General features: G+C 35.9%; 7 protein-coding genes and 5 pseudogenes across 11 annotated transcripts; 3 read left to right on the top strand and 9 right to left on the bottom strand.

Annotated features, from left to right (window-relative positions):
• The first annotated feature begins 550 nt into the window (after positions 1-550).
• On the top strand, positions 551-12,076 carry LOC143545814 (uncharacterized; annotated as a pseudogene). Its single transcript, XR_013137498.1, has 4 exons — positions 551-1,541; positions 5,435-5,642; positions 11,517-11,646; positions 11,728-12,076. The product of XR_013137498.1 is annotated as an uncharacterized LOC143545814 (transcript).
• A 5,059-nt stretch (positions 12,077-17,135) lies between these two features.
• Positions 17,136-31,843, bottom strand: LOC143545835 (sugar transporter ERD6-like 7). 2 transcript variants are annotated; one of them, XM_077037645.1, is made up of 18 exons: positions 21,496-22,304; positions 21,308-21,370; positions 20,238-20,327; positions 20,079-20,138; positions 19,901-19,966; positions 19,739-19,804; positions 19,571-19,646; positions 19,385-19,449; positions 19,222-19,314; positions 19,059-19,139; positions 18,887-18,971; positions 18,628-18,671; positions 18,458-18,520; positions 18,219-18,278; positions 17,994-18,047; positions 17,854-17,913; positions 17,470-17,584; positions 17,136-17,368 (listed from the first exon to the last, which is right to left on the bottom strand). In XM_077037645.1, the coding sequence occupies exons 1-18, from the start codon at positions 21,652-21,654 to the stop codon at positions 17,253-17,255; spliced, it is 1,416 nt and encodes a 471-aa protein (XP_076893760.1). In that variant the 5' UTR covers positions 21,655-22,304; the 3' UTR covers positions 17,136-17,252. The 2 variants fall into 2 exon arrangements, 1 of the variants encoding a protein (XP_076893760.1); XR_013137504.1 differs by lacking the exon at positions 17,136-17,368 and adding an exon at positions 31,746-31,843 and having other exon boundaries at positions 17,514-17,584; positions 18,219-18,271.
• Positions 26,790-31,890, bottom strand: LOC143545834 (sugar transporter ERD6-like 7). 2 transcript variants are annotated; one of them, XM_077037643.1, is made up of 19 exons: positions 31,780-31,890; positions 30,825-30,994; positions 30,630-30,692; positions 29,983-30,072; positions 29,825-29,884; positions 29,664-29,729; positions 29,506-29,571; positions 29,349-29,424; positions 29,129-29,193; positions 28,966-29,058; positions 28,799-28,879; positions 28,633-28,717; positions 28,323-28,366; positions 28,161-28,223; positions 27,883-27,942; positions 27,736-27,789; positions 27,595-27,654; positions 27,177-27,291; positions 26,790-27,091 (listed from the first exon to the last, which is right to left on the bottom strand). In XM_077037643.1, the coding sequence occupies exons 2-19, from the start codon at positions 30,981-30,983 to the stop codon at positions 26,976-26,978; spliced, it is 1,416 nt and encodes a 471-aa protein (XP_076893758.1). In that variant the 5' UTR covers positions 30,984-30,994; positions 31,780-31,890; the 3' UTR covers positions 26,790-26,975. The 2 variants fall into 2 exon arrangements, 1 of the variants encoding a protein (XP_076893758.1); XR_013137503.1 differs by lacking the exon at positions 26,790-27,091 and having other exon boundaries at positions 27,219-27,291; positions 27,883-27,935.
• A 7,753-nt stretch (positions 31,891-39,643) lies between these two features.
• On the top strand, positions 39,644-45,677 carry LOC143545813 (zinc finger protein WIP4-like; annotated as a pseudogene).
• Positions 45,678-46,894: 1,217 nt separating this feature from the next.
• LOC143545812 (thylakoid lumenal 19 kDa protein, chloroplastic pseudogene) lies at positions 46,895-47,906 on the bottom strand (annotated as a pseudogene).
• A 3,921-nt stretch (positions 47,907-51,827) lies between these two features.
• On the bottom strand, positions 51,828-53,212 carry LOC143545833 (uncharacterized). Its single transcript, XM_077037642.1, has one exon. It carries the CDS (start codon positions 53,034-53,036, stop codon positions 51,927-51,929), a length of 1,110 nt encoding a protein of 369 aa, XP_076893757.1. The 5' UTR covers positions 53,037-53,212; the 3' UTR covers positions 51,828-51,926.
• A 12,158-nt stretch (positions 53,213-65,370) lies between these two features.
• Positions 65,371-66,068, bottom strand: LOC143545830 (zinc finger A20 and AN1 domain-containing stress-associated protein 5 pseudogene; annotated as a pseudogene).
• Positions 66,069-68,452: 2,384 nt separating this feature from the next.
• Positions 68,453-71,285, bottom strand: LOC143545829 (zinc finger A20 and AN1 domain-containing stress-associated protein 8-like). Its single transcript, XM_077037640.1, has 3 exons — positions 71,181-71,285; positions 70,988-71,038; positions 68,453-69,143 (listed from the first exon to the last, which is right to left on the bottom strand). The coding sequence occupies exon 3, from the start codon at positions 69,129-69,131 to the stop codon at positions 68,622-68,624; it is 510 nt and encodes a 169-aa protein (XP_076893755.1). The 5' UTR covers positions 69,132-69,143; positions 70,988-71,038; positions 71,181-71,285; the 3' UTR covers positions 68,453-68,621.
• A 5,434-nt stretch (positions 71,286-76,719) lies between these two features.
• LOC143545832 (uncharacterized) lies at positions 76,720-83,529 on the top strand. The gene is made up of 10 exons (XM_077037641.1): positions 76,720-76,889; positions 77,174-77,392; positions 79,613-79,713; positions 79,908-80,238; positions 80,822-81,376; positions 81,461-81,515; positions 82,124-82,185; positions 82,274-82,380; positions 82,458-82,545; positions 82,992-83,529. Exons 2-10 carry the CDS (start codon positions 77,267-77,269, stop codon positions 83,292-83,294), a joined length of 1,728 nt encoding a protein of 575 aa, XP_076893756.1. The 5' UTR covers positions 76,720-76,889; positions 77,174-77,266; the 3' UTR covers positions 83,295-83,529.
• A 1,429-nt stretch (positions 83,530-84,958) lies between these two features.
• Positions 84,959-85,708, bottom strand: LOC143545848 (uncharacterized). The gene has a single exon (XM_077037657.1). The coding sequence runs from the start codon at positions 85,706-85,708 to the stop codon at positions 84,959-84,961; it is 750 nt and encodes a 249-aa protein (XP_076893772.1).
• Positions 85,709-94,747: 9,039 nt separating this feature from the next.
• Positions 94,748-95,717, bottom strand: LOC143545811 (uncharacterized). The gene is made up of 2 exons (XM_077037625.1): positions 95,169-95,717; positions 94,748-94,811 (listed from the first exon to the last, which is right to left on the bottom strand). Exons 1-2 carry the CDS (start codon positions 95,464-95,466, stop codon positions 94,780-94,782), a joined length of 330 nt encoding a protein of 109 aa, XP_076893740.1. The 5' UTR covers positions 95,467-95,717; the 3' UTR covers positions 94,748-94,779.
• A 480-nt stretch (positions 95,718-96,197) lies between these two features.
• On the bottom strand, positions 96,198-97,923 carry LOC143545828 (large ribosomal subunit protein eL6-like; annotated as a pseudogene). The gene is made up of 4 exons (XR_013137502.1): positions 97,615-97,923; positions 96,954-97,060; positions 96,611-96,793; positions 96,198-96,530 (listed from the first exon to the last, which is right to left on the bottom strand). The product of XR_013137502.1 is annotated as a large ribosomal subunit protein eL6-like (transcript).
• Between the last annotated feature and the right edge of the window lie 23,973 nt (positions 97,924-121,896).

Raw genomic sequence — 121,896 nt, 5'->3', positions numbered from 1 at the left:
ATCTTACATTATCTGATATCTCATTATCTTATCTTCTCTAGCAATCTCTTAATATACACTTATATTCAAGAGCAATCTAGTCTGATTCTCACGCCGGAGGGTGGTCACAAGGAGGTACCCCCCCTTCTCAGTGACGAGCTCACGGTGTCTGTTTTGTAGGTCACCAGAAGAACCATCTTTGCCGAACCTAACCCCTCGTGGGAAACATCTATTTAACCCCCAGATTATCCGTAATCTGCCTGGGGTCAATTAGTGTTTCTTCACTTTCTAAATGGTATCGTTTGTTGGCTAAGACCGTCCACATTGTCTCATCAACATATGGTCATGATTTCATATTAAAATTGTTTATATACTTATTTTTATCATAGTTCCATTTAGTTCGGGTTTCATTATTATCATTGTATATAACACCATAATATCATTAAATTACACACCCTTTATTATTATTATTATTATTATTATTATTATACCTAAGTCAATTATTTTTTAAAAAAAGATGCTCCTAATTTAGCAAAGTATGAAAACAATAAAAGAAGTTGATAGAATAGAGTACCTTTGAATTATTGCCAAATGTCACCCTACTTGTTTCCCATACACTCCTTTATTAAAACCCTGATTAATCACACTACACTTAAACCATCATCATCCTCCACAAAATGCTCAATGCTCTCAACAAAAACCTCCGGCGACTCTGCTCCAAGCTCCGGCCACCGTCTCGCCGCCGGTCAAAGCCAAAACTCACCATCAAACGCCTCGCAAAATCAAACTCAATAAACCAAGATTCATTAAACCCAAATGGGTCTGCCACTATTCACCCAAATAATCAAATGGGTGTTCAAAAATCACAAAACCCAATTCGAATTGCAACGTTTAATGCTTGTTTATTCTCAATGGCACCGGCAATTCCACCTTTGACCAATAAAGGTTCAACCTTTGACCATGGTGGGTATGATCAAGATCACACAAAGGTAGTATTCAATTGCTCTGGTTCTTTCACACATTCAAGGTCAAAGTCAATGGTTGACCGGCCCAAAAGTATATTAAAACAATCATCAATGCGTTTAAGCTCAAATTGTAGCTCAGAGTCAAAACAGGAGAAGTTTGCAAAGTCAAAGTTGAGAGTTTCGATTAATTTACCCGATAACGAGATATCGTTGAGGCGAAACGGGCAGTTAAACTTTTTTATAGACGAAACCGAGCCCGACCCGAGTTTAAAAGCCAGCAATGTGTTGAAAGGAAAGGGTGTTTAGATCAAATAACAGTTTTTCTTCAAGGGAGGTTGAAAGTCAAAGGGGGAGTTTTCGGTCAACGAAGACGGTTCTTGAGGTTTTGAAAGAATTGGATGCAGATATATTGGCTTTGCAAGATGTAAAGGCTGATGAAGAACAAGATATGAAGCCATTGTCTGATTTGGCTGCTGGTTTGGGTATGAATTATGTTTTTGCTGAAAGTTGGGCACCTGAATTCGGTAATGCAGTTTTATCGAAATGGCCGATTAAACGATCAAAGGTTCAGAAAATTTTTGATGATTCTGATTTCAGGTTTGCTATCTGCTCATGCTTATGATTATCTAATTGTTTAAATCATTTTTGAGTAATTAGTGTGATATTATTCTTAACAAGATTATTAAGAGTACACTTACTTTCCTAAACAATAAACATGTTAAAACAATCTACACCTACAACATATGATTAATGCAACTTCAAGTAGTAAAAGCATGTTCATACTTTAGATATTTTAATTGGATGATTTTAAAAGTTTTTTTCTTTTTCTTTTAAACATTTTGATCATAGTTGGATGATCTTATTGGTAATTATATTAAGTTTTTATATTATATTTGGAGAGTTGTATTAGTTTTCTATGACTATGATGGTGTGCATGAATTAATATATATATATATATATATATATATATATATATATATATATATATATATATATATATGACAGGTTTAAAAGGGAACTCAACAAAAGTGGGGAATTGAGAAACTCTTCATTTTACATGTAAAAAAATACTAAAAAATATTCATTTTTCATGTAAAGAAAACATTTTACATAATCTTTTTAAAGCTTTTTACATATAAACACATGTAGAAGTCGTTTAAAAAAAACATTTTTTTTTAATTTTCAGTTAAAAAAACGCAATTTTTTTTACAAAATTCATTTTTTTATTGGAAAAAGTCTAAAAAGCAAAAAGTCTAAAAGAGTTTATGCTAAAACTAATTTTTTACATGTGAAATCGAGTTTTATATTATTTTTTTACATGTAAAATGAAGAGTTTCCCACTTTTTTTGAGTTTCCTCTTGAACCTGTCCCTATATATGTGTGTGTGCGCGCGCGTGTATTATTACGTTTTCTTTGTCTCATGGTGTGTCTTTTTTACGTGCCTTACACCTTTGACTACTTAGTGTTTTATTAGAATTAATTACTGATTATTGAATGTCAAAAAAGTGAAAGTCAAAGTGAGATCGACACTTGTCAACGAAAGTGAAAGCTAATAGCGTCATTGGTAGCATTGTCAATATATATTATTATCAACCAGTGAGTCACATTTTGGATTATTACAATCCAATTTGTCTTTTTTTTTAATATATACATTGAATCAAAGAAAGATTCTTTTAGATTATTGCATGGTTTCTTGTTTGCATCATTGTTGTTTAAAGTAATAATCTTGTCAGTTTAATAATGAATTTTCTTTATACACAAGAAAGAGAAGATAAATGCTTGGGTTGGATCATGAGTTCTATTGAGGGGACCCCATGACACCTGTGTGAAAAGCCACAAAGGGAAAGGGCATTATGGCCCAAAAGTTTAATAATTGTGAAAAGCCATAAATGAATCCTCCACATATGTATAGTTCTTCAAACAGATAACATATGTTGTAAGGTTTAGGTGGCGGCCTAACGGTTTAGGTGGCCTAAAGCGAAATAAAAATCAGAGGCCTTTTGTGTTGTCTTTATCTGTTTAACAAAATTTGATACGCTAGCTATACACGACAATCTAACTACAAACGATAAGTAATTTGCTTATAAGATTTCTAGCTTAAGTTTAGTTCGAAAACTTGGATAAAAAGGTATCTTAATTAGTACAAAATTATGTAAGTAACAAATAAAATATTTTTTTCAATACAAATGCTAATGTTAGGAAGAAACTTATACGAAACAAAGACAAAGGAAAAGGAAAGAAATGCATAAGCATGACAGGGAAAATTGGAAGATAATGAAATTGAAAGCAAGAGTTGAAAATTAATTAAATTAGATATGTTTTGGCCTAAAAGGGACTTTACATTGGCATATACATGCAAAAATAAAAAAACGGGAGCCCTGGGATTCGACAGTGAGTATTCACTATCACATTTTACTGCTTTTACCACTACACAGCAGCAAAGATATATCTATACCGTACTAAACTTAAGATAATATACATTATATTTATAATTTTGTTTTCTTAACCTTTTAATGAGGCCTCAAAATTTTGGAGGTCTAAAGCCCTAGCTTTACTCGCTTAGCTTATAGGGCCGGCCCTGTAAGGCAATTTCATTCTATTTAAATGAAATGAATTAACTTTATTTATACTTCATGATTTTGTGTCATATAGTCAAAAGAATTTACGACCTTCTTAATTGCTTTACTCAAATTAGATTATTAATTATTTACTCATATTAATTGCTTTAGCGAATTCTGAACCAGCCCGTTTAGGCCCGTCTTACTTATATAGTCAGTGCTGTAAAAGTCGCTAGTCGCTAGTCAGACGGTTGGTGGGGACTAGCGATTAATCAAATCGGACTTTAATGTATAATTTCAGTTTTATATATACACGCACACATTTTTATATGTAATTTTCAGTTTATAAATACACGTACACATTTTTATATGTAATTTTCAGTTTTATACATACACAAACATATTTTGGCTGGAAACTCGCTTGAAACCGCTGGTTTTTCCTGAAATCTCGCGCGGAACCATCATCTTTGGTCGGAATCTCGCCGGAAACCGCTGTTTTTGGTCGGAATCTTGTCGAAAACCGCCGATTTTGGCCAGATTTGACTGGAAACCGCCGATTTTGGCCGGATTTGACCATTGATCGATTAATTGGCCGACTAGCCCAAAATTAATAAGTGAAACGGGGACTAGCAATTAATCGGGGATTAATCAATGACTAGTCGGGATCTTTGCAACACTGTATACAGTCATTTAAGATGGGGCCCACTAAATAGACATAAACATATGATTGTAGAGTTTAGGCTTCTAAGGGGGTGTTTGGGATTGCTTCTTAAAAGTGCTTATGGCTTTTTGGAGAGGCAAAATATCCAAAATGCCCCTCCAAAAGCACCTAAAAGCTCCAATTTGGAGCTTTTAGGTGCTTTTGGAGGGGCATTTTGGATATTTTGCCTCTCCAAAAAGCCATAAGCACTTTTAAGAAGCAATCCCAAACATGCTCTAACTGAACTTCCAGCCAAATGGTTCACGAACAGTTCCTGAACATACTATTTGTTTATAGCCCTAGCAAAGATTACTTCTTGGGCTCTTGATACCTACTAAAAACCTAACATTAATTAGAATATATACATGGCAAGTATTCAGTCAATTTCCATTTATGTACCAATGTCATTTATTTTTCTTCATAGTTTGATGCTGAAGTTTGAAGATTTATATTAATTACTATATTTCTTGTGGTCCATGGTTTTCTTTATGTGGATGGTATTTCTTGAAAGAATTAGTTCCGGGTTTGGTATGATAATTTGTAAATAAAGAGTGTGTAGTGTTTACACTCATCTTAATGATACTGATTTAGATCTTTGTGATGGTTACAATTAGCTAAATTTACATTGATCCAAATGTACCTTGCATGTTTTGTTTGACATAATTTGTGATGCTTCCAAGTCTTTTTTTTAGTGAATAAGCCTGAAAAAATGAAAGGAAGAATTAGGATATAATTGAAAAGATTCTATTATGAGATTAAGAAAGAATGTGATTGATTTTGTTTACTGAAAGACAATAGCTGCCATTAGATTATAACTGGGTTGACTTTTTGGGTCAAAGTTTTTATATTTTTTTATATGAAAAACCCTAATAGTTGAAATAAAAAATTAGGAGTAAAAGTGAAAAGATTCTATAATGAAATAAAAAAAAGTGTGATTGATTTGATTTAGTGAAAGGCAATATTTTCTATAAGATTACATCTGGGTTGACTTTTTGGGTCAAAAGTTTTCATTTTTTTTAATGAAAATGGCTGATAAATGAAAGAAAAAAGTTAGGATAAAAGTGAAAAGATTCTATTATAATATTAAAAAGAATGTGATTGTTTGATTTAGTGAAAGATTATATGCCCAGATTACATCTGGGTTGACTTTTCAGGTCAAAGTAGGCAAGCCAGTAGTTTTCTATTTTGAATGAAATGATTTAAAAATACGGTCTTTTTCGAAACAAATGCAGGAATGTTTTAAAGGCAACAATTGATGTTCCCGAAACCGGAGAAGTTGATTTTCATTGCACGCTTCTTGATCATCTTGATGAAAATTGGCGAATGAAACAGATAAATGCAATAATAGAGTCTACTGAGAGACCACATATTTTAGCCAGAGGTATCAACTCTCTTGATGAAACAGACTACTCACCCGAAAGATGGGCTGATATTGTTAAGGTGCGTAAATGTTAGAGGTGTTAATTATAAGATCTTGAAGAATGGAATGAAAAGTGTATTATTGATTAAGAAATACATGGCTTATATAAGCCGATTACAACCAAGAATACAAACGGAAAATGAGTAATACAAGGCTATAATTACGATGGTCAGTAACCACTTTGATCCTATCTAAATATAACTTGATTCTATCTAAATATACATATGAGTTTTAAATAGAAATAATTATTTTGCATTATTAATATTATCCTTGATATGCCCCCGCAAGATGGAGGATCCGTCGGAAAGTCCAATCTTGGATCTTAGTCGTTGAAATGGTCCCCGACCAAGAGGTTTGGTAAGAACATCAGCGAGTTGATCTGCAGAGTGAATATGTTGAACTTGTAATGAACCATCTGCTATTTTTTCACGAACAAAATGATAATCTAGTGCGACGTGTTTCATACGTGAATGATAGATCGGATTTGCACACAAATAGGTAGCGCCCGCATTGTCACAGAAAAGTATAGGGGATTTAGGCATGGATAAACCAAGTTCCAACAGTAGATTCTGGACCATGAAAGTTCAGCTGCACCATTTGCTAATGCCTTATACTCAGCTTCGGTTGAGGATCGAGAGACCGATTTTTGACACGCTGAGCGCCATGAGATGATATTGGACCCAAGATAGATGATATAAGCAGTTGTGGAACGCCCCCATCAGCGATGCCACCCCAATCAGAATCGGTAAAGGCGCGGAGTTTGAGAGGAGATCCCCGGTTAAGAAATAACCCGTGATGAATGGTGCCTTTTAGGTAACGAAGAACTCGTTTTAACGCTTGCCAGAGTGAAGCTGAGTTGGTGCATGCATGTATTGAGATAACTTGTTGACAGCAAAGGAAACATCGGGTCGAGTAAAAGCAAGATACTGGAGGGAGCCAACAAGTTGGCGATATGGTGTAGGATCAATTTTAGGTGAGCCATCAACAAGTGAGAGTGTTTCGGTGGAGCTAAGAGGCGGAGCAACAGATTTAGCACCGTCCATCTTAAACTTGGTGAGCAAGTTTTGTACATGTGCATGTTGGGATAAAAGGAGGCCATTAACTGTTGAAATGACTTCTATCCCAAGAAAGTGATGAAGCATGCCAAGATCTTTTATTGAAAACTTAGATAAAGCTTGAATAACATGTTGTACAAAGGGATTGTTGTTGCCTGTTAAAACGATATCATCAACATAAACCAAGAAATATGAAACAACACCACTCCGATTGTAGATAAACAAGAATGGATCTGCTAAGGATTTGTGAAAACCAAGTTCTAAAAGAAACTTGGTAAGTTCCAAATACCAAGCACGGGGTGCTTGTTTGAGCGCGTAAAGCGACTTCCGAAGTCGACAAAGATAATTAGGTAGATCCGAATTAACATACCCTGGAGGTTGTGACATATAAACGTCTTCATGCAAGGTGCCATGCAAGAAGGCGTTATTAACATCTAGTTGCCGAATTGACCAATTTCGGGACAATGCAATAGCAAGTACGGTGCGAATAGTTACGGGTTTAGTGACCGGACTAAAAGTTTCAAAATAATCTTTACCATGTTCTTGAAGAAACCCCTTCGCGACCAAACGAGCTTTGTATTTTTCAATTGATCCATCCGGACGACGTTTAATACAGAAAATCCACTTGCAACCGATTGCTTTGTGTTTAGACGGAGGAACAAGTTCCCATGTGGAGTTTTTAAGGAGAGCATTGAATTCGTTATTCATTGCCTTACGCCACTCGGGATCTTTCATTGCTTGAGTATGGGTAGTTGGTTCAACAGTGAGAGGGATTGGATGAAGTGTGGTGTGGTTAACAAACTTAGAGTTGAAATATTTAGGATTTGGTTTGCGTTTACGCGTTGGTAGAGATGTAGATAAAGTATTTGAAGCGGTCGTTTGAGGTGTGGGATTGGATTCACTCGTAGAAGAAGTGTGAACAGAAGTTGGGGATGTGGATGCGTCAGATTGAACTGACGAGGGAGAGGGCGGGTATGAGTCATATGGGTGTATGTGTTGGGGTGTGAAATTGGGTTGAGGATGTGATTGTGGGTCCACAGGTTCGGAGGAAGGAGTATAGTGGGCAGAGGTTTGGTGTGGAGTGTGGTTTTGGTTATTAGAGGTAGCATTATTTTCTGTGGAATGAGTTGATTGGATGTTGGGTGTAGGATGAGATTGATTGGTGGGTGGGTGTGTGATGTTTGGATATGGGGAGTTTTGGGAATGAGGTGACGAAGTGGAGTGGTCCACTGAGATGTCTAGAAACTTTTCTATGGTGGGAATAGTAGTGGATGAGTTTGGTTGTGAATGCAATGGGAAATTATTTTCAACAAACTCCACATGCCGTGAGTGATATAAACGTCGATTTTTCGGATCATAACGTTTGTAGGCGGATTTAGATGGTGAATAACCCAAGAAAATACATTTTTCTGAGCGTGGGTGAAGTTTGGATTTTGCGTGCGGACGAAGCCACGGGTAACACAAAAAACCAAATGGTTTGAGTTTGTTATAAGTTGGGTTTTTGTGGTATAGAATGGAATACGGGCTTTTGAAGTCAAGTATTGGAGTGGGTAAATGGTTTATTAGGTAGACAGCGGTTTGAAATGCATGTGTCCAAAATGAGAGTGGAAGACGAGCATAGTGGAGAAGTGATAAACCGGTTTCCACAATATGGCGATGACGCCGTTCGGCAACACCGTTTTGTTCCGGGGTATGTGGTGGGGTGGTGAAGTGAGAAATACCTTGAGATTGAAGATAGGCGGTAAGACCAATATATTCTCCACCGTTGTCGGTGAAAAGAGATATTAAAGGTGTTTGAAAAATTTTTTCTACTAGCAATTTGAATTGTGGAAATAAGGTAGAGACATCGGATTTGTGTTTCATTGGGTATAGCCAAATGTACTTTGTGTGAAAGTCAACAAAAATCACATAATAGGTGAAACCATCAATAGACTTTTCTACTGGTCCCCAAACATCCGAATATATTAATTGTAATGGTTTAGTGGTAGTAAATGAGTTCATGCCAAAAGAATCCTTGTGACTTTTATTGACGGAACACGAATTACAATGAAAATTGAGTAGATTAAAATGTAAATCTAAGCATTTGGCTATTTTCTTGAGAATCCGAGTAGAAGGATGCCCGAGTTTGTGATGCCAATCAAGAGGTGATGTGGTAGAGACCGCATTTATTTGAGGTAATGATGGAAGATTTGCATAGTAGACATCAAGGTAATTCTCACCCCGCATTAGACGTGCCCCCGTTCGAAGATCCTTGACAAAAAAATGAGCGGGAAAAAATTCCACAGAAACATGGTTAGTTTTACACAATTTTGCAACTGATATGAGTTTATTTTTGAAATGGGGAACACACAAAACGTCTTTTAAGGAAAGTGAACCATTTGAGTGATAGAGAGAGTGTTACCATTTCCAAGAACGATCTCATTCGGGCCACCATACTCGGATATAGAGTGGAATGACGCACGATCCGGATCAACATGATGAGAGGCACCAGAGTCAAACATATAAGAGGAGGTAGTGACATTAGCATTCGGTGAAGCCTTGCTTTGGGTCATTGAAGTTCCTGTTGTAACGTGATTTTCACGAAGAAACTGGGCGAGTTTTCGGCATTCTTTTGCTTCGTGTCCTGCAAAGTTACAAAATTGACAATAGATCGTGTTACGGTTTTCACTTTTACCGTTATTGAGGTTAGAGCTGCTGGACCAGTTATTGCGAGATGGCTTGTTATTGAAGCTGCCATGGTGGTTACGACGATCCGTTGCAGATCTGGAACCAGACCTTGCTTGTCGTTGGGTGTAGTTAGCTGTGGCCATGAGTGGTGATGAAACTGGGGTGTGATGCAGCTCCCTTTCAAAGTCAACTAGCTTCTCAAATAATTCTGGAAATGTGATGCTGGAATGAAGGAGACGAATGGATGTTGCAAAATTTTTGAAGTCATCGCCTAATTGGCAGAGTATATGAACCATGAGATCTTCATCTTTCACGGGGTCTTGAACTAGTGCTAGTTCGTCTGCTATCGACTTCATGTCTCGTAAGTATTCAGTGAAGGTGCGGGTACCTTTTGGGTTGGATGCAAATCTGGATTTTAGATGTATAATTCTAGACCGAGACATGCTCGCAAAACTGGTTACCAACCGTTCCCAAGCGTCACGGGAGGTGTCGGCAGAAGCAATCATCGTTTGGATGGTGGGTGCACAACTGCCAAGAAGAGCAGCCAGAATGATTTGATCCTGGCGATACCATGTGTAGAATTCTGGATTTGGTTTTGTGGCTTCGGTATCTAAAAATTTCACCGGAGCCGGTTTGGTTCCGGTGACAAAGTGAACAAGATCCATGCCGATTAGGGTTGAGTAGACGTGTTTACGCCATACCGAAAAATTGTCACCGGTGAGAGGAACGTTGAAGTGTGTGGAGGCTGTGAGTTGAACCACCGTGGTTGACGCCATGGATGGTGATTGGAGTGAATATTGATAAGATGAAAAAAAAATATTAAAGGTGGGATCGTAACTCGTTTGAGTGGAATGCTTTTGATACCATATAAGATCTTGAAGAATGGAATGAAAAGTGTATTATTTATTAAGAAATACATGGCTTATATAAGTCGATTACAACCAAGAATACAAACGGAAAATGAGTAATACAAGGCTATAATTACGATGGTCAGTAACCACTTTGATCCTATCTAAATATAACTTGATTCTATCTAAATATACATATGAGTTTTAAATAGAAATAATTATTTTGCATTATTAATATTATCCTTGATATTAATGAGCTAAGTTGAGCCTAGCTCCGTTCATAAAACTTATGAGAGCTTGAGCACAGCTCGTTTCAAGCTTTATTTTTAACCTCGAGCTCTACTTGTGAGTAGTTTTCGAGCTCAAGCTCGGTTGTCGTTTATTAGTTTATATTTATAATTGTCTGTAATGTATTTTTTCATTAATAGTTTTTATATATAAGATAAGATATTATTTCGTAATTTTTATCATGATTTTATATATTATAATAGTTATTATACACGTATATTTAATATATTAAACAAAAAAGTACACAAATAATAAGTTCATTTAGGCTCGTGAACCAGCTCGAGCTCAGGCTTGGATATGTTATTATTTATTGATTTATTTATATATAGTTATGAATGTTTTTATATGTTTTTAATTACTAATTATTTTTTATAAGATAATATATTTCATTTATTTTATCATAATTTTGAATATTATAATAGTATTTTATAAATATTATATATTTACTATATTAAATAAAAATTATACAAATAATAAGCTCTTTTAGGTTCGCGAGTCAGCTCGAGCTCAATAAGTGAATCTGATGCACGTGCTCATTTATTAAACAAGTTTTTTAGGCTTGTGCTCGTTTTAAGCTCATACCCATTCGATTTAGCAGCTGATTTCGAGTAGCTAACGAACTGTTACGGAGTGAAACCATTGCAAGGTATGGGACTTGTCCCACATCGGTTGTATAATGTTACAAGCCAAACAGAAGAACTCAAACCAAAAGACTAGTCTGATAGGTGAGGGAACCCATTTGGCTTATAAACCCCACATCAGTTGCCCATACAACCGATGTGGGACAAGTCCCATACCTTGCAATGGTTTCAGTCCGTAACACGAGCTGCTTGGCTCGTTTACACCCCTAGTAAAATTCCATCAATCGGGTCAAAACGGGCCAAGGTGACACAAATATTTTTTCTAAACATTTGAAAGTTTTAATAAATCAATGTGTATTCTCAACTCTGTTTGACCCGTTCTGGTTTTAGTAATTTTTGATTTGACCCGTTTGAGATAAAACACAACTAAAACCAACCCATTCATATTCTTTCAGTACTATGAAGAAATGGGAAAACCGACACCAAAAGTTGAAGTGATGAAGCACTTAAAGAACAAACAATACATCGACGCCAAGGATTGTGCAGGCGAATGTGAATCTGTAGTCATTATTGCTAAAGGCCAAAGTAAGAATCTGTCTCTTAAAGATAATGGTTCATGTTTATTTATTGCACAATAAAAATAATAACTTTAACTATTTAACGCAGATGTGCAAGGTACATGCAAATATGGTACTCGGGTAGATTACATACTAGCGTCCCCAGATTCTCCTTACAAGTTTGTTCCGGGTTCGTATATGGTTTTATCATCAAAAGGTACTTCTGACCATCATATAGTCAAAGTTGATGTAACGAAGGTAGACAATTCGGATCAACAACCGGATGGTAGGAGGCACCGACATCCTAAGCAAAAAGTTGTGAAGATTATGAATTCTAATTCATCAAAAGGGATATGGAAAATGCACACTTTAGATAGATAGTAGTATTGCATATAGTTAACTTTATATATCTATTATATATATGGGGCACGTTCAATACATAACCAATTTTAAGTAGAGAATCGATATTTGCACTGATAGCATGAGAGAAATAGTGGGACAAAGAAAGAGATTTAGTAGAGAATCTAAATCTTTATGCGGTTCTTGAAGTTCTTTACTTAAATTGATTTTGTATTGAACGGTCCTGATATAAGCATGCGTATATCGGGTGTGGTTTTTGGTTGGAATGAGCTTTGTGTTTGTTTTAAGGGCTAGGAAGTTGGAGATATTCTTAACCATGTAAAGATTTATGTATTTGTGCAGTTTGTTTCAAGTATTGAGATTTTCTTTATGTAAAGAATAAGATGGTTGTAGTGAAGTAATGTTTATTACTTGAAGGTGTAAATAATACAAAGGGGGAACCACCTATATATACACAAGTAAAACCCTAACTACAACCCATAAAGGGCCCATGGGCTTTAGCAAATAACATGGGCTAAAACCCTAATTAAAACAACTAGCAATACATTTAACACTCCTCCTCAAGTTGGAGCATAGATGTTAATCATGCCCAACTTGTTACAAATGAAATCTATCTGAGCTCTCCGGAGCGGTTTAGTTAGAATGTCCGCAAGCTGAAAGTTTGTCTTCACATGAACCGGTTGAATGGATGGAGGATTAGTTTGTGTGCCTACTACTCGATCTCTGATAAGGTGGCAGTCGATCTCAATATGTTTTGTCCTTTCATGAAATACTTGATTCTTGGCTATGTGAATGGCTGATTGATTATCACAGTATAACCTCATCAAATCATTAGAAACAACCCCGAGTTCTATGAGAAGACGACGTACCCATGTCATCTCTGATGTTACATCTGCCATGGCTCTATACTCCGATTCGGCACTCGACCGGGAAACCGTGTGTTGCTTCTTACTCTTCCATGATACAAGATTTCCTCCAACAAACACACAATATCCGGTGGTAGATCGTCGAGAAATCGGACAACCTGCCCAATCTGCATCTGAGAACCCTGATATCCGACCATCTCCTTCTTCCGTGAAGGCACCCACACGACAATGACCCTGATCAGAGTATAATATACCCAACCCAGGTGAGGTCTTAAGATATCTTAAGACACGAAGGGCAGCATCCCAGTGACCGGTGTATGGTGCAGCCATAAATTGGCTCAGAACACTGACAGTAAAGGAGATATCCGGTCGTGTGACGGTTAAATAATTAAGTTTACCAACCAATCGTCTGTATCGCTCAGGATCTTTCATTGGATCTCCTTCCTTTGGGAGGAGTTTCTTTGTAGGAAGCATTGGGGTATCAACAGGTTTACAACCTAGTAAGACACATTCGGTCAACATATCAAGGACATACTTTCGTTGGGAGAGAAGTATTCCTTGTGGAGAGCGAGATACTTCTATGCCAAGAAAATACCTTAATCGACCTAAGTCGCTGACCTGAAACTGAGACTGAAGAAACTGCTTGAGTTCGGTGATCCCGACCTCGTCATCACCTGTGATTATAATGTCATCCACATAAACAACTACGATAATCCTCTTTCCTTTCTGGTGTCTAAAGAAGACAGAGTGATCGTAGGCACTCCGAGTCATCCCAAACTGTCCCATAACACTAGAGAATCGACCAAACCATGCCCTGGGAGACTGTTTAAGACCATATAGAGAACGACGTAGTCTGCAAACTTTCGAGGCCTCCTCCTCAACAACGAACCCTGGTGGCTGCTCCATATATACCTCCTCCTCAAGAACACCATTAAGAAAGGCGTTCTTGACATCAAGCTGGTGGAGCGGCCAATGATTAATGGCAGCAAGAGCGATACAAATACGGACAGATGGCATCTTAGCAACTGGCGAGAAGGTCTCATCATAATCAATGCCATATGCATGAGAATACCCTTTTGCGACCAACCGAGCCTTTAAGCGGTGTAAGGAGCCGTCCGGGTGTAGTTTAACTGTAAACACCCAACGACAACCAACAATACGCTTCCCTTTAGGAAGTGTTTCAAGATCCCATGTATGTTGGACTTTAGAGCCCCAATTTCATCTTCCATAGCCTGTCGCCATCCTGGGTGAGCGAGAGCGCTCGTCACATTTTTGGGAATCGGGTAGGAATCAAGGGTAGTGGTGTACGCATGAGATTCAGAAGATAGGTGGGTGTAGGCAACATAGTCCTGAATCGGGTAACGAGTGCATTTCCGGGGTTCTTTGCGAAAAGAAATAGGTATATCGGGTAGTGGTGCACCAGGAGGATCATAAACGGGTGTAACAGGGGTAGTGTCTGGATCGGGTAAGGATGTATCAGTGAGAGGTGTAGATTGTTCGGATGCAGACGGAAAATCTGAGGAGATCTCGGGGTTGCGGTCTGGATGCGAATCAAGTGTCTCTGATATTTGACCCTTACCTCGCCTAGCATATGTGAAAAGTAGTGGCGGAGGTTCAGTCGGTGGGTCAGAATCAGCAGATATAGGATCTGTAGAGGGAATCGACACAGGAATGGTGGGGAGGAAGGGAGATGTGGGTATATCAAGGTCAGTAAACGGGTCAGAAACAGGAGTGGAACACTCGGGAAAGTAAGGATACTCATGAAAGGTGACATCAGCACTAGTAAAGTATTGGTGAAGTGATGGGCTATAGCACCGATACCCTTTTTGAACCCGTGAGTAACTAAGGAAGACACAACGAATGGCTCGGGGATCAAGTTTGATGGTTTTCGGACGATGGTCATGAACATAGGCGACGCAACCAAATACTTTAGGTGCGAGAGGAAATGGATCATCGTTGGGAAATAGTACAGAAAACGGTGTTTTACCATGAAGAACGGGTGTGGGCATGTGGTTAATCAGATATGTGGCAGTGAGAACGGCATCTCCCCAAAAACGATGAGGAACACGTGACTGGATCATGATTGTGCGAGCAACATCCAATATGTGACGATTTTTGCGTTCGGACACACCATTTTGTTGAGATGTATACGCACACGATGATTCATGAATAATGCCGTTGGTTTTTAAGTATGAAGAAAAGTCGGTGGAAAAGTATTCTTTAGCATTATCAGATCGTAAAGTTTTAATGGTGGTGTTAAATTGGTTTTGAACATAAGCATTAAGTTCTCGAAATATGGAAAATACCTCACTACGAGATTTCATCAAATAAACCCAAGTAGTGCGAGAATAGTCATCAATAAAGGTAATAAAATATTCAAAACCCAACGTAGATTTGATAGGGCAAGGACCCCATACATCAGAATGCAACAGTTCAAAACAAGAACTGACTCGATTGGGCACCCTAGGGGGATAGGGACGCCTGGTATGTTTACCAAGTTGACATGACTCACAATGAAAATTAAAAGACGAAAGTGGTAAATCTGGTCGCATTTGCCTCAGAACCGCTGTAGAGGGATGACCTAACCGACAGTGAGCCTCCCTGATAGCGGAATCACATAAGTTTGCTACAGGATGCGAAAACGGGGATATACGATAGAGACCTCCTGATTCAAAACCAGTACCAATTACCCGGTTTGTTCCTAGTTCATGAAAAACGCAGTGAGTTGGGTAAAAGGTCACAGAACAGTTGTTTTGTTTGGTAATCTGACTCACTGAACAAAGACTGGTAGGAAATTTAGGAACAAATAGGATAGAAGACAGTTTTAGGTTTTCCGAGTTACTGATGGATCCTATGCCGAGAACGGGACATGAAGATCCATCGACAAGACGTACCGGTGCATGGGAAACATTTTGAAGACTAGAAAAAATACCCCGATTCCCAGTCATGTGATGTGTGGCTCCAGAATCGATTACCCACGATGAGTCGAGGCTAGAAAACTTACCCGGATGTGCTGAGTTGGTTTGAGGAGGATTCAACTGGGAGGCAAGAAACCGTTGAATCAGATCATACTCCTCCTTAGTAAATGTATACGTGTATTTTTCGTTTCCCATGGTAGATTCCGGCAACAAACAGTAACTCTTTCGGCAGCGAACAGTAACTCGTCGTGAACAGTAAATCCGGCGTGAACAGTGACAGTACTCCGACAGTGGCTGGCTGGACGGGTTTGAAACAAAACTCGAAACACAATAACCGAGACAGACGGAAAAAGTTGTCATATCAGAAAACTAACAACACAGGAAGCTTCGGAAGTAAAAAACAACAGATCTGGAAAAAATCCGGTGACCGGAAACCCAGTCACGCGCCTACACGCGCCGGCGCGTGGGAGGCAGTGATGGCGACTGGGCGGCGCGTGGCGGCGCGTCAGGCGGCGGCTGGCGGCGATTTTTTGACGGACGATGTTTCGGAGGTTGCTGGTTACGATGGTGGCGGCGGTGATGGTAGGAGGTGTCTCGAAAAAAGATTTCGTGACAAAACAGTAGGTATAATGAGGTTAAAGCTCGTTTCAGATCTGGTAGCGGGCTGGTCAGACTATGGTTCGGATCAGATGGCGGCTAGGGTTTGGATCGAGAGCCGTAGCTCTGATACCATGTAAAGAATAAGATGGTTGTAGTGAAGTAATGTTTAATACTTGAAGGTGTAAATAATACAAAGGGGGAACCACCTATATATACACAGGTAAAACCCTAACTACAACCCATAAAGGGCCCATGGGCTTTAGCAAACAACATGGGCTAAAACCCTAATTAAAACAACTAGCAATACATTTAACACTTTAGTTTTTGTATGTCAAAGAAAACATGGAGTTTTTTCGAATGAGTTTTTGCTTATGGAAAGGGTTTTTTGTATATTTAATACATTCTGAAATTGTCACGTGATGATTGCAAGGGGTGTTTTTGTCATTTTTAATTATTTAATCTTGTTAAGATTAAAGATAGTACTTTGTTTCTTAAGATTAGGTTTAGGGTTTAGTACACGCTTATACCATGTAACCTAGGTTCGCATGATGCGAATATCTTCACGACCAATTTTGTTTAACGTGCATTACGAGTTAGATAACCGTAGTAAACCCAATGACAAATAATAGTTATTTAAGTTTTGTCACCTAGCCCGTTCCAATTACAAATTTAGCCCAACCCAACACAACCGTATTCAATAACAATTAATGCTTAAAAATTTATAAAGATAATATCATAAATTTTTTGAAAATGTACGAAAAATAAATAAATAAATAAATAAAAAACTAAAACCGAACAACCCGAAAACTGAACTGACAAACACGCCTAATTCCGGCGTTATTCATAGATTTTTGAGGCTGATACAAACCATGGTGATACATTGCGGTAAATCAAGCATTGATGGCTGCTTGTATCTGCTCCAAACTTCTTCCTTTTGTTTCAGGGACCATCGCGATAATAAATACAATACCAGCTAAGTTTACAGCCGCGTATAAAAGGAAAATACCTAAAAGCATGAATAAGACACGTTAATATGAGAAACGATTAAACGTTAAGAATACTCGAGCCTTGGAATCATGAAATATTTATGAAGTTGTTAAAAGTTACCGTAAGAACTCCAGCTAAAGAGAAAATTGAAAGTGAATGATAGAGCCCATGCACCAAACCAGTTTGTAAGTGCTGCTAGGCTTCCAGCAGCCCCCTTGATGTTAATAGGAAATATCTACATATACAAGGTATTATATTACTATGGTGTATAATTAGTATAAAAAAATTTATGAGTATGTTTTGGTTATATTTTACTCTTGTGGACTAAACATAATCAAATTATGTTTACAACTTCAATTATTTTTATATTTGAAATAAGTGGTTTGCTTCATTTGAAACCATATATCGTTATTTTAGTTATAACTTCAGTAACCATAACCATTTGTTCCAACCCGTTTAACCCGTCATTCCATTGTGTTGATGATGATGTATATGTATATGTACCTCGGACATCATAATCCATGGAACTGCTCCCATTCCTGCGGAGAATGAACCTACAAACACCTGCATTCACCAAACAATACAATCAAATGACTATATATATTATTATTTCATATCACGATTTTTAAACGATGTATACTTACCAGTATGCCAGTTAAAGCTAACGCCGGTGCTGCATCTAGTCCTATTTCATAAGTCTGGTGCACAAAATGACCGTTAGACAACATACACTTTGGACGACTTTCAAACCAATAGTAAGCAGTACAACACTAAATATATTTTGTTACATATACAATGCGTTGAACAAAACTTATTTTGTTTTGGGATGGAGCGGTTAACAATCTAAATGTTCTGTGTCTTAAGGTTACCTTCAAGTAGAACGAAATTGCTGTTAGCAAACAACCAATGACCAATCCGGCGCCTGAAACCTTTAAAATAAGTTTTTATTCAAAAATAAAGTTTTGAGTCGAGGAAAAACAACAAAATTTATTGCAATGTATCATTCGCATAATTATTTGCATATATTATTTTAGTCTATCATTTTATTAGTTTCCTATTGGAATATATTCAAATATTTTCGCATTTACTTCACGAACACTATACTTACCAGTATTAGTGGCTTTCTACCGGCTTTGTCTACATAGAGTGCATTTAAGACAGTAATGATGACCTATAAAAAATAAAAATATATAGAATAAACAACTTCTTCGTAGCGAGTAATTTGTGTAGACATCGGGTTATAGATTGAAAATTATTATAACGAAATTCCCACGTAACCTGAAGAATCGCGTAGATTATTGTTCCAATATCAGCAGGAAATCCTGAATTGGGTACAATCCAAAAACTATTATCAGTACATTAACTATTCATAAAAAATGGACATAAACATGCAACTGGTATTAACCCATAAAATTATTATCACTCCATACATATGCACTATGTTGGTTGTTATATTGATGGATATCATACTGGTTATATAACTATCATATCTAGAAGGTTTTCAAGTGCAATATTATTATCTATATAGAATACAAACCGGCAGACTCGAAGATACTGCTTGTGTAGAAGGAAATCCCGTTGATCCCTCCAAACTGTTGACAGACCATTAATCCAACTCCGATCTTCCAAACAGAAATGAACATAAATAAATCAATATATCGTCAACTAAACGACTTGGTTAACAAGTTTTTATAAGATAATTAACTTACAGTGATGGCTCGCAAATATCTTCTTTGAAACAAGTCGAATAGTTTGGCTTTTGGGAGCTTTTGCAGTGTTTCTATATAATCCTATCAATAGTTACAACACCTCATTAATTAATAACTAGAAAATTTATATAACTTTTATTAAAAAAAAGTATGAAACACGAACCTGGATTTCATCCGCCTCGTCAGATACATCAGCATCTTTCCCTCTAAGTTTTCTTAGTGAAGCTTCAAATTCCTTCTGTTTTCCTATCTTAGCCTGTATGAATGCATGCCGAATATAACTTCTAGAAACTTCTAATATCGTATTTCTTTTTACGAAACCTTACCAGCCATCTTGGAGACTCTGGAATAAAAAACAACCCCACAAATAGAACAGCACAAGGAATCAATCCTGCAATCAAATCACAAGGAATGTATTATGTATATCGGGCTTATGTAGTATATGCAGTTAACAATAACAATATTAAATATAGACTAGTATATAAACATGGGTTGGATTAATTGTTAAAAACCTATCAGAGCCAAGGTTCGCCATGTCAGCACTGTTCCTATAATAAACGCAACCGACACGCCTGTACAGATCATGAGCTGCAGAATACGAAATACCTCATGGATTTCTCAAATGTTTCTATACCAAATTTTTAAGGTGCAAAAATTTCATAAATCAATGCGATTGCTACCTGATGCGCAGCCGTTAATACACCTCTTGAATCTTTGGGTGCCATTTCCGCTATGAACACGGGTACCTTGCAATTCAAAACATATACATACATATGTCACACTTCTCATAAATGAGACATGTATATAAAAATAATCATATAAGTTTAACCAACTTAACTTACCACATAGGAAAACACACCCATTCCAAATCCATTTGCCAGTCTTCCAATATCCAAAGGCAGAGGCCCCTTTAATAATAAATTTTATTTTTTGACTATTAAATGTCAATTTGAAGTATGTTTTTTAATTAAATATATGACTAAAATGTTATGTTATGTTATGTTTTGTTATGTTATGTACATGAGCAAAATGAATTGCTAGCCACCCTGCTGCACAGATAGCAGATGCTATTCTCAATGCCTGTTTGCATTGTCAAGTTTCAGAAGTTTGAACTTACATGAAGTATAATGTGGTCTACAAATGATGGTGATAATGAGAAAAAAAATGTTATTAACTTACTCCTTTGCGACCGAGAAAATCGGCTAAGGGACCACTTGCAATCGCGCCAATCATTGCGCCGAATGTGAGTATTGACCCAAACAAGGAGTACTAGTAAGAAAGACAATAGAGGTACATAAGTCATTGACAAAAACAGTACTTTAAATGTATTATAGTTTTGAGTTGATTACTGGTATTGGGCCCGGTTCAAAAAGGCAGGCCCAATCCAAGTTGGCCCAACTTGGGTAAGCTTGAGACAAGGCTGGCCCATTAGGGTTATGGCCCAACTATAGTAAGCCCAAGGCAAGGCTAGCTCATTAACGGTGCGGTTTTTGGTAGAAGGAGATTTTAACTGGAAAGCATATTTAGCATTAAATTTGTTGGATATAATCTTGATGTTGCGGGTTATTTACGGGTCAAGTACGGGTCGAGTCGGTTGCCCGTTTTGTTGAAATGGGCCACCAAGAATAAGACGGGTCATCGGAGCATGTTTACGGGTCACGAGTTGTGAGTTCGTTGGCAGCATGGTTGTTTCACGTGTGAAAGAAGTAGTCTTGTGTTGACCGAGTTTGTTGGAAGTGGAAGTCATGGGTTTGTTCCAGAAAAATAGGGGATAGTGGGTTTCAATTTAGCATGTGATGGTTATAATTGTTTATTATAAATAGTATTAGAATGATCTGTTTATGTACCCACTTTATTAATAGAGAAGCATTTCATATATCTTCTGCATATTCAATTAAACACAAATACATAATCGTGAGTTTTGAGTGTGTGGTTGTGTGTGTGAAGTGGGCCTGAACCAACAAAATTCACGCGTGTATAAAGTATAATACGTATAAAACTTGACATATATTATGTCCATGTGTGAGTTTGTTTTTTTGGTTAATAGTTTCTATCATCATTATTAATTACAATAACGCTTATTCTAATTTATTTTTGTAAAATATGTTGTGTGATATTTCTTAGCTCTTGAAAATGTGTTTGGTTTGTGATTATGCAACTAGAAATCATGTAATGCATTACTATAAAAACGACCATTTACGACCGTCAAAACAAATTTATTATTTACTACAAAAACGACCATTTCTAACCTCTGCAAGAGACAGATTTAGATCTTCTCTGATAGCAGACTGAGTAGGAGACGAGTAACCCCCCTGGATAGTGAAATTTGAGCAATCAAATCATAATTAGCATAAACAAATTATCATGATCCGGACATAATACTTAATAATATTATATAACTTGAAGAAGAAGATAATTTGAATATATCATGACTTACACATGATCCCAATGCATAAGAACCACAAACTGCAACAAATGTACTTAAATAAACCATGAAATGGTTCTCTTTGCCCTTTGCATCTTGAGGTATCAATGGAGCTACCATATCATCTTGAATAGTGTTTACTCTTTGCACCATATTCTTTTCAATGGCCATAATAACAGAAACTACAAAAAACCAAACAAAATCACATCTTAGAGTGGCTAAAGATAATGATTATAAATAAGGATAGCAAACGGACCTGAACTTGAACATTTGGGACGGGTAATGAGACAGGTATTTAGGTATGAGACTAGGATGTGATATTTCATAAAAAAATTTGCAGGTATAGAACGCGTATGCTATCAGGTGACACCCGGTCCAGTTACCCAAAACTAGCATACTAGTTTACATGAACAATACCCATAACATTTTTTTTCTTTTTTTCTTGGTTACAAAATAATCTACTAATTTACTCATCTTTAGTTTTTCTATTCTATTTTTCTTAGGTGATAAAATCATATAAAAATTTAAAATAGTAAGAAATGTATATAGGAGTCCTAATGGGTTTAGCGATACTCAATGCATATTTATCCGGGTTTGGATAAAGTTTTACAATTGGGTATGTAGACGGAGTTACCAATACCCGACACGTACTAGATGGTTGTTGGGCCAATATGAATATGGTTTTACAACTAGGCACGTGACTGGAATTACCAATACATGTGAGTATACATGATGGGTAACTACCCACATATACCCGACGAGTATTGGGCTAGTTATGGATACAGTTTTACAATCACGTATCACACCAGAATTACCAATACCTCGTCTCATTATCATCCATACTCGTTAGAGGCGAGCTTACCGATATCTTCAATGATCTTGTTGCTTGAAACAATTTGAACAACCAACTCCACTAGTCTTGATTAGGTAGTATTGATTGATCTCGTTAAAAGTTTCTCATACTGATCATGCCAGCTGATCCATTAAAAAAATCATTAAAAATTCACAACCGAGAGCAGAAAAACGATAAAAATGCAAGAACAAAACATGCAGATTATATGATTTAGTGTAACTGAATCAAGCATACCTATGGATTAAAGTTGGAACACTTAAGGCTTGTAGCAGCAGCCAGTATAGGAATAACAAACTTATTGCTGTGAATAGCAGGTCCTTGAGGGTTTTAATTGCATGTCAGTTGGCAATAATGGTGAGTGATGGATGCTATACGACCAAGATGACTTATTACTGGCCTACTTGTTTCAGATATTGTTTTATAATAATCAAAATATAATATAGAAATAGACATTTTTCTGTCTTATTCAGTTTCACATGGTATTTATATAGATACAGAATTTGAATATTGCAACTACGTACTAGTACGTGTGTTAGGTTTACATCACCATCTTTATCTTTTATAAATAACGAATTTTATTTCAAACTCTTACATCATTTTATAACTATAATATATTTGGTTTTTAGCGTTTAACTTGACGTTAAAAACTTGTGTTAATCGAACAATTGTTATTTTATTATTTTCATTGGAAAAGCAATTTTTGTATCCTCTATATATCCCTTACCATTATTAATATAGGGGTTTCAGCCCAACTAACATACTGGATCAACTCATGTGGTGTTGGGTAGGGTGAGCAAACAATCGAATTAATCAAACTGTAGACGAATTAACCAAGCTGAAGAATTATCCGATGGTTCAGGTTAAGCCATGACCGATCAGTAACTAAAAGTTATGATTTGGTTTCAGTTTTTGTGTTTGACATAACCGATTACTGAGCTGATCATCCATTAAACAACTATCTGGATTTCCTGGTTGAATGAACATTACTTGCATACAAAAATCATTGTTGGATACAAATAATTATATTTATATATGTGTTACACAAGTAATTATTATAGGTTTGTGTTTTACTATGTGAGAGTTTTGAAACGAACAAAAACGTGTCCAAAACATAGTTATTCGATGCTTAGGTGGTTTGAACAACCAAAACTTTGAAAATCAGAAGAATAAAGGATGTAACTTGTCCTAGTAAGAGGTGGGATCTTCTGGTCTGTATCAATAGTTATCTTATGGTCTAATGGTATATACGGGTGAAAATAAGTATCAATAAAAAATAGTAGTTAATTATTGGGATCTTATGGTCTCAAGTTCAAAACTTGTTCATGTGGTCGGGTTTTCTTACAGTGGTGGGTTGATGTTCTTAAGGGAGTCAGGCTTGAAGAGTCAAAATTAGTATGAACGATTTACATCATGTATCAATACTGCTCAATTAATGGGTATTAGGGAGCATCTCAAAACATTGTTAAAGTAATAATAATAATAATAATAATAATAATAATAATAAATAAATAGATAAATATATAAGAAGCCTTGAAAAGAAACACCTTTAAACCATGTATTATGGGCTAACTAATAGGCGCCAAAGGCTGTTACCAGGCTTGTTAACATCTGTAACACCGTGCTGCTTCAAACAAAGGGGGCACCAAAGGGGCTTTTTCCTCTTCTTCATTAGCGTGTTAGCGCCCGAGAGGACTAAATCAGTTGGGGTCCACCCCCAATGTATCAAGCAAACTTTTTTTTGTTTTGTTTTTTCTTGTAATTAACTTTTAGTTACTCCATCGTACATTAGCTAAAGAGTTGACTGATTAATGACTAACTGTCTATGTAAAGTTGACGTTCGGCTTTAACTAGGAGCCATTAGTTAGTTCACAAAACATAGCATTTCTATACGTTCAACCACTTACAAAAAGAAACACATTTACTATATACATCAGCATTTATGTGGTTTGTTTCTTTGTTACAGAGTTTACATAAAAGTATAAAACTTAAATATTAGATGCTTTAGTCGTTAAAGTTGGGAAAAACAAAAAAAGAAAGAAAGAAAATATAACTTGTTAAAGAATTTCCTAGAAGGCATTAAAAGCTGGTAGAGGTGGCTCTTGTTCTGTCAATTGTTAAATGTTAATGGCCAAACAAACTAACACGTTTTCTTTTATAGCATTTAAATCACTAACGGGTCATTGATTTTCTGAAACATGATATATCAATTTAAAGGTGAGTAGGCTGGATCAAATGAGATCTTGAAAAGTTTCAAGAATAACAAAGAACTCATAAAGTAAAAAAAGGCTACATGGCATATATTTTTTGAACAATATTTCCTGGTTTTAGAGTTTTGTGACATTCGATCAACAGTATTAAACAATATTGTCAATTTTGCTCATGAAAAACTCGTGGATTTGTTTTTGATCGTCTTAGTAGAAACTTCACATGTCACCTATAATGAAATACCTCACGACATCATACGACAGTACCATTGAATAGGTTACCAAACCTTATGGTCACCATAGGATACTTTACTACACCGTGGGTCTCCTCAGAACACCATGGGCCCACTAGGACACCGAATGACCATTAACACACTCTTTATTTTTGTCACATGTGAGATTTAAACCTAAGAACTCATCTTTTTTAAAGGAATATGTTGGCTTGCTTTTTACGATAGCTAGATGTTTGAATGTATTTTTATTATATATTTATATTAATTTTTAGTAATTAAGGTCTATGTATATGCTGTTAAAAAATATGTATATAATAACATTTAACTTTTTAGGATATGCAAGATAATATTTTATTTTGTAATTATTATTTAGTAATGTAAATTGTCAATTATCTTTCCTTTTCATAATCTGCGACAAAAGAACGAATAGGATTGTTGAAAGCGAACTCGTTTCTCTGGTCAAAAGCAGGGCACAACTTCATTTGTTGGATTGTGAAAATTGGTGGAACATGATTTCAAAGTTTGATTTTGGTACGATTGTCTTTAAATATGGCTTCCAGCGTCTTGCTAGTTTTTTGTATAACATAAAGTTCTTTCTAATGTTAAAAAATAATAATAAATACATGATTCTAAAATATTAAAAGGCCGAAACCATTTGTCCATACTTCATACACAACAAGTTAGTTAACACTTTTTCCTAAAAATATGTATTTTAAATCGGTATACATATAACAAAGTGTGTTCTTAACAATGAAGTTAAATTAAACATGAAGGCGAATGATACGCGAATTAAAATACAATATCAATAAAAAGAATTGCAAACTGGTCCGAAAGGTTCAAATCCTGTGTTTGATAAATAAAATAAAAAATAAAAACGTCATTCAGAATAATACAATGAATTTATGCATAATAACGTCCTTAATTAAAACGATACTCTGTGCCATGTTATGCCAAGCCATCTTCACATATATTATGGCAGCCTAAACTTAAAGGAACTTTATATTTAGTCGAAACTTGAAACACAAGTCAAAACCGTTGAAACTGAATGAACACACCCCAAACAGAAGCGAGCCAGCCTGCTTAAAATTTATACCGTTCGTTTCATGCAAGTTAATGGTTTAGTAGTTCGACCGAAAGTTAAGAATTTGAAACTAGCCATGTCAACCAAGCATTCGTTATTTATTTATTTATTTTTTGAACGGACAACAAACAACATAGAAAGCCTAGGTACTCCGTATGGGGTGATCCAATGGCAAAAGGCCACTGCTAGCTGTACGGCACCCTTAAGCTCCTCCAAGTTATCTCTAGTTCCGGGTAAAATCCACCGCATGCAGGCCTACTGGTGGTAAAACCCAGATGCCCTCATGATCGAATTAGAAGGTGGATCTTTGCAATGAAAATGAAAGATAAGGAATTGAAATAACAAATTTTAACTGTTGGACTGAAATTAACAATTTTTAAGAACCACATGGGTGGAAACCACAATTTACTTTTATATATGTTTTGCTTATGAACGAGGTTGATTTGGGTAATGTTTTATTTGTTCTACACTTCTACTTTATTAAGGGGAACGAGCCAAACAACTCTAAAGCCTTCGAAGTCTATTTTTAATGCATACAACCTCCTAAGCAAATAAACAATCTTATTTAAACTTTTAGATTTAGATTATAACTTTACTAATATTATTTTTGTAATCGCAATTAACACGATTAATATATAAAACATGACAAAAAAGTATTGGCAAGACAACCTTTACCAACCCGGTTTGAATATATATTCCAACAAGGGTATTCATTATCCGATTTAAAACCAAGCAAACCGAACTGGAAAGTGGAAACTGATTAAAACCGAACCGATTTACAAATTCGGGTTTAAACCAAAATCGAATTTGTAATTCGGTTTTTAGTTTCACAAAATCTGAATTCAGTTCAAACTAGATAACCCATTAAACTGAACAACCCAAAGAAACCAAATAACAAATAATAATGGCTATTTAAGTTTGGCCATTTAGCCTGATCCAATTACAAATTTAACCCAATCCAACCCAATAACAATGAATGTTTAAAAAATTACAAAGAGAATGTCATAAAAACATTGAAAAAGTTGAATAAAAAACCTGAACAACCCGAAACCCGAACTGACGAACAATCCTTACTCCAGCCCTATCCATAGACTTTTGAGCCTGATACATACCATGATGAATCATGCATTAATGGCTGCTTGTATCTGCTCCAAAGTTCTTCCTTTTGTTTCCTGGACCATCGCGATAATAAACAGAATACCAGCTAAGTTTATAGCCGCGTACACAAGGAAAGTACCTAAAAAGCATGAATAAGACACGTTAATATGATTAACGTTAAAGTCTTGGAATCATGAAATATTTATTAAATTGTTAATAGTTACCATAAGAACTCCAGCTTAAGAGAAAATTGAAAGTAAATGATACAGCCCATGCACCAAACCAGTTTGTAAGTGTTGCTAGGCTTCCAGCAGCCCCCTTGATATTAATAGGGAATATCTACACATACAGGATATTACATTATTATTATTATTATTATTGTTATTATTATTATTATTACTATGTCTCCAGTTGGTATAAAAAATATTAATATTTATGAAACATAATCAAATGTTTATAGGTTCAATTATTTTTATTATTTGAAATAAGTGGTTTGTTATTTAAATAATATGCATCCTAACTTGTTTCATTTGAAAATAAATATCGTTATTTTAGTTATAACTTCAGTAACCATAACTCGTTATTCTACAAGGGTACTTAAATGAGAAAATTGTGTTGATGATGATGTATACGTATATGTACCTCGGACATTATAATCCATGGAACTGCTCCCATTCCTGCGGAGAATGAGCCTATATACAACTGCATTCACCAAACAATACAGTTAAATAACTAGTATATTAATTCATAGCTAGCCCGGTTTTGTAAACGTTGTATATTTACCAGTATGCCAGTTACAGCTAGCGCTGGGGCTGCGTCTAGTCCTATTTCATAAGTCTGTTTGGATAGAAAACATTATACAATTTCAATAATAATTCAAATTTATGAATACATTATATTATTTCTAAATGTTTCATGTCTTAAGATTACCTTCAAGTAGAATGAAATTGCTGCAAGTAAGCAACCGATGACCAATCCGGTGCCTGAAACCTTGAAAATGAATTTGTATTTAGAAAAAGGCCTTAAATCAAGGAAAAACCACAAAAGTTATATATATTGTTGGCATTGTTATTTGTATACATTGTATTAGTCTATTAGTAACCCCTTGGCCTGCTATAGGTGTTACAATGGTTTAATTATTCTGATATATTTTGAATATATTCAGATTATTTTCATTTACTTTTACGTGCACGGAAAATAAACTTTACCAGTAATAATGGCTTTCTACCGGCCTTGTCTACAAACAGTGCATTTAAGGCGGTAATGATGACCTACAAAAAAGTTAGTATAAATAAATGATTCGTAATGAGTAATTCGTGCAGATAGGGGGTTGTACATTGAAAAATATTTTTATGAAACTTGCAAATAACCTGAAGAATCGCGTAAATTATTGTTCCAATATCAGCAGGAAATCCTGAACAAGTCAAACGAGCCAAAGTCTATTAATATATTAGCTATTCATAAAAAAAATGGACATAAACATGTAGACCGGACCCAGCCCATTTTGACTTTTGTTTAAAAGTCAAAACAACCGGTTTCAACCCAAGCCCATTTTGGCGCGTGACCCAGCTGGCCCGACCAGCCCATTTTGTCACTTTACTTCATACACAGTCACTATATTGGTTGTTAAATTGATAGATATTAAAAAGGTATTCAAGTGCAATATTATTCTGTACAAACCTGCAGACTCAAAGATACTGCTTGTATAGAAACAGATTCCGTTGATTCCTCCAAATTGTTGACAAACCATTAATCCAACTCCGATCTTCCAAACACAAATGTAAAAACATAAGCTATATTCTAACTATGAAACTGGTAGAATTGTGATATAATTATATAAACTTACAGTGACGGATCGCAAATATCTTCTTTGAAACAAGTCGAATAGTCCGGCTTTTGGAAGCTTTTGTAGTGTTTCTATATAATCCTATCAACAGTTGCAACACCTCATTAACTAATAACCACCAAATTTACATATTTTTAATTTTTCTAAAAAAAGTATGAAATGCGAACCTGGATTTCATCCGCCTCCTCGGACACATCAGCATCTTTCCCTCTAAGTTTTCTTAGGGCAGCTTCAAACTCCTTTTGCTTTCCTATCTTAGCCTGTATGCATGCATGCCGAATATAACTTCTAGAAGCTTCTAATAGCGTATTTCTTTTTTCGAAACCTTACCAGCCATCTAGGAGACTCTGGAACAAAAAACAGCCCCACTAATAGAACAGCACAAGGAATCAATCCTGCAACCAAATCACAAGGAATATATAGCGGGCCCACGTGTCATAACTCGTAAACGAATAAAACATACTAAAACATTACATACAGTTAACATGAACAATATTGAAAATTTGAAATAGACTTGTAAATAAACATGTATTAGATTAATTGTTAAAACCTGTAAGAGCCAAGGCCCGCCACGTCAGCACTGTTCCTATAATAAACGCAACGGACACGCCTGAACAGATCATGAGCTGCAGAATACAAAATACCTCAATGTTTCTTATACTGAATATTTAAGGTGCAAGAAGTTCAAAAATCAATGTGATTGCTACCTGGTTTGCAGCTGTTAATGCACCTCTTAAATTTTTAGGTGCTATTTCAGCTATGAACACGGGTACCTTGCGATTCAAAATATATACATATGTCACACTTCTCATAAATGTGACATGTAAATAGAAATAATCACATAAGTTGAACCAACTTAACTTACCACATAGGAAAACACACCCATTCCAAATCCTGTCGCTAGTCTTCCGATATCCAAAGGCAGAGGCCCCTTTAATAATAAAAATAAATTGTTTTGACTATTAAATGCCAAATTGAAGTATGTTTTTGTAGTTAAATATATGATTATAATGTTATGTTATGTACCTGAGCAAAGTAAATTGCTAGCCACCCTGCTGTACAAAAAGCGGTAGATATTCTCAATGCCTGTTTTCATTGTTAAGATTTTAATGTTTGAACTTACATGAAGTAGAGAATGGTCTAAAAATGACGGTGATAATGTGAAAAAATTGTTATTAACTTACCCCTTTGCGACCGAAGAAATCAGCCATGGGCCCACTTGCGATTGCGCCAATCATTGCGCCGAATGTCAGTATTGACCCAAACAACGAGTACTAGCAAGAAAGACAATAGAGGTTCATAAGTCATTGCATAATAACAATATTTTTAACATATTTTAGTTTCGAGTTGATTACTGGTCTTGGCCCCGGTTCAAAAAGGCAGGCCCAATCCAGGTCGGCCCACTAGGATTATGGCCCAAATATAGTAAGCCCAAAGTGAGGCTGGCCCATTACTATGGGCCAACTTTAGTAAGCCCAAGGCAAGGTGGGCCCATTAACGGTGTGGTTTTTGGTAGCCACGGACTTCAACTGGGAAAGCATATTGAACATTAACTTCACACATGTCTAAAGAGTTTAGATAAGTTGGCCATGCTCCTTCTCCTTACCAAACATTTGTTTGTATTTTTTTCTGATTATGTCCACGTGTGAGTTTGTTTTTTCGGTTAATAGTTCCTATCATCATTAATTCATTATTTATTATAACACATGTCTAAAGAGTTTTTTCGGTTTGTGATTAGTGATTATGCAACTGGAAAATCATGTAATGCATTGCTAGAAAACGACCATTTATAACCGGCAGACATATTTATGTGTTTGTTACTTAAGCTAACCTCTGCAAGAGACAGATTTAGGTCTTCTAGTATAGCAGACTGAGTAGGAGACGAGTAACCCGCCTGAAAAGTGAAATTCGAGTAAACAAATCATCATTAGAATTAATAAATTATCATGAATTCATGATGTGGGCATAGTTCTTAACAATATATGGTTTAATTTGAAAAGGATAATTTGAATTTATCATGACTTACACATGATCCAAATGCAAAAGAACCACAAACTGCAACAAATGTACTTAAATAAACCATAAAATTGTTCTCTTTGCCCTTTACATCTTGAGCTATCAGTGGGGCTACCATATCATCTTGAATAGTGTTTTCTGTTTGCTCCATATCCTTTTTAATGGCCATAATAACATAAACTACAAAAAAACAAACAAAATCACATCTTAGAGCGGCTAAAGATAATGATCATAAATAGTGATAGCAATCGATCCAAAACTTAAACATCTGGGACGGGTAATGGGACAGGTTTGAAACTAGCATGTTATTATATATTTTTTAAAATTTGTGGGTATAGAACAAGTATGGTATTACTGTATTAGGTGACACACGACCTGATTATCCGTAACAAGCATACAAGTTTTCCCAAACCCCACCCACAAACATTTTCTTTCTATATATTTTTATTTTCTTTTTCTCTTGGTAAAGGAATAATCTACTAATTTACTATATTTAGTTTTTATATTCTAATAATTTTCTTGGGTAATAAAACTGTATAAAAATTAAAATAGTAAGAAATGCATCTAGGAGTCCTAGCGGATAATTTATATATTTAGTTTTTATATTCTGATAATTTTCTTGGGTAATAAAATTGTATAAAAATTAAAATAGTAAGAAATGCATCTAGGAGTCCTAGCGGATAATTTAGCATCTAACAAACTAGAGGGTATACCAATACCCGTCGGATACACTCGATACCAACAAGTAATTATCCGACAAATACCCTATGAGTATCAGCTGATACAGGAATGGTTTTACAAGCAAGTATGTGGGAATTACCAATACATGTCAGGTAAACCTGATGGGTAACTACCGACATATACCCGTCGAGTATTGTGCCGAGTATGGATATGGTTTCACAATCAAATATCTTATTAGAATTACCAATACCCGTCTTATATATTATCATCAGAGGTGAGCTTACCTGATCACTTCAACGATCCTGTTGCTTGAAACAATTTGAACAACCAACTCCACTAGTCCTGATTAGTTAGTATTGATTGATCTCATTGATAGTTTCTCATACTCATGCCGGCTGATCCTTTAAAAAAAACAGTAAGAATTTCATGACTGAGAGCAGAAAAATGAAAAATGCAAAAACAAAACCTGAAGATTATGTTAAATAATAAGACGTTCATAAATCAATTAATCAAGCATACCTGTGTTACTTCCTGTGGATTAAAATAAGGCTGGTAGTAGTTGCTAGCAGGAACAAACTTATGGGTGTGTATATATAGCATGTCCTTGTTTTGCAATAATGATGAGTGATGGTATAGGACGAAAACGGCTTATTATATATTGCCAACTTGTCCTGATAGATAGATATTTGAAGGTAGTATGTATCAATCAAATCAATCAATCATGCTCCCACAAGGTAGTACGTATGTTAGGTTTATATCACAATCTTTGTCGTTTAGAAATAAATAATTTCATTCTAAACTCTTTACCGTTTTCTAATTAAGAAACTATTCAAAAAAAAAAGATATATTATTATCATGATGATGATGATTATGGTAAATGAATGACGATGGTAATTGAAGAAACACGGATCTACTTCCCTTGACGGGTCTTAGATTCGATGAGTCCACAGGGTAGGATACGGTTAACAACTAGTACGATATATGCCCAATTCCCCAAAGTCCAGTAACAAAAACCTGCAAAACAGACAACGTGAGCTCGTCACGGGAAGGACAAAAGGGGGGGATTCTTCCCGTAACCAACCTCCGGCGTGAGAATAAGTACAGTTCCGACGAAGATAAAGTACTTAAGTATTTAGAGAGAGTATAGTGGGAGTGAATGAATACCTCATGAAGATTGAGAGGGTATTTATAGCCTAAGGATGTAGGAAGGTGCTTGGGTCATTTGTCCTTTCCAGAAGATGCTCTCGTAACCACCTGGACACGTGTCCTCAAATGATAGGTTCAGTTATACGTCGCATGTGCATGTATAACAACCTGGACACGCGTCCTTACGAGATAGGATGATAAATTACCCTGGCCATGTGCACGGTTATAACGGCCTTGCCATGTGTCCTTTATTTATTGGCCGGGACATCACGTATTGCCCAAGAAAGCATCTTAGTAAATCTTCTAGAAAGTAATTAGTTACTACAGCTATCCTGAGGCATTACCTCTTGGTCGTCCATGCAGACGAATACTTTGTACTGCGGATGACTTCTGAGGGTGCCAGGATGCTTCCGCATAAGTCATACGGGTGTTCCTTTCTTAAACGGTTATGCGGGTGATCCGTATATTCCACGAGTGTTATTTAAGGGTATTTTGGTCTTTTTAGTACTCTACCTCTATAGTAACGATGAAAATTTTGATTATTAAGAAAATATAATGATGATGAGATTAATGCTTTATTGACTTCCGAAAATATTATAAAAAAGTATAGTAAGCCGAACATTTATTTTACAATTAAAATGTAACCAAACCATATGTTATCACTTCTATTTTGTATATGTTGATATGAATTTTAAAGATTATAATTACATTGCAATTGAACTTTATAACTCTTGTTAAAATTATCTAATTTCAACTAGTGGTTATAATGGCATTTGCTAAGCCTAACAATACATATCCATTTGTTGCAATATATCCGTTAGTAATATCCAATAGTTAATTCCCCAATCCACATCATCTGTCCATGCATTTTTCTATTATGTTGGGTCTAAATGGTTATGCCACCTGAAAGCCATATCATATGATTCATCTTAGCAGACAATATCATATGATTCATGTTAGTAGGGTGCTTGCACACTACGATGAGAAACACAACACTTGCAAGTGTAGATAACTTTTTTGTTGTAATAGATGTTATTGACGCCAGACTAGACCAGCTGATCCAACAATTATTTTGTTGTGGTCAATGTTATTAAGGTTGTGTCAGCCCGACCGGTCTAACCGAGAACCAGTGAGTCCCCGATTCACTTTAGCCACTTAAGCCACCTTTGAAATAACCGGTTGATTTGAATTATGAAACAAGTCGCGTTTAACCTGAACTGACTCAGGCTGAAACAAGCCGGATTGAACCTTAAATTTGCTATAAACTTTAATTAACAAAAAAAATTGTATTCTACTCAAAATAAAACTATTAAAAGAATATCCTAGAAGGCATTAAAAGCTGTAGACGTGGCTCTTGTTGCGTCAATTGTTAGTGGCCAAATAAAGTAACAATTTGAATTGCTTTTTACGATAACTAAATGTTTAAACGTGTTTTTTCTAATATATATTTTGATTATTTTCTATATAATTTTGAAAATAGGCTAAAGTATTTAGTAAAATCTAGTTTTAAAGAATATATAAATAGTGGGTTCTTTTGTAAGTATTAATATATATATATTTATATGTTATGAGAATTAGTTGACCCTGAATTCATCATCTATTATTATATCACATCATGTTAACTGGACACTGACTAAGCTTTAGATAAAGCTCCTACTCACTCACTTGACCATGTTGTGGATAAGACCCTGTTGACGAGCCATAAATAACCAAAACTTCCCCTCCAACATTCCTTCGCAGCCGTGAGTGGGTTGAAGCCCTCGGTTGAAGCCCCTAATCGCTAGATGTTATGGTATTTGCCAGTGACGTGGCTGAAGCCCCCTAACGAAGCTCCACAACACATGATCTAAGTAATGCAATTTGTCAATTGTCTTTCAGTTTCATAATTAGGGATGAAATCGGTATCATATTGGTACCGAAAATCTCGATCTCGAAAATCGTAATTTTTTTGTACTGGTACCGAAATTTTTGGTTTGGTACCGGTACAGTACATGTATTTAAGGTAAAATGGGTAAATGCCGGTACCAATACCAAAACTTAAAACTTTGGTACTGATTAGGTACCGACAATACCAAATCAATACCAAACTTGCTCATCCTTATTCATAACCCATGATAGATAGATAAATGTGAGGTTAAATAAATCACTTTAATCTTTAATTAAAACTTTTATTACACATAGGCTAAATTGATAAAATAAAAAGAATTATCTTATTAATGGGGAAGATCCATTAATAAAGGCAAAACCTTTAAATATCAGGGTTTAAGAGGAGAACATTTTGAGTTCAAGTCTCATAAATCAGAAGGGCTAAAGAATTTTGTTATTTTAAATAAAATAAAATAAAAGGAATTATATGAACCGTTAATAACCATAGTGACTCTAAATGATTAATGCATATGGTCAAATTAGATTTTAATACTCTTATAAATATCAACCGTATAATCATTAATAAGCCATAACATGTTTCCACAATGATTTAATTTATATAAATATAACAATTTTCTTTAAATCAAATAATCACATAAACAATGAATTAAAAGTGAAATTCGATATATCAATAAATATACACCTCTTAGTGTCCCGCATTCTCAACAAAGGTTTGAATGACGCCTCCATCACCAAGCATTCGACATACCAGGAAACCTACTAACACCGCAAGCACAATATCCATTTTGAGTATGAATTTAAAAACTAGAAGAAGATGAATAAATCGAAGAAAATACCAATAGTAAAATATAAAGCATCCATCACTTAAACAAATTGTAGAATACGTGGTCGACTGGTCATTAGTCTAGCTAAGGTCGTTGAGTGAAGGTGTTAGCATGAAGTTGTCGGAAATCAAGGAATGCAAGAGAAAGTACGAAACAAGTTGCACGATCAAAGGACTATGGTGTAAAATACCATTTTTGGTAGTGGGAGATATGGAAGATCAGAGGGCTCGCGACGATGGCGTTGATAAATGTTTTACCCTTGGAAAAACTCTTAGAACTAAAGTGTATAATGTCTAAAATGTTCATTATAACATCATAATCTCACTTGTAATTTCTTTTGTTAAATATATACACACACTATTCAGTTCTTATTTTAAACCACAAACCAATTCTATGTTTTCAGAAATTTACTATATGGATGAACAATTAGTACCGGAAACCGGTACCAAAATGAACATTTGAGTGCCGGTACCAGGTTTTAAAAAATATCAAGATTGAGAAGTTCAGGTTGGGTATCGATACCTTTATTTACCGAGTTTTTACCAACGAACCAATACGAAATAAGAAACGCAATCTCAAAAGTCAAAACCTACAGGCTCAAAACACGGGGCCTAAACACTGCCTCCGTCACCACACTCCACTCACCAGTCCAAAACAAGCCACGACTAACAATTCACAGGGACCCATTTTGCCGACACCCTTAACTGCAAACCCAATCCACAACCTCCATACTATAAATACAAACTATCAATTTCATTTCTTCATAATAATAATAATAATAAACCCCCAAAAGTCCAAAACTTTCTCGAAAATGCTTCATATGTTCTTCGCAGTCGGCTTCTCAGCCGCACCGTTGATTTTACTAGTACCTCCTATTCGCAACTTCAATCTGCTCGTTGCATCCATGGAAGATTTATTGCGTGAATCCGCCGTTCACGCCAATCGAATTCGTCCGGCTTTACGGTACGCGTGTTCTAGGGTTTTGGATTGTTTGCTCTGCAATTCGACTCGTTGAAGTGATGCTTACTCTGTTAATTCTAGGTGGAACCATTGATTATGTGTGGTTGTTGAAATGATTCATGTTTCATAGCCTGTGAATTTCGATTATTTAATTCTGGATTGTATATCTACACAAATATAGTTTTTTTTTTTGGGGGGACATTTTTTTTGTGTGTTTTCAAATTGTTAATTTCATACTGTCACAATAAATAGTGTAGATTGTAACTATGTACCTGATTAGGACTTTCAAAAGGCTAATGTAAAAATTGTTTATTTGAAAATGGATTGTTTGTAAGGAGCCAAGCCAAGTCGAGCTGGCTCGGTTTGAAAATGAGCTCACTTGTTGGTTTCCTTGAAAAAAAGCTTGTTTGGAATCAGTTTTGTTTGTGAACTAGCCAAGATCATGCCTAGGTGTAAGTTTTACGGCAATGTAAATTTATCCGTTTGCTTGTTTGACTCGTGTTAAAATTATTTTTAGATTTCGCATTTATGAAAAAGTAAAATTTTCTGGTATATTGTTTGGGTAAGCGAGTATGTTAGTTTCTTGTAATTGGACCGGATATGAACTAATCCCATACCCGGAATATATCTTTTAGATCTAATCACATACCGGACTCAATACCCGTCAGGCTTTGGTATTTTTAACACCCTCATTTTTTTTTCCAAAAATAATATTTTCAATAAGCTTTCTTTTAACAACGGGAAGTCTTTTAGGTAATCATAATACTGGGGTGTTATTCGTCGTTCATTGCAATGAAATTATAAATGAATAGTAAAATCTATTATATTGTACAAATAACTATAAATGTGAATAATCGTCTACCCGTTCTTCTTCATTAACAACATGCTAAATTCGTCATATATTATAGCTAAGATAAAAGAGTTGCACTTGCAAAACTAGTAATTGTTTTGATAATAAAATAAAAAACAATCATTTGTTACAAATCATGATTCAAGAGTCAAGACAACACAAAATTAAATAGCTTATCCTAACATCGTGCCTATGGTTCTTAGTAATCATACCATTGGTTTTTTTATATTTCCTGTGTTTTTTTATCTTTTAATCATCGTTAAACCACGTGGTGGTGGGGGGGGGGGGGGGTGTCGTTAGATCCTTACATGGATAAACCATGAGTATCGAGCAGACCATGTTGGGGAAACTGTAAAGCCCACTACAACCGACTAAGTGAATGAGCCCCGTTGTCATTCGATGCCGTACGTAAACTAATTTGAGCAATTGATTTACTCGTGTGGCTAAGAGTATTCACGCCCCTTCCCTATCTTATCTCCAAACCTAAAATTTACACTAAATATTACATTCTCTCTCTTTTTCAACTAAATAATGTTTTTTATACCTTTATTATTATCTTTTCTTTTCATTCTTATACAACTATTTTAAAAAAATATTAAAATGTTCTAAAAGGTGAACAACAATTTTTTAAGTATACATAAATATAATTACATTTTTTCTCCTCTCCACTCACAACATCTTAAACTACTCGTTATATTATTAGACTATCAGTTCAAAGTCTAGTGTCTTATAGAACATTTCATGTAACAAAAAACAGCCATATAAGCATCATATTCTACCCTTATAACCCAGTCCAACATAAAATACAATCCCGTATATATACCCACTTGAATCATAAAATACATCCAATAGTAAAATAGTAATTTCGATGTCACGATGTGTACCCAAATTTTCAGAAACAGTATCTTAAATCATCCCTCAAGTAATCAAACAATTATGTTAATCGTTCTACAAACTTGTACATAAAGGAATTGACACTACTAGTAATGGGTCGGGGGTTAGACCACACATAGTGGTCACGTTTTCCTCCCAAAACATGGTCCACAACAAAAAACACACTGCTCCCCTCCCTTGTTTTCATGCTCATTTTGGAGGTACTCGTTGTGTAACGAGAGGTTGTGAGAAAGAAGTTTGATTAGCTAATGATTGTAAGGGAGTTTTGAGGCTTTTTTTTTTACCATAACATCACTTTTTGCACAACTCTGCATTGCTTACTGAGACGTCACATGTCGCACAACCCCTTATGTGATTAGTTACCACTACGCGTGGTCTAATTAGAACTCGTCCAACATATAGAGTTTATTTATTGTCAGAATATGAATTTAATTTCCTAATTATCTTTATTTGAACGTTTTTGTCTTTAGCAAATAATAAAGTAGGTAATGTGACATGGAGTTAAGGGACATAAACGTATACCCCATGGCTAACATTTACATATTCACTCAGCGTTAGTTAAGAGAGTTTAATCAATGTTTTTCAGGACATATTTGATTAGATTTATCATGAGTTTTTGTTTATCAAATATTTGAATAGATTATCAAGGAGTGGTAAGGTGGATTGGGTATAAAATAGAAGATCAATGGTTTAATACTTGTAGAGTGCAACGTTTGGTTGTTAAAATAAAAGGAGGGTTTATTGAAATTCGGAATGTCATTAATGGAAATAATTAATTGAAATGTGGATACTTGGAGACCTAAATTCTAGTCTCGAACCTCTCCATCAGTCACTCGTGCATTCTTGAAAACATATATATGTGATATTGTTTTGGGAAAAAGGTGAAGTTTGTAGTCAAAAGGTTGACCAATTAAATCGGTTTTCACATTACTTCTCTATCAAATAAACTTTTGAGTTAAATATATTTGTTTAGTGGTTTATATATCCAAAGTTTCATTTGTCTTTGATTTGTTCAGCAATTTTCCCTTTTGAGCTTTTAGTGAATTGTGATGATAAGCAATTTGATTTTGCTAATACGGGCAGGCTATTATAAATATATTATCAAATAGAGATGGAAATACGATGAAGTTAATTGGATGTGTGTTGAAAATCATTCTAATACACGATATATTGTTAGACTTTGTTTCTGACTAGTATTCGGTTACTCATAATCTGTCGAGTATTAATATACCCGCATATACTAGGTATATTGTTAGCTTGCTAAAAATTACCCGCTGGGATTTTAAATACATTTCTTACCATTTTTGGTTTTTATATATAACGTTATTAATCATGAATCAAAATATAAAGTTAAAAGTTAGTACTTAATTACTTAATAATAGGTTACTTTATAACCCAATGACAACGAAAAATATAGAAATTTTTGCTATATTTCTCATTAGACTCAAAACGATTACAATAAAGTGACAGATAAACGGACAACAAGTTGTGTCGCAACCCCTTTTGAATTACAAAGTCATTCATACTAAAAACGAAGTTTGGGACTTAGGAGCCATAAAGTGTCATGCACGACACACTGATCGTCCTTGCATTAAAATAATTAATAAAAGGTATTATTGGTTGATTAAAATTTTCATGTATTCAATAAAAAAGAAAGTATTTTTAATATGAAACCTGGTGTATAAATGTGTATGTGCCATCACTAGCTTGCTCGGTTGCTTGTTTTCACACAATGACAAATCCCACCTTCAAAGGATGGCTACCTTTCCTTTCTCATCACCCATATAATTATCACTGTTGCTTTTCATCTAATAATCAGTGTTCTCCTTCATATGCTTATAATCAAAACATTACATCATCATCATCATCATCATCATCATCATCATCATCATCATCATCATCATCATCATCATCATTACCTCAACTGAAAGAAGCTCTTCCTCTTCTTAGCAAGTTAATTGACACTACACACCATCACTCTTCATGTAATGATCATGCCATCCATAAAAACACTTGCACCTTTTCAGCCACAAATTATTCAGAAGTGAATGTAACCCTTAATATACGCCCCCCTACTACTACTACTGAACATAAGGGCATCATCAATGGTGATGAAATGCTTTAAGGGTATCCTAAAAAGAAGGGTATCAATGGAGATGACATGTTTGTAGGGCTTCATTGGTGCCCTAATGGTTCTGGCAACAAGGGTTTCAAAAGAGATGATCAAGTGCTTTTAAACAAGAAGGTGAATAATAATAATCAGTACTGGATTCCAAACCCTAGTCAAATACTTACTGGTCCAAAGAAGTTTTCTTGTCCACTTTGTTCCAAGAACTTCACCAGATATAATAATCTTCAGGTATGTACAGTATATCCATATATATGCAATATTAGTTACCCTAAGCAGTAGTTAAATACACAATAAAATAAACCTAACTTATTCAACAAATAACTAACTACACTATATATCTCAATCTAGAGTCTGTTTACTGTTTACTAAGGTGTATATATATATATAATTATGTTATCATACTTTACTATATTGAATCTTTTAGATAATAGATATGGGAGTCTGTTTACTAAGGTAATAAGGTGTATCATTAACTATTATCATATTTTACTATATTGAACCTGTTAGATAATAGTATATCCATAATTCCAAATCCTTGTGTATCAAGTATCAACATCTTCTTTCAAAAGAGAGAGAGTACGAATTATCAATAAATTCTAATCACACATATACATACCTATACGCGCGTATATATACAACTCGTCCATATTAAGAAATTATCAGTTTGATAATCTATACACTTTTTCTTAATTGTGACAATATCTTTTGACTTTTTGATAGTAGCAATTTTTTATGAATTTCGAAGCAGTAACTAAAACAATGTTACTTTTAACTCGTCCATATTAAGAAATTATCAGTTTGATAATCTATACACTTTTTCTTAATTGTGACAATATCTTTTGACTTTTTGATAGTAGCAATTTTTTTATGAATTTCGAAGCAGTAACTAAACAATGTTACTTCTAGGTGTTAAACTTACACTATCCATTAAATTATATAATATATATTAAGTCATGAAAATATCCATTTTGATCATCTTAAACAGCCATTTGACCAAGTTGATTAAGATATAATCATTTCAGTACCTGGCCTCACAAAATGACTAAACTGTATATCTAAATGGCATGATAAAATATTCAGGACTTTAAATAATGTTAAAACGTTGGGTGACAAAATAAATGAGTTATTTAAACAAATTTATGCTCATTCGTCTATGAAACTCGCAACACATTAGCCAGAATTAACATTAATTAAGAGATACAGTTGTTCTATGAGTTTACAATTTAAGTTAATTTGTATTATAAAGTCAAATATTGATTTCAAGTATATATATTTTGATAATTCCCAAGCTAGGATTCTTATAAACTTAGGCTGAGGGGTGTGGGGGGCTCTAACGGGGGCGCGAGTGGGGGCTCCAGCCAATAATATTGTGACGTGTGGCAGAGAGAGAAACTGGATAAGATGGGTGATGGAGCCCCCGCTGGAGCCCCTGGCCCTGGTGTGGAGGGGCTCCAGCAGGGGCTCCAGCGGATTTTTTTTTTATTTTTTTATAAATATATTCAAAAAACGTATTATTAAAAAAACTCATAAATTATTAAAAAAAACACACATTAAAAAAAAACACATTAATATCTAAAAATAAAAAAAAAATTAAAGTACTAAAAAAACATTATTCTTATTCTTCGGCTTGGTCTTCTTCGATCAACCTCTTTCGGATACGTTCCTTTTGCCTTTCCATCAGCATTTGATCGACCGGATTTAGGTTACTGAAGTCTCTTGTAAGGAAATCCAAATCTCTCATTCGACTTTTTTCCTTTTTGTCATTAGAGACCACCTCCATGGTTTTGTTGAATTTATTGAGGGATACAACAAGATCGACGATGTTTACGGCTCCCCCCTCAGCCGGTTTTTTCCCCTTGGCGTCCCGTCCCAATGGCCGCCTCCTCGGCGGTGAAGACGTTTCCTCCCCCGCAATGTTTAGGTCGAATCCTACGCGGCAATCCGACGCGGCAGAAGTGTTATACGCTCCAGACGAACTAGTTTTAGTCCGTTTCGGCCCTACTTCCGCATCATAGTCCGGCGCCACCAGCTCAACCCACTTGGAACACCTTTTCAACCTCTCCCACAACTTTACATCGTCCCACGTCTTCACCGTCCCATACCTCCGCAAACACTCCTGCTTCCACTCTTCGACAGTGAAATTGTAAACCGCCAAATCATCACTGCCACTTGGTCTCATACGACCGGCGTTCCTGTTGAAAAGATTAGTAAACAAGCCGACAAATTTTCTGATTTCGGACCACCGACCCGAAATCATATCGGCGTTTCGCTCTGTACTCCCAACGAGCGTATAGAACGTCTCCCTAACCTTTGTCCAAAAAACCTTGCTTTTTTGGTAGTCGGCTGCAAAATGAATAATTAAATTAGATTTCCAGTTAACTTTTTTATTTAACTTTTTTATTAAAAATCATTTTTAAAAACGTTAAAACAATTACCGCAACGCCGATCCTCAGAAATGACTATCCAAGCCCGACACAAGGCTTCCTTCTCATCCGATGACCACGGAGTGGTTTTCCGTTTCATCCTCGGAGTCGAAGCCGGTCCCGGCCCGTCCGTTGCAAGTTGTTTTTTCCGGTGGACGCGTCTCCTTGCTCCCGTAGCATCACCGTGTGATTCTTGTGTCTCCGGAACAACAAAGTTAGGAGACGGTTGTATGTTGGATGGTTGAAAGCCGGATGTTTCTTGCGACCCCGAAAAAAACATCGATTGGTCTGGTGACGACCATAAATCGTCGTAACTATAACCTGAATCTAGGTTTGGGTACCAATTTCCAGCCATGTTTTTAAAAAAAGGTTTGGAAGATGGGTTGATTTTGGGTTTTTTTTTAAGTTGTGGTAATTGTTTTATGTGATTTTGGGTGTGGTATGTGATTTTGGGTGTGGTAATTGGTTTAGGTTTATATATAGGAAAAACAGATTTTATGTGAATAAAAATATCCAAGCCCAACGGCTCATTTCTCATCCCAACGGCTCTTTCACGCATTCCCACGTCCCTTTACGCCTCAGCCTTCCCGCGACCGGCCTTGCGCCCGCCTTGGTTCCCGTGCTCGCGCCCCTCTCGCGCCCCTCTCGCGCCTCGGTGGTGTGGTGCTCGCGCCTGGGGGCGCGAGCGGAGGGGCTCTCGCGCCCCCGCTGAAGCCCCACACCCCTCAGCCTTATAAAGAAATCTAAGAAGTCAAAAGTTATAACTTTTCATAACCATTATTCTTGATTTGATGGATTAAATTCATTATTTCACATCAAACATCAAGAATAAACATGGAGATTTTAAGGACAGCAAAATAAAAAATATGATATATAAAGGACATATATGTCCTTAGCATTTGTTTTGTTGCATGTTGTTCAGATGCTCCCATGTTCAAATATATCTGAAAACTTCAGTGTTACTGTAGATATGGATCAGAAGGGTAAATATAAATATTAAAGAGATAAAGCAGCATCGATCATAATGAGATACATAGTAAAACACCATGTTTGCAGGGTCAGTGATGATCCATAAAAATACATGTGATGATTACTGTTACATTAATGGCAGTAGATTCTTGCCTTCCAACTTATGTTTCTTTGAATAAAGGGCACTTTATAGTGTACACCATCTGCTAAAGAAAAAAAAGCCTGTGTCGATACCAATTTCATGTTTACTGTTTTCACCAAAGAAAGTCACGATGCACAGCTAGGGCTGTAAACTAATGGAGTCCAGTCCAGTTACGGTGGGCTCAGGCTCAGTGGCGGAGCCAGGAATTTTATCCTATGGGTTCGGGATTTTTCGGTGCTCGATTTTTTTCATACGTCAAAGTTTTTCAACCCGGAAGTATTAGGTCGGGTCAGATCGATTATTCGGTCAGATAAATAAAAGTACATTGTCAACATTTTAATAAAATACAAAGTCATATTAAATTAAAAGATATAACGTATTACAACGGTTCCACTCGTGTTTTCATGTTTTGAAAACGATTCTTAACATATTCAATCCTAACTTAAAAAAAGAACTCATTTTCAATATAACAAGTCACCCATCCGATTATAATCATCACTCATCTGATTACGCATCATTCATGTTTAGTTTTTATTTTGGTGTTATGTTTAAAAATGTTAATTGATGTTTGTTAGTAATTTTTATCGGTTTTTAATGCTTTTTATATTTTATCGAAAATATATTCATTTCTAAAAAAGAATTTAACTAAATTTTTCATAACCCATGGGTTCGAACTTTTTATTTTGGAATGACACTGGGTTCGTTCGCCGAAAAAGAATGGGTTCGCTCGTTAATTCGATACTATAGGTTATATATAAAACCGAAAAAGACCGGGTTCTGCAGAACCCGGTGGTTAACATGTGGCTCCGCCACTGCTCAGGCTCGACTCATTTTACAAATCAAGCCGAGGCAGTTCGGTTTTTTTTAAATGAGCTAAAGTGTTGAGTTTGAGCGTGGCTCGTCAAAAGGGCCAACTCGTTTATTTCTAAACATATCGATTTATAACATTCACATAACGTAGATTTTATAACCTACAAAATTTATAATTTATCATCATAATCGTACTCGGTATATCCCACCAATAGCAAAGCTATGGTAGGGTTTGAGGAGGGTAAGATGTAGACAGTCTTACCTCTACCCTGTAGGAATAGAGAGGCTGCTTCCGGTGAGAACCCTGGCTCAAATTTTGTTTTAGTACAAATTTTATAATTTATATGTACTAAAATTTGGTTTACAATTCATGTGTATTAAAAGTTGAGCTTTAATCAAATCCACATCGAGCTTTTTGAACAGTCCTATGTGCAGCGTGTTTTAACTAGTTACCTGATTCCAATTTCCACTCCCATGAGTTCGTACAAATTTCTCTTGCAATGCGTGTTTCTAATGTCTGATTATTATGTATGAACAACGTACGTACAGATGCATATGTGGGGACATGGATCACAATATAGAAAGGGACCTGAGTCGTTAAAGGGATCGACCCAGGCCACAGGATTGATGCTAAAGCTGCCATGCTACTGTTGTACACCAGGGTGCAAGCACCACATTGACCATCCCATGTCAAGACCACTAAAAGATTTCAAAACACTACAAACACATTACAAAAGAAAGCATGGAATCAAGCAATTTGTGTGCAGGAAATGTGGGAAAGCAATTGCAGTCAAAGGTGATTGGAGGACACATGAAAAGAATTGTGGGAGGGTTTGGTATTGTAAGTGTGGTTCTGATTTTAAGCACAAAAGGTCACTAAAGGATCATGTTAAGGCATTTGGCCATGGTCATGGCCATGGTGGCGCTTAGGGTATAGATATATTTCAAGAACAAGAAGATGATGAAGATGAAGGCATGTTATCTGAAATAGAACACATGCATATGTAGCTTGATTTACTTAGATTTTATGAAGTTTGGTGAATGTTTTTGTGGTGTTTGCCTTGATGTTATGTAGCTAGATCTAGGTTTGGTTGTGTGAACTTTGTATATTGTTAATTGATCTATCAGTTTTTAAATATCTCATATATTGTTTCAAAACAATCATCAACGCGTTAACATTTTTGACAGTAAACGTAAGAAATTGAAAACTTAGATCGTGATGAGTTATGACCGTGTTAACACTCAAGAGCGGTAGCCCTTGCCCCCGGTGGGGTCCAAGGGGCAAAGCCCGTGGCTTGTCGCTTGTTTTGTTATGCACTGGAAGTTGCTTCAAAATAGCAAAGTTAAAGTTACTTGAATTAACATAATTAACTTTGTTCTTCGGTACCGATCTTCAAAACCGTAAAGCATACATGAACCACAAATTAGAGGAAAGTTAACGAAATTGAAATTACACTGCTTTTGGCATTCTAAAGTATGAAGATTCGTACTATTTGAAGGGATATTAAATAGTGCTCATTAGTACTCTCCATACAAGAAGTTTATTAACAATGTTCCCATTTTGACCAACTGAATAGTGTGATATCTTGAATCGAAGCTTTACAGTCGATCTCATGCGCCATAACAGAGTGGACAGGGAACTCTCATTTATCAGCATACATCCACACTCATTTATCATTACTATTCGATAACAACATCTGATTATGTATATTAATACACCGTTATAACTCTCTAACTTCATCTTGTGGTTCTCACATGTGGTTCTAGTTCCAGATTACCTTATTTCCTTCTATCATGTTTCAATCCTTTACATGACACCCTTTTGTTGTTTCTAGATCAAATAATGAGGAGGAGCTCACATGATCAGCCCGCCCATCCATCGTACCAAAAAGTTATATTTAGGTGTATGTCTAATTTTAGGTTTGAAGTGATTGAACAATCAGCGAACAATGTAATAAGCTCGCTATAGCGACTCAAGTCAAGTTTTTAAAGTATTGGGAGTGGGTGTATTGAAATGAAACATTATATGATTCTATCGAGTCCAGCACACATCCGCCATCCTGAAGCATTATTACCCTACGTCGTCGGTCTTCAAGCCACCTTCGCTACACGAGTCTTCGAGTATAGCGTGCCCACAATAACAAACCAATCAATTAGGCTTCAATTTTGCTCTTCTCCATCTCAGTTGTTTAGCCATTTTTAGGGAACAATTCGGATAAGTGAACTTGGCAGCTTGTCCGAGTATCGACCCGCTCTGATACCTAAAACAGAATTGAAACTTGCCTAGAATAATTTAGTCTAGGTAGAAGTATTTATAGTTCTAATAATTTATTTGTAAAACTATGCAATTCAAGTACTGTAAGCAAGCAAAGATTCAAGTTCAAGTCACCATTTGATCCCAAACTAAGATCACAGTAAATATATAATTTATGTTACAAAACATGTATGGTTCAAAATTCAAACACTTGCTTAATGATCTCAATTCTATCCAACAGTCTTGAACGACTCATGAATATGCTTCAACGTGTCCTGATCCTTCTTCCATTCCGCCGCAGGCGCCATCACAAAATAAGCATACAACTTATTCTTCGCACACGTAACCGAGATCAAGCTATGCGCACTCGCGCTATCGATCTCATACACATAATAAACCTGCCCCTTTTCGTCTTTCGTCTCTTCCGAGCTCACGCTATCGGCACTCGCAATCAAATCCTGCAAGTTCACATCCGAAAGAGCCAAGTTGTTTAACACAACTTCTTTTGGAGCTAACTGCCTAAGCCCGCCAAGAAACGTTTACTCTTTCTCGGTTCGTTTCTTCGGGTTGTAGAATTCGCTATCGGTCCCATTTGTTCCTTTTTCGACTTTTGAGACTAGTCTTTCTTTCCATCCTTCTGGGATGTCATATATGTATTCAGCTGAGGCTTTTTTGTCTGAGTTTCCTCCGTAGCCACCGTAGTTGGCCGCGCTAGCAGCTGTACCGTAATACGTTGCGTACGATTCAGCTGCTAGCGTGGGCAAGGTGGTGGTGGAAATAATAGTGGCTGCAGCTAGTGCAGTTGCGGTTAAGGCAGTTGTGGTTATGTTGGGTAGTTGAATTTTGGTTGTGGGTCGGATGGGGAGATGTGGTTTGTTTGAAGTTGATGCGGTGGCGGTGGCGGTTGCGGTGGCGGTGGCGGTGGTGGTGAAGAGTGCTGATGGTGAGAACAAGGTGGCCATGGGATTGGATTGTTGTGGATTATGGTGTTATTGGTTAAGTTGTTTGAAGGTGTGTGTTATTTTGTCAAGTGGAATGGTTTGTGAATGGTGGTGGTTAATTGGTGATGGGATTTTTTCTTATCCATAAGTTGTGGGAATATAATGAAATGGTCCCTTTGTGTTTTTAGTTTTGGCAATTGCAAATATATAAAGTAATATAAATTTTCTTATATCACTCTCATGTTATTAACTAGCTTTTTAATATTATTTCAAATGCTATATGAAATTATGAATAGAGAATGTGGCATGGCTTAAATCTATTATAGTTTGATCACTGTAACATTGATACTAGTTTAGACAGAAGGCTTGTTGTTTAGGAGATTTCGTTTTATACATGTCTAAGTTTTGGAGTTATAGACGAGTCTTATTATTCTAGTTTCACTCTTCGGAAACTTGCCATGATTTTTTTTAAGTTTGTTCGTTTGTTACACGTAGAGGTACACAGATTAGTTAACCGGTGAACCATTAACCGGTTAATATGCTAACCGGTTTTTTTGGCGGGAATTAACACAGTTTCGACCGGGTAGTAACCGGTTTTGACCTGTTAGAGAAACAGTTTCGACCGGTTAATAACCGGACCCAATTTTTAATAAAATAATAATAAAAAAATCGGTTAAACGATTTATAACCGGTTTTGAAATCAATAATATAAACCGGTTACTTACTGTCGGTTAGGATCAGTTAGTAACCAGTTAGGATTGGAGCACTTAGTAACCGGTTATATTTTCGGGTATGAACCGGTTAGAAACCGGTTAACTGGGTTCTGTGTGCACCTCTAGTTAGAGGTGCACAAAAAACCCGTACCCGGAACCGGACCCGAAAAAATACCTGGAACCGGTTTTTTATACCCGGGTATTCTATACCCGAAACCGGAACCGACCCTACCCGTAGGGTATGGATAGGGTATGCATTTTGAGGTTAATACCCGTACCCGGAACCGTACCCGATTTAAACCCGGTCATACCCGGACCTGGTCATACCCTATACCCGGTTATACCCGATACCGATACTAATTTTCTAATACCTGAAATGATACATGAATTTTTAAAGTATATTTTTATGTTTACTTCACAACTTTTATGTTTAAATTTTTGTAAAATACATATTACTAAGTAAATAATTTGTAATTAAGTGGATTTATAGTTTTTGTTATATAGTTTAATTATTTTTATAAATTGCAAAGCATATATAAATTTTAAATAAATTAAAAAATGTATAAAAAAGTTACAAATTCAAAACCGGGTATTAATACCCGGTTGTACCCGGACACATACGCGGTTCCAATACCCGAACTCGATCATACCTTACCCGGGTACATAGGGTTGAGTTTTTCTCCTCAATACCCTACCCGAACCCTACCCGATTTCTCTCAATACCCGATTTTTCAATACCCGATCATACCCGAACCCGAGTATACGAAAAAACCCGATTTATGCACCTCTACCTCTAGTTACACGTATGTGAACCGGGTCAAAACAGTCTGGGGACCGAAACCGAGAAAGCTCGAAAGTGTGAGAGAGTGGGCCTGTCTCAGGTTTGAGTTGGACTGATTTAGATATATTGGGCTTTGGAATCCAATTCATCAAAACAGTTTTGGGGCACAGAGAATGTGACACATATAGAAGTAGAGGTGCACAAATCGGGTTTTTTAAATACCCGGGTTCGGGTATAGAACCGGGTTCGGGTATGACAGGGCATTGGTAATAATCGGGTCGGGTTCGGGTAGGGTATTGTCTCTAAAAGTCATACCCTATGCATCGGGTTCGGGTCGGGTATAGAACCGGGTATTCTAAAACCGGGTATTTGAATACTCTATTATCGGGTATTGAAAAAACCCTGTTTACGGGTTTTTTCCGGTATTTTTTTGGTATAGATTGGATTTTTTTAAAAGTTTACACTTTTTATGGGTATTATTCGGGTATTTTTAACGTATTTTTCGGGTATACATCGGGTATTTGAAATACCCGGTTTCGGGTATTGGAAAACCCCGGTTCCGGGTTCGGGTATTACCGGGTACAAATCGGGTTTTTGGGTATTACCGGGTACAAATCGGGTCCGGTTCGGGTTCGGGTTTTAGTGCCAAAATGCATACCCTATCCGTACCCTACGGGTAGGGTCAGGTACGGGTTCGGGTATTAAAAACCGGGTATTAGAAAAACCGGTTCCGGATATTTATTACGGGTCCGGTTCCGGGTTCGGGTTTTTTGTACACCTCTATATAGAAGTGCAAATACCGGTTAACCGGTTTTGAGTGGAAAACACAACCTTTCATTTGAGGGATTTTTAAAAGTAAACAATTTTTTTAGATAACTTTACATTTTTGTTGATTTCCATGGTGAACGCTCTAAATTCTAAAACATTGTTATTTATGTAGTTGTTCTATTCGTTAATTGGTTACGAGTTTTGTGATATTTGGATTCACATCATGTTGTTGTGATCGTCAACCACTCAATTTCAAAGGAATTGCTTCAAATTAACAGTATCAGTTAAACATGGATTTTATACTTTTTATAAGCCTTGTTTTCGATTACTAATAATTACTGTCCGCATAATTGTTAGAATTGTTTTTCGGTGTTTGCTGTTTAGAAGACATATAGTTATTGTTTAGACAATTGCTTTCACTTCAAAAGAAAAGGAGTGAACATTAATACAATAGTTGTACAACCCGCGACATTACATGTAAATTAGGTGGAGAAAATATTATTGATACATAAATGACCTCCCATTTTGAAAGCTTTACAACATTTGATAAAATAATGTAGCATTAAATGGCAAACAAACATTTATGAAGATGGATAGTGACGGGAAAGAAGAGGCCAACAACTCCTGGAGCAATGAGTTGTTCTACAAAAGTAATTCATTTCTCACATGGCCTGTTACCTCCACTTCATAAATTTCAGATTTTAAAATATCTTCTAGAGACTATATATCTTTAGAATTTCAAATTTGGTTTCTATTCATAATACTCGAGTATTTATAATCCAAAACAATTTTCATCTAAACTGCGAGAGAGCCATTGAAGAATATTCTAATGTTTAAATTTTATTTACTTAAAATAAAGTTACAAGATTTATATGCAAAACAGAATAAACGAAACCAGCTAGCATGCGCATGAATTTGCGAACGAAACAAAAATAATTGTTTTGGATGCATGATACCCCTCTTAAGTTGGAGGTGTGTATACAACTCAAACATGGAAGCCAATAATGTAAACTAAGTACGAGTGTGAGATAGCAAAATTAAACATATTGAACTTTTTCTCACACGTAATATGACAATCTAATTTAAAATGCGTAGTCCGCTCATGTAAGACTAGTATGAATAGCAGCTTGACTATAACACTTGCACGAGTAAGAGCAGAACGTGAAACTTGAAAATCAAACATGTTAACCTAGCTAACTCCTGTGTCACACAAGGAATGGAAAGATACTCAACTAATCTGCATACAGCCCTGATGACAAAATTGCAACTTCCAAATCAAGTCGTTGTTACCATTAAATAAACGATAAGCATGACTAATAATGATTACTGCTCTAATAAATTTATTTAGACTATGTGTAGTAAAAACGTCACATCCTTGGGCATTTTGCGTCATGTGTCATTCCCGTCAGCAACAGAGAGTTTTGTAAAAGGTGGCGTAGCGGGCAAAACGACACAACTCTCCTACAATAATTACGTATATTCTCCTTTCTCTCCCCTCCCCACAAACAATTTTATTAAAATCCGTGCCACATTCTCGTTTTATAGGAAATGTTTGGCCCAAAACGCCAAGCCAAAAAGCCGGGGAGGCAGTGTGCCCCCAACATTTCCACTCCAAAACGAAATGTTTGGCCCACAACGCCAAGCCAAAAAGCCGGGGAGGCAGCGTGCCCCCAACATTTCCACTCCAAAACGCCGCAACGTGGCCTGAGTACCCTTGGCTTTAGTAGCATTACAAGTCATTAAACATATTGAGCCAAATAATAACATAATATCAATAGAGTTACAAAAATACCCTTAACAGGAACTTAACATGGCACATTTCCACTTCACATATTAACATTTCAAATTTCATCTTCAATTAAATTCTTATTTAAAAAAAAAAACTTAAATTCAAAGCGCACACGCAGTACGCACAGTGCACCATTAAATAACCATTAACTAGCAAACGCGCAATAACGGCGAGCCACATAAACAATCATTATTACTAAACGACGACGCTTCAAGGTGATCAAACGGAAACCCTACCGGAATCGCACCACACAAATGATTATTACTCAAATCCAAATGTCCAATATACCTCGCAGACGATAACGACTTCGGTATCGAACCTCTCAGCTTATTAAACGATAAATCCAAAACAGAAAAATACGTCCTCGGTGTAAACACGTCCGGCAAGTAACCGTCAAGCGAGTTCCGGCTCAAATTCACAATGTTCAAACCGGCATTACTTAACAAACTCGCCGGAATCGAACCGGTTAGTTCATTACTGTCTAGATTGAGAGTCGACAACACCGGCATTGAACCGATTTGAGCCGGAATTGAACCGGATATTCGATTAATTGATAGATCTAAGTCTGCGAGACGGTATATTCCGGCGATGGATGTCGGAATTTTACCGGAGATTACGTTACGGTTGAGTAAAGCTCTGCTCATCATCGATAGCTTACCGAGATCCGTCGGAAGTACGCCGGAGATCTGGTTGTTGCTTAGATCTAAATGCATTAGACTTTGAAGGTTCACAATCGACGCCGGAATCTCGCCGGAGATTTTGTTATCAGCTACGTTTAAAACGGTGAGTTTTGTTAACTTTCCGATATCGGAAGGTAATTTTCCGGTGATTTGATTTCCGATTAGGTCGAGGATACGAAGGTGAGGTAGAGAGGTAACACACGCCGGAATCTCGCCGGAGATACCTTTCCAGTCGGCGACTATAAGCGTTGTGAGCCGGTCTAGTTTACAGAGTGAGGGAGAAAGTGAACCGGTCATGTAACCGGACCGGCCGGCTTTTTCGAATATTTTATCTTCGGACTCGCCACGTAGGATTATATCGTTGACTCGATTATCAGTCGGGTCGCAGCTGACACCGTACCAGTTAGTGCAGCAGTCGGTGCCGGTCCACGTGTTAAATATGCCTAAATACGGCTCGGTTAAAGCGGACTTGAAAGACATTAATGCATCACGGTCTGATGGCGTGCATGAGTTCACGACGGTGGAGCTTACGGCGGCGAGGAGGACTGCCACCGCTAGATATACGCCGGTAAGTTTCATTTTGTTTTGTTTTTTACTTTGTGTTTTGAGTATGGGTGGATATGTATCATATATACGTGGAGTGTAGAAGATTGCCCTTGGAGGTTGGGATAATTACGGTTTAGGGACTGAAGGACAGTTGATTGGTCATTATTGTCGTTTGATGGACGAGCACGTGACAACTGAACACTATGTTTGCAACCGTCTTTGTGTTGCTTAGCTGGAGTGACCTCACCACACTAGCAGATCATTGATGAGTGATGAGTGATGAGTGATCATATCATTTTTTGAATAAAAGACTTGTATTATTTAACCATCATTTGAGTTAATAATATCATTTGGAAAGTCTAATTAAAGTTATGCTAAAAGTTGATAGAAGTTTGAACTCATATGAAATCAATCTCGACCAAGATGAAGTAATGTAGTAAACGTTCAACATGTACGGCGTAGGGTGTTGACCGTGGAGAGGGTGGGACAATGTCAAGTCTTTTCTATAATAACCCAAATATAAAGATAACAAATAAACTATATTAATAAATAGGATTATTATTAATTAAGGTGTGGTTGTGAATTTAATATAAGTATTTGAAATTTGAGATTTTGTGATTTGATCAACTAATATTAAACAAAATGATACAGATGCATATTATGATTTGAATTTCGAATAGGAGGGGAAATCTAAAAGATATATAGTATTATTAAATCAAGTATAAATCGTATAGCTATACTGGATCAATAATATTAGATCAAGACTAATTAATAACCCATTCAGCCTCTTCAAACTAACCACCGGATATTTTGGCAAATATGTTTCGTGCGTTATCCGTATCCCCGACGATCGACGATGTATAAAGCTTCAAATCAAACTTCACAAAACCATACCAACTTTTGCTTACTCTCTGCCTCACCACCACATCACACCATCACCCTAAATTAGTCTCGCAACGAAGATTGTCCGCCATCACAGTGCCGCCAACGGCTGCTGCAAATCAGACGACAATCGGCAATTGCCGCAAGCCAGACGCCACCGGTGCCTTCGTTAGTTCGCATCTAGTTCGGTGACAAATTTCGGGCACCGCCACTCGTTTCTGTTTCTCTCAAGTACCGACCGCCGTTTTTCCCTCCTCGAGTAAGTCACCGTAACGCATCGCATACCACCACCGTTCAAGTTCCGCCTACGATCTGTTCTGTTCTGTCGAGAGGAACCGATTAAGTCACTATCACATTTACGTACATCACCGACCTGTTCGAAAACTAAGGTAACCGTCCGCTCCTTTTCTTTTGGTTCGTACACCTAATTAAGTCGTTCGGATGAGATCGTTGATTCGTTCCTGTGATGGATAACGTTGTTTAATTAGAAACTCTATTTAAATTGGTATGTATAATGCATGCATGTCATTAAAGATAGGAGGACAAGAGTTTCTATATGCATAAAGTTAACTGAAGCACCATAATAATAAATATGAATGGCTTTACAGCCACTACGTATAACTTAAAATCAAATATGAGAAGTTAGGAATTTAAAATGATAAATTAAATTTTGAAAGTTTTTATGATCATAGGTAAATAATAGTTTTGGTCAGTTACTTTATTCATAATATTCCCTTATAATGAAGATGAGATTTAAAATTCAACATTTACATATTAGTACTTATTTTTGGTAGCTCTAACGATATTTAAATAACCACCGAAACAAGCCTATGGTTAAACAAATTTTCTTATGGATTCTTAAAGTGTCTTCCCGGGAAAAATCAACGAATCATCCATCGTAATTATGCGAGTATATCTAAAATAAAATGTGAATAAACCGTAGGTTCTCATAATTATTGAAGACAGGCCAACTTTTTTTACTTTTACATAATAATTAAGGTACGGATTCTGTTTCTTGTTACTTCATAGTACGGTTTCTGTTTTTGTTACTCTTAGTATTAATTATAGTCCGCTACTTTGTTGTACGGATTCTGTTTCTTGTTACTTCATAGTACGGTTTCTGTTTTTGTTACTCTTAGTATTAATTATAGTCCGCTACTTTGTTGTACGGATTCTGTTTTTCTTCACTCATAGTATTGGTTCTAGTCCATTTTATATTCGATGTCCGTCACTTCGTAGTGCGGATTTTTGTTATCTAGTTCGGTTTATTCGTATGATATGGTTATATTAATTTTATAGCATGCAATAGGTTATATATATTTTGAATTCATTATTGCATGTTCCTGTTTAAATATCTTTTAGTTATACGACTGTAGTTCAGTACTCTGTTACCCGAGCATTTCTGACTTGTCGTTGGGGCGTCAACGACATGGCACTTATCGTGACACTGCGTAATCAAAGTTCACGGCGTCTCTGAAAGTACTCATGTAGTACCTTGGCCACTTAGAGGCGTATAGATCGATCTTAGCTCCGACTCCTGACTCCTGACTCCTGACTTCTGTTTGAGATGGAACAATGTGTGCACGCCACCCACACCGTCTCCTTGGTGCATGGACTAGCTAGCTATGTACCCCTCTGTTTAGGCTCTGGGCGCTTCCGTATTACACGACCTATTTATTTTAACATCATCGTCGTGTATTTTAGTAATTATATTTTGTTTCGCTATATTTCTGGTCCGTTTTGATATGTGTATATGCATTTGATTAAATTTGAGTATATTCAGATTACGTCCCGATCGTGTATCGGATTATGTTTCGCATTTATTTATAGTTCGGTCTAAAACGTGGTTTTATATTCGCAATAGTTTCAGTTTTATTTCAGTATGTGTGTTGTCTTATGTATGCCTTTACCTGTACTATTGTTCTCTCCGTTACTGGGCAATTTTTGGCTCTGCCGTATTTTCTTGTTTGTGTCTGTCTTATTTGCTAACAGGTAATTCGGGAAATCGGGGAGATCAGTGATGAGAGTAAAATGAAGCTCAAGAATAAGGACTTGATTTAATTTTCTTTTATTTAAGCATTTAATAAATTTGACTTAGAATTTCTTTCAGTGTTTTTAACTCTTTTGGTTGCCATGGGATTCTTTTCATTTCATTTAAATGGTTTTTGTTTGGTTTATGATATCTGTAATAGTGACACGTCGGCCTGCTCCGGGTTGGGGTGTTACATTTTCGCTCTTCCTAGATGAAGGTTTACAGTATATTTTAAAGTATCTATGATTTCCAAAGACTAAATAAAATAAGAGTGAACATATAAACATGTTCAGTCTCAAATTAAACATTATGTCTAATTTTAACACTAATAAATAATAATGGTTTGTCAATTATGTTTGGCATGAGTTGGCATGTCACATTAAGTTTGAGATTTTAATACATAAATTCATGGTTATCCAACTATTTGTTTTAGGTGTCCAATTGTTTGTAGTGTTCCTTAGGCTACCATCACAATTAACCACCGTCAACAAATATCAAGTTTTAATTAAAATCATCTTCAATTTGGATTGTAGCATATTTTGCAAATGTCAATGTATGGATTACTAGTACGAAGCCAGATTGTGCCTGCAACACTATCTAACTAGATGCAAGTATGTTGTTCTTGCATGCTTTAGCGCTTCTTCTTCATATGAAGGTTAGGTCACTTAGTGAATACTAATGCATAGTCCTTACAGAGGCGATTATAATGCTCTAAAGCAATAATAAAGTTTGAGAAACATAGCTCTGGGGATGGTTATAAGGTCCTGGGGCAAAAAACTTACGAGGGGTTGAAGGTTCTAAAGCCATGGTCCCAAGATAGATATAATTGTTTGGAGCTATATGTCACGGAGCTACTTCTTAGACTCCGTGTGGTGTCCGAAGGCCGCGCCCAAGGAAGTCCGGGACGAGCCAACAAACCCAAGCGTTTCAACACAAATCAAGCATCTCGATCTTTAAATATTTGGTCCGTGGCATATAGCACTTGAGTTGGTTTTAAGATCCTGGAGCCATAGCTCGGTGATGAATCTTATGTTACAAAGTGGTAACTTCGGAGCCAGTTATAAGGTTTAAGGGTTGTAGCTCTAGATATGGATATGAGGTTTTGGAGCCATAGCACTAGAGTTGGCTTCGAATGTGCTTTTGGTCAGAGCCGTAGTTAGTTGTAACCAATCTTAGACTCTTTTTGGAATTATCAATGGCAGGCACACAATCGTGAGGTGGATTCTTTTTTTCTAAGGCTTATTTATTTTATATCTCGGGACTCAAATTCAGAACCTTTAGTTGTTTAAAAGACTTTGTTTCTATCATTGGACCATCAACCGAGAAATGTGAGGTGGATTCTAACAAAAAGAAAAGGAAAAAGAAATAACGAAAGGGGTGGGTGGGTGGGGGGTTGGGAGGGATGCCTAGGATTTTTTATATTTTTTTAATTCTTTTTGTTGTCTAATTAGTCTAGTATAAAGGTCAATTTATACTAATTAAAAAGTTTTAATGTCAACTTGTGAAAAATAATAAATTCATGAGTGAACGGTATGAAACAAACTTACATACAAATGGATTCCTTTTTTATAAGAATGAAACCTTTATTTTTATGGACTTGAACTCAAGATCTTTAGATGTTTAAAAGACCTTGTCTCTGTCATTAGACCATCAACCGGGAAATGTGAGGTGGATTCTAACAAAAAAAAAAAGAAAAAGAAATACCGAAAGGGGTGGGGTGGGATGGAGGGGGGGTTGGTAGGGATGCCTAGGATTTTTTATATTTTTTTTATTCTTTTTGTTGTCTAATTAGTCTAGTATAAAAGTCCATTTATACTAATTAAAAAGTTTTAATGTCAACTTGTTAAAATAATAAATTCATGAGTGAACGGTATGAAACAAGCTTACATACAAATGGATTCCTTTTCTCTAAGAATGAAACCTTTATTTTTATAGACTTGAACTCAAGATCTTAGATGTTTAAAAGACTTTGTCTCTATCATTAGATTACAATCTCTGTTATTGGATCACAACCTGAGGAATGTGATGTGGATTCTAACAAAGAAGAAGAAAGAACGAAAGCAAGAATTCGGGTGGGTTGCTTGGGATTTTTATATTTTTTGTTCTTTTTGTTGTCTAATTGGCACAACATAAAAATCAATTTATACTAATTTAAAAAAGTTTAACGTCAACTTGTGAAAATAATAAAACCCATGATTGAAAAATATGTTCACTCATATGAAGCATACTTGCATACAAATATAACACATGAACAATCATGTAATTTACTTTATGTATCGTTTATTAAAGGAAAATTGGTTTTAAATAATCCCAACTATGGCTTATTGGTAAATATCAATCCCAACTTTACACATGCCTGCTAACAGTACCAACTACTTGTGCATTTGATTTTAACGGGCCGCGACTAACGGATGTTAACTTCGTTAGTCTTTGTCTGACGTGACCATCCCAGTTGGCAAAAACTTAATTACGTGGAACGCGACGTGGCGGCTAACTGTGTATAATAATAATAATAATAATAATAATAATAATAATAATAAAACCCTAATCCCCCACCCATTTCATTCCCACCACAACCCAACCATCATCATCATCTTCATCAGACATTTCAAAAACAATAATCATCAAATCAACCCCCAAATCATAAATCCAACATTAATTCAGGGTCTACATCGTGTTTCCTTGAAGATCAACACTCATTTCCCCTCTTTTACCCTAATTCAAGGTCTAAATCGTGTTTCCGGTACAGAGTGGTTGCAGACGAGTGGAAGTTGAGATGGTGGCGGCGGAGTGTCAACGTGGTGGCGTTTCCGGTATAGATTCAGTTGAGATGGTGGTGTTTCCGGCGACGTTGCAGACGAGGCAGTACAGAGAGCAACCAACGTGGCGGCGTGCCAACGTGGTGGCGGTACAGAGAGCAATAGTTGCTGGGGCCGGAGAACATGGTGGTCTCCAACAGTTTCTGTTTAGATCTCCACCGCCGGTGGCCGACGAGTAAGGTAATGGTGGGGTCATGGGGTCCGGTGGTGGTTGTGACATTCGTCAATTTCGGGTCTCGTTTGTATTCGTTTTAGTATCGTTTATCATGTAAACCGACCCATTTTGTAAACCAAAGCTTATGATATAATCAAAATGATGGATTTTATGTTACAATATTGTTTTACACTTGTTGGGTCTTGAAAACATTGTTTTTGGTCCTTAAAACTCCTTAAAATGACTTAAACCAAACTTTGGGAACTATTATTGCCATTTACCAAAAACTTGTTTAACCATTTCAACCATCACATGCATCTTTACCCTATTTGTATGAACCATACTCTTACCATTATAAAAGCAAGGCTCCATACACCATTTTGGTTGTTCATCTTCTCCAAAATATCTCTCAAATCCAAGTATTCATCTTCAACATTTTGTTATTTTGATTTCTTAAGGTCAACTAACTATAGTCTTTCATTTTAACTTGTTCTTCTAATATTACTAACACTGGAATATGGTGGTACAACATATATATATAATACACACCCCTTGTTTCCTTTATTTGTTACTTCATCGACTCCGGTTGGTTAAGTTTCGAATGTCATAAAGCAAGGCTTCATGGAGAACTTCGTGTTCTTGATATATATACACACACACATAACTTATTATACATATCACTTATGACTAACTTCTAACCCTTTTAGTTTGTTCATCTTATTTACAAGTTCCATGGTGTGGGTTTGTATAAGACTAACCTTGGTTTAACCGACACTGGTCCAAACCGGAAACCGAACTTTTGTTTACTAGTTTTGTTAAAATAGTTGTTTAAACATGTTTATTGCGAGATTTGAGTTTCAAAAATCATTTTTACAAGTTCTTTGATATTAAGCATATGGAATCCATCTATGAACTCATTGGGAGATGGAAACCGAACTAAACCGAAACTTTTGCTTAAAAGACTTGTAGTTAACTTTTTAGTTGTAAAATTTAAGTTTTCTTCATTTATAAACCAATATACTAGTTCTATGATATTTGGGCATGTAGAAACCATCTATGAACTATTTGTGAGATGGAGACCGAACCAAACCGAACTATGCCGACTTTTACTCGCTTAAGACACACAAGTGTGTTTTTAGCTATCAAGACTTGTATTTCTTTAAAAATAGTTTACAAACTGATTTTAATTATTTTCTTAAGTACTTGGAATTGTTGGATCCAACTTGATCTCATCACATAGTTTGGACCGACAAAACCGAACACTCGCTTAACGTGTGTTGTTAGTTCTAAACAATAGATCTACATACTTGGTTAAGTGCTAGTATATTTTAATGAGTTATCTCATAACAATTAATATGTTGGAAAGTTGACTTTGGGTTTGACCATTTGTCAATACCCGAATCGACAACCCGAACACTTGTTAAAAACCCGTTTTAGTATCTTTGTCCCAAAGGAACTTGCATTTTAGCATTTTTCCCACCTTATTACTTAACATTGGTTAAGTAAATATTAAGGTTAGATACTTTAACCCGGTTTCGAGCAAACTTACATTTTTAAAGGATTGTTATTATAAATTCTTAAATAGTTACATTTTATACCTTGAACTTTAATTGTTTACTTTTTGCAACAATTATTTTATTTAAAGATCTTCAATACAACCATTCTAAATCCAAGATTTTATTGTCGTTTAGGCCTTGCTCGTTAAACTTCATCCATCCGGTTATTCATCTTTTACCGATCAAGTTTTATACTTGAACGTGAGTAACTTCATACCCCGTTTTCTATATTTTGTTTTGGGGTGACATTTCATACTTATTCAAATCAAATGCTTTATACTTGAGTCTTAAACCATAAACGTTGTTGTATACTTTACTTGAATAATTGCTCGATTTGGTGTTCTATGCTTATATGCCTATGTGTTTATCGCTTTCGGTTGGTGGAATCTATAAATCCTAGACTATTTGGCATCCCCTTGTAGCAAGGTGTCGTTAACGTAATGCAATTAACGATATTCTATTAAATCATAGACTACTTGGCAATCCCTTATAGCTAGGTGACGCTAACGTAATTCTATTAGCGATTGTCAATTTATCCAAGTTTATAGCTATTATTTATGGTTTTGTATACTAGTTTTGTGGCTTTTCATACTATATATCTATTGTTCAAACTTATGAATTGCTCACCAACCTTTGTGTTGACAACTTTATTTTATGAAATGTTACAGGTTTGCATCTAGGTTGATTATGGAGTTCGGTGAAGAAAATGACACAAATACCGTTAGGATATTAGCAAAAATGAACAATACTTGATTTGCTATATTTTGCTATATTTTGTTGTATTTGACTTATGAATATTTGGTTATGTGACATTTTCGATGTTGTGAAATGAAATGAGTTTGTTAAATATTGTCGCTTTAAATAGTGTCATGTGCTTATGGGCAATCGTTACACCTCGGCATGTTCCGCCGCCTTTGGTCGGGGTGTGACAGTGGTTGTAGGGATGGGCATGGTGGTGGTAATGGGTTCCGGTGTTGGTTGCAGGGGATAGACATGGTGGTGGTCGTGTGTTCCGGCGAGGGGTGGTGGTGGTGGCTCGCCGGGAAACGAGGGGTGGTGGTGGTTGTACTGGACTAAAAAGAGTAATAATAATAATACACAGTCAGCCGCCACGTCGCGTTCCACGTAATCAAGTTTTTGCCAACTGGGATGGCCACGTCAGACAAAGACTAACAGAGTTAACATCCGTTAGTCGCGACCTGTTAAAAACAAATGCATAGGTAGTTAGTACTGCCAGAAGGCAAGTGTAAAGTTGAGATGGATATTTACCAATAAACTATAGTTGAGATTATTTAAAACCAATTTTCCTTTATTAAAACCGGAAACAATTCTTAGTGTCACATGCCATGGTCCTATTTCATAACATGGACTCTTCTTTGGTGACCCAAGAGCATGATTTCACCCTATGGAGTGCGAGATAGGTCCCCATAAGTCTGTAGTGTAAATATTTGTACCCGAGTTTGGATAACACTGAATTTTAAAGGACCACATATGTATTTAAAATGATAAAGTTTCTATAAAATGGGTGGGCATTTCACGCATCTAGCCATTTAAATAAAATTAGCTAGACGTTTATTATCTCAGATAATAACCCGAATCAAGATAGCAACCAACGGAACATGACCCATCCGTAGCAGGCAATGATAACATATAACCGACATGGCAGTGATACTCAAGAAAACACGATGAATAAGGTAAGCGTACCTAAAGAGACAAAGACAAAGGCAACATAACGGCTTACCTACGGGTCGCCACTGCGTCAACTCGACCACCACCACTACCTAGGGTTTCGAACACACAACCCGGCAACAACTTTATTCTTAAACCAAAAACAGGTATCCGACCGAGTCGAAAGGCAGCCGACACCCGGACGTTGTTGAACGGCCTCCGGTAACTACAGCCATAAAGTCTCTGTTTGTGAGTAAGAATTGAGAATAATATTTGCAGAACAAATAATCACGGGAGACGAAGAAAGTCATTCGTGGGATATGTGGAAGTCCAGATTACACGTTTGAGAGAGCAGGCAAGGTGTAACAGAGGTATACACGTGTTAAATTCAAGGCCACATGTTCATGAATAGTGAATTCTGACAGAGGAGTAAACTTTGGTTTTTAATTTATATATAATAATGAAAATAATAATTGAAGTTATAAAGAATATAATTAATTCTTATAAATCTTAAAATGTCATTAATTATTTTTAAAACATTTTCTTGAAGTATGCTCGATGAAACTGAATTGATATATTAATTTTCGTAGGTAATGTGACTATTGTTTTTTATATTTTAGAGATCGTGCTATTGGCACATCCCTACATCTATTTAGACACCCCCAATATGGTCCATATTAACCAATGTGAAGTATAAATGGTCTCAAATCAGACACAAAAGTGCTTTATGTCATACATGATTGTACATACACGGAATCATATGCAAAGTGAATGGGTTCCACAAGTCTAATCTCTCACAATATGCACAGTTCATATGGTCCATACTACCCATATGATCCATATCAGTACATATCATCTTCTAACCAACTTAATCAGACAAAAATTTCACAATAAGATTCATATGGTCCATATTGACCATTAAGTTACATATTGGAATAACAACCAGACCAAAACTGACATGGTCAGCTTTTTGTCTATTAGATGGGCTGATATGGGTCATATTGATTAATATGACCCATATAAGGGGTGTGTAAATAGAAAAGTGGGGTATGCCAATAAACGGAGCCTAACATGTCCCAAAAGGTAATGTGGATGACAGGCAACACATGGGCACACATTGAAGTTGTAGGGTAAACAACACAAACGAATGAAATCTAGCCACGCGGTCCAATGATATATGGATAAATTCACATTAAAAAAATCTCACCGTCTAAATAATAATAATTATATGTTGAGGTTATGGATATTGTTGAAGGAAAATAAGCAACTCCATATTTTATGAAAATGCTACTGTTGATGAAACATAAGTCTGATAAGATCTACGAACGAAGCTTGAAAATGGCTGTCAAAGAGCTGGAGAGTTGTTTAGTGAATCCAACATGGGTATGACCGGAAAAGAATATAAAGAGATGGTAGACAACATGGGTGATGATCTGAAATTCGAGATGTAATTATTGGTTATAGAGTGTGAGACTTTGTATTGAAGTGGTTCAAACAATTCGGTAAAGACAAAATTTTAATTTGAAGACACTCGATGTGGTAAAAAATTTATTGGATGTAGAGGTGGGCAAATAAAAGTATCCGGTCCTACCCAACCTATGGGTATGAACCAAGTTTCGGTTTCTCAGAAAAATCGTACCCGGACGCGCTAGAAGTATTTACACCTCTACCCAGTCAAAATCCAGGCCCGACCCGGGCAAACCCCCATTAAAAACCCGGCAAACCCAGTTTAGAGCCCATATCAATATTTGCAGCCACTTTAAAGGTTAATATGTTGAGGCTTTTATTGGCACTCCATAGTCCATATCAATATTTGCAGCCACTTGTTTAGAGCCCATAGAAATTTCCTAAGCCCGATTTGGTTTGTCATATATTCATATTTCTCATATTCTCGGCCCAAATATTATTTACAGCCCAAATCATCGTTTAGACTTTGCATTGCAGCCTAATTACGTATGTTGCCAGTCCAAATTATGTTGCAGCTTCATACCCGCTAAACCTAACGGACCCACCCATACCTGTGAAACCCTGAACTGTCCCGCAGCATACGGTCCGGTTCTCAGTCATATTATACATGTCCCAAGTCGGTTTAGGTATGACTGATATTATAGTCTCATACTCTCATCGAGTTAAACATTTTGATAATATATTTGCATGTTGGCGGAGAGTAATTGGCTCACATCGTTCATGTTTAGGATTCAAGATGATAGATATGTTGTATGTGAAGCTGATCGGTATCGTCATTGGAATTTCTCAATAACGATTGAATATAAATGAATGACACGTTCATTTTTTTAGTGACAAATACGAACAATAAAAACTTGTTAGTTTAAGATCATAACCGAAATATTAATTTCAATCAACATAACAATATTATAAACTTTAAGTAAATAGCTATTCAAACCAATTTAAATAAAACTCAAATTATTAACAAGATATTTTATGTTAATTATTTTTTGAAGCTACTAACTCATTTCTTCACTATATTATTTTTGCATTCTCATCGGTTCATATGCAAGTTTCTTCACTATTGTATTTTTGCATTCTCATAGGCTACACAAGTTTCTTCAATATCTTTTTTTGCATCCTCACTTGTTCTCTTATGAATTGATCCTCCTGTTCCTCATCCTTATTAGTTTCAACTTGTTTATTGTTTATGTATTACTCCCTCCTTCCGATAAAAAATGTCCATATCTCCCTTTTTTATTTGTCGCGTTATAAATGTCAACTTTCAAATTTTATTAGTAAATTGGCAAGTTTACCCTTAAACACACGTAACTAACATTAATAAATAATATTGATGGACTCAATTTACACAATTGCATTATTGTCATTTGATAGGAAAAAAAATAATCAATTAATATATATCTTAAACTTTGTATTTTTCGAACTACGACACTTTTAATAAGATGGGGTAGTATTACTTTAGTAATTTTTACGTAAATAATACACATCTATTTTCAGTAATTTTTATCAAATTTTCATAAATAATAATATAATATACAAAATCTTTGTGTGACTTATATAAATCTGTAGATAAATAGCAAAAGGTAAAGCAGATAGTTTACCACTTCCCAATACCAACAAAAGCAGCCTACAAACAAACCGGTGTGCTCAACATGGAAAGATCCGGTTCTATGTGCAACTCAATTCAATTTCATCTTCATCAATAATTTCATTCATTAATTAATTTCCCTAAAATGAAAAATCATACAACAAACAGATCGAGCCTCATTCAATTCAATAATAATACTATCACAGGAAATGATAATAATAAGTACAACAGATCGAGCCTTAATTAATTAATAATTATTAAATCCTAACAATTTTAGCAGCTTTGACCACCGGATTATCCCTCGCAATCGCCTCACGACCAGCAGTTTTATAATCATAACTGCAGTCATGACGATCAGAGTACCGGTGCTCAGCGCAGAACATATCTCCGCACCGGCACCGGAATCCGGTCAAACCTACTCTCTTCCGGCAACCGGAGCACCGGTTCACCGTTTTCGGTTTAACCTCATCGTTAATCTCAACCGTCGGATCTACCGTGGTTACGTCACGCGACGGTGACCTCAGCGGAGACCTGAGAGATCCAGATCTAGGCCAAATCACACGGTGCGAGACGTGGCGGTTGTGGTGGCGTTGAAGCATGTTTGACACATGTTATTCGTGGCTGGATTTCCGATGACGCCGCAGTTGTTTATGCAGAGCGTTAAGGCTTCCGGTACGGATTTGAATTCGGTTTCTTCTTTCTCTGTTCTCTGAGCCATCAATTAATCTGTGAATTCACAAAAATATTAATAATAATAATAATAATAATAATAATAATAATATGAGGGTTGCTGGTAATGAAATGCGAAATTGATTTGATTGAAAATTGGGATGTGTGGGAGGTTTTGTTATTGGAAGGGGAAAGTGGACATGTCATGGTTTCTTTCTTGCGATGGGACGCGTGATTATCACGCAAGTGGTGACGTGTAAATTACCCATTTACCCTTTATACTTTTCACTGGGTCCCAGAGTTTTTTTTTCTCTCACCCGTGACAAAAAGCTTGCAGAAAGGAAGGATTTTATATCTTTTTCTTTAAGATAATTATATTTTATATTTATTTTAATAAAAGTAATACTGTTAGTTAAAATAAACATTACCGATTACCAAAAAATGAAAACGAAAGTGTTTTACGCGTTTGTTGATTTGGTGCTTTTAGAAGACGAGGAACAAGGTGGTATTTGATGAGACACCAGCGAATGTTCATAATGCTTTACACAAAATAAAGATGTTAAGTTTTTTATGGTTAGAAGGAGATCGAAGGACTTGGGATTAACATAGGAGAGATGGTAGGCCATTGATATTTTGTAATGGGTTATGGGTGAGTTGGGTGGACATATATGTAATAAGGTGTGTTATGCTGTTATATCGTATGCGGGTTAGCAATTTTCTAGGTCGTCTTTTACATTGTTATAAATTTCTTTGAATTGTCGTCCAAAAAAATATGTGAATAAAAAGTTGGTTGGCACAAACATGGTAAAAATAAAATAAAAAGTTTGTGCGTTAAAACCATTACGTAAACATGCTTCTCGTGTTACGACGAGCAAGTTGAACCATTAAAAAGAAAATTGAGTTTGAATATGTGTACAGTTTAATGGCGTATGTTCAGGGGCTTAGATGGCGTGTGCAGGTGTGTAACTTCAAGCTCGTGTTTGAAAATTATTCACTGGTTGAGCTTGAGTTTCGGAAGTAGAACTCGGCTTAGGGTCTGCTAAAGCTAAACAAGTCAAATTTAAGATTAGAGGAGCTCGGAGTCGGTTCGACTCTTTTACAATGACATACATGATACATGCCCCCACCCACATATAAATATTAACATATTAGAATTGTGTCATGTTTAAGGCTTAAAAGATATTTATTCTAAGCCTTGAAGATATTTATTCTTCCAACTTTGAGAATATGCACTGTAGACAAAGGTATCTATCAACCAGCAGTATAACTTCTGGTTATATTTGAGCATCAAATTCCTTGGTATGGAATTATTAAGAAAAATCTAATAACTTAGACAAAATTAAAATTTACTTTCTACATATGATTATGAAAAATAATAATATAATGGACACGTCATTAGCTATCACATTCATAGCATCTCTTTTGCTTTTATGGAATTATTAGAGGCCACGGCCAACTAAACCTTTGCTGTTTCCCCAGCCACCCACCCCACCATCTTGTCTCTTTAATTTTAACATACTAAAAAAGTTTACAAAAGATACCCTTATTCACCAAACTTGATTAATTATTTTACCCTTTAGCTATTACAGAAAACATGTAAATATTATATCTTCTTGTAGCCTTGTAAGAATAAACTAGCTTGTACATACACTATTTTTTAATCCCATAATAGCACATAAAACTTGAATCAAGTGAGTTTATATGTTGATTCGCGGATAGTTTATTAGCGGTTGACAAAAAGACACTTTTGGGATACATAGGTACGAAAAATCGAAACCCGAATATGATCAGTCATTTGTATGAGCAGACAAAAATACATTCTAAGAATATGCAAATATAAGAATTAGATACAAAAATCTGATCCGTAGATCATGTTCCTTGTATATTTTGTGAAAACGATGTTTATGACAGGTTTTAACTCAAATTGCCAAGTTGGTTAACTGGTTGGTCTAGTTGGTTGATAGTGATGTCAAATGAGCATTCATACTTTAAATGGGTTTTAGTTTTAAATCTACTAATGGAAATGATTAAATTTGAATTTGCAACCTTGTATACATGTTTGGCGGTTAGAGGTCTAAATTAGGTTATAGTTGTGTCGATGTACTTAAAAGGGATGTCTATATCTCCTAAATTAACTTTTCAGGTATCTGATCACTGTTTCTAGTCTATCAACCTTTAATTTCTCAGTAAAAACCAGTTTGGTTTGAAACCAGTTTTTGACCAGTTTGATTCGGTTTTACAGTTTTGCAACTAGTTTCAATGGTGAGAATTATAAACAGGTCAGAAACTACGGCAGCTATCCGTTACAAACCAGTTTGGTTCCTTTTAATTGGTTTGTGTGAACAGTGCACCCCTACTTTCACCCCCTACAATAGAAAAAACTTATGCAAACTAGTCACAAACCATATAAAATGCAGTCAAATTGTTACCACATTCAACCAAATAGTTGAATGATGTAAAGCATAGAATAAGGCATACCAAAAAAGAAACAATTATATTTATTAAGACCCATTTTATTTAATTTGGTAATGACCTGGAAGGGTAACATTATCAATCTGCATCACGACACAGTCACGAGACAAATACAAGATAAACCACATAAAACGTCACGATCAAACCAAAGCATAAAGCCACTACTTTGATAAAACAAGATGCATTAGTTCTTTGGTATGCAAAAGGCCATGCCACCCTAAATATCATCATTTCACCACACACCAAAACCACATAAAACCAAACTATAACAAGCCAAATATCACCAATCAAGATACCATTTCTTACCTTCTTCATATCTTGTCAAGCTTTTCAGCCTTAACCACCGGGTTAGATTTAGCTATCGCGTCCTTTGCAGTAGCCCGATAGTCAAACTGACAATCATGCTTGTCTGAGTAGCGATGCACGGAACAGAAAACATGCCCACATCGACAGGTAAAACCGGTCAAGCCCACACGTTTCCTGCATGTGGTGCACCTTGAAGGACCCTGACTCGGACCCTGTCCTTGACCATCTTTGGGCTTCTCACTGCTCTCGGCTTGAACTTGTGCAGAAGATGGTTGGGTTGATAGGGCTGCCTCTGAGCTTGCTGAAACAGGAGGGACCATATTGATGTTTTGACCATTGACTATGCTCTCGATTGAAGATGCAGCAAGTTTAGCCTCTTGTTGCTTCAAGATCATATCTTTGTGACACTTTGAACACATGTTCATGGTTGCAGGTGTGCCAAAGAATCCACAATTGTTGACACAGAGGACCGGGGCGTCTAGAGTGGCTTGGCATCCGGTGTCATTTTTCTCCATTGTTCAGCCGTCCTGCATAGCATTTTTAATGTAAAAGACATTTAAGGTAGCAAAACAGACGGTTTTGGTAATTACGTGTACAGTAGTTTAGCGTGTTAAATATATTTACAGAAACTACATTACTATAATATCAATATGATCTTTTAGATCAAATGACCCTGTTTAACCAATTTCCTTTTTTACTAATCATTTCAATTAAAGCCCTTTGGCCCGTCAGAGATGCAACAAAAGTACATAACCAAACTCGTTCAAAAATCCCATAAATATACAGAATTGGGATAACCAAAAAATAAAATAGATGATCATGACACACTTAAGTAAAATCGAAAGACATATTAGGTAGAAGCATTTCAAACTATTGATATCCTAAAAGTAGCATTTACAAGAAGCTATTAAGTACCCCACTAATGTAATGCAAGTATTAAACTGGAAACCAAGATATGCGCGTGAATATGTGTGTGATTTGGTAAACATATCAACATGTAATTCTACTAATAATAGCATAAATGAAGGTAAATCATAAAACTTAGGAAGTGTTGTGATAGACTAGGGCATAATTGTACACAATCATTAGAAATTTTATAAAAACTTAGATGAAGATTGGATTACTAGTTTAAGTAAGATATAAATAAGAGTTAAGAAAACCTATAACTTTTATGCTTGATTCGAAACCCTAAAAACACGTATGAAGAAGACAAGAAAAGCCTTCAACGAGAAGCCAATGTCCATTCAGTTTTTCCTAGCTTTTTATTTTCTAATATAATCTTTTGTATTAAATACGTCTATATGTTCCACAGCTTCAAAAATCTTCGTCCAAATAGAGAAATAACAATTACGCTTCTACTTTGTTGATGACTGAAAGATCTAGATCTTTATGGTACATTATTGTTTAGGAACAGATCAATCCAAAAGTAAGCTTCAATCACATCGATCAAAATAAGTCGTCACATTTTAAACGTGACCACTTCATTCACTAAGTGCAATATAATGAAAACAGGTGATAACTAGTAACTTTTCATACATTTAACACAACAGAGAAAATGAAAGTTAATCAAGTTTATTCGGCTTCTAGTTAGACTCAGCATTTTGATCTTTACCGATGTCCAAACTTCAAATAGAAACACAATTGAACTTCATTCTAGACAGTACTAGTTAATCAAGTTTCACGGTATGTTCGCATAACACCAAATTCATAAACATGATCAAACAGACAACACTCAACCCATAGCAGAGATAAAAGCATATTATACATGTTCACTTCACCTTTGATCAGAAATGCGGCCATAGCTTAATATGTCTACTCATGCAAAACTGTAAAAATATGAAACAGAGACGCGCGGCGCACCAAAGGTGTCAACTTTCAAATATATACTACACAAAATGTCAAAATCCCCTACTTATTTAGCAATTTGTAACCTAGATATTTATCTCTTGCTGTAATATTTTAGAACTAAAAAACAAGTAACATATTCATGACAACAAATATTTAAACAAATTTAATATGCAACCTTAAGTTTATCCCATATTAAGGATATATCCAATTTCCATCACCCAAATTCATTGCAAATTGCAATACCATAAAAATATAATAATAATAATAACAATAATAATAATAATAGTAATAATAACAATCAACAATCATTACATCCACTATGCCAAAAAGGTCCATTTCTGTCTATTAAAAACAGCTAACAATCTTCAAATTCAATAATCAATTAATCAAATTCCACAAATAATATCAAACACACGTATCCCGTATGATATTATTCCATATCAATTGGCCATCAAAATCATTCAATTCCAGTAACAATTGAAACAAACACAAACGAATCATCGATCAATTACAATTTACACACCTGTTCCTGAAGCGAGACCAAATTCAAGCGGCGAGTCTTCAATTCCAACCCCTTGAATCAAATCAAACAAATAAACACAAAATTAGACAAATCGGAACACAATTACAGTTACAAATTACAATTAACACATATCAATACATATATATATGTACGTATGTAATTAACAAAAGGTTTTGAAGGTAGAGAGAGAAACCCTAGGGTTAAACGAGAAAATTGTCTGACTGACACCCAGAGATAGAGTTAGATATAATTAATAAAAAGATGGTGCTCTTTATGGTGGTTTTATTCTTTTATATATATACGTACATATATGTGGAGTTGTGATCGGGTGTGTGTTAGATGGTGTTGGTGGGTTTTACATGTCGAGATGAGAGTGGTTGGATGGGCGATAAGTACAAGGGGTGTTGGGTTTTGGCGAATGGGAAGTGAGGTGTAGGGAGGATGGAGTGGACGTGAGTGTAGGGGATTGGAACCGGGTAGGATGGTGGGTTACGCATGTTACCCCGGATCTTCGTTCTAGAATTACTACTGACTGGTACGTGGCAGTCATCATTGTTTATTTTTGGTCATTGATGTACGATATTAGTAGTATTTTAAAAAATATTTGTCTTTTCAATAGTTGCGTGTATATTTTTTATGATTAAATTAAACACAAACATTAAACTAGTCGATTTTTAAGGTGTTTTATTGTTATTTTAGAACAGTGTAACTGTGACGAATTGCATGACAAATATGTTACGTTAACAAGAAGCCTGCGTAGAGAGGAGCAAATGTGACCAAGTATCAATATCAAATCAAATATTTTAATACCATTACTGATACCATGTATTTAAAAAAAATCATACATGTACCTAGAGGGCTAGAGGGGGCATAAATCGAGTTTTTCATATACCGGGTTTCGGGTATGGAACCAGGGTCGGGTATAACTATGTATTGGAAGATCGGATATTGACCCCGGGTCAGGTATAGAACCGTGTATTAGATACCATATTTCTGGGTATTGAAATAACCTTATTTTCGGCTTTTTTCGGGCAATTCTTCGGGATATTTTTAAGGTATATATTGGATTTATTAAGGGGTTGCATTTTTTAGGGATGTTTTTCATGTACTTTTCAGGTATTTTTCGAGTAATTTCATATATCGATCGGGTATTTGAAAAACCCAGTTCCCGGTATGGAACCGGTTTTGGTTTTCGGGTATTAGCAGGTTCAAATCGGGTCCGGGTCTTGGTATGCATTTTGATACTGAAAGACATACCCTGTTCTTACCTTACAAGTGGTGTCAGGTATGGGTTCGGATATTAAAAATTCGAGTATAAAAAAGCCAGTTCGGGTTTGGGTTTTTTGTGCACCTCTATATGTACCAGTAAATTTACTGAACTTTTGCCTAAGGTACCAATGACACCAGTACATGTATCAAGTTTTTAAAAAAATCAAGAGCGGCACTAGCTAGTGTAGTACCAAACTCATCCCTATAATGTAGCAAGTACGGTGTAAAAAAGAACAAATAAATTAAATGGTATGAGAGTTTCCATCACATATTACGCTTACCGTTGGTATTAGTACATACTAGGGATGAGCTCGGGATGGTACCCGGCATCGATCTCGATCTCGAAAAATTAATTCGGTACCGGTACCGAAATGTTCGGTTCGGTATTGGTATTTCGTACAAAATTCAAGAAATACCGGTACCGTGCTAATACCGAAAACTAAAAACTTGATACCAATTTGGTACAAACGATACCAAATCGGTACCGGTAAACGCTCACCATAGTACATACATCAACGAAGTGGCATGCCAATAACCTTTATCCTTACGCTCATGTTTTATCCTGTTGTAATCTCTTTGTTCTATCACTTTTATATTGTTCAAAATTTGACAAATGTTTTCGTGACTTTGTTTCCTTCGTTTTAGCATGGTTGCTAATATTTCATACAATGTGCTATCATTGGTCTTAAGGTGGTCCACAGTGACTTGCAGAGCCCGAGGAACCAAGGATTTATATTTAGTAGAATAAGGCTTTGCGATTCAAAAGGGGATAGCGGCGCAGCTTGTTACTCGCTTACCCATTATCCAGTTGTAGCTCGGTTTGTGTTATATATGAACAACATTATAAAAATGAGAAAGAGATTGGTCTTATCATTGTTATTATGAAACAGTCAATTGAAACGAGTTAAGTTGGTTAAAGTGTGCCATTATGCCTTTTTGTTTGATCTATTCAATTGGTTATTTATGTTTTTCAACGTTTCAAGCAAAGTGTTTTACAAATGCTATGTTGACATTGTGAGTTGTGACCATAATAGGTTGTTGACAATTTTTATATATAAAAACTTTAAGCAAAGCATCTTTTTATTGTTGCTATGTTTACATTCTGAGTTTCTGACCATAGTGGCTTAATGCTTTAAAACTCTAATTGGTATATTGAAAAGAAGACGTGTGATGTGTGAAAAGTGAAAGTAGGTTGTTAATAATAAAAAAGTATATGACACATGGCATTATTAACGTGGTTGGGGATGTTGTTAACAATAAAAGAAACATACGATGACATGACACAAATGGTTCTTAACACGGTTGGGTATGCAGTCGTGTAAAGAACTAAATTACCACTAGAAGCGTCATTCCAATAGCCACAAGGGCCACAATAAGTCCCAACTCTAATGTGTTTGATATATATGTATGAATGGAAATCAGAACGAAATGGACTATTTCTACATGATGGAAAAACAAATAGGCTCATCAACTACGTATGAATACTCAATTCCACAAAGGACATGATTCTTTCTATTCTTAATGATTTTCATTCCTTTAGACATGAGTGTTTTATCTCATTTATTCGAATGAATGAATTTTGTTTTTTCTTTTTAACATCAAATTTATTACCAACAAGCAAAAGAACCAAGACCAGTAGCTCAACCAAGAAAGTTGCACTACCAAGCCAAAAGAGAGCACAAGAACAAACTTACGAAAAAAAAATAAAAACACATAATTACAAAAGACCTCCACAACTTGACCTATGGTTTATCCAGCAAATAGTATCCTCCTTGATCAGTTCTATCACCTTGTAATAGGATTGTCTAAGGTTATTAAAGATAACCGCACTTATTCTATCCCAAAGATTCCAGAGAGTTGCCATAAAAACAACCATAATCGCCTTCCTACCATTAGTCACATAGCCTTATCATATACCAATGAACAATGAAATTGTTAAAAATCAATTATTATTCCGTATAACATTAGTTAAAATTTTTCAGGTAGTCAAAATGTATTAAAGAAAAAACAATTTCAACCAAATCAATCAAAACCTTTAATTTAATCCACTAAATGATGCAGTTTTGACTAGCAATTAAATGGCTCAAGAACACATTGATTTCATTCAAACGATTCAAACCGAATGATTCGGTGAACAAACTTAAAAGCTTACAAATTCTTTATTCAAAATAATCAACTGCCTAAACAAGATACCTAATAGCCCAATTTATACTAAAACAATAAAAAAGATAAACTTAGAATTTGAAATTTGAACAAATAGAAAACAATAAATAAATTTAGATTTTAAATAGATGCTCCCGCTCTAGAAAAAAACTCTTCCTCGAGTTTTACCTTCAGACCAAAGCCACCTGGATCAAATGGAACATCTACGCGGTCCTTATTTATTATCATCATGACCCGCCCAAATGATTTAACTTCACGGTTTGTCTCACCCGGTTCCGAACTTGTACTTCCTGGACGTATTGCGTTGTCGGGTCTCTTCACCTCCTTCTCACCGTCTTTGAAAAAGACTCGTCCTCGAGTCTTGACAACGCCGAAAATATCCATGACAACCCAAAATAAAAGATTGGCTCATTTGTTCGTTTTAGCATAGTTGCATTTAACATTGAATTTGAAAAACTTATAAAAACTTGTTAACTCCAAAAGCAAGCCACCGGGTTCAAACGGACATCAACTCGTCTCATATACATTAACAAGTTTGCTTGCTGTAGCTTGTAATTAGTAGTCGCCATAATTTGAAAATTTAACCCACTTACACAATTCATATTAATTTTCACGTACATGGCATGCATGCTTGATACAATATAATTGGACCTTTTATTTGGTGGATTATCATCATAATTTTTTGAGAACTTACCCACAACTTCACATGTATCTTCGATTTGTATTTTAGAGTGCATATGCAATTTTATCGCATAAAAATTCAAAACCTCCATGAATGTCGGCATTTTGATGGGAACTTCTAAACCCAAGTCACCACTTCCAGCCTCCAATTCAGCATCACCTCCGGTATCCACGAGAACACCACCCTTGACGATATCAATATTTACCGGAGAACAAAACAAAATATCGTCATTCATCTTTCCATGGTCACCACTAACCACTGAAACACAATTCGTGGCAGCCGCACCACCATCTACCCCCATATCACCACCCAGAGCCACCGTATGTTCTTCCTCATCCCGGTAGATATCAAACACGGGTGGCGAATCATAACAAAAATCGTCACTGGAAGTATTCACCTTTTCATCCTCGTAATTATCAAAACGAGGAGGTGAACGATAGATAAAATCGCCATGGGTAGAATGCTCCTCATCCCCGGTTATCTCGTCCCCGACGGGTTCTTCCGGTTCCGTTTCCTTCCATGTCGATGATGCCTTAAGATCTTGGATCCGTTGCTTGAGTCGTTGAATCTCGTGTCGTAACTCGAGGTCACGTACTCGTTGTCGGAGTCTTTTGATCTTAAGATCCCGCGGGTCGGGATAGATTCCACAGCTGCCTCTGTCGGCGACTCTGCTAGTAGAATACTGATCTCTACCGTGGGCACGTGAATCGAACATACTTCTCTCGTTGCCTCTGGCGGCGAATCTACGATCGAGCAAGCATCTCTCTCCACGCAGAGCCACTTGAACAACCAAAGCTCTGATACCAACTAATGCAGTTTTGACTAGCAATCAAATGGCTCAAGAACACATTGATTTCATTCAAACGATTCAAACCGAATGATTCGGTGAACAAACTTAAAAGCTTACAAATTCTTTATTCAAAATAATGAACTGCCTAAACATGATACCTAATAGCCCTATTTATACTAAAACAATAAAAAAGATAAACTTAGAATTTGAAATTTGAACAAATAGAAAACAATAAATAATTTAGATTTTAAATAGATGCTCCCGCATCACTAAAAGTAACCCCTATTTATGGATGAGCAAACTCTTACGTGCACCATATCGATATCAAATTCAGTATCATCGGTACCATTTAGTACCAACTTCTTAAAGTTTCGGGATCACTACAGTACCAATATGGTTCAGTTCGGTACCGGTATTTCCTGACTTTTTCCCATCGGTACCGAACCAATATTTATAGTACCGATGCCACCATTTTGAGAAAATCAGGATTGGAATATTCGGTACCGAGCTCATCTCCTGACTTTTTCTCATCGGTACCGAACCAATATTTATAGTACCGATGCCACCATTTTGAGAAAACCAATATTTATAGTACCGATGCCACCATTTCCTGACTTTTTCCCATCGGTACCGAATCAATATTTATAGTACCGATGCCATCATTTTAAGAAAATCAGGATTGGAATATTCGGTACCGAGCTCATCTCCGCATGTACTTGACAAACAGAGGAATAATATTTGCCGTAAAAAGAAATAAAGTTACATAGGCCAGAATACTAAATAACTAAAAGGCTATATTAATTGGGCAGCCCGCACAAACTTCACGAGATCTATAGGCCAAGCCCAGTACTAGCATACTGAAAGAAGTAATAGGCTGATATTAGCATTAGGCACTAGCAGTTAGGCACACACAGGCACAGCAGTTGCACCGTCACAAACGTAATCGGAGATAGAGATCAACGGCAACCTCATCCACCGCCGTTGTTTCTTCATCGGAGGTTCGTATTCTATCCGCTTATACTCTCCGCTTATTATACACTGCGATACATGATTATACAATCACTTTCGATATCAAAACCTAGGGTTTCTTCGTATCGTTTCCGTAAACTCTGGATACTAGTTGTTAAACCTCAGTAAATCACTGCTTCTGATATCGAATTAATGAGTTGTAGCATTTAATATCTGTGATTTTGAGATTATTAGTGGTATGCATTGCTTGTTAATGTGTTGAGCTGCAGTTTTATTGATTTATTTTACACTTGAATCAATGATTGTGTTGTAGGTGCAGAGGTCATGAATGTATGTTGAATTTTGTTCAGTTTGACAGTACTGACATTATTGGACTTTGAGGAGTGTGTATTTTGGGAAGGGATTGATGGATAGTGCTGATGATTTGACTTTTAAAATTATTTTTTCGGGAGATGGAGCTGGAAGGTTGCGGGACCGAGTGAAGGAAAAGTTGAAGGAGTTTATGGGGGACTACACAGATGACACACTTGTGGTATGTTTTGTGTATCAGTGTATGAATAGCTTTATGATTGATGATAATACATAGAAATTGTAGAACTGATTGTTAGTAAATTCGTGGAGTGTTTGTGCTTACTCAGTTACTCTGTACAATGAGAGTTTGTGCTATCAGCGTGTAGTCTTTCTAGTTTTTGCTCTGTTTGTTTAGACTTTAGAGAGAATACTTGTTTTGGTAATAGAAGTTTAACCAAAGGGATTTATTTTTCTTGTTTTTTATTGTATAAATGGTTAATCACATTTTTGTGAGTATCATTGTTGTAACAAGGTGAATTAGACATGGGAATGCACATTCATATGCTTTAGTTTTTTCTAGTGGCTTACAGCAATGCCGATTCAGTAGGTTTTGTTGAGAAGAATGAAGTACACTGACAATCAAAATAAACCAGTCTGTAAATTCAGTTACGACAACCATTTAAACTCAATAAAAGCAAATGGTTTAGTAAATACATATGGTTTCATAGGCTATCTGTGTAGAGTATGTATATGGCTGTTTGTCACCAGTATTACCACTCAACTTTCAGTCACCATCTGCGTTTTCTTCATTTAGGAATTATGGTAGTGGAACAATTCTGCCTTTGCATATAGGGATGCTATCATGCTATTATATATCCTCCTCAAAACTTGGTGTAATATTACATATACCCAACAAATATCAGATGTACCCAATTTTAAATTTATAACAACTATATCCTTACCTTAAAACTTGTATTAGGGGGAGAGTTTGGAAATTAACGAGAAAGAGAAGGGTATAATGGTGAACGGGTTTTGATATTGGTTTTTTTAGTTGGGTAAATATGGTATTATGCAAGTTTTCAGAAATTTATCTAAAACTGCGATTTGCATATATTATGGCATATCGTAGCTTGAACAACAAAACATGAAGATAATGTAAAAGCCTATGAATCAAAATTTATCAAGGTACCAATGCCATGAATCTAGACAAGTAAAAGGAGGTTTACTTATTGCTATTTATTCTCAAAGTCGGTGTATCGTAGGCATTTTACTGACAAATATGGTATGTACGAAAACATCAATGTCTTGGTGTTGCATCGGCGTTAACTAGAAGTTTCGTTTGAAAATATTAAAGGGGTGTTTGGGATTGCTTATTTTCATCAACTTATGACTTATAAACTTTTTGAGAAGTAATAAGGTGTTTGGGATTGCTTATGTTGTGAGAGGAAAAGTTCCATAAGTTACACTTTTGTAACTTATTAACTTAATGAAAAGTTATAAGGAAGTAAAATAAGGAATCCCAAACACCCCTTAAGTTCAATCTACATTTGTTTATACCACCTTTACTTTCATAAATTTTATGTCAGCATGTCTGATCATTATCTATGACACTGCTGTTAAGTTTATACAAATTTTCTAGCATACTTTTGTTGAAACTGTTGTTTTTCACGAAAAATGTAAATCATTGTTACACGGCATTTTTGTATCTTCTCCCTGCTAAAAGTTGTAAATATTAGTAGGCATTTAAGCACAGGAAGTTTATGCATTCCTATATTTTGTCCATTGTTGCAGATACTTTAAACTCAACATTCTTTAATTATGTTTCACACACATTAGAAGTGTTACTTATGGCTTATTATGTTGTGTACTTGTGTGATTTTCAGTTATATGTTTTCTGTAATGTTTGGACCCAAATACACAACTTTATATCGAAACTGGCATAAAGATCGTACTCTCATATTAGAATGAGTTTGCATAGGTCATTTTGATATAGTTGATGCAAGTAATTTTATTAATGAGATATATGTGTTTGTTTAAGGGATTCTTTTACACGTAAAACAAGTGTAGGAGGTTTATAAATCTGTTTATACAATGACAAAAGCTTGATTGCTTTGCAAGTTTTGTAAGTCATTTTTGGGTTGTGGCCTTCTGCGTATTTACCTTCACCTCTGGTTAGTTCAGGACAGTTGGTACGTTTGTCTTTGTGCTAAAACTTGTAATATAAATATTTTTAATAAACTCTTTGGCAAGATTAACATGTAAGAAAAGCTGCTACGTACACAAGGCTTGGTTTTAAAAAGCGCAAAAAGGCACCGCTTTTTGTATAGTTTTATCTAGTTCATGCATCAAATTGAGCTGCCAGTTCAGGAAGTTATATCCATGATGCGTATATATATTTGTGTCCTGTTCACAGTTCTAAAGTTTTGATATACTTATTAAATCAAGTATTTTGCTTTTGCAGGAATATGTAATAGTCTTACTTAAAAATGGACGGCGCAAAGAAGAAGCAAAGAATGAGTTGAATGTCTTTTTGGGTGATGACAGTGACTCGTTCGTATCTTGGTAATGCATTGCAGTATATGTTTTTTACTAAGTATCTAAACGCCAGAGATAGTCCAACCCATTCACTTATAAATGTCTATTATGTTAATTTTACCTCATGGAAAAATAAAAGAATATTTAGCTAAAAGGGAAACTGGTTGTATTTCTTGCTTGTTTTTACTGTTTCCATTATGTTTAAATTTTTTTTAATGCAGGCTGTGGGACCATTTGCGGTCAAACTTAGACCTATACGCACAATCAAAAGAATCTCGTACTGATGAAGTGGTCAAAGAGAAGCCTCATATTCGTTCTGAATCAGAGATAGATTCTGATAGAGTATCCACAAATCGAAGGAGCAAAGAGTGGAAAGGGATTGTAAGAGATCCAGATGAACCGCCTCCGCTTCGCAGTGCCATCATTGCAAATATTAAGTCAGAAGATGATAAAAACCAAAAAATCCGATCACCACCGCCTCAATCAGTAATTCACAGAAAAAGAGGCCGGAGTGGTGAACGTGGTCACACTGAATTGAAATCACAAGTCGAGGTCTGAACTCTTTTTTTCTTATACTTGTCGTTTATCTATCTATTTATCTATCTATATGTGTGTGTGTGTGTATACATAGGGTTAGGCTCTCTCAGAACTCTAAAAGTTTTAAGAACTTTTATATATACATATAAATAGGGGAGGGTTCTACAATCTACAGTCTACACAGAAGACTATTTTCTGTGAGAACAAAAAGAACAAAACAAATTATTCAATTTTCTAATTTTAAAAAGTTTTAAGATGCAAAAAATGGTTGAAATGAATTGTTTACTCGTCTCTTTTAATATTCTTAAAAAATATATAAACTAAGTTTGTTTATTTATAATCCTACACGTGTAGATAAACGTTTAAAAGTGAAAAAAAAACACATGAACAAGTTAGTTTAATGGTACTATATAATAACACAGACATTTGTACGTAAGCAGTAAAAGTTTCTATAAATATGATTGATAGAAAAAAGTTAAATGACTTAGGTTTGTTTGTTTTGTTCTGGCAATAATTTGCCCTTTTGTAATGAACCTCTTCTTATGCACACACACCTATATGCATATATAACAGCATTTGTTAATTTGTTTGCTTTCAGAGAGAAGCCGTTCCTAAACCAAGGCTCTCCGCCTCACGAAGACTGCTTCAGTTTGCGGTTCGAGACGCGGTTGCCACTTCCCGGTCGCCTGGCTTAACATCCGAGCCATCGTTTAAGCGTTTGCGGTCCGTAGTTTCTACACCCACTGATGACTCACCACTTGAAGAGAGACACCCTTTACTTTCAAGAGTCCCTAAAACCATGCCAGTCTCTATTAAAGCCGTTGCAGCCGCTGCCGAAGACGCTGTAAAAGTCAAATCTTCAGGAAACGTGTTTGACCGACTCGGTCGTAGCACAAACCCTGCTGACCAATTCACAGAAGATGATGAGGGTTTTACTCGGATTACAGAGGCTACTGATTTTACACATAATGAGGATTATAAGTATAACAACATCAATGCTTCATATGTTGTTGATGGCACAAGCTATAAACCTTCCTCTAATAAGATAGTAAATAATTATTCTAGTGTAAATAAAACAAGAGTGGTTTCAGACACGAGTGTTCCAAAACTTGTGGAGGAGACTAAGCACGCTGGTAACAATATCAATGGAAATGTAAGATTGCATTCAACTTGGTAAATATCATTTTTGTAAATAAAGTTGAGTAATATTGTTTGTTACATTTGTTTTTGTACTCAGGGGGTACCCATTATACAAGCTCAAAGGGAGGTTCAGAAGACACTGCTGTCAACTGGTAAGTTAGACAAGTTCAATTGTTTTTAATGAGCAATTATGGTTTGTTTCATATATGGCCATGCCAAACTGAAAATATGACATATGCTCTTACAAAGTGGTCAAAAAATCAAATATACCCAATTCAAAAAAATAATTCAATAAATGATCATTTTACTCTTATTTTTCTCAAACTTTAAAATTTCATATATGCCCCGCTTTAACTTCAAATTTATTTATTTACCCATTTTTAGCTAAAATTTTTTTAACCCTTTTAACGTAAAATTTTATTTTATCCATAAACAATAGTTTTTCAATATGTCATATTGCTTGTCGTTCGATTATTATCGATTATACCTGGGTCGATTATCTGATTCGAACATACAGATTCGACTGTTCGATTACTACTGTTGAGAGAACGAAAGAGGAGAGAACGGCATTTCGGTTTGCTTGCTTATCGTCGATGTGTATCAAATCCAAATTAAAAAGGTTGGGTTTAAACAAATATAATAAAAAGGGGTAGAATTGACATTAAGTAAAATTCATGAAAGTTGGGCATATATGATTTTTGTAATTCTGAATTAGCATATGTGTAATTAGTCCTAATTATTATTTGTTTTACTTGTGCAGGTGTCAATCCTATTAATCAACCTACTGAAGATACAGATTCGCGCACCATTTTTGTTAGCAATGTAAAAACAAAACCTTTTTATGTTAAGTCATAGGTTGTGCTCATGTGGTTTTGTCTTAAATGATTTTAAAGCTGTTTGTTTTATACAGGTCCATTTTGCAGCTACTAAGGAAGGTATTTCTCGGCACTTTAACAAGTTTGGGGATGTGCTGAAAGTGATTATTGTAACCGAAACAGCTACTGGGCAGCCAAAAGGGTTTGTCATTATTCTCTCTCTCTTTTGACTTAATAAGCATAATGGTCAAAGTAGCAACCGAATCATCACTTATGCAGGTCAGCTTATGTGGAGTTCATGAGAAAAGAAGCAGCAGAAAATGCTTTGTCTCTGGATGGTACATCCTTCATGTCACGTATTCTTAAGGTCCATCTCTCTCTCTCTCTATATATATATGTGTGTGTGTGTGTGTGTGTTTAGTGTCAGGATCAAATAGTAATGGTTTTGGTGTGCGAAGCGAATGGGCAAAACACACGGTGGCATTTGGTAATAACTTTAAATCGAGTAATGGCGCTACAACATTATTGAATTACGCCACCACATAGTAATTACAAAATTGGCACAACATGTTTAGCTCTTTTGCTTCGTACACTTTGCACGGTTGGTTTCTATTTTACCTGATCCTGACCCTATAGATATATAGGGTGCTCGTTCAAAACCAATAAGATGCTCAATTGACATGGAGTTTGGGTAACATTTACATTTCAATAAATTGAATTTAACTAAAGGATTTTGATGTTTACAAGGGTTACCAAAAAAAAAAGGTTTACTATTTGACCTTAATAAGTTTTAAGCATTTGTGTACTATGCAGGTTGTAAAGAAAAGCTCTGGTCAACAAGAAGCTGCTGCACCAGTGACATCATGGCCCCGTGTTGCTCGGGCTTCCGCATCGAGATTTTTTAGAGGGGCTCTTTTCCCGAGAGGCATAGGCGGCATATACCGGTCGCGCCTCCCAATCAAAGACGGTGCTAGAAGCTTTCAATGGAAACGTGATGCTCAAAACTCACCATCATCTGATGCCATCCCAAGTCCTACTGCCACCACCCCCCGGAGCCTTACTTATGTCCGGACTGAAGCCGCCAAGACACATGGAAATCCCGGCAATGCCGCCTGAGCATTTGTTACTTGGCAATTCGATCATTCAGTGTTCTAAAGTTATAAATCTCGTGGTAAATAACGACAAGCTTGTTTGCAACAGGGGCCAAAGGGTTAGTGAGGATGTGATAGGATTAGTGGCAGGGTTTTTTTGTGGATTCTTTTTGGGTTAGTTTTGCTTTTTTCCAGTGACAGACTGATCTGATTCTCGTTGGTGAAGATGATATTTAAATATAAGAATTAAGATTGGATTATAATGTTTCAACTCTTACTTTAAATCGGTAAACAAAACTGTTAACATGCAAAACTCTGCTAAAACTGAATGGTTTGGCTAGCTCATACTCTCATAGTCAAGGATGTGAATTTCTGACATGCCAAGAAAACACGTGAACCTAAGTCCTTACGTGTGAAAACTCACGGGTTTGGATTTAGTAAATGACGTTGGATTAGTTTCAGTTGAACCTTCGAAACATGTTTTTGCTAACAAGTCGTGTCTGTGTCAGACCGGCGGGCTGACGTATTAAACCAATATATTTAATTTTTTTTTAAATGTGCTTATGCAATAATTTTTTTACCATGAATTAAAATAGATGTAACTGCTTCAAAAAGTAAAAAACCGATGTAAACAGAGTTTAAAGTATTTTCCGAGTTAAGCACCTCATCTTCATTTCAATTTGCGAATGCGTGTTCGAGTTTATGTGACAATTTTTGGGTTCAACTTGCCAGCTTGCGTACACAACTCCTCTAGCAGTCCTACTCATCATACTCATCTGGTATGGTTAGTAGTTCCAAAAAACCGTTGTTAATAGTTTGTCCTATAAATTTTGTTAAAGTTGAATTAATTGAACAACGAACGCCTGTACTTGTTACACTAAGAATGATATGTGACCTGCATTACCAGCTTCTCACTCAATTACTCAAAACACTCTAATCGAGCTAAAATATAACAATTAGGCATCTAATCACAATTTAGGGTTTGATCGACTTCTGATTGAAATGAAGAACACGCAAAAGTGTTATTTTCAACAACTCTTTGAATACCATTCGACGAATGCTACAAAACAGAAGTAGCCATTTCTCTAATCTAGAACAGTCTAATCTATTCTAGACGTTGATTACATACAATAATGATGCAAGTGACCTCCGTTCTTCACCGACAAGTCTCTATGTTCCCATATTCCACAACCATCATCATAAAATAAAAATAATACTTGAAAAGAACAAAGACCTTTCAATTCAGCACCAAGTTGTTCTCAGTAGCAACTTAAATCTCGACAGGTACCATAATTCAGCAACAACTTTAAACCTCGACAGGAACCATAGTTCCGCAACACATGATCTCAACGACAACTTATATTAGCTGGAAATCCTCTGCAATAGCCGATCATCAGTAGTAACGCTAACTTGAAGTGGCACTAGCTGAGTAGCCTCCCCTTAGTTGTAGCAACTTCTTCTAACATCAAAGCATGTCGAACGTGAACACAGTTTCCGGGCTACTAAGATTAACCATTGGACCAACAGTGAATTCACCATCAAAAGCAAAGTCTAGCACAAATTCCACATACACAAAATATATTTAAATCAAATTTTCCATATCATGATCATTGTTACCAACACATCAAACAATTTCTTAATCGAATTCATTATTAATAAGTGTAACATCTATGATTCTATGACAAACCATCAATACAAAGCAATAACAAGCAACCCAAGCGAAGCCCCACCGATACACAAATACGACACCACATTCAACCTCACAAAAAACACATTCAAACTCTTCGCAACTTGAAGCGTAAGAGTCAGAATCTGCAACCTCCCTTGCTCCTCCATCTTCCTAAAGAACCCAATCGGCTTCAACGACCTTCTAAGCATCAACGACAGCGAAAACGGCAGCCCAAACGCCAAACAGCTTTGCACCGACACTTCCGGAATCGGACTAGCCTTCGTAACATACGAAATCCACGCCCCTAAACCCAATTGAAACAGACCCAGAAGAGCCAAACTCTTGCTAACGGTCAAAAATCTCTTAGACATTTCGTCGAGCACTTGGCGGGTCTCATTTGCAAGCGAGGAAACATCACGTTCGACGGTGGGTCCAGTGATCTCTTGGTGCTTGAAATCTTCAAGGGTTTGTTTTGGATTGTCGTTGGGTTTGTGGGTTTGTTCAGGATCGGGTTGAGGAGTGGTGGTTGATGAGAATTTGGGGGTTTGATATGGGTTTCGGGTTAAAGATTGGATGGTGAAATTAGGGTAGAAAGTGGTGTTTGATCTGAAGAAAGTGTGATATGATGGTGTGAGATTATTGGGGGTACTGGTTGTGAAGGATTGATGGGAATGATTAAGGTTTAAAAGGTGGAATGAGAAGAGAGTGTAGCAGGAAGATGATGGGTTAAGAATCTTGGATGCAAGTCTGCGAGAGATTGGAGACGCCATTGTTGTATGTGTGACTGAGGATGAAGGGTTTTGGTGTGTGATTGCATTAGCATATTTTAAGGTTGCGATTATTATGTTATGAATATATATTCCCCTCCTATATATATATTCTATTGTATATATTACTGAAATCTTCCTGCTACTGAAATCTCCGTCTTTCTTCCTACATCTCTTTCTCTTATTGTTTTGCTATTAGGCTAGTTTCACAACACGTTATCAACACGAAGCTTCAACCGTTTATTTGTGATGGTTTCATCAAAGTAAGTTTTGTTGTTATTCATGATAATTTTATTATAATGATATATTCAATTATGTATTATGTAGTAATGTTATCATTAATCAATATGTTTATTATACAAATTCACATCAACCTTGCGGTGGAACATCAATTTTGCGAGTCAACACCTTCAACCACTTTTGGAGCCGAATTGCAGTATTAAAAGTTTAGGTCCAGTCAAAATAGTGTCTTAAATTGTTGGTTTTTCTTCAACACGGTTGCCGGAAAATCCAAGAACTCCAGGTAACACATTATATACACCCTTTTATGCATGCGTCAAAGTGTGATTTTCAACGGCTTAAGGTTTCATTGGCTCATAGAAGATAACCTTTGCAACAGTTTCAATTGATTATGTGATAAAAATATCTATTGAGTAGGCCTCCGCTCAATGGTTAATACTCCTCATTCTAACAGACAATATAACTTATTTGTGTTTAAATAAAAATAATCATAATCTTAGATATACTAATTATTTTATAAGCATATATATGTTGTTTTAAAATAAGTTCTATTAACTTTTATTGATAATATGTCTAATCCAATGTTAGACATTAACTAACGTTTGGTCATCACCTTGGTTTTCTCTGATAATATGGGGGAGTTAATATATTTTTTTAAACGTATTAAAATTTGGAGAAGATGAAACATAAAGGGATGTAGTTGATTTATAAACAAAGTTTATTCTCCATATAAATCTAACTTTTGATAAATATTATATAGGATGCAGAAATCAAGTAAATTAATAAAATATCTGTAAATTGGAAATTTCCATCTATCATAATAAAGACTTGATAAATTTGGATATTAAATTATATAGATTTTCCTATTGCGTCGACTGCGTCAAATTTATTATTGTACTTTCTGTGTTTTATGTGGTCATCATACTTTGATTAACATGATATTCAAAATTAACAATTTCTTTTTTAGATGATCATAATAATATTTTATTGTGTTACATGTTATATAGAATTTAAATAGTGATAAAAATAACGATCTGAATCACCAATGATACAAGTTTTATTATCTTAAAGATATATATTTTGATTGTCCTATAATAGAGATCAATATATACAAGGTGAATCCATTTTTATATATTAAAGTTTTACTTGCTGGATAGCTGTCATAGAATTCGTCACACAAAAATTGTTGGCAGATCGAATTTTTGAGAAATGGTATAATATTATTAAATGTGGAGCACTTATATATTAACAAACTAGGTTAATTGATTTTTATTCTTTCTGTGTTTTGTTAACAAATAAATTTGTATGGTGATTTTTAAATTCACACAAATGGCTCAAATCTCGAGTTGTGTTTTAGAAAGAATATGGAATTTACATGCAAATTATTTAACTATAAGGAGAAATTTACATGTGAGATATGTTTATGATTAGTCATTCCATGATGAATTGATAAATAAACTATAAGTATATGTTCATAGTTGAAGAAAAAGAACATCCCGATTCACAAAGTTTTATTGCAACTTGTTTTATAAGACGTCATTATATTTGATATGTTATCATTTATTTATATTGATAATATTTATAGAACAATTAAACCGAAATTGTTGTTTATTACAATCATTAGGAAGTGCTATAATCATGTTGGGATTATAATAAAAGATCCACCTATTTATTTAGAATATTATGACGCATGAAATGTCATTCTCCATCAATCTTATTATTGAAGGTTATCAAATATTATGTGACAAAACTTACATGACTCATTCATATAACTACTCCTCATTACTTGTTATATGATGAGAAGATTGCTTGTGTTTTAGATATATCAATCAAAAGAATATTTTGTTGGTGAGTCCAACAAAATACTAAAAACTATGAAATTGTCTAGGTTTACTCAATTCCATGAGGTAAATGTGACAATGTATTGATCGTTGTGATCATGGACATAAGTGAGAAACTTATAACGGTGATTATACTAATAATGAGATCGACCATCGAAATTATAATGATGGTCATGCGAATAATGAGACCGACCACAAGAAGTGGCAAAAAGGATTGTTCATATATGAGAATAAAATATGGAGATTTAAGATGATAGAACGCAATCGTTCAAAATGATAGCAAATTGGTCTCTTGTATTTTTTATCGTGTGTTAAATAAGCATAACACATATACGATCATAAACCAGAGGTTTATGAGTCATGAGTATTCAATTAGATGGCATGACCGGTTAGACCATACAAGTCAATTATGATGTGAAATGTGTTAAAGAATCAAAAGATTCTTCATAATAATTATACATGTAATATTGATCTCAAAGGAAATCATTTAATTACCAACTCAAGGAGGGTGTGAATCACTAGATGTTATGGAATAGAGAAAAGGATACATATATCCTAACATGATACCATTTAGTGTTTTGAAAATCGATGCATCGTCTAAATGGTTATCAACATCGCGATTTTATGTTCGCATGATCTATGGCTTAGCTATAAGATCATATTACATTCGGTTATGATAATGAATTTGATTCCCAAGTTAATAATGATCATTGGAATAAGTGTTAAACGTCATAACAGATTATGTTCTTACATAAATTGTTTCGAGAAAGACGATTACTCAACGTCTGTAATTGGTTGCACAAGCAATTATCACGAGAGAAAATGTTCATATTTGTATTTGAGTACATATGATTTTACATGTCTTTAAATTAATTCACATCAAGCCAACAAGTTATGATACTTCCTCCCTATTGCAATTGGTTTTTTGTCAGTAGTCAAATACTTCTCATCTAATATTTTGTTTGTTATATACTGAAATTAATCCACCACAAGACACAAAGATGAGACAACAAAGGAAGTTGGGAATTTAACTCAGTATTAAATATTATATATAAACTTAGAGTCATTAATGAGATATTTGCTTATGGCTCATTGGTTTTCACTTTAGTGAATCGATGTTCCCAACATCAGGGGGAGATATAAAGCAATTGAAAAACGAATTTAATTGGAATTAATTATCATTGATCCTCAAACTTTATCATATGAACTAAAAGTTTAAAGGATAATTCATGTATACAACTTGACGAATCAATTACCAGACAATTCATTGACCAAAATAGAGTGTCTATCTAAGACACATATACCAACTGCTAATGCTCCGATTAAAGTTTTCTAAGAAGGACAAAAACATATTGATAATGTGTCTAATACACAAGTGTAACATGGTAGATCAATTGATTCCAAAGATAAAATTTCCTCGCAAATTGGAGCAAGTAATAAAGATGGTCAAGTCGAGGTACAATAAAAAGGTCTCTTAAAAGACATTAGACATGATGGTTCTTGAAAAACATCAGGTACCTGAAAACAAAGAGCTCTTAGTAAATTATATTGTATCATGTCTATAAAGATATATGGAATCGAAATAAAGTCGACGTCGTTATAATGTGCTTGAAATGATTATGAGGATCAAGATTCTAAATCTGCCTATAAAAAATTGATTGGCCAAAGTGGAAAGATGCAAACAGGGCAGAGTTGAATTCTCTAAATAACGGAAAGTTTGTTGGACCAGCAGTCCGTACAACTAAAGTTGTAAAATCGGGTCTTGTATATGAGATATGAAAATTCATCAAGTGATATAAGGCAAAACTGATGGCACAAGGATTTTGCAAAGACCCATGATTAAATACGATGAGACACATTCTCCAATGGTGGAAGCAATGATTTTTCGATAACTAAACAGTCTGGTAATAAAAATAGAGAATTGATATGCGTCTAATAAATATTGTTATTAAGTTGATACTGAAAGTTTACTCATGTGGTGAAAACAGTCAATTAAATATTAACTAAATTAAACAAATAATAAAACTAGACCTAAGACTCAACTAAACAAAACACCGGCAAGTGAACCGGTCAATTGTACTAAGCTAAGTAAGTCCGGAATATCGAACCCACAGGACTCTATAAATTACGAAACTAGCAAATTAGACTCAACTACAAGACACGACTATTTATTAATAATATTTGAGGGGGGGGGATTTAATAATAATAATTAAAACTTACTAATGATTAACTAATAATTACTTAATTAAACTAATAAGAACAAACCCTAATTATTAAAATAATAATAAAACATAATCATTACTAATTAAATTAATTAATAAAACTTAAACCTAATTTAATTTTAACTAATAAACAATTTAGAAAACTTGGATTGATTCAGATGATTAAAATAACTACCCAGACCAGAATCCCCAAAGTTACGGTTATTAATTTAAATGGAAAAACGCAAGTTATGGAACCGGGATCATAAAATAGACCCTTGACAGAAAACCCGAACAGGACCCTTGAACTTCAAGAAGACGCCTATGGATTTCTAACACGTTTTAAGACTCACCAGTTTTATATTAAACTTCCTTACGGTTATTTAATCGCTTATGTCTAAGTATCTTTTATGACGAAAACATACCTTACAGCGCGGAATTCAAAAGATAACAAAGCAGACTTAATTAATTTAATAGACTGATGACAATCAAATCTAGACGGACTCCTTACGAAAAACTAAATCTAGCAATCCCGACAAGCAAAGATCTATCAACAACCTATCACCTTACAGCTTTCTAGGCTGGCAGTTCACTTTTATCTACTTACTTGATTTTATTGTTTCTATGATTTTAATGCATATTAATCACAAACTAGCCAAGAACACACAGTAAATGACCTAACAAAACCCTATCCTATGAAACAATTACCAATGGCAATGTGAAACAATAAATTCAAGTAAACAAAACCAAGCAATCATACGCATTAATTAAATCAAACTCAACTGTTTTTAGAACATAAAATCCATAACGAAACGAAAATCCAAATAAAATCAAACCGAACTAAAGTTCATCACGACCTAGGTAGTTTATAAGTTTAGCCTAGCATCTCAAAGTCTAAATCAAACAAAACAAATAATAACGAAAACATGGTGAAATAATATAGAACGAAAGATTAAAGGCGATAAAACCCGTATTCTTCGATCTTAAACGTCTAGCTCTTCACCGGATGTTCTCTTTCCTTCAAAATCACCAACAAACGCGAAAATATGCTCCAAGAACTCCCAAAATCGGCTGGTGGCTTTCAGGTCCATTTTTGTCTCCGTTACTTGAGTGATCTCCTCATCTGACTGCTCAACATATTCCAAGGATCTCAACCTCTCCATTTCATCTTCTTCATCCAGTATCCTAGAAATTTTTTCTACTTGATGCTGGAGATCTGTAATAATATCCTGGTGATTTTTGAAGATGGTATCATGTTTAACGAACATCTTTGGGTATCTGTAGCCATGTATTGGACCAACATCTTTTCTATCCTACCCATAGCAGCTACATCCTCATCAGAAAGGCTTTTAGAAAATTGATCATAACATTGCTCCTGGTTTTTCTGAGGTTGCTGATACGAATTATCAAAATAATACGGAAAAGGTCCCTGTGAAAAATTTTGCACCGGCTGCACAGAAGGGTTAGTACGATTATATGGACATGCACGAGTCATATGACAACCAGCACATCTATAACAAATAAAGCGAGAACCCTTGTATGGACAATCATAGTGTAAATGAGAATCACCACATGTATCACAATTAAGGTTACTATTATATGGACATTTAATGGTAAAGTGAGGTCCATTACAAATTTCACACATAATTATAAGAATTTAAATAAGCCCTAGGCTGGTGGCTTAAGGTTATGTCAGGATTAAGTTAAAGGTGTTTAAATACCCAAAACAAGGCCCGACAAGAAGCAAAAACGAAAATAATCTAGCCCAGATGTGCCTAGGCGCCACGCCTAGGGCTTTTAGCCTTTCCCCTTGGCGCAGCGCGGCGTGCTCTTCTATGGGGGCCGGTCAGACCGGCCCGGTCTGACCGGTTCTCTGTCCGGTTCCTTTCTGATGCGTTCCGGATCTCCGTTTCGGCTCGTTTTAGCTCATTTTTCGCCCTTTTTAATCACGATCAAATCCCGGAACCTACGAAACATAAAAACGTTAGTAATATACAAATCTCGACTAAAAACGAACAAAAACTATTAAAATATTAATTAAAATATACACGGGAAACATATATATTTAGCATTATATCATTTACAAGAAAATCTATGAAGGATTTGAATTATCAAATAATGTAAAGTAAGTTCTCGAGAACATAATGATTATTGTTGTGTACATAGTCATATTTGAAAACGTTTGAAAACGTTACGATTATTGAATATGTTGAACATAAATGGAACTCCTGAAAAGTTTCCTAAGGTTGTTGTATACTTGAAAGGTTACTTAATACATATTAATGATGAAATTCTTGTGCATCAACAAACATACACATAGAAGAGAATGCACATGATGAATACAATATCTCAATAAACAAAGAAATTGTCCAAAATGGATTTTTGATATGTGACACAAAATTATGTGTTAATGAGCAAGTTTATGTAGCAAAAATCCCGAAAAAGTGAATGTGTATGTATAATTTGTCAAGTTGACAAGAAGTCCATGATGGATTATTGAATGCATGTGTTTATGCATATTAAGTATGGACTAAATTATTCGAATTGAGTTTAGCACAAATCAAGAGATATTTTGATAAAGGGGGAGATAAGTTGGATATAAATAGTCATACTTTTATCAAAATGTCACTCTTAAAAGGTCATTATAATCACTGTTTACAATGATTTCATTGTACATATCACCGAGAGAAACTTAAGAGCTTTTAAAGAGATGTTTCTTTTTGAAAGACATTGACGCAATGTGATTATTGTTCGACTTATAGTTCGAGTATATGTTTATAAATCCATCAAAGTGCATCTAGAAAATGGTGAGACATTTTACCATGGGCAAATTTAATCCTTTTAGCATGTTAAAGGATGTCTAACAATGACTCTATATCATTCTCTATCTGAATATGAAATATTATTGGTTCGGAAGTACCATAATTAAATTCATATGTGCATTATGTCGTACTGTTGGTTATATATGATTATTATTTTCTTTATTTATTTTATCGGCATGTGTCCAGCTAGGAGACATCAGAATGGGTTAAAACATATATTTCAGGTATGAAAGATATGTGTTTATATTTTACTAACCCGTCAAACAAGTTTTGTTAGTCTTATTTATGCAGAGAAACACAACAGGATCATAGTGTCTATCAGATGAAGTAATAGAAGTTTTCACCTGAAGTTCATACAACATTACTCAACTTAAGGATTCGAATGTCAAGAGACGAAGACGTAAATGATTGACTAAAAAAGTTTTGGGCAACTTTCACAGAAGATCCATATTTAGTTTTTTTTAACGGATATATAAATCAGGGGGAGACAATACGCGTTGCACTCTTTTTCCCTTAGCTATGGTTTTGTCCCACTGGGTTTTCCTAGCAAGGTTTTTAATGAGGCAACATCTCTAAGCGTATTAATTTGATAACCAAGGGGGAGTGTTATGAATATATATTATTATTATGGTTATCAACACCTAAAATAGACTAGCTTCTTCTACAAGTTTTCCTCTCCTATATATACTCTATTGTATCTTATTGTAAGAGACACCATATTACTGAAATCTCCATCTTTCTCCCTACATCTCTTTCTCTTATTGCTTTGCTATTAGGCTAGTTTCATAACATATTATTATTTTTAGAAAAATCATGTGATTATTAACAAGTTGGAAATCCTGCTTGGTGCATCGGCTCGAACTTAACTCGTGAAGGAACACTTAATGCTTATGTTGAAACCCGAAAGGATTCAAAACCTCTCTTTATAGAAGATTTAAACCGGTGTGTTGTGATGGGACGCTAACTCGGTAGTCGGTACTGGTTCGGTCCTCGGTTCGGTTTGTTATAGTTGAAATGGTAAAAGTATTGTAACAAAAGTGTAAATGCGTGAAAGTTTGATGCCTAGAGTTTAAAGAACAAATAAACAAGTGGTTACTTCACACATCTATGAGACACCTTGTGCCTCGATAATAGTATAAATACTTGGCTCTATACAAGGAAAATGTTAGAACATAAGCTTCCTATTACTGGATAATCTTTATTCTTTTGAGTCGTCGGACAACATGATAAGTTGTGGAATATATGTATTGTATCTCTACAAGCTCAATTCGGAAGATGGGAAATATGAATTATGTCATTGGTGCGAGAATTTGTTACATCTAATAACACCACATTTCAATTGAAGATACTTGAATCGACATGATTATGTGTTTTTAATTACAAACAAATAGGATCGTAATTAGGTTTACCAAGCATTTGGTCATGTAGACAGCACGCAAATTGTGATACAAGGAATCGTTCATCTTGTTAGAACAAGCTTTATGAGTTTACGTCGTCAATTTTCATGTTGATTAAGAAACAATTTAAATTTTGAAAAATTATTAATTATTTTGACTTTTTAATTTGTTCAACTTATATTAATCCAATAACAGTTATTACATTAATTAACTTCAATAATTTTCTCACTTTCTTTTCAATATTGCATAACAAAAGTATTTCTATACTATGCATCAAATTTTATTTACATTTGAATAATTTAACTAAATATAAATATTAAACAATTACAAAGCCATAGTTTATTTCAATTCCTTTATATTTTCAACTTTTTGACTGAATTTTTACAATGTCAATTTTATATTCATAACTGTTCTGCTGTATCGTTTGTTATGGGTTTGTAAAAATGAAAGGAAAAAAACATAAACTTCATATTATTTAAAATTTAAATAACAAAATAGAGAAACTAATACAACATACTTTCAATTATAATTGATTTATTTAGTGCAACACCCTTTATTCTCTTCATAGTGTCTCTAAGTCCTATCTTTCTCCTTCACCAATTCACCTGCACACAGACAATCGGTTATAATTATATTAACTTAAATAGTATAGTTTTTAATCATAGTTAATATATTAAATGTTTACAAAGTCAAATAAAAAGAAACACACATCTCAAATTCAACCCAACCCATTTAGGGGGTGTCTGGGATTGCTCATTTTAAGCAACTTATGATTTATTAACTTTTGAAAAAGTTAAAAGGTGTTTGGTATTGTGTGTTATTTAGAGAGGATAAGTTAATAAGTTACAAAGTTGTAACTTAATAACTTATGGAAAAGGTTATAAGGAAGTAATAAGGAATCCCAACACCCCCTTAAACCCGATTAGTTAATTTTCCCATTAGAGAAAGAGAAATATAAATACATGGTCCGAAATTGACGTTGCATTTCTCGGGAAGTTGCACGGCCATGTTACGGTCAACACCAGAGATGGGCGGGCCGTTGACCAAGACACACAAACAGGGTTGGCCCAAAATCCTAATAGCAGTACAACAGGCATCATTTGGAGGAATAGGGCTAAATGGTGCAACCGCAGCCCTACAAGGAAGCAGTTGGACCAGTGCAGAGAAAAATGTGGTTCCACACGGGAATCCCATACTTCCTTGCACCATTAGGCCCAACACCAACACAAGTACCATCATTTTCTTTTCTTTCTTTTCCATTGTTTAGATAGATCTAGTTTACTTTTCCATAAAACTGTTTCTGCAAATTTATAGATGAAGCCAAATGTATCACACATGGTACATGTCATTCCTAAAACTCACCATCACTCAGCATTTTTGGCATGCTTAAGGAAACAGTTGCTAAACTCATATGTTGTGGTTAAGGAATCATGAATGGGATCATATTCACTATTTCACTCTAATATCAAGCATTATATTTTACCTTTATAAATAGGAATAGCAATATAAATATAAATATACTTTAGAGGTGTTAATGGTGCAGTTTTAACGAAAATTCAAGAACGAAACGCTAACTATGGTTTCGGGAACAAACCAAACTTGGCTGGTTGGACCAGACGTTTTAGTAGTCTAAATTTTTTTTCGTTTTATTCAAAATTGTCAGTTTGTTTTAAATTTTTAAATGATAAAGATGATTCTTGAATATAACAGACTTATAACTACAAATTCTTAAAATGAAAAGGTAAATATATAGAAAAGGTTAAACCATCATTCGGTTTACACGATCATACTCGAGTTACAAACGATCTCATTCAAATTGTTTATCCAAATTTTATTGTTCGTTTTACACTCGACTACTTGAGTTTCTCTGGCAAAGATCTGTCTAAATGCAGTTTTCATTGGTTTTCTACACATACACAGTGTAACACGCTTTGCTACATCATTTATTAAGTTTTCTCTTTCCGTTAGATCATGAAATACGCCAAGGTCAGTAACTAAATAATATGTAAAATCAAACAAACATAACGATAGAATAAAAGATACTTTCCAAAATTCAACGGTCCTTAAAATATAATAAGAAAACTTCAAACTCAACACAAAACATAATAACCTTGTCCTCTAAATCTATGATAACATGAAACATGATTACTTCAACTTAATTCTGGTGCTTAAAACACAAGCTCATGGGGCTTCATGCCTGCCTTGAGTGAGAATCTTGCACCCAAATAGGTTTTCAAATCCGGAACACACTCAATAGCTGCAATCAAAGCCGCATCCACAGCTTTCTGGTCATCTTTCTTGTCCTGTGGAAGCACATTCTTCTCCTATAGCACAAATTAACCAAAAAATGTTAGGTACCAAAAGGTTAAAAAAGGTGACAAACATATTATAATTTGGCAAATACCTCTTTCTCTGCCTCAAAAAACTCGCCCTCAGCCTTTTGTCTTCTTTTTCTCAACCTTCTTTCCAAAGTACTTGTCGTCAAACTTTTCAACATTGACCCCTGAGACGTCGACCTTTGTTGAGGTGGCGATAACATATGACTGGTTAACCCTCCTCAAAGGAACACCATTGATCTTAAAAGGACCTAACATTATAAAAAAAATAGTCATCGGCAATTGCAAAACATCAAACAGTAAAAAAACTACTTTATAAAACAAAAAAAGGTATAAAAACAGGAAAAAAACATGAACAAAAACTAGTTTCTTGTCAAATAAATAACAAAGGAAAAAAGAAAAATAAATTACCAGTAACGAGCAACAATCCGGAAGTAAGTTGTTTCAAGAAAACAACCCTCTTTCCCTTGAATCTTCCAGCCAATATAATCAGCACGGTTCCCGGGGTAATGCTAGCCCTAAACATGTGCAAACAATCCAAGAAACCCAAGTCATAAATTGGTCAAATTTGGTCAAAATTTGGATAGTAACAAGTCGTTTTAGGTTGGATTTGGACTCAAACCGAACCAAAAACCACAACTAGAATTTTGAACAATCTTTGGTTTTGATTGTTTCAGATTACATATTGTATTAGGTTTGGTTTCTGCGCCTTTTCATTTGGTTTGAAACTTTTTGGCAAAAACCAGTAAAAAAAAACACATTTGTGCTTATAAGTTTGAGCCTAAAAATTCCTGTTAAGTAAAAAATTGTTTATTTTATTAAAATTTTAAGCCTTAAGTTCTTGGGCTAAATCTTAAACATAAAAAATAATTGTTTATAAAAAAATAAGTTAATGTATTTTAACTTTTAACTGACTCGGTTCAGTTCTAATATACATAAAAACCAAAAAGCAAATTAGAAATTTAGTTTTTCAGAAAAAAAAACCCAGATTTGAAACAACCATAAGGAAAAAATGCAGCTTCTGTTGGTACATTAAGCAACACATGGTTTACATTTTGATTTATTTAAATACCTGAGCTTAGTGGGACGGGGCTTTCGCTTATTAACGAGCGGTTTCTTGACATCATCAGCCGGATAAAACTTAGGTGGCTTCTCAGTTGGTGCTGCAGCAATAGCTTGCTTCTCGTGTTTAGGAAAAGTTCCACCATTTTTGGCCTTGATGGCCCACAAACCACGCTTGTGGTACATCTTGGACCGTGAGTATTTGCCCACGCCCCTGATCAAGTCAGGGTTCCTGCACGTGTGTGGCTTTCGGGTCGTCGGTGCCATTGGTCTTCTGCTATTACAAAAACTTGTTAATTCAAATTCATATATCATAAAACAAATCTTGCAAAAGGTTTAAAAAACACTAATTTTGTTTATTCTAATTCAAAGTTTAAAAAACATATGTTTTATGTTACAAAAGCTATAACTAGTTATGTGTTTTAAGCTAAAATTTGATAATAACAAGGAAGCTGATAGGTATTTATCTACAACTAAATGTAATTGTTTTATATACATTTGCATATTTGGTTGTAAATTATTAATTTAAACTATTATGAAATAAAAATAACATTTTTAAAGATTTATCACAGTCTGGAAACAATAACATGAAGTCATTGCAAACAATTTACCACTCTTTAAAGATTTATATAAAAATACTCACAAATATGTCTAATCAGATAGTAAATTGTGCATAAAAAACAATCTTTTAGTCCAAATCTTTATTATTTCAGCTCAAACTAAACTGAATTAACAAAAACCCAAATAATATAAAGTCCTATAAATAAAATTCTAATGATTTAAATAACTCAAAAGCAGTATGAACCTAAGAACTGACATATTGCAGCTAAAAATAAAAAAATTTCAATAAATGTATGCATCATGATTGATTGTGAAAGAAATTAATATACCGTAAAACATATATCGTATTCAATATGTTTATATTTGTAACCAATTAAAGGAAAAAGGATTGTTACCGCGATTTCGCTGCTCCGGTGATGTGCGGCGGGTTGAAGCTGCAGAGTGGTGAAGAGATGAAACCCTAATAGGTCGTGTCATATAATATAAAATGAGTGGGCTTTATTGATGGGCTTGTTTAATGGGTTCGACTTAAAATGGTGTAGTTATTTTAGGAGAATAGAGAAATGGCCCATTATGAAATTAAATATGACTACGTGTTCAAACCCTGTTAGTGTGATAAAATTTTATATTTAAATTGCGAGTGTTAAGACGTGTATGTTCGGGAACTTGTTACACGCGCATGAGAAAATGTTTCGTCTCAAATATTATTAATATGTTTCGGGTGAGATAACTATGAATGAGATGAGTTCATAGTTAAATGTGTTCAGACATGGTAATTACATGTTAGGTGACATCTTATGAGGTTTAACTTGGCAGCTAAAAGGAGATTCCTAAGCTATATTTGATATAAACATATAATATTGATTGTTATTAGGAGTGGGATGTTATATTGCCTGAATTGGAATTGAAATTGGGGTAAATTTCTAAGTTTACGCTATTTTGTGATGTTTTTATAATTTAGAGTATTGAAAATATAGTAGTACATGATAATATGTTTTTTTCTAGAAGTTTGGCTTGTCAATTTTTTTATGAAACATTGTTCGGTTGAATCAAAGACCAAGTGTAATAGGTTCACCCACCTCGATGTCATCATGATGGAGGCATCAAACACGTCGCCATTGCACTAGCGACCAACATCACAATCATTTCATTTTTTAACGACCATTTATTTTTCTAAACCAATTAAAAAAGTTACACCATTTATTTTTATTTTAGTTTTTATGTATTTAAATTAAACAATATTTTAATAAAGTGGTTGGTTAAACCATTACACACTTCTGAAAGGTAAATTAGTGAAAGTTCTTTTGCCCATGTGACAGTGATGTGACGAGACTTTTAGTAACTACGTCTTTCTATAACGCTCGGTCTAATAGGAAACCGACATAGCATCGTTCAGTAAGTGTGTGTTAACCAAATTATGAAATTGAGATGGAAATGGCATGTATACTCTAAGCCCTGTTTAATTGGTTGAAGTTGAGCGGTTTGATGAGTTACTTTTGACGTGAAATCCATTGAATCATGATTATCTGGAGTTTGGTCCTCCATACGTGACTTGGATGGAGTGAAATTCATATAATTCACGTAGGGTGTGTTTGGTTCATGAAATGTTTTGAAATTAGGAATGTAATTTGCATGGGAATAGAATTGGAATTAGATGGATTCTTTTGAAATTACATGTGTTTATTTATTCTTTTTGTTAATCGGATTGGAATGCAAAGTATATAAAAGGAGAAAATATCACATAAAATGTCATTTAAAGCACTTATAATGAGTTGGCCTATAAAACATTTGGGAAGCCTAAAATTCTGACGTAGTGATTTAGATTCATTAACTTGTAGGTCTGGTTTTCTACGCTTGCTTTGGTTTGTTATAATGTGTTTTGATACACATTTATGTAACGGTGCATCTAGACAAGTACGATCATTTATTGAGCTTTGCATGCTTGATTAATAGTTGTAACGAGTTAAGAACATGTATGTAAGACTACTCGTTGTGGAGGGTGTGGAGGCACCATTGGCCGCCTCACCCTGCCAAACCACCACCCTTCGGTGCCATGTCCACCCACCCTCCCAAGCCCGCTCCAGTGCCATAACGTTAACGCCCATGAGGCCTCAAAAGTTGGGGTACTCCACCCCACTAAGTCACTAACAACCAATCACAATTTTTCTATACGAAAGATATAGTTGAAGCTAATGTTAACCCAAGCGCGTTTGTTAAATGGTGCATTAGTTAAAACTCACTGCATACGTCAGAGTGACATGTCGTAGATATGACGCTATAACTTGTTTTTGCTAGTTAAAACACAACACAGTCTAACACTACGCCATGCTTCATAAACTATTCAATTTAGTCGTCATACATCATTATGTGTCACACACTCAGGCTGTTATAATATTTGATCGCTGTAAATGGTTAATGGTGTGAGTCTATTAGGAATAATCCTCAAAATATATGTGCAATTACAAATAATTAATTTAATATGTAACGCGACAAATTAGAATGTTTTATTTTATTTTTATAAATTGATACATGTTAATTATAATATTCTATTTCTTTGATCATAAATCTGATTTCTAAAAATATCTAACTATCTATATAATTGTCTACCATAAAATTCTAGGTGTCGCTCTCAGTTTGTTCCCCCATTCTCTAGATCCACTAGATTGCTTGATTTATAAATGGAGGCTTCTCATGCATTTGACCCGAATTCGCGGGTATGGGTCTCACCAAACACGGATAGTCTTTAAATGAGTTATAACATCTCATTTAATTGTAAAACTATTTCATAAACAAACAATAATTTTCACGGGTCATGGGTCTCACCAAACCCGGATAACCCTTAAATGGGTTATAACATCTCATTTATTTATGAAATAACCTCTTTATTGTCAACGAATAATTTTCACATGTTATGCGTCTTACCAAACTCTAATTGCTCTCAAATGGGTTATAAGATCTCATTTACTGATAAACACTTTCATTATGAAACCCTAATTTAATTTATTTGCTTTACATGTTCTTCGTTGCTGGTATGTCATCTCCATATTCGGTTAACTTTCAATACTACCCATCATCGTCAACAAAATCAACGCCTCTTTTTTTATTAGACAAATATTTGTGTTCATGTTCGTACATTTAAAAAAATCAACATGCTCGTGTTTGTTTATGTTTGTTCGTTAAAAATCTAAAAAACCTAAACATCTCAACTGATAAAACCTAAACGTTTAAAAATTACAATAACAAACTAATATATATGTATTAAATTTAAAACAAAACTACGTTAAAAAATAAAATAATCATCATAAAATAGCAAAACGATTAAAAACAAAACTTTAAATAAACTCCCATAACACAGGAAGATCAAACTAGTAATTTATAGAACAAACACCCATTCCTACATATCTCGTGTGCATAGTGTTTTTGACACAATTATAGACCAAAATTAAAAGAGGAAATATGCAAGTCCACGTATCACTAAAATACCCATGTGTTACCTATAAAAGTAAAGTATTTTTATTGATTCTGTCGAGTTATTTTACAAAAGGGAATAAAAATAAGAATGATGAAAAGAATTTACAGCCATGCAAAAAAACCTTTAAAAAAATAAAAAATAAATAAATAAAAAATCATAACTCAAAATTTAATAAAAAACGAAAAAAAGTAAAAACAAAAAAATGTTTCCACAATCTTTCTCGTTTGCATTAAAAAAAACCACAATAGTAAGTTAAAAGAGTTGTTGTGTCTTTTTGTTTATTTTCGTCAATCATCATCATCATCATCATCATCGTACTCAGTATATCCCACCAATAGCAAAGCTATGTTAGGGTCTGAGGAGGGTTAGATGTAGACAGCCTTACCTCTACCCCATAGGGATAGAGAGGCTGCTTCCGGATTGTGTCTTTTTTTTTCGTCAATGATTGTGTCTTTTTTTTTTCTTAACATTATGTCTTTTTTTCTTTATGTTGTGTTATATTACTCAACATTGTGTTAGATTTTGTTCGATTGTGTCTTTTTTTTTTCGTCAATTTTGTTCGATGTTGTGTTATATTTTGCGATCTATCGTGTTTTTTTTAGTTATAATCGTGTCTTTTATTCATTTTCGTCATTGTGTCTTTGATCTCGCCATTGTGTCTTTTTGTCAATTTTTTTTTATTTTGTTGTATTTTTTTAATTTTTTATTTGAACGGAAATGATGGCGGAAACATTTTAGTTTTTTAGTTTTTTTTTTCGTTTTTTTTTTATATTTTGAGTTATGATTTTTGTATTATTTTTTTTAATTTATTTTTAATGGGTTTTTTATGTGGTCACAAATACTTCTCACACTTCTCATTTTTGTCTTCATTTATATTTTAACTTTACCTCCTTATGATTGCATGCATATCTTAATCTTATGTATAAACGAAACCTTTCAAAGATTTTTGTTTTGGTTCCTATATTTTTCAATCACCAAATTTCTTTATTTGTAAATGGAGGCTTCTCATGTATTTAACCTGAATTCACAGGTATGGGTCTCACCAAACCCATATAACCTTTAAACAAGTATAACATCTCATTATATTAAAAATTAATCTTATAAAATACTTGATATGAAAATTCTATAAAATAGGGATATACTAAAACCTAATATCCCATATTTTAAAAAAATATATTATTTATAATTAATAAACACTTGTATAGTAAAAAAAACAATCGGGTTTTGGGGCTCGTCAAACCTATATAGGTTTCAAACAAATTATGATATCTCATTTATTTGTGAAACCTTTTCATCATTAAACCCTAAGTATATTATTAATTTTCTTACAATAAATAAAATTAAAATATAAAAAATATATAAATATTATAAAAGAAAAATGAAAACAACCTTCGTAATACATGGGATAAAACCTCGTGCTATAATAAAACAGAGATTATTTAACAATAATACGGGGGATAAAACTATTACTTTTTAGATAATTTTTTATAATATAGTTTGTGTTGTAAAAAACCTAATCTCGATCTCTTTTCATAAACAAGCTAAAACTAAAAGTAATAAATGATTCATTTTTCTTTGAACGACATAAATGATTAATTTAGTGTACAAATGTTTAATGGTTTCACTCTCGGTATAGTGGTATTATAGTGTTGCTTGAAGTTTTGTTTTTCTAAATGGTGAAAGACAAGATCATAGTACATATGAAATTAACTTAGGCTGTGTGTTGTGGGCATTCAAGAAAGATGAATTCAACCTATTATATTGTTAGTGCACGGTTTTGCGTCTATAGTCTTTGTATTTATCGTTAATGTTTATTTGATAATTAATGTAATATTTAATGTTTATATTTATCTAGTTCGTTAAGGTTAAGTCTAGTTCGCTAGGGATGTTAGCGAACTAAGACATTTTAATGTATTCCCTCCTGATTCGTTAGGGGATGTTAACGAATCAGGGGGTGGTTCGTTCTGTTAAGTTATGTAACGAAGGGGAAGCTGGTTCGCTAGGGGATGTTAGCGAACTAGGTTGCCTTCTATATATAGTGAACAACTGTTCACTTGTAAAAAAAAAGGTTTTAGAGAGATATAAGTTTATAGAGAAAAGCTTTGAGTAATTACTCTCTCTCAAGCTTCATCTTAACATTATTGATAATATATATACACATACAGAACGTTAAATCAAGGTTAATTATGATCTAGATCTTTAATAGTGGTAATCGGATAATTCACAGATCTGAGATCTGTTTTATGGTTATCGACTGTTAATCCGGGAACCAACAAGTGGTATCAGAGCTTTTGGTGCTCATTACACTTGATTTGGTGTATTAATTGTTATTAAATTTTTCGGTTTTTGTTTGATTTTGAATCAATTTGTGTTTATTTTGGTTGAATTATGGACGGATTGATTGGAATTCGTATTGGTTAAGGTATGGATAGGTGTGGTTAAGAGGAATTGAGGTTTGATTTGGATTTGAGTGATTTGATTTTGATTTCGGTTTAAGTCCGAAACAGGGTGTTTGTTTTTTGGCCAATTTGATTTGGTTAAGGTGTTAATCGGTTACGAGGTTATGTGTATTGGATTCGGAATTGGTTTACGAGGATTTTTTTTGGTTATTTGTGTGTTTTGGTTGAGAAACGAAGTAGGATTACTGATTTGGTATTTATGAGTTTCTGGGTTGATCTTCATAATTTTTGGAAAATTACTTTGAATGTTTGAAGATTTGAAGATGAACGTGATTCTCTATCATCTTCTTGGTGATTCGCTATAGGTTTATATGTGATTCGTTATCAACAGTGTTACTTCGCTACCTTGTTCGTTAGCCAATTCGTGTGAGTTATTGATTTGTGTTATCTAGTTCGTTAACTAGATTAACCGATTCGTGTAACACGTGTTCTTCTTGGGATTTGTGTCATAACAACCTTTGCCACGTGGCATAAGGTGTCAGAGTTTGTTACAAACGGTTGTAACAACCTGATTCGCTATAGTGTGATTCGCTAATCAACTGTAGCTGTTTTGTTATATTAATTCGCTAAGCATTTCTTAGTGATTCGTTACTGATTATCATCTGATTCGTTAAACCATTCCTTTGTGATTCGTTTGGTCGATTCGTTAAGTTGACTTGGTCCATTCGTTTGGTCAATTTGTTAAGTTGACTTGGTCAATTTGTTTGGTCAATTCGTTAAGTTGACTTGTGATTCGCTAAACCTTCATCTCATTCGCCATTTGGGTGATTCGTTAACCTTATTTGTGATTCGTTAAGTTGACTCGTTAAGTTGACTTTTGATTTGCTAAAACACTCACCTCATTCGTTAAGGTACTTCGTTACTGATCAGTCTTAACTTCGTTAAGACTTGATTCGCTATACTATTCACAGTTCGTTATACTTGTTTATTGATTCGTTAAACATTATTCACAGTTCGCTATAACTGTTCACACCCTTTAAATTTTTGAAATTTTTCAAAGATGGCCGGTATGTATGCATTAGCGTCTCAAAACATGTTGATGCAACAGATGTTACAACTTGATACCGAGATAAGTTCACATTCTAAATGTCCAAGATTGATGAAGTTCAGTGACTTTGCCAAGTGGGAACCTCGGTTTCGTGCACATTTGGGATCCGTTCATCCTGACTGCTCATATTGTCTTGATGAAGTTTATGTTGCACCAATGATTGGTGATGATACTATTGGGTATACTCCTAAAGCCGTTTCTCAATACTCACAAGAAGAGAAGAAAGCTTTAGAAATCGAGATAAAAGCATATTCTACTTTGACTATGGCATTACCAGAAAATATCTTTTATCAAGTTGGTAGTATCAATAGATGTGCGTCTTTATTTCAACATCTGCGTATGAGAAGCATGGGAAACACAGCTAAGAGTAAGAAAGTGATGCTCAAGTTTCAGTTTCGAAACTTTAATTTATTGAAAGGAGAAACAGTTGAAGAGATGACTACAAGATTTAGTCATTTAATTGCTGAAATGGACAAGATGAAAATGGAAATTTCTGAAAGAGATAAAATTGACACTATTAAAAGTGTACTTCCAAGTTCCTACTCAACGTTTCTAATGGTTTTGAAAGAGAATGATTATTTTCTTAATGAAGACTTGACGACACTTGAATATCTATAAAAGATCGAAGCTAGAGAATATGATCTTAGTGTCAAAAATCCTCCAAAGATGTCACACCCTCAAAATCCACTAACGGAGTTTTACCGTCAGAGGGTGTGAACTAACAGGATCGGAATCATTGGTTATAATCAAACCGTAAAAACGTTTAAATGAAAATAAGTGCGGAAGCGTAAAAACCAAAAGACAAAAGTTGCGTCACGCAGAACGACTTAAAACCCAAGTAATAATAGTTAAAAACATGTTTGCATATCAGAATGTTCAAAAACCATGCATGATCCTATACCGCGCGCCCGCCTCGGCTACCTGAGAATAACATACTAAAAGTGTCAACACGAGGTTGGTGAGTTCACAAGTTTATATAAAATAAAGCGTTTAGCGTTTGCGTTCAGCGTTTTGCGTTTAGCGTTTTGCGTTCAGCGTTTTGCATTTACCAGATAGTGTTATGTCAATTATATATCTATAGGTAGCTAGCCTATAAAACAAGTATTACTAAGTGTTCGACACCGAAGCTGACTGTTTATCATTTGCCTTGCCACCAGGTCTATCCCGACCATGGTATGTGTTTAGCCAAGATTACACCCACTCAACCTCCAGTCGAGTTTAGCGTTGGGTGGGGTTTGTCAAACCCAGTAGTACTACTCAACAATGACTCGCTATTATCCAATACTAAACGGTTCGATGTGAATGAAGGACTTTAGTTATTGCGTTTGCCACTTAGTCTTTACAAGTGATATATAATTTATATTAACAAAATCTTAAATGCGTTTTCGGAGTATGTTATCTCCCCAAGTGAAAAGCGTTTGAAATTTGTTTAGAGGGGTAAGTGAACTCACTGTTTGCGAAGAATTCCCAAAATAAATCACCAAGTGATGCGCGTCACAGAAAACTCTCTCTAGCGTTCTTCCAAAGCACAAAAATAAGCAAGGGGAAGGTAGAAGGTGACTAGAATCGGGTGTAGGATGCTTCAATTGTAAAACCAAGATCAAGAACCAAGCAATATGTGTGTGTATGAAGGCCGATCGCAAGGAGAGGGGGGGGGGGGGGTAGGCTGCCGTCGGGGTTTGTGAGGGAAAGAGAGAGGGGAGTTAGGGTTTTATAATATTATTAATAATAATCATATTACATCCAGGTCCCTCCACTTTCAAATGTTACTTTTCTAGCTTAATTAACTAGTTCTAGCACATTGAGTTAACGTTTATAACAATGTTATCACATAACACATAAGTCTAACACATAATTATCACATAATTATTGTTTTGACGTTTTTCGTTTATTCACCAATTGTTTGCGTCAACTCGTTTGCGTTTCGGTGCAATTCCCGAAAGACTACACATGTAGTAAGTGTCAAGCGTCATTTAAACCCTAGTTTAAATGTAATGAGGTGTGCGTTATAGATTCAGTAATCTTTAAGTTTGAATTGACGGAGTTGAGTTAACGGAGTTAACCTGAAATTGACGATTGTCACATCATTCCCATGTTAGAGAATTTTCGTCCCGAAAATTTGAGTCAAGTCGTGATGAGTGTCTGAAAAAGTAAGAAAAATTTTCAGTTTGTCATATCATCCCCTAGTAGAAAGAAATTTCGTCCCGAAATTTAATTCATACCTCCGGTGATCGCGGTTTTCTGTGTTTGGTCAGCCCTTCACAAAGGTGAGGATACTTTTTCATCATTTGATCCTTGCGTTTCCACGTGAACTCCGGTCCACGTCTCGAGTTCCAACGAACCTTAACGATTGGAATTTTGCTGTGCTTGAGCGTTTTGGTTTCCCAATCCAAAACTTCAACTGGTTCTTCAATGAAGCGTAGCTGTTCATCAACTTGCAGTTCGTCCAAAGGGACTACTTGGGTTTCATCAGATAGGCATTTCTTCAAATTGGATACGTGAAAAACATTGTGTACACTGCTGAGTTCCGTTGGTAGGTCCAGTCGGTACGCCACCGGACCAATGCGCTCAGTTATTCGATAAGGGCCAACGTATCGTGGGTTGAGTTTGTTTCGCTTTCCAAAGCGAACCACACCTTTCCAAGGTGAGACTTTGAGTAATACTTGGTCATTCACTTGAAATTCGAGAGGTTTTCGGCGCTTGTCGGCGTAACTCTTTTAGCGATCTCGTGCTGCTGCCATGCGGTTTCGGATTTGAACAATCTTTTCTGAAGTTTCGAGTACCAGTTCTGGACCAATGATTTGGCTGTCACCCACCTCTGCTTAGCAGAGAGGTGATCGACACTTCCGTCCGTACAGCGCTTCAAACGGCGCTGCTTTAATACTTGCGTGGTAGCTGTTATTATACGAAAACTCTACCAAAGGTAAGTGAGGTTCCCAACTTTTTACGAAATCCAACACACATGCACGCAACATGTCCTCTAAGGTCTGCACTTTGCCCATCCGTCTGAGGATGGTATGCTGTGCTCATATCAAGGCGTGTGCCTAGGGCACTCTGTAGTGACTTCCAAAAGTACGAAGTGAAACGGGAATCTCGATCAGAAATGATTGAGACAGGCACTCCGTGTCTAGACACCACTTCTTTCATGTAGACGCGAGTCAATCTTTCCATTTTGTCCGATTCCTTAATCGCTAAGAAGTGTGCCGACTTAGTCAACCGGTCAACGATCACCCAGATGGTATCGCATCCCGTCGGTGTTTTAGGTAATCCCGTGATAAAATCCATTGAAATGCGTTCCCATTTCCACATTGGAAGTTCCGGTTGCTGTAGCAGGCCAGACGGTTTCTGGTATTCTATTTTGACTCTGGCACAAGTCAAGCATTTGCTCACGTAGGTGGCAATGTCGGCTTTCATATTTGGCCACCAGTAAAGTGCCTTTAAGTCATGATACATTTTATCTGAGCCAGGGTGGATAGAATATCGGGACTTGTGTGCTTCGTCCATCACCAGAGTTCTCAACTCTCCGTACCGTGGAACCCAAATCCGGTTCTCAAAATATCAAACCCCGTCCGATTTGGTTTCAAGTTGCTTGTTCATGCCCCGCATGAGTTCTGATGGAAGGTTATCATCCTTCAAGGCTTCGAGTTGCGCATCGCGAATCTGATCGGGTAAGTTGGCTTGAATCGTGAGTTGCAGTGCTCGCACTCGCCTGGGTTTATCGGTTTCTTTTCTACTGAGGGCATCGACCACTACATTGGCCTTGCCAGTGTGGTACTTGATGACACAATCATAATCCTTAAGCAGCTCGACCCAACGACGCTGTCGCATGTTCAGCTCCTTCTGATCGTAGATATGTTGGAGACTCTTGTGGTCGGTGTAAATGGTAAACTTGGTACCGTACAAGTAATGCCTCCATATCTTAAGGGCAAACACCACAGCTCCGAGTTCCAAATCATGGGTCGTGTAGTTCTTCTCGTGAACCCGTAGTTGTCGAGAGGCATAGGCTATAACCTTCTCGAGTTGCATCAGCACACAACCGAGACCTTGTATCGATGCGTCACAATGTATCTCAAAATTCTCTGTTCCCTCGGGGAGGGCTAAAATAGGGGCGCTACAGAGTTTGGTTTTCAACAGTTGGAAAGCGGATTCTTGCGCGTCTCCCCAATTGTACTTAGTACCCTTGTGAGTCAAAGCGGTGAGGGGTTGAGCAATCTTTGAAAATCCCTCGATGAAACGCCGGTAGTAGCCGGCCAGTCCTAGGAATTGCCGCACCTCAGTCGGAGTCTTAGGTGCTTCCCAGTTTTTGATGGCCTCTACCTTACCGGGATCGACATGGATACCGTTCTCGTTGATCACATGTCCTAAAAAGTGAACCTCGCGAAGCCAGAATTCGCATTTCGAGAGTTTAGCGTACAGTTGTTCCTTCTTCAATAATTCCAGAATTATCCTCAAGTGTTCTTCATGGTCAGCTTCGTCCTTGGAGTAGACGAGAATATCATCAATGAAAACAATCACAAACTTGTCGAGGTACGCCTTGCATACTCGATTCATGAGATCCATAAATACGGCTGGTGCGTTTGTTAGGCCAAAAGGCATAACCGAAAACTCGTAGTGACCATACCGAGTCCTGAAAGCCATCTTTGAAATATCTTCTTCGCGTACTCTTAGTTGATGGTAACCAGACCGCAGATCGATCTTCGAGTAGTAACTCGATCCTTGGAGCTGGTCAAACAGATCATCAATTCGGGGTAAAGGATAACGGTTCTTGACCGTCACCTTGTTCAACTCCCGGTAGTCGATACACATGCGGAAAGTCCCGTCCTTCTTTCGGACAAATAAGACGGGGGCTCCCCATGGCAATGAGCTAGGTCGGATAAAACCTTTATCCAATAAATCTTGCAACTAAGTGGACAGTTCCTGAAGCTCCGCCGGTGCGAGCCGATACGGGGCTCGTGCTATAGGTGCTCCACCGGGGGTCAATTCGATTTGAAACTCGACTTGTCGAATAGGAGGGAGTCCAGGCAAATCCTCCGGGAAAACTTCCGGAAAATCTCGCACAATCGGTATCTCTTCAATTCGCTTCTCTTCCGCAGGTTTCTCAACAATCTGCGCCAAAATTGCCGGATGACCCTTTCGTAGATACTTCTGTGCCTTCATGAGGGTGAATACGCTGGTGGTCATGCCGCTTCTCTCGCCCCGGATCGAAATGATCTCGCCGGAAGGGGTAGTAATGTGGGCTATCTTGTCGTGACATATAATCTCCGCTCGGTTCTTGGATAACCAGTCCATGCCGACCACGACATCGAAACTACCAAGTGTAAAAGGTATGAGGTCGATATCAAAAATATGACCTGACAGTTTTAACTTACATCCCGCAAGTACATGAGTCGTTTCTACAGACTTTCCGTCGGCTAATTCTACTGGAAACTTAGCATCTAACGGGGTTGGAGTTAGGTCTAAGAGTTGACTAAAGGCTTTCGACACAAAACTCCTATCAGCTCCCGTGTCAAACAGTACAGAAGCAAAACAATCGTTCACAGGGAACTTACCAGTCACCACGTACGGATCATTGCGGGCTTGACCCGACCCAATAACAAAAGCTCTTCCTTTACCATTGTTTCCACCACCACTGCCACTTCCATTACCTCCATTGTTGTCGTTCTGTTTCAGCTTGGGACAATCTTTCCTGAAATGACCTTCCTGCCCACATTCGAAACATCCCTTAGTCGTCATAGGTGGTTTAGGAGCACCCTTTGCCACAAGGTCTCCTCTACATTCCTTTGCCTGGTGACCCATCTTTCCGCATCTCAGACATTTGACACGGTCACACGGCCCAGCATGATGATAATTGCACCTGTTGCACCTCGGATATTTCTCAGCATATCCGCTCGAACCCTGCCCGCTACCGTTGTTATTGTAGTTGTGACCCTGATTGCTGAAGCTCTGGGTGAATTCGGGCTTTCGGTAGTGTTGCTGCTGTGGGGGGTTCGAGGATGAGGATCTGGTATTGTCAAACTTTCTCTTTCCGCTGCTCGGGTTGTGTTGCTATTGTTGTCAGTGTTCGGGTTGTCACGGGCTTTAGTGGTTGAACCCCTAGGTGGTAGCGCACCTTGGGTCACTGCTTGATCCGTTAGTTTGTGAGCTAACCGAATCGCTTGTTGAATCGTGGCTGGTCTGGAAGACGTCACCATGCCCTGAATTTGCGGTGCTAACCCATCAATATACATTTCAATCCTCTTACTCGGTGGGTCTACCATCCGTGGACACATCACGGCCAACTCGTGAGAACGGGTAGTGTAGGCCTCGATTTCTGAACCCACCATCTTCAATGACCAAAACTCTGACTCCAACTTTGCAATCTCCTCTCTCGGACAGTACTCTTCTCGCATCATGTTCTTGAACTCCTCCCAGTTCATCGCGTTAACCAGTTCCAATCCAAGAATCTGTACGTTCGAATTCCACCAAGTGAGAGCAGAATCTTCAAGTGTTCCAGCAGCAAATTTGACTCTACTGGCAGGGGGACAATTACACATCTCAAACGCCGATTCGGCCTTCTCCGCCCAACGCAGGAAGCCTATAGCTCCCTCAGTACCCTTAAACGTACTGGGCTTGCAGTCAAGGTGGTTCTTGAAGGTACACGTTCCTATTGGACCTCCAACTTGGTTCTGTACATGTGCGGCTAGAGCGGCCGCCGCGTGGTCATTCAGCAGAGTTTGGAGTTCTGCTGCAGTCAAGTTGATGTCACAACGTCCGTGTCCAACGTTTCTTCCTGCCATTTCCTTGTCCGAGTACTTTCCGGCTGCTCCAAGTACACTCAACTCCTCTGTCGGTCGCCTAGGATTCGCTTACCGATCTTTGCAACCTTGCATGTGTATAAGATTTTATGAAAGTAGTCTAGTCCATCGGTAGCATCTTCACTAACCTTTGGAGTCGTACACCATGTAAAACAGCAGCATCCATCTAGTAGAAAGGGAACATAATCCTAGATATCTCCTATATCTTGAAACAATGACTGCTTGACCGGGTGGATGATGGTGACCGCTGGTTGGTATGGATCATGAAACGGCTGGATGATAAGAAAACGTTGCTAGTGCTATTTCTGTTCGGTTCCTTGCTACTTGGAGTTGCTCTTGCAAGTCTATCATCTCGGCTTGCATCATTCTCATAATTTTCATCTATTGGTCGCTAGCCTCTTGCATCTCCTTCATGGCCGCTGTCATGCGGGAAATTTCCTCCTTAGTTTCGGTTCCATCTTTTAACAGTCCGGAAACGTTCGCTCTCGTATAGCGCATGTAACCAACATCACGCTTCAAACAAGAAACAACAGCTGCGAGCACACGCTCTACAGGTTCGGTTATAGGTGGTAGGGTGTTAGGGTAAGCAGGATGGCTCGGGTGAGGTAGCGGGGGAACTTGTTCACGGTAGACCATACGTCTGATCATATTAGGGTACCAATCCCAGCTAACTTCGTTTTCGTACATGCCTCCGGATAAGCGGTACCTCTTTGGTGCGGGAGCTTCGAGTTCCGGGACTACTCGGGGTGGCGATGAGGTAGGTAACTGCGGTTCCTTCCCACGCGCATGAGTCATCTGATCGGATGATGATGATGATGGCGTCGACATCCCTTCAGGTAAGCCGTGTATGCGCGGGCGTATGAGTGAAAAGGGGTAAAGAGATAAGATAACAAAGACTACACAAATCTATGCAGTGCGTATCATTATAACTAATGGGTCGTCGTGGTTATAGTCTAGTATGCATGAAATTTCTAGTTCGCTATAACCAATGGCTCTGATACCAATCTGTCACACCCTCAAAATCCACTAACGGAGTTTTACCGTCAGAGGGTGTGAACTAACAGGATCGGAATCATTGGTTATAATCAAACCGTAAAAACGTTTAAATGAAAATAAGTGCGGAAGCGTAAAAACCAAAAGACAAAAGTTGCGTCACGCAGGACGACTTAAAACCCAAGTAATAATAGTTAAAAACATGTTTGCATATCAGAATGTTCAAAAACCATGCATGATCCTATACCGCGCGTCCGCCTCGGCTACCTGAGAATAACATACTAAAAGTGTCAACACGAGGTTGGTGAGTTCACAAGTTTATATAAAATAAAGCGTTTTGCGTTTGCGTTCAGCGTTTTGCGTTTAGCGTTTTGCGTTCAGCGTTTTGCGTTTACCAGATAGTGTTATGTCAATTATATATCTATAGGTAGCTAGCCTATAAAACAAGTATTACTAAGTGTTCGACACCGAAGCTGACTGTTTATCATTTGCCTTGCCACCAGGTCTATCCCGACCATGGTATGTGTTTAGCCAAGATTACACCCACTCGACCTCCAGTCGAGTTTAGCGTTGAGTGGGGTTTGTCAAACCCAGTAGTACTACTCAACAATGACTCGCTATTATCCAATACTAAACGGTTCGATGTGAATGAAGGACTTTAGTTATTACGTTTGCCACTTAGTCTTTACAAGTGATATATAATTTATATTAACAAAATCTTAAATGCGTTTTCGGAGTATGTTATCTCCCCAAGTGAAAAGCGTTTGAAAATAGTTTAGAGGGGTAAGTGAACTCACTGTTTGCGAAGAATTCACAAAATAAATCACCAAGTGATGCGCGTCACAGAAAACTCTCTCTAGCGGTCTTCCAAAGCACAAAAATAAGCAAGGGGAAGGTAGAAGGTGACTAGAATCGGGTGTAGGATGCTTCAATTGTAAAACCAAGATCAAGAACCAAGCAATATGTGTGTGTATGAAGGCCGATCGCAAGGAGAGGGGGGGGGTAGGCTGCCGTCGGGTTTTGTGAGGGAAAGAGAGAGGGGAGTTAGGGTTTTATAATATTATTAATAATAATCATATTACATCGAGGTCCCTCCACTTTCAAATGTTACTTTTCTAGCTTAATTAACTAGTTCTAGCACATTGAGTTAACGTTTATAACAATGTTATCACATAACACATAAGTCTAACACATAATTATCACATAATTATTGTTTTGACGTTTTTCGTTTATTCACCAATTGTTTGCGTCAACTCGTTTGCGTTTCGGTGCAATTCCCGAAAGACTACACTTGTAGTAAGTGTCAAGCGTCATTTAAACCCTAGTTTAAATGTAATGAGGTTTGCGTTATAGATTCAGTAATCTTTAAGTTTGAATTGACGGAGTTGAGTTAACGGAGTTAACCTGAAATTGACGATTGTCACAAAAGAGAATCAAGATCCTGCTTTCTATGGTGGAAGTATGCCTCTTAGTTCAACAATCTCTCCAATCACTGCTTTTCTTACTCATGCGGCAAGTGAAATAAGAATCAACAATGTTTAATGATCCAAAAGTTTGTTTTTACTCTGCTGGTAATTCGGGTGGTTCTGGAAGTTCGACTAGTACCAATCCATTTGCTACACCACCTAGTGTTAATATGAAGGAAGCTGAGCAAAACTTTACTTTTCTGACGGCTTTTATGTCTTCATATGAAAACTTAGTGAGTAGTAAAATTGCCACAAGTGATTTAACAGATGAGGACTATGATCAGATAGATCTAGATGATCTAGAAATCATGGATTTGAAATGGAACATGGCGATGATCGTTCGTAAAGTCAAAAAATTCATGAAGAGAACTGGAAAAGATCTTCCAGCGTTAAACAAGAAGTTGGGTTTTGACAAATTAAAGGTAAAGTGCTATAATTGTCAAGAATTTGGGCATTTCGCGAATGAATGTGACAAACCAAGGAAAGAATACACTGGACCTCGTGGTCAAAGTCAAAATGTTTCTACACCACGAGGAAGTGATGCTTAAAAGAAACCATCTTCTTCTACAACACAAGCAATGTTAGCAGATGGAACTGATTGGTCACAACGGTTACTATGTAATGATGTTCAAGCAAATTTGGCTATGTTTGGGTTACATAAAGATTGTCAAGATGCTGCTGGTAGTGAGATGTCTTCTGATAATGATTCTGGATCTGATTCTGACGACTCTTGCGACAAGCCTTCTAAATCTTGCATGGCCAAGATCAATGAGGTTAGTAATTCTATTTCTACTACTTCATGTGTTAAAGCATCATGTATTGACTGTGAATCTAATAAATCTAAGTTAGAAGCATTGAAAAACCAAAATGATAATCTTATAAGAGAAATTGCTTCTCTTAAGGATACCTATCGACAATCTCCTGAATCTCAAAGGAGATCTCGAGAAAAGATTGAAGCATTGTCGACAAGTAATCACGATCTCAAAGCCGCGTTATCTGTGAAAATGACCATTAATGACCAAAAGTTTCAGGAAATTTTGAAACATCGTTCTAAGATAACTGAGCTTGAGAATGAGGTTCTTGAATTGAAGAACAAATTGGGGAAATTTAGAAATTCATCTTTTCTGTTGAATGAAATCATTGAGGTATCTGGAAAACAAAAGGATTCCAAGAAAGGTATTGGTTTGTTGAAATTCCACCACCTTTTCATAATGATTATAAAATTAACCCTTTTGCAAGAAAAGAAGAGGATTTGATTCAAAAGGAATCTGTGATTTCTGAAAAATCTAAAATGGTTAAACCTGAAATTGTCAAACCCCAAGTTGCTCCTCAGAAACTCATGTGGAAAGTAAAAAGGTCTTTGTTGAAAATGTTGACAAAGTGATTATTGAAGATGTGTTTGAACCTGAGATAATAGACAAGAATAAGAACATTCCTAGTTCTAATCATATTCTTTGTGAACCTCAAGAGTTTGAGAAAGCTGTGTATGGTTCATTCAAATCTCAAATGAACAAGGAAGAAACTGTGAAAACCAAACCAGTGAGGTCAAAGAAGTCAGTTAAACCAAAGATTTTTGACGAGGACTTAATGAGTTTCATTAATCCTCCGAGTTCTAAGTCTTCATCGGCTAGAGTTTTTAAGTTAAAGGGAATGGATACGATGTTCACTGAAAAAGACATTCCAATAAGTATTATCAAACCTGAACTTATTGAGAGTGTTTTTGTCAATGAAACTTCAAAATTCAAGAACTTGAACGTGTGTATGCTCAAACAAAAACATCAGTTCAATCTGATCCATTGACTAAGGCAAAACAATTTTTAAAACAAGATAAGAAGATTAACTTTGTGAAGTCAACTGGAACAGATACACTAAAGAGCTTTTCAAACTGTTCTAATTTAGATTTTTATTTAAAGAAGAAATCTGAATTATCTGATGAGTTTGCTAAGAGCACGACCAAGAAGGTGAGTCATTAATCATCTGCATCACTTATTCTAATTACTTCTAAACATCATCATGTAGACATGCGAACTTGTTTTTTATGCGGTCAACAAGGTCATGTTGTGAGGATTTGTTGTCAGCAGAACTATCAGAATCTTCATCCTTTTATCAATGACAAATCTAAGCCAATTCCATTGGTCAAGGAGATTCTGAAACGACCTGTGTCGTATGCTGATGATACTCATATTTTGTTCTCTGATGTGAATCCTCTGAAGGTTCTTCATGTCAATGAGACATACGGTCACGTGAAACCAAAATTCATTCCAACTGAACCTATATGTCAAAACAAGAATTCAAACATTGTTCAGGCAGCTTACTTAAGACGAAAGTCTAAGAAGCCGGTAACTTATTCACAAGTGGCTGAACAACAATTGAAGTTTGTTAAAGTTAATGATCAAAGAGAAAACCAAAAGGTGCCCAAGACTGAGGCCTGGGCTGCCTTTTTGAACTAATCACTTTTGTTTGTGTGTAGGGTTCATCCAAGACCATTTCTGGTGAAAACTGGATCATGGATAGCGGATGTTCTCGTCATATCACTGGGAATCTCGACCTATTAACCAACTTAAGAAATATTCAAGGGGGTTATGTAGCGTTTGCTGGGAATTATGGGGGCATGATCACACAAGTGGGTGAAGTTCAAATGGTCACATTACGTTTGAGAAAGTAAATTATTGTGACAAGGTTGATCATAATTTATTGAGTGTATCGCAGATTTGTGATAAAAAATACACTACGATATTTACTGACAAAGAATGTCTTATCTTGAAACCGGGTTATGTTATTCCCGAGGACATGGTTGTCATACGATCACCACGATCAAATGATATTTATGTCTTAAATATGAGTTCTAAGGTATCAACATCGATCGAAACATGTTTTGTCTCGAAAGCAACCGAGAAAGACTCGAATCTATGACATCGTAGAATGGGTCACATACATGTCAGAAAGATGAATTATTTAATGGCAAATGACTTAGTTGAGGGTGTCTCGTTAAAGAATTTTAAGTTATCTGATCACTGCGTTGCATGCAAAAAGGGCAAGCAGAAGAAGAAGACACATCCCTCTAAGTTATTGAATTCCATTGATACTCCTATTGAACGACTTCATATGGATTTGTTTGGTCCAGTGAATCGTGCAAGTATTTCTGGAGACTGGTATTGTCTTGTAGTGACAGATGATTATTCAAGATATTCATGGGTGTTATTTATGAGTTCAAAAGATCAAACACCGGTTTTGGTACAAAACCTTATTACTAAGATCGAATCACTGTATAAACAAAGGGTGAGGAGAATCCGAAGTGATAATGGTACTGAATTCAAAAACACTATATTGGATTTCTTTTGTATTCAAAAGGGAATTCACCGAGAATATAGTGCACCTTATGTACCTCAACAAAATGGTGTTGCTGAAAGGAAAAATAGAACTCTGATTGAAGCTGCACGTACAATGCTCGCTGATTCAAAGCTTCCTGTCCAATTTTGGAATGAGGCAGTGAATACAGCTTGTTATACGCTTAATCGAGTTCTAACCGTGAAACGACTCAAGAAGACAAGCTACGAGATTTTAAATAATAGAAAACCTAATTTAAAGTACCTGGAACCATTTGGGTGTCCGTGTACAATGTTGAAGAAGGAATCGGGTAAATTTGAAGAAAAAGCTATCGAAGGGTATTTCTTGGGATATGCATCTCCAAAGAAAAGGGTTTTTAATTTCACATCTGGTTGTGTTGAAGAATGGTACCATGTGGATTGTCAAAAGTACACAACTCCTCTTCAAGGGAAAGGTCCAGACTGGATGTTTGACTATGATAGTTTATTTAATTCTTTTACTCCTTCGATTGAACACATTGATGAAGATCTGGTTCGAGCATACTTTGAAGATCATTTGAACATTCCAGGATCTTCAAGTTCTAATGAAGTTGAAGTTCAACCAGATGCTCCAACTGAAGAATCTCAAGTTGTTTCTCCAATTGCTATTGATAATGTTTCTACTTCTTCTGATGATGATCAAGCTGAAATTCAAGTTATTGATCTTGACAGTGATAATGTTTCATCTCCCGAGTTGGGTGAACATTACACTAACTTATTTGATAATGTTATTGTTCCTGAGAATCCCACTCTTCGGATTCATGGATATCATCCACAGGAAAATATCATTGGAGAACTTGATATGGGCGTACGTACACGTCATCAAGTTGCTTCGTCAAGTGATAATAACATATTGTGTGCTTACACTAACTTACATTCTTCGGGAATTGTGAATCTTGCTAAATTCAATTGTTTTCTATCTCAAGTTGAGCCAACGACAGCTCGTAAGGCACTTGAAGATCCTTTTTGGGTAGAAGCTATGTAAGAAGAATTACAGCAGTTTGCACGTTTGGGTGTTTGGGATTTAATAGACAAACCTGCTAGAGTCAAGAAAGCCATTCCGACTAAGTGGGTATTTAAGTGTAAGAAGGATGATCGAGGGGTGATTATCAGAAACAAAGAACGTCTAGTGGTGCAAGGTTTTCATCAGCAAGAGGGTATTGATTATACAGAGGTATATGCTCCAGTTGCAAGATTGGAGTCGATTCAAATCTTCCTAGCTTATGCAGCTTATAAGAATATCAAGGTCTATCAAATGGATGTTAAAAGTGCTTTTCTCAATGGTGAATTACACGAGGAAGTGTTTGTCCAACAACCACCTGGTTTTGAAGATCCTGATTATCCAGACCGTGTTTACCGATGAAACAAGGCCCTGTATGGTCTACATCAAGCCCCGAGAGCTTGGTATGGCACGCTCGCCGACCATCTGACTGATAATGGCTTCAAACGAGGAACTGTTGACTGCACTTTATTTCATAAAACTGTTGGTGATGATCTTCTTCTAGTCCAGATTTATGTTGACGATATTATTTTTGGGTCTACAAACGACACATTGTGTAAGGAGTTCGAGAAGTCCATGCAAACAAAGTTCGAGATGAGCTCGATAGGAGAGATGAATTTCTTTTTAGGGTTGCAGGTTCACCAGTCTACTCATGGAATTTTTATTCACCAGACTAAATATGTGGACGACGTATTGAGCCGATTCAAGATTTCTGCCAGAAAAATCCCTTCAACTCCTCTTCCAGTAGGGCACAATTTATCACCGAATGAATTGGAGGATTCCGTTGATCCTACCCTATTTTGTGCCATGATCGGTTCTTTAATGTACTTAACGGCTTCTCGCCCTGATATTATGTTTGCTGTTTGTCTTTGTGCTAGGTATCAAGCAAGTCCACGAGTGAATCACCTAGCTGCAGTCAAGAGAATTCTTCAGTATTTGAGGGGAAATCCAGACATCGGGTTGTGGTACCCCAAGGATGATACTTTCGGTCTTACTGCCTACTCTGACTCAGATTATGGAGGATGCAAGATCAATTTCAAATCAACGACTGCAGGATGTCAATTTTTAGGTAACCGGCTTGTTTCCTGGCAGTGTAAGAAGCAGACAACGGTCTCCACTTCAACCGCCGAAGCTGAGTATGTTGCAGCCTCGAGTTGCTGTTCCTAGGTTTTGTGGAAACAACAACATCTTCGCGACTACGGTTTGAAGTTTCTTACTACTCCTATTTTGATTGATAATTCTGCTGCTATTAGTATCACCAAGAATCCCATACAACATTCTAAAATGAAACATATCGACATTCGATATCATTTTATACGGGATTGTTATGAAAAGAAATTAATCGATCTTGAGAAAGTACACACTGATTTTCAGAAAGCCGATCTGTTTACTAAAGCCTTTGACAAAACCCGTTTTAAATTTTTGCTTGATTTAAACGGATTGAAGACCCTCGCTGATATCCTTAAAAAAGGATGACTATCTTTATTTTCTGTCATATTTTTCCTTTTAAAATTTATTTTGGTTTTAGGGGGTGAAAATCTAGAAAATACAAAAAGAGTGTGTTTTCGTTTGTATAGATAAAATTCTAAAACATTAAAAATTCCAAAATTCAAAAATATTGTGATTTCTGTTCTTTAATGTTTTCTTTTCAAATATTTAGAAAAACCAAAAACATTTTAAAATTTTGAAAATCCAAAAAGATTGTGAAGTTTATTTTGTTTATAAGAAAATTGAAGAAGACAAAAATATTGTGTTTTTAAAGTTTGTACAGAGAAAAACCAAAAAGATTTTTACAGACGTTTTTAGATTATTTTCTCGCTGAAAATTACGTCGGTTATTTAAGTTTGTGAAGCATGCTTGCATGTCTTGGTCCTATGATTCACTCGTGAATTGATGGTTAGTCATTTATTTATAAACTTAAGTTAACTGGGGCGATTAAATTTATATTTTCTTTACTTTATGCACCTCAAAATTTTGAGTTTTTGAAGCAAAAAGAGAACATGATAGTACATTGATTATCTTGATCCCAAATTCAGTAAAAAGTAAGCTTAAAAGACTGTGTGATTAATTGCATTGGTGCATTGGTAGGTCTTAAAACAACCCAGTAGAGTAAAGTATGTGATATAAACATAAAGAAACGCCAAATTGAAAGGGGGTGTTAGTCTCTAGCAAAAGTCTCAGTAAGGATGGCAGAAATGTAATAACCAGTCATACTCAAGCCTCATATTTGTTGATCACCCAAAATTAAAATAAAGCAAATAACAAGCGTTAAGATTCTGGACACTGTGAGTCTTTATGTGGCTTAATCATCTGGGTATTCATAAGCATGAATATTTCACTCGCTTTCTAGAGCAAACCCAAAGTCATTAAACTTGATCACCGCTGTACTTCGTACAATTTAAATTACTGACTTGATCAAAATCTGATGTTAGTCAGACAATTGTTCCTCCCTTGCGTGCGTCTTAATACCATTAAGAAACGGACCCCAGGGGATACAATGTATGTAAGCCGACAGATGGACTCGTGCATACTCACTCACAGTAAAGGAAACTTGATGCATTGCTCAAAATTTCAAAATAGGTATCAAAATTTTGATCAACAATATGATGGTTTAAGTCAAGTTGGGGTGATTTGGCAAAAATCAAATTAAGCTTGAACCGAGATTAGAGGCTGATAGTTTCTGATATTCTGTGCTTTAATTGAACTATTTAATCATATCACAAAAATACTTGAATGTGTGTTATTAAATTTATGTGGATAACAATACCAATGACCGACTTATAGCCAGTCATAATATCGCTGAAATATAAAACTGTGATGGAAGGGCATTTTGGTCAATATGATTCTCTGCTCAAACTCAACAAAAATACAAAAATCTGTACTGTTTTTAAAATCATTGAAAAACACAAAAAGATTGTCTATTTTTTTTAAAAAAAAAATATATCCATCTTCTTTATACAAAAGTTTTAAATAATTTTAAGTTATGTTTCGGAAATCTGAAACATTTTTAACATATTTGGTTGTCGGGATAAAAGGGTTTCTCGATAACCTAATGTATTTATTTCTTTAATTCTTTAATTAATTCATTTAACTAATTCTTTTAATTATTTAATTTAAAATTAAATAAACGAGTT

The sequence above is a fragment of the Bidens hawaiensis genome, unplaced genomic scaffold (genome assembly GCF_021521415.1).
Source record: "Bidens hawaiensis isolate Kalapana, Puna unplaced genomic scaffold, B.hawaiensis_p1.1 tig00014039_1, whole genome shotgun sequence".
Lineage (NCBI taxonomy): Eukaryota > Viridiplantae > Streptophyta > Magnoliopsida > Asterales > Asteraceae > Bidens > Bidens hawaiensis.
The sequence above is the reverse complement of the archived record's forward strand: the minus strand, read 5'-3'. Positions and strand labels throughout refer to the sequence as shown.

Excerpts from the sequence above, each read along its gene's own strand:
- LOC143545835 (XM_077037645.1), bottom strand. The coding sequence starts at position 21,654 with ATGGCCATTGAAAAGAATATGGTGCAAAGAGTAAACACTATTCAAGAT. Across the intron at positions 20,328-21,307 it reads TAAATCTGTCTCTTGCAGAG|TACTCCTTGTTTGGGTCAAT; the intron begins GTTAGAAATGGT and ends CTTTCTTACTAG. Across the intron at positions 19,967-20,078 it reads TAGCAATTCATTTTGCTCAT|GGGCCTCTGCCTTTGGATAT; the intron begins GTACATAACATA and ends TTATTATTAAAG.
- LOC143545832 (XM_077037641.1), top strand. The coding sequence starts at position 77,267 with ATGGATAGTGCTGATGATTTGACTTTTAAAATTATTTTTTCGGGAGAT. Across the intron at positions 80,239-80,821 it reads AATTGAAATCACAAGTCGAG|AGAGAAGCCGTTCCTAAACC; the intron begins GTCTGAACTCTT and ends GTTTGCTTTCAG. Across the intron at positions 81,377-81,460 it reads GTAACAATATCAATGGAAAT|GGGGTACCCATTATACAAGC; the intron begins GTAAGATTGCAT and ends TTTTGTACTCAG.
- LOC143545829 (XM_077037640.1), bottom strand. The coding sequence starts at position 69,131 with ATGGAGAAAAATGACACCGGATGCCAAGCCACTCTAGACGCCCCGGTC.
- LOC143545834 (XM_077037643.1), bottom strand. The coding sequence starts at position 30,983 with ATGGCCATTAAAAAGGATATGGAGCAAACAGAAAACACTATTCAAGAT. Across the intron at positions 29,572-29,663 it reads TGGGTGTGTTTTCCTATGTG|GTACCCGTGTTCATAGCTGA; the intron begins GTAAGTTAAGTT and ends TTGAATCGCAAG. Across the intron at positions 27,943-28,160 it reads GTAGAAAGCCATTATTACTG|GTTTCAGGCACCGGATTGGT; the intron begins GTAAAGTTTATT and ends TTCATTTTCAAG.
- LOC143545833 (XM_077037642.1), bottom strand. The coding sequence starts at position 53,036 with ATGAAACTTACCGGCGTATATCTAGCGGTGGCAGTCCTCCTCGCCGCC.
- LOC143545811 (XM_077037625.1), bottom strand. The coding sequence starts at position 95,466 with ATGGAAAAGAAAGAAAAGAAAATGATGGTACTTGTGTTGGTGTTGGGC. Across the intron at positions 94,812-95,168 it reads CAACGTCAATTTCGGACCAT|GTGAATTGGTGAAGGAGAAA; the intron begins GTATTTATATTT and ends GTCTGTGTGCAG.
- LOC143545848 (XM_077037657.1), bottom strand. The coding sequence starts at position 85,708 with ATGGCGTCTCCAATCTCTCGCAGACTTGCATCCAAGATTCTTAACCCA.